At 37.2% G+C, this 122,460-nt stretch overlaps 14 protein-coding genes across 30 annotated transcripts in view; 8 read left to right on the forward strand and 6 right to left on the reverse strand.

Moving 5' to 3' along the window:
• The window catches only part of LOC113738022 (alkaline/neutral invertase A, mitochondrial), a 4,973-nt gene extending 448 nt beyond the window's left edge, over window positions 1–4,525 (forward strand). The window contains exons 1-6 of the mRNA XM_027265172.2: window positions 1–500; window positions 1,200–1,365; window positions 1,884–2,095; window positions 2,962–3,455; window positions 3,592–3,640; window positions 3,894–4,525. The exon at window positions 1–500 is cut by the window's left edge and continues 448 nt beyond it. Of these exons, the coding sequence (XP_027120973.1) occupies window positions 1–500; window positions 1,200–1,365; window positions 1,884–2,095; window positions 2,962–3,455; window positions 3,592–3,640; window positions 3,894–4,247 (1,775 nt within the window). The 3' untranslated portion in view covers window positions 4,248–4,525. The remainder of the gene's footprint in view (window positions 501–1,199; window positions 1,366–1,883; window positions 2,096–2,961; window positions 3,456–3,591; window positions 3,641–3,893) is intronic.
• Window positions 4,526–4,795: 270 nt separating this feature from the next.
• Window positions 4,796–9,053, reverse strand: LOC113738024 (gibberellin 2-beta-dioxygenase 2). Its single transcript, XM_027265173.2, has 3 exons — window positions 8,543–9,053; window positions 6,044–6,407; window positions 4,796–5,306 (listed from the first exon to the last, which is right to left on the reverse strand). Exons 1-3 carry the CDS (start codon window positions 8,920–8,922, stop codon window positions 5,043–5,045), a joined length of 1,008 nt encoding a protein of 335 aa, XP_027120974.1. The 5' UTR covers window positions 8,923–9,053; the 3' UTR covers window positions 4,796–5,042.
• Window positions 9,054–45,674: 36,621 nt separating this feature from the next.
• On the forward strand, window positions 45,675–52,559 carry LOC113738025 (beta-glucosidase-like SFR2, chloroplastic). Of its 2 annotated transcripts, XM_027265174.2 has the most exons (11): window positions 45,683–46,630; window positions 47,179–47,530; window positions 47,787–47,925; window positions 48,188–48,354; window positions 48,738–48,959; window positions 49,996–50,164; window positions 50,264–50,497; window positions 50,584–50,733; window positions 50,820–50,949; window positions 51,465–51,726; window positions 52,162–52,559. In XM_027265174.2, the coding sequence occupies exons 1-10, from the start codon at window positions 46,435–46,437 to the stop codon at window positions 51,659–51,661; spliced, it is 1,956 nt and encodes a 651-aa protein (XP_027120975.1). In that variant the 5' UTR covers window positions 45,683–46,434; the 3' UTR covers window positions 51,662–51,726; window positions 52,162–52,559. The 2 variants fall into 2 exon arrangements, with proteins under 2 accessions (XP_071940227.1, XP_027120975.1); XM_072084126.1 differs by lacking the exon at window positions 50,584–50,733 and having other exon boundaries at window positions 45,675–46,630.
• Window positions 52,560–55,937: 3,378 nt separating this feature from the next.
• On the forward strand, window positions 55,938–58,534 carry LOC113736687 (F-box protein At5g49610-like). Of its 2 annotated transcripts, none has more exons than XM_027263758.2 (3): window positions 55,938–57,360; window positions 57,582–57,724; window positions 57,837–58,534. In XM_027263758.2, exons 1-2 carry the CDS (start codon window positions 56,315–56,317, stop codon window positions 57,688–57,690), a joined length of 1,155 nt encoding a protein of 384 aa, XP_027119559.1. In that variant the 5' UTR covers window positions 55,938–56,314; the 3' UTR covers window positions 57,691–57,724; window positions 57,837–58,534. The 2 variants fall into 2 exon arrangements, with proteins under 2 accessions (XP_027119559.1, XP_027119558.1); XM_027263757.2 differs by having other exon boundaries at window positions 57,582–57,684.
• Window positions 58,535–59,449: 915 nt separating this feature from the next.
• LOC113738026 (uncharacterized) lies at window positions 59,450–66,894 on the forward strand. 4 transcript variants are annotated; one of them, XM_072084127.1, is made up of 10 exons: window positions 59,450–59,778; window positions 60,825–61,681; window positions 62,509–62,638; window positions 62,736–63,190; window positions 63,438–63,518; window positions 63,628–63,726; window positions 64,606–64,764; window positions 64,913–65,003; window positions 65,155–65,222; window positions 66,291–66,894. In XM_072084127.1, coding segments are annotated over exons 2-9 (1,812 nt in total). In that variant the 5' UTR covers window positions 59,450–59,778; window positions 60,825–60,886; the 3' UTR covers window positions 65,157–65,222; window positions 66,291–66,894. The 4 variants fall into 4 exon arrangements, with proteins under 4 accessions (XP_071940228.1, XP_071940230.1, XP_071940231.1 ...); XM_072084128.1 differs by lacking the exon at window positions 59,450–59,778 and adding an exon at window positions 59,811–60,036; XM_072084129.1 differs by lacking the exons at window positions 64,913–65,003; window positions 65,155–65,222; window positions 66,291–66,894 and having other exon boundaries at window positions 63,628–63,777; window positions 64,606–64,765.
• Window positions 66,895–67,513: 619 nt separating this feature from the next.
• Window positions 67,514–69,980, forward strand: LOC113736681 (protein REGULATOR OF FATTY ACID COMPOSITION 3, chloroplastic). Its single transcript, XM_027263749.2, has 5 exons — window positions 67,514–67,841; window positions 68,086–68,140; window positions 68,246–68,302; window positions 68,878–68,955; window positions 69,379–69,980. The coding sequence occupies exons 1-5, from the start codon at window positions 67,554–67,556 to the stop codon at window positions 69,849–69,851; spliced, it is 951 nt and encodes a 316-aa protein (XP_027119550.1). The 5' UTR covers window positions 67,514–67,553; the 3' UTR covers window positions 69,852–69,980.
• A 2,241-nt stretch (window positions 69,981–72,221) lies between these two features.
• On the reverse strand, window positions 72,222–79,083 carry LOC113738027 (protein REDUCED WALL ACETYLATION 2-like). 2 transcript variants are annotated; one of them, XM_027265176.2, is made up of 16 exons: window positions 78,648–79,083; window positions 78,151–78,239; window positions 77,353–77,493; window positions 77,214–77,270; window positions 77,043–77,115; window positions 76,488–76,646; window positions 75,255–75,404; window positions 74,920–75,175; window positions 74,722–74,837; window positions 74,363–74,449; window positions 74,179–74,267; window positions 74,014–74,076; window positions 73,797–73,853; window positions 73,186–73,282; window positions 72,954–73,112; window positions 72,222–72,696 (listed from the first exon to the last, which is right to left on the reverse strand). In XM_027265176.2, the coding sequence occupies exons 1-16, from the start codon at window positions 78,681–78,683 to the stop codon at window positions 72,691–72,693; spliced, it is 1,635 nt and encodes a 544-aa protein (XP_027120977.1). In that variant the 5' UTR covers window positions 78,684–79,083; the 3' UTR covers window positions 72,222–72,690. The 2 variants fall into 2 exon arrangements, with proteins under 2 accessions (XP_027120977.1, XP_071940232.1); XM_072084131.1 differs by lacking the exon at window positions 73,797–73,853 and having other exon boundaries at window positions 72,557–72,696; window positions 78,648–78,928.
• A 1,537-nt stretch (window positions 79,084–80,620) lies between these two features.
• On the reverse strand, window positions 80,621–83,760 carry LOC113738028 (uncharacterized). The gene is made up of 2 exons (XM_027265177.2): window positions 83,188–83,760; window positions 80,621–81,225 (listed from the first exon to the last, which is right to left on the reverse strand). The coding sequence occupies exons 1-2, from the start codon at window positions 83,524–83,526 to the stop codon at window positions 80,980–80,982; spliced, it is 585 nt and encodes a 194-aa protein (XP_027120978.1). The 5' UTR covers window positions 83,527–83,760; the 3' UTR covers window positions 80,621–80,979.
• A 2,450-nt stretch (window positions 83,761–86,210) lies between these two features.
• Window positions 86,211–93,637, forward strand: LOC113736838 (nuclear poly(A) polymerase 3). Of its 6 annotated transcripts, none has more exons than XM_072084134.1 (12): window positions 86,211–86,345; window positions 86,580–88,299; window positions 88,639–88,867; window positions 88,967–89,044; window positions 89,862–89,969; window positions 90,438–90,500; window positions 90,578–90,739; window positions 90,985–91,098; window positions 91,266–91,328; window positions 91,443–91,745; window positions 92,066–92,230; window positions 93,066–93,637. In XM_072084134.1, the coding sequence occupies exons 3-12, from the start codon at window positions 88,829–88,831 to the stop codon at window positions 93,450–93,452; spliced, it is 1,482 nt and encodes a 493-aa protein (XP_071940235.1). In that variant the 5' UTR covers window positions 86,211–86,345; window positions 86,580–88,299; window positions 88,639–88,828; the 3' UTR covers window positions 93,453–93,637. The 6 variants fall into 6 exon arrangements, with proteins under 6 accessions (XP_071940235.1, XP_071940233.1, XP_071940234.1 ...); XM_072084132.1 differs by having other exon boundaries at window positions 86,270–87,096; window positions 87,279–88,299; XM_072084133.1 differs by having other exon boundaries at window positions 86,270–87,096; window positions 87,284–88,299.
• Window positions 93,638–93,850: 213 nt separating this feature from the next.
• On the forward strand, window positions 93,851–95,804 carry LOC113737783 (cell wall / vacuolar inhibitor of fructosidase 1-like). The gene has a single exon (XM_027264957.2). The coding sequence runs from the start codon at window positions 94,515–94,517 to the stop codon at window positions 95,049–95,051; it is 537 nt and encodes a 178-aa protein (XP_027120758.1). The 5' UTR covers window positions 93,851–94,514; the 3' UTR covers window positions 95,052–95,804.
• Window positions 95,805–98,305: 2,501 nt separating this feature from the next.
• LOC113737868 (cell wall / vacuolar inhibitor of fructosidase 1) lies at window positions 98,306–98,824 on the reverse strand. The gene has a single exon (XM_027265011.1). The coding sequence runs from the start codon at window positions 98,822–98,824 to the stop codon at window positions 98,306–98,308; it is 519 nt and encodes a 172-aa protein (XP_027120812.1).
• Window positions 98,825–101,493: 2,669 nt separating this feature from the next.
• Window positions 101,494–102,603, forward strand: LOC113738031 (cell wall / vacuolar inhibitor of fructosidase 1-like). Its single transcript, XM_027265182.2, has one exon. It carries the CDS (start codon window positions 101,735–101,737, stop codon window positions 102,293–102,295), a length of 561 nt encoding a protein of 186 aa, XP_027120983.1. The 5' UTR covers window positions 101,494–101,734; the 3' UTR covers window positions 102,296–102,603.
• Window positions 102,604–103,793: 1,190 nt separating this feature from the next.
• LOC113738029 (uncharacterized) lies at window positions 103,794–107,295 on the reverse strand. Of its 6 annotated transcripts, none has more exons than XM_072084137.1 (5): window positions 107,062–107,281; window positions 106,579–106,608; window positions 105,432–106,264; window positions 104,357–104,483; window positions 103,794–104,236 (listed from the first exon to the last, which is right to left on the reverse strand). In XM_072084137.1, exons 3-5 carry the CDS (start codon window positions 105,976–105,978, stop codon window positions 104,155–104,157), a joined length of 756 nt encoding a protein of 251 aa, XP_071940238.1. In that variant the 5' UTR covers window positions 105,979–106,264; window positions 106,579–106,608; window positions 107,062–107,281; the 3' UTR covers window positions 103,794–104,154. The 6 variants fall into 6 exon arrangements, with proteins under 6 accessions (XP_071940238.1, XP_071940236.1, XP_027120982.1 ...); XM_072084135.1 differs by having other exon boundaries at window positions 106,880–107,281; XM_027265181.2 differs by having other exon boundaries at window positions 104,353–104,483; window positions 106,579–107,295.
• A 3,058-nt stretch (window positions 107,296–110,353) lies between these two features.
• Window positions 110,354–116,725, reverse strand: LOC113738032 (galactokinase-like). The gene is made up of 13 exons (XM_027265183.2): window positions 116,396–116,725; window positions 116,079–116,254; window positions 115,429–115,475; window positions 115,147–115,241; window positions 114,937–115,019; window positions 114,241–114,309; window positions 113,325–113,510; window positions 112,400–112,540; window positions 112,059–112,193; window positions 111,455–111,525; window positions 111,199–111,276; window positions 110,846–110,987; window positions 110,354–110,757 (listed from the first exon to the last, which is right to left on the reverse strand). The coding sequence occupies exons 1-13, from the start codon at window positions 116,556–116,558 to the stop codon at window positions 110,647–110,649; spliced, it is 1,497 nt and encodes a 498-aa protein (XP_027120984.1). The 5' UTR covers window positions 116,559–116,725; the 3' UTR covers window positions 110,354–110,646.
• Window positions 116,726–122,460: the final 5,735 nt, after the last annotated feature.

Below are 122,460 nucleotides of genomic sequence, written 5' to 3' on the forward strand. Positions count from 1 at the left end.
TAAATGTTGCGTCGGATGTCAGGAACCATTCGACGTCCATTGAATCTCAAGTTAATCAAAACAGCTTTGAGAAAATTTATGTTAGAGGAGATTTACATGTGAAGCCCTTGTTGATTGAGACAATTGAAGAGGCTCACAAGGTACTGGAAAATGTAGAAAAAGATAAAGATAATGAAGCTAGGGTAGAGGTAAATGATAGTTTAGGTGTAAATATAGATAATCTCAACCAGCGCTCGGATGGGTCAATGGTTTTTAGATCGACCCTGAAGAGAGAGGTGTCTGAGGTAGAAAAAGAGGCTTGGAAATTGCTTCGAGGGGCTGTTGTAAATTATTGTGGACTCCCTGTGGGGACTGTTGCTGCTGCTGATCCTGCTGATAAGCTGCCTTTGAACTATGATCAAGTCTTCATTCGTGATTTTGTCCCTTCAGCTCTTGCTTTCTTGCTTAATGGTGAAGGAGAAATTGTCAAGAACTTTCTGCTTCATACCCTACAACTACAGGTAATGTGATATGTAAACCTGTCTCTGTCTAACACACACACACACACACACACACACACAAACTCACACCCCCCCCCCCCGGGTGGCCCCAAAAAAAAAGTCAATTTCACTGTTTATGTTAAGGTGAGCATGAAGTTTTATACATAAATAGGTTTCTTATGTTGTAAACTGTAAACTCTTATTGTTAGGTTTCTTATGGTGTAAACTATTGCATGCTGCAATATTTTTCTTTGTCATCTCAAATGTTTAAGTTTCATGATAATTCTTCTGGGGCTGTTACTAGTCTTCAAGCATTTGAGGTCATTTATTAGTAGAGAGCCCGCCCTCAAATTGGATTAACACTTTCCTTTGTTGCATTTTTTTTTCTTATATGTCCAAACAATTTCCTTTGGTGCATTTTTTTTCTTATATGTCCTGAAACAACTTTCTTATATATCGGTAAAAAGATAGGGTTGGATCCTTATGGAGGACCTTTACTTTGGTCTTACCTTTAATCCTCCCCTGACATACCCATTTTTTTCTTTTTTCCCTTCCTTTGTTCAATAGCTAATGAGTTATTGAGCTCTATTTGCCTTGCTGTTACAAATTAGATTAGTTAAGCTTTTTCCTTGTTTTGTTAGTAAGTTTCTATGCATGACAGCTTATTTTTTAGTACATTTGCATGGATACAACTAAAGTTATGCACTGCTTACTTTTTAGAGTTGGGAAAAGACTGTGGACTGCCACAGCCCTGGACAGGGGTTGATGCCTGCCAGTTTTAAAGTTAAGGCTGTGCCTCTTGAAGGAAGAAATGGAGAATTTGAGGATGTTTTGGATCCTGATTTTGGTGAATCTGCTATTGGACGTGTTGCACCTGTTGATTCTGGTAAGGTTGCAGTTGCTATGAAATTGATCCATCAAAAGTTCTTCAAGATGTATATCGACTCAACTGTTGTTTTATTCACTGCTGCATCATGAATTTCTCTCCAGTTTCACACCTGCTCATTGTCAATTGTTGTGTTTCTTCTGTTCAGTAATCTGAACATTCGTTTAAGGAAACCAAACTCAAATTTCATTTTACTTTTAGTTCTTCCTGAACCACATTCATCAATGCTTGAGGCTAGTGTAATTTGATCTTGGAGCATGATGTCACATGTCAACTGAAATGGTTCCATTTGAAGTCTGTGAAATGTTGAACTCAGAATTTAGATGGGTATTTCTACAAATTCTACATCTGCATATCTTTTGTTTGTATGCATGTTTTAAAGGTCTGCCTATTATCTGAGTCAACATCCTTGATGCCCTTCCCAATTCATTCGAATATTCAAAGGCATGTGAATTTTTCGTGTGTTGGGTGAGGGGGTATGTTTGGCTAATAATAATGGTATTTCCAAAATGTGACAGGTTTGTGGTGGATAATTCTGTTGAGAGCTTATGGAAAGATCACAGGGGATTATTCTCTGCAAGAGAGGGTTGATGTGCAGACAGGCATCAGATGGATACTCAATTTGTGTTTGACTGACGGTTTTGATATGTTTCCTACTCTCTTAGTCACTGATGGGTCCTGCATGATTGACAGAAGGATGGGTATTCATGGCCATCCTCTCGAAATCCAAGTAAGTGATTGTTTAGTTAGTGTACCTACTGTTAATTATTTTGCATGTAAGGCCTATTTAATGTGACATAAATGGAACCAAAGGAAGTCATCTTAATTTGATTTTCTTACTTATGCCATATGTGGTGAATTATTGGAAAAGTTGGCTTTTGACATGGCTATTTTAAGTCCTTGCAAAAAATTGAATGCGAAATCTTCCTCATCACTTAAATTCTCATTGCATGTATACTCTCAGTTTCCATTTTTATTTTAACCTTCTTGTAACTTTTCGGTTCCATAGGACTAAAAGAGTCAATAGTAATAGAAATTCTGATTGCTTTTACCGTAAAAGTTTTTCAATGCCTGAGAGGTTGCTTCATCCTTTTGCTTTTCCGTTGCTATTTAATGCGAGCCACTTTCATCTATTCAGTTGGTAGGGTAACTTACAGCGGTACTTGTGTATGCTCTTGACCTCAATTGAAGTCTTTCTTTCCCTTTTCATGAGTCTTATTGACCTATTATATGCATTTCAAAACTCAACAATTTTAGCTGATTTCATATCCAGCTGTTGTATGAAGAAATTTTGCATTTCAAAACCTCAACAATTTTAGCTGATTCACATCCAGTTGCTTGATGAACTCTAGAATTGGAGTAGAGTTGTCTAAGGATGTGCAGTCATTTGTCTGACCATAGGCAAGTAGCGCAGTCTTTGTCCATCTAGATAGCTAGGTAGGTGTTCTAGTCCAGTATATTCACCAATCTTCCTTTCGCTACCTCCTGCATAGGTCTTCACGAAGAACACGCATAATTGCTCTTCTTCCGCTACTGTTTTAAAATTCTTTTTCCATTATGGGAATTTGATTTTGTGTTAACTTGGTGCCTTCTCAGTCTTTATTTTATTCAGCTCTACGCTGTTCCCGTGAGATGCTTACTGTCAATGATTCAACAAAGAAGCTAGTTGCAGCCATCAATAACCGTCTCAGTGCACTTTCTTTTCACATAAGGGAGTATTATTGGGTGGACATGAAAAAGATCAACGAAATATATCGATACAAGACAGAAGAATACTCAACCGAGGCGATCAACAAATTTAATATATATCCAGAGCAGATTCCATCTTGGCTTGTGGATTGGATACCTGAGAATGGCGGATACTTTATTGGCAATCTACAACCTGCTCATATGGATTTTAGATTTTTCACGCTTGGAAATCTTTGGGCTATTATATCATCGCTGGGAACGCCTACGCAAAATGAAGGTGTACTCAGTTTGATTGAAGACAAATGGGATGACCTTGTGTCAGACATGCCTCTTAAGATATGTTATCCGGCTTTGGAGTGCGAAGAATGGCGCGTTATCACAGGCAGTGACCCTAAAAATACGTGAGCATCTGTCTTTTTTATTTCTTTTGCTTCTATGCACTCGATATCGTAGGGTTGGCTCACCGTGAAATCCTACTTCGTGCATTCATGCTCTAATATGACTTCATCTAATTGTCAAAATCTAATTTGCATGTAGGCCATGGTCTTATCATAATGCTGGGTCGTGGCCAACACTGCTGTGGCAGGTAAGCTTCTTCTAAATGTGTGAGGATTGTCTGTTTATAAGATTTTCAGCTCAGTAACTACAAGAGGAGAGATGTTAAGGAGAACATTTTTGAGAAGTTTTATTTTTCACTCAAGTGCAGTAATTTAAACTGTGTGCGAGAAAAAATGGCAGTCAGATATCATGCATTTACTCGTGCGAGAGCGGGATACTTGCATTGTAGTTCTTCCACCCTCTAATTCTCTCTCTCACATGGCTGTCTCATGATGTTTCAGTTCACGCTGGCTTGCATGAAGATGGGCAAACCAGAATTAGCAAGCAGAGCATTGGCTTCGGCTGAGAAAAGGCTTCTAGTGGATCAGTGGCCCGAATATTATGATACCAGACATGGAAGGTTTATAGGAAAACAGTCTCGACTTTATCAGACGTGGACAATTGCTGGATACCTTACCTCTAAAATGCTACTGGAAAATCCAGAGATGGCTTCAATGTTGTTTTGGAATGAAGATTATGAGATTCTGGAGAACTGTGTATGCGGGCTGAACAAAAATGGGCGGCGAACAAAGTGTGCACGTGTTGCGAGTAGATCACCTAGTGTGTCTGAGCCGCTGCTACCACAAATAAAGTAGACACTACTGAGATGCTTCTTCGAGTGGAAATTTGAGAACAACCCTGCGACAATCACCTTGCCTGGCTGGCGCTTTAATTATAAACTACTTCTAAATAAATAATGCTGCTAAATTTTAACCGTGCTGACAATAATTATTGTTGTGTATTCCATTTGACACACATAACAGAAGCTGCTGCTTTTTGACATGTCATAAGATTCTGGGAATGAACAAACGCAATTGTATTCTATCGACGTAGAGACCATCATTTTATGCAAGCAGTGTTAGTTTTTATTTCATCTTTGTCAACCTCAGCAATGATATTTTCTTACTTGCTAACCGCATTCATGAATTCCTGCTCATATACCCGTCTAATTTGACGAAATTGAGATGATATTGACATGATAAAGAGTCGTCTAGGAGAAGATTCGAAAAGAGTCCCAAAAGGCTTGTGGGCACAAGCCAAGTCTTGTTTTTCCCGGCGGGGATGCGGCCTAATTTGACCTACCTAGCAGTGGTTGTGAGGGTATCAACAACTAATGGGAATAAAGCCTGGAACAGTGCAAAAGTGGCAGCAGCGTGATGACCTTGTTAATTGACAATGAAATGAGGCCTACAACAGAACCACTGATCAGGAGATCGAATGTCATGTGTCCATTTAGAAAGGCACACATCCCACACCTAACATACTACATAGTTGGCAAAACCTGTGGAAAGAAAGGATTGAAGCTTGAGAACTCCTCTCCGAGGGTACAAAATCATTATTGTTTTGTTGTTGGGGCGGGGGGGGTCGAGAAGCATATAATATAGGCCAAATCACTTTCCGAGCTCATCGTTTGGTTGGAACCTGAACATATTGAGACGGCCATCTCCGAGGCGTCGAGAATAGGTAGCTTTCTTGTATTCGTCCCACGTAAATGATCTGTAAAGGGGCGGATTGTGTGGCGTCACCATTTCGGGGATTGGGCCGATCCTTGCACGGAGTGGTGGGGAGGCGAAGTAGGCCATTGACATTCTGGACCGGTACCAGCTCACCGTGGCTCGGTGTTTCACGCTCAAGAACCTCCCGTTTGTCATGGCCTTCAGCATCACATCAGCAGCGGAGAGTTGCACAAAGTTAGACACTAGAGATTTTTTTTCTTTTTTCTTATTGAGAGAGAGAGAGAGAGATTGTCGACGACACCATAAAGATCAGATCAGAAGTTACTCAAAGCGTATGTATCATAGGAATGTGGAGTCAACTGTGGTTTTAGAGTACTCCATAATAAATTAATCTTTACTCTGTCTCATAATAAATTATTATTGTTACTAAAACTGTGGTGTCTAGGTAGCGTTAATAGATACCTACTACTATGTTGCTCCCGGAACACAAACAGAAAAAAGAGGGAATCGAAAAAGTCTGTAGCCTGTGGTCTAAGCGGGAGCAGGGGGAGAGAGAGGGAATGAATTGTTATCAGAATTGGGGCATCCGTCAATCCAACTGCGCTCTGAAATCTATTCCATTATTGTTGCATCAGATCAGATATCTCCATCAAAGGAAAGGAAAACTCCCCACTCCTCCAGTTCAGTTTCAGTAGTTTCAGTTTCAGTTTTTGCAGCAATCAGTCAATTCATGTCATTTGCCAGACCATATATAATATACGGCTATGAATTATGATTACCATTTAGTATCCTCAGTATTAGTAGTCAGTCTATATATTAGTGGTACTATCACCAGCAGCAGCAGCAGTAAGTACTTATTTAAACAAAAAACAACCAAAAAAAAAATTAGCAGTAAAAAAAAAAAAAAAAAAAAAAGGAGTGAGGAGGAGGAGGACCTGTAACACGTCACCAACATTGACGAAGAAGGCTTGGGGGTGGGGATCGACCGGGACCCAAACCCCGTCGTGGAGTGAGATTTGGAGGCCACGGACGTCGTTGGATCTGAGGAGGGTCAAGATCTGAGGGTCAGTGTGCTCGCCAAAGCCGATCCGAGGGTTTTGATGGCGAGGGTCGGAAGGTGACGTGTCCCAATGGGGAACGGGGGGATAGTGATTGAGCCTGAGGAGGGAGTCAGCGTCGACGTCTCTGACGAGGGCGCTGAAGACTGAGGTGTGTGGGACCCCCAACCCTTCTGCCATCACCTCCAATATCTCGCATGCCAACGCCCTAACTGCTTCTACATAACTCCTCACTGCGCACCTGCCACCGTTTCACCTCACCTCATTACTCATCACTACTCATTCATCAGTCCCCCGCGGCACAAATACAGAAAATGGCCCATCACAGCTAATAATAATAAGGCTATGGCTATTGGAATTAATGGAAAGAATGGTCTCATCTGAGAGCATTTTTTGCTTTTGCAGTCAGTTCGCCCTGCCACTTTTCTTCTGAGTTTAACTGCTAAACTGGCCACTGGGAAGAAAATGACCGTATCCATCTGGGAGCTTTCCAGTTTCTTTCTTTTTATTTTTTTTTTTTTTTTTTTTGATTTGATTGGACCTTGTTCGCCACAATGATGATCGTTTTGACTTGTCAGTTGATTCTAGTAGTACTACTACTACTGTATTTCAATTGAACGTTCCTGCAATTTTTATATATATATATTTTTGATTAAATGATATGATATGGTTTGAAATTGAAAGTACGTACGTCTTGTACTTTCAAAAGCAGACCAAGCTACATTTCTTATTTCCCTACATATTAATATAATGCATGTAGGGAAATTCAGCTAGTCTCACAAAATTAAAAACATCTCCGGTACGGTGAATTATGCACTCCATTTCGTGGCATAACTTCTCTTCTTTATTCATTTTTGGCAAAGAAGGATTTGGAGACATAAAAAAAGGAAAAATAATTAATTATTAGTCCAGTACTACTGATTTATATTTTATGAAACAACACGTCGACTTTCGATCAGATACCCAACAAAAAAAAACCTCTGATATATTATATAAATAGTAGTAGTAGTTGTAGTAAATAAAATAGGAAAGCGTGTTTTTTTCGAATTAAATTAAATGTGTGAAGGAGTGAGAGACAGAGAGAGTTTCTCTTAATCCAACCAATTTATGGGCTGGCCGGCCGACTTAATGTGACAAGAAGGATGGTAAGTCAAAAGAAAGACTCATCGTGTTTTGTGTAATTATAATTATAATAATGACTACTACTAATAGCCAGGCGCCAGCCATAGCCTAGAAGTAAGTAGTAGTAAGTATAGTACTTAGATTTAACATACCAGTAGGCAGTAGTAGAAGAAATGGAAATGTGTCCCTAGATTTTTTTTTTTTTTCTTTTTTAGTGTACTCCATATTATATTCATCGTCTCCAATCAGCATCTCGATCAGCGATAGCTTTTAACGTTTAATCAGCAAGCAAGGCGAGTGAGTGGATTTTTTGTTGAGCTTTTAATTAATGGCCTCTCTCTCTTTCTTGACTTGATTAGTTCTAAGTACAAAACATCTCCTCCTAATTTTCTTAATTAAAATCACATGTTATCTTAGTACCAAGTCCCCTTCACAAATCTCTAAATCATTTAATTTCACAAATATCTGTTTATATGTACGTTGTTACGTATGTGTGAGCCATAAACAAAAAGGGTTAGTTATAACGAATCATAGCCAAGAAGAGCAAAGTCTGAAACATATACATATGCAAGTTGGCATAATCAATCAATAGCCTCGACGACCTAATTAATTAATTAAAGATGCATGGACAACCAAGATTGGTTCTGTTTTTTTTTTTTTTTTTTTTTTAAATATATATATACAGTACTACTGCTATTGAAGAAGGCGTGACATTTTTATTTTGCTTTCATAGCTCGCTCCTTTCTCTCTACCAAAGTAATAATATGTAATCTTCCAAAAAAGAAATCTGAGTAGAATCACCAATCCATAGAATGATTGAATATTCATAGCTCGCAAAGTAGATGGAATGGAACCCTTAAAATAAATCATACTACTACTACTACTACAGTACTACTACTGCTGAGATGAGACGCTCTAGTGACATTCAATCGATCGCTAAAGAAGGCATCTATCTTCCACATTTATGTCATCTCCAACTAAAGTTCAAAATCTCAACCTGCAGGATAAATCAGGGAGGAGCCAAGCTCTCGAATTTGCCATAATAATTAATTAAACGTGCCTAGTGCTCGCTTACGTTGTCTATATGGATGATCCTTCAACTCAACTGTCAACGCCGCGCGCTAGCTCCTTGCTATTTATAGTTAACAAAACCAAGAAACACAGAGGGACGGAGTTGCTGGCATGGTGTAAAAAGAAAACACATGCAAATGTATGTAGCAGGAAGATTTTAGTGCAGGAGGTTGTTGCTGTTACCTGAACTCGATAGCGTCGGCGGAAATGGTTTCGGAGGAGCGAGCAATGGAGGCAGGGTTGCCATCAAGAATGAGATATTCAACCTCTCCAACGTCTCCATTGCAGCCAATGTTCCTGCAGCCGTAGCCATAGGGCTTAGAAGGGCCTGCCAGTTCTTTCTCGGAGGAGGGCTTTGCGAAAAACTGGTAACTTTGTTCTTCCATTTTGGCAATGATATCATCAGCAACTCCGTGGTTGATGAGCTTGAAAAACCCGAAATCTTCGCACGCTTTCACCATCAGCTTCGAGACCTCGGACCTCCTGTCCGAAAGGTCAATGACAGGGAGCTCGGTGGCTCTTGTTTTCTCATTACCATCTGGAGTTGGAGCTGCCACCACCATTTCTTGTTTGCAAGAAAAAGAGGGGGAGAAAAAGCGATGGAAATTAGGATGTGGAGGGCTTAGGCTTATTATATTACCTTAGGCTCAGATAGAATGAGCGAGCAGCAGGTCATTATATAAATGCACATAAACATGTACTACTAGTAAATGCTACTTCCATTTACATATACATATAGTACATAATTACATATAGTACATATATATATATATATTAATATATACATACGTGTGTGTGTGTATATATATAAATTTATATATATAGAGAGAGAGAGTGGGTGTGTTTGTGCGCGTGCGCGTGCGTGTGTGTGTGTAGAATTAATGTGTGTGCATTAAATAAAGTGGAGTATATGATTAGTATGAAGAAGAGGGTTTGATATGTCACGGCATGTCAAGAAAGAGTGGGGTTAAAGATAAGATGAATCTGTGCAAATTAGGAAAGGAAAGGTAGACATCACCAGTCAGAACAACAGAAGCTAAGCAAATCGATGTCACACAACAAGGCGATGCTGACCTTCTTATTTCATTCTCCACCATTTTTTTTTTCTTCTTCTTCCTTCCTACCCGAAGTTGTCACCATTGCCTGTATGTATACCTCCTCCTAAACTTGGCATGGTGGTCGTAGTAATTAAATTAAATTAAATAGGGGACATCATTACATTACTATACACATAAATTAAAAAAAATCTCCTGCGCCGGAAATAATTTATTGTAATGTCGGGCGTACCGACATTACAATAGAGGCTAAGCAAATGTTAGTTATTCAGCACAATCAATTAATCCAGAGAAAGAAGTACGTGCGTACGTACGTACCAGATTAATTCCTCCGTTTCTTATTCTCTAATAATTCATTCTGGTAGACAATCATTTTAGCAATGACACGGAATTGGTTACGTATGTTTTCAATTCGGTCTGGCATTTTGAGGGGTTGTTAGTTACCCAGCAATCAATCCGATTGACAAAACACACACACACACACATATATATACACACACACAGACACATATAAGGCATCCACCCATCAGACAATTACCTGAATCGTAGATTTTTTTGTAATTCCGTGGAGCCACCGATTTTTTCAATGCTAAAATTGACCGATTAAGATATGATTAGTTACTTGAAGCTTTCAGCTGGGGCTGTGGAATCTCCAACCACCGTTACGATGGATCGCTTTCAACATACTAAATAAAAATCACAAGAGAAGACTTTCCACTGCTCCTCTCATATCATATCATATATCATATATATATATATATATATTTATTTACACTAGTATATATATATATATATATATATATATATATATATATATATATATATATGATGTGAACTAGTCTTGATCCTTCAAATAAAAAAAAAAAAACTAGTCTTGATTCTGTGGAAATCTTGACTCTTGAGGCCTTATTCATAATTAATTAATACACCTTCTGATCTCGCATTTCGAATGATCCTCTCTCTGTTTTTTTTTTTTATCGCTGACTATACCTCTATGATTGATTGAATTTATAGGAATCAAAGATTGCCGAGCATAAAATATATAGGTCAAGGAGCTCTTAAAGTTGCTGAAATATCCGAATGTGTGTCTCTGTGTGTGTGTATATATATATATATATACTAATTGGGCACTTACATAATTAATCAAAGTGTGCAATAAATTGTAGATAGCCCTTTCACCTGCGAAGCTGGAACCAGGTTTTGCATTGCATTCCCATGCATTGTTCTGTCACTCTCCCCCTCCCTTCTCAGACTCGGTGAAGACCGATTGCTTAAAAGCATCCTCAGCTGACCGCCGCTGGATCATTCATGCCTCTCTATCCTATTTGTTAGATTTATATTGTCCGTCTCTTTCTGTGGATGTGGCCCCGATGACTGATGTAAATGTTTACCACTTTCTTTCATTCCTTCTTCTTTTTTTTTTTTTCCCCGGGGGGGGCTGGGGGAGGGGTGGGTGAGAAGCTACATATAGAAATTATTTCGAAAAGGGGGTGGGAACATCGATAAGCACAACAAATGTAGTAGATATTAGTGGGTGGTAAAAGTAAAAGTCATGGTTCGGGGTCTATGGACGTACAGGAGATAACATCATTAATGTAACAAATGGCAAGTAATCCGTATTTCAGGAACTTAGGACGTCCTTTGGATTTTCAAATGATACAAGAGATTTTTTTTTAGATTGACTCAGAAACTTTCCCTCAAAAACTTGCTAGCGAGTCAGGTCAACAAGGGCCAGTTGCTTTCGTGGTCTCGTAGAAGTGGCTAGCTTTCTAGTAATTCTCTCTATTTCTAGCTCTAGCTGGGGGGCCATGACTGCACTATTGAGTACGTACGAAACTTTTTCAAAATTTGCCACCACGCAAATGCAAATGCAATGCAATCGTGGTGATGTCAAGATGAATGTGGCCACCGCCACATATTTGCTCGAGACTTCTATAACTCCGTCTCATCTCGTTGTTGGGGGTCCCCGGCCTGGCCATTTCGGAGCCCAGAAAGTGAGCCAGCTTTTGTGATTAATTTGCATAATGCATGGGATTTTCTTTCTTGTTTCTTCTTTTCATTCTTAACTTCTAAACACATCAATTTTGTGGACGGGTCAAAAGTTACATGCTGTATCGTAAGGGCGATGGGAGATGATTTAGATGAAAAGAGGGGTTGAAGCTTAGTTCCTTTGAGATTGAAAAGTTTTATCAACCATGCCATGTGTGGGAAGGGGTTTATTCCCTTCTTTCATTATTATTTTTCTTCAATTGTAGGGGGGTGGGGGTGGGGGAGGGCGAGTTGGTTCATTCATCTCTAAGAAAGGTAAACATTATTATTATTGTGAAATAGTAACAATGTACAAAATTAACACATTCCTACTCACCAAAATGAAGTCACCAAAACAAATATATAGACTTGAAGAAAATGTCAAGGAGACTTTTATTAAGAGAGTTAACCGGGAAACACTGCTGCAGTCCGTACTCTCTATTTTCAGTAGTGTTATCCGTGGTGTCATTCACAGTTGCCAAAGGAAAGGAGTGGGTTTCTAAATTCTAATGGGGCAAATGGCGGTCTCTCTCCTCTCATCTCATCTCATGGCAATATGGCATGGGACCAGCAGCACCACTCCTCAAAATACTACTAATACGATTGACTAACGATCACACAAACTAAAGACGAGAATCTGAATGGGTCCTCAAAGTTGAGCTATCCTATTTGGTCTACATTTGTTGCTCAAACCAGCTGGATGATCAGGAGCATGGCGTCGGGGGGCACCCCCTTATTGAAATGGGAGTTGTGGATGTGATGGTACTCTCCCCCCGTGACTTTCACTGCTCAAAACATGCCATATTGTGTTTGTTTCTTTTCATTTTCTTGGCGATGCGATGTTAATTTGGTTCATGCATCTTTGAAAACAACTGCACGTTAACACTCTTGTTAGTAGTGGTTGGTCGCTCGACGCACTCTTGTACCGACTACTGAGATTTGCGTTTGATCACTAAACATTAAAAAACAGCCCAGAAAGAAATTTTGTATCCAATGTTGGACTTTTTGGAGCATGATACCTTGGAAACGAACTCCAATTGCACGTAATTCTTGGTGCAGATTCACTCAATCAAGTACCGACCAACGCTGATAAGTCAATAAAAAGGGGCGGTAAGTAAACTACATAATCAAATACTTAATCCTCATGATCTTTTTGATTCTCGACTCGCTGCTGCAAACTTATACTCATCTTCCAAACTTACTGCTACTGCAAAGTGATAGTTGTCCCTGTTGAGAATGGTAGCAAGTATTATGGGTTTTCGAGCCTAAACTAATTTTGTGCTCAAAAGCTGGTAAAATGTAGTAGTTTGACGCTGACGATTTGTCCCTAAAAGGTGGTGGTAGTAAAGTAATAAAATTGCAGAACTTACCCTCACAATATGTTAATTACCACTAGACTATTGTTAAACCACGCACACATACATGTAATTAATAAGATAAAAAGAGGATTACCACTTGCTATTGTGGTCTCTGTGTCGATCGCATGCTTGCTTTCTTCTTCAATAGCTCATTCTTATTTAGAGGTGTAGGAATTGTTAGATATTTTCTTTCCTGTAAGGCCACTTCTAGTTTATGCCTAACAAAAATACCGTAAAGCAATGGAATATTGCAAGTTATTTACAGATTAGGTTAGAGAACTTTCTAAATAATTGATTCCTAAGCTAAGTTTTAATTCTATCAATAATAATATCTTTCTTGTCAAATATTCTTTCTAATTAATTGAAAATCATTAATAGAAGATACTGATCAAATAATTGATAAAGTGTAAATGAATCACTTAGGCTGATAATCAATTTAGAATCAATCATAAATGAATCTAAAAAGTGAAGTTTTACAACTATTTCTTGAGGGCCCTCACAAAATGATACTATAATATCACTTGACACTACTGCTATTCTTTTGTTTTACATTATTATAATCAGATGATTGGCCATCTACATCGGGTTAACGCAGGAAACAAGTGTAAAATTATCTGATTTAGAGTTTGAAATTGTTGGTCCTTAGCCACATAAGTCTGCCATGTCAAACAATTACAATTTCTTTTTTGGATTTTTTTAACACGTACCCAGACACAGTTTATACACAAATTTTGGAAAAACTTTTGAGTAACCTATTTCAACTTTGAATTTTTTTGGATTTTTTTTTTTTTTTTGCGAGCTAAAGTGCAACTATGGAGTTAGGCTAATGGCATGATTGATAACCTTGCACGATCAGAGCAATATGATTATTTGGCAAGAAACTAATTTATTTTTTTCCGTTTGGTCATAAAAGGAGGTTTGAGGCCGAACTAAATCACGATGAGAGTCATTTCCACACAAAGTAGTAGATGAATATGATGGATTATTTCTGCCGTATCATAAGAGTGTGCAGTAGTGCACTGTTGTAACTAACTAACGTGGCCTTAGCTTTGCTATAAAACCTTGTTTGGATTGCAAATTTTCCAATAAAAATTTTTTATGTTTTTCGTGACATCATTTTTATATCACATTTTTATCTCACATACATCAAATTATTACAGCATATTTTTTTACTCAAAATAGACTTCTAAATGGTTTGGCTTCAATTCTCCCCTAACGGTGTCTTCTTTTTCTTTTCGTTTCTTTTCTTTTTGGATAAAAGGGAGAGTCTATGCTATTGAACCCAAAATCTGTGCTATGGGTGCGTGTAATGCAGGGAATGGTGGGTTGAGTATGTGGAGAAGGCCGTCTTCGTGGGCCCACTAAACATGATCGGGTTTGGATTCTTCTTACTTGTCAGAGACCGCAAGCCTAACCCAGTTACCAAGGACAGCCTGAAATACTGGGCCAAGAGAGGCCTGTTTGTTGGAATTAGGCAACAAAGTAGTGAGCATTTTTTTAAAAAAAAATTTTCCCTTCTAAGCATCGATACATACAATTGTATAAAGATAGGGCATGGCCGTGAGTGTAAACAATTGTTATCATCTTTTGAACTTCAATCATACTCTTCAAAAAATAATTTGGCCTCTATCCATGCAATTACATTTTTGCCAACACAACTATTTATAACCACCTAAGTATTGTACTAATAATTATCCACAACCACTCTCTAAGTATTGTATAAGTACTGTTTATGTAAAAATAATCAAAATCATAGAAAATTAATCATTGCACACATATTGAGCGTGCTATTAATACAGGCACAAATAACATCCTTCAGAAAGTAGGCAGCACGATATGATAATCCTCAAGTGTTCAAAGGTTTCTAACATTTTTTCTTCGAGGCAAAATACAATAAGTAGGGCGCGAGATCTTGTTGATCATAGTGATGATGTGGAACTGATGAACATAAATATTAAGTTTTAAACAGATAGTCAAAAAAACTCATTTGTCAAACGGAGCCAATTAAGATGCGTTTGTATTCAAAGTTTACCGTCACATCGGATTCAGGCACCGCACACTTTGTTAAGAAAAAGATTCCAAGTAGAAATCATGAATGGACATGTTAGGGAGATGATAATAACATGGAACCCCGCCCCCCGGTCCAGAAGAAATTTGTTCGTCAAGGCATTATTGAGCATGAGAGAGAGGTGTTCTCGGTGACTTTGACAAAGAATGATCACATCGCCTACTTTTCGCCAAACGAATCATACGAGTGAAAACTAAAAAGTAAAAGGTCCGTCCAGCTAAAAGGCCAGGTTAGCATGTTACCCATAGTTGAAAAATCGTTCGGCAATGTTGGCCCCATTGCCGGCTGTACGATAACAGCTTCAACTAGCTAGGAATACATACGTACATACATATATGTATATGTATGGAGCAAATCATCAATACCCTTCCCACTCATGATTTTGTTTTTTCATAAAATTACTTTTTCCCTTCCTCTCAGTCTTTTAAATTTCACCTCTCCTTTGTTATAAAAAGAAAGATAGACATTTTATTAATTACTACCAGCAGATAAAAGATGAGATTACTACTTGCACATAGAAAATGAAGCAGAGAGTATAGAAAATTTTTGCATGCATATATGTATGTATAGAACTATAGATATAGTAGGCCTTTAAGGTGGAGAGAGAGAGCGGGGGGGCGGGGGGGTTGGTGTGTGTGTGTGGAAACAAAAGTTGCAGACACGGTTAACGGTTCCTATAGCTTTTCATAGCCCACTTGGAGACATCATCATTTGGTGCCTAAATTCAAGACTTGACGCCCCCTTTCGGGACTTGACTTCTCACTCGAAAATTTCCAATTAGTCCAACGTAAATGATGGTTGATGTATACCCACAAGCATCGCATCGCATCGCTTTTGGAGCTTAACATTCTACCCTTCATCCTGTGGCATTTGGTCATTATCCTCTCCACCTCTTTAACACCATCCCTACCCCCTCCCCACAAAAAAAAAAAAAACAGTAGTTTCAATTTTGCTATTCACTATCCTATACTAGTATTCACTATTATATCTTAGTTGAAGTCAAAACCATCCTTTCAAGCTGCATAAAGAGAAGAGTAGAAATACATTGGAGTATTATTTACGGAATGGGATGGGATGATGTTCTACTGTTTTGACCAATGGGAAAGATCACTGCCCTTTTTAGTTTTATTTAGTTTGTCCCTGCATTTTCTCCTCCTCCCCTCCATAGTCCATACTTTGGCAGGGTAGATCCACCTTTTTCCAAGGGACAACAGCTAAGTTAGGCCATTGACGTACGCTTCAATGTCCTTGAACTTGAACTATATACAAGCCTACAAAAATGGAATACAGACCCCATTAATCAATCAATCTCTCTCTCTCTCTATATCAAAAAAAAAAAAAAAACTACTCTTTTAATGGTTATGAGCACTAAAGACAACAAGGCATATATAACGCAGACGGCTCCAAACGCTTGGTATCCTCATCTCTTTACTTATCTCTGTTTAATCGTCTTGCACAGGAAACGAGCAAAGAAAAAAATATAGAAATAAAAAACAAAAATGGAACATGGAAAACCCGGAGAGAACAATAATAATACTTGGACGGTAATTAGAAGTACTAATCACTTTCTTTACCAGTCACACTATCGTATTTTACACACAGTACACATACAAGCACAACTGCACAAGCACAGAGACTAACAATAATAGACCTGGGTCTCTGCTAGTAAAAGGGTTTTCAGTACCATAAAAGTAGTAGGTCGAAAAGCTGACCCTCTCAGTTTTTAGTGTCTTTTTTTTTTATATATATATATAAAAAAACTACATCTCATAAATGCGATGACCTAATGGATGGACGAAGCAGGCAGGAAAAACCCATGAAAGATAAAGAGAAAAAGAAGTGCGCATACTGATGGAATGATACAGAGTGAATACTTGACATGTTGTTTGTACAAATGAGCAGTCACCAGGAAAAGGAAACTCCCAAGTCCATTGCACAAATCGGCCGGCCGAAATAATACCACATTTTAATTTTATTCCCCTCATCTTCTTCTCGGGATATGCAAGTTCACAGAAAGCAAAGAGGAAGTAGTGCGAGGACCGAAACATCACATGTATGCCCATACGATACAATATAGTATATGCAAATTGAGCTAATAAAGGATGTGTACTGTATTTGCGTACCCATACAGATGCTTTCATGCAAACAACAGATTGAAATTAACTAGGATATATGGCTTTTAAGCAGATCGACAGTAGTCATTATATATACATATATAATGTACTATACGGATTGTGAGTACCCTTTTACATCATCATAGGAAACTTGTGCTAATGCAAATTTCTTATCCATAATTTTGATTACAGGAAGGAGAAGGAAGAACCTAATCAAAATTTGAAAATCGAAATGCCCGGTATTACTCTTGTGATCACAACGTGCTGATTAAGTGATCTTGCTTGTAGTAGGCAAGCCATTTGTAAAGTGAGATGCCATGCCAAATTTTGTTCGATAGCTCAGGAGGGATAGACAAGGAAGGAGAACGTGAGTTGGGCGGGAACGAAGAAACGCCGCGTCCAAACCTCGTATCAGAAAATCTTGATATAAGGTTCAGGAGGAGGCAAAAAACAAAGGCAAAATACGGGACGAAGGGTCTTACAAGGTCAAGAAAAGGTCTTACAAGGTCAAGAAGAAGCAGTTTAAAAGAAAAACAAAAGGCAACAAGTCAAAAAAAAAAAAAGGCGAAACATTGAAGAAGTGGCGGGGCTGTGGAAAAGCTCAGGTAGGATAGCGCCCAATTAGAATGAAGGAGCAACCGTCAAGATGGAGCTGGATGGAGAAGAACAGGCGTCCATCTCCAATTGTGAGCTCCAAGTGAGAAAGATTTGCTTTTGCCCCCTCATTGCACTTTTTACAAGGTTTGGCATGCGGGCTCTGGCGTTGGTGGAGCCATACAAGTTAATTGGGAAAAAATCACCTGCACCAAATTAAAGGGAAAATAGAGAATGTAGATTAGCACAATAGTTGATACTGTAATAAGGAGATAAACATACTCTAACCCCAATAACAAAAAATCCTTAAGAAGAAGATGAGGTGACAGGCCAACATTTCTAAGGTAAAGAAACTTAGGACTGGGAAAAGGAAGGAAAAGAAAGTAGTAAGAAAGAAAGGGGGCGATAGGTGTTAGGTAGTGGAGTGAGCGGCGCAGCAGAATAGTTAATCGGTGTATTGCTAGTAGAAAAGGGGAGGAAGTTTGGGGTTTGGGGGGTTGTGGTTGTGCAGTGTACTAAAGATTTCTAACCTCGCGGAATTTTCAGAGTTGCTTTCTGCTTCGCAACCTTTTCTCTTCCACCCATACAGGAAGAAGCGACGGCAGAGAAAATAGAAGAGAGAGAGAGTGTGAGAGAGAATACTGAGGGGTGAGGAAGAAGGAAGGAAAAGGTCGTTTAGTAGTGGTAGTAGTAGTGGAGCGGGTGATAAGTTGGGCTTTATATGGAGGAGGAGGCGAAATTTGAGGACACCCAGTGGGCTGATAGCGCTGACAATGACAGGTCCAAAGAGAATGTACTCCCTCCACCCTCATACTCCCTAGGCCTAGTCCCTCCTCCTCCTCCTCCCCCTCCTAGTATGAGTATCCCAAAACACCACTTCTTCGGCCAGCGCCCCCACTCCCCACTCCCATTCCTCATTTGTTGACGTCACTGAGAGGCTGCCCGTCGAGTCTGACCGTGCTACCCGGCGGACCATGTTGAAAATTCGTTCTGGGAGAAGTTTTTTTTTTTTTTTTTTTTCACAAAAGGATTTTTAGTCGTAGCTGATTAAACCAGGGCAATAGGGTAACGCGGGAGGCTGAAGAAAATCTTCTCTCTCTCTTTCTTTCTTTTTTTTTTTTGTGTCAAAACTGAAGAAAATCTTCGGGTCTTGATCAAAACTTCAATAATAATAGCGTACTACATAAACCTTGAAAAATGCAAAACTTATATAGCGTACTAATATGCACAAAGTACTACCTCTCATGTTCTTCAACTTCTCACGACCTTTTCTACTCTCCTCAAAAGACCTTTCTCTTTAGAAGGATTCCATGGATTTTATTTTGCTTTTTTCCTAATAAAATATCACTTAATTTTCTTAATGAAAATTTTATGTTTCTCTTAAAGGTTCGTAGCGAGTTTTTTTATGTTTTTTTTTTCTTTTTGCCCTTATTTTGTTTTGCTGTTAAATTTTAATTTATTTCAGATCTTTTTTTTTTTTTTTGGATCTTGGACCTATCTCAACAGATCTCATCATCATTATTAGAGTTTAAAATGGTTGATTAGCAGATTTGATGATTAGAACATACATAAAAAAAAAGGAGCTACTGCAATTTATCAAAGACAATTTTGAAATTTCTTATATTTTTCAGATTTGTTCACAATTTTTTAGATCTACTATATCCGTTAAATTGCAAATGTGTTATTTTAATACATATTTAACCTACCATAATGACAGTGCTGTAAATCAAACGATTCTCAACCATCAGTTAATAAATTTGTTTTTTTATATATATAAAAAAGGCATAAAGTACTCGTAGAAGACAACATTGCAATAGGGGTCACAGAAATAGAAAGAGGAGTTAACCGGAGAGAGCTACGCAATGGAGGGACTGGGGAGAGATGAACAACAACATCAAGTCATCATCTCCGCGAAATCATCACCACTTGGTGACCGCATCTGGGCTTTAAATTAAGTACATAAAATTGTGAGTGGTAGTGGTCTTTTTTTTCTCTTTCAAAGTACAGTAAAGCAGTTTCCTCCAAAAAAAAAAGTAGCAGAGTAGTAATTATTACCGCCACACTTTTTGATGTTTAGTTTGAATTGGATTGAATAAATAATACTACTAAAATTGAGCTTAGATTGAATTGAATAAACAATATACTGAATTGAGAGATAGAGAGGCAGCCTTGTTCTGGTACTATAGGACTGCTGGTGATTAAATTAAGAATTTTTGGTGGGCGAGAGAGAGTAAGAAATTCGAAGACGTGGGAAACGGAGCCGCGTGGCCACCGTCGCGGTCTTCTAAGATACGGTCAAAAATTATCACATTAATTCTTTTTTTCCTCAGCTAATTATCTGTTCATCATCCCATTATTATTATTCTCATCCTTGCAAGTACAGTATGGTCATTATTACAAACAAAAATTTAAAGAGTAAAAAGGTATTCTGGCACAACATTTTCAAATGACACAGTAGCAGTTCACTAATCATTAACCAGAAATTGCTTTATTTTCTTTCTGTATTTATTTATTTTGAGATTTACGGGGAGACTTTATTAAGATGTACGAGGGGGAACGAGGAATGAGAAGAAATTAATTTAGTTAATTCAGGAACCTTCCGATCAGTTGGTCAACAATCCTATCCGTTAAGCTAGTGGATTTTGCAGCCGAGAACTGTGTAATACTACGACGGATCAAAGTTGATGGTTTCATCGTTTCTGAACAAAATACGAAATAACAAGAGTCGATGGCTTCGTTCTTGGCATTTGTAATCATTCAAGAATGCTAATTAACTATGAGTTAGGTGATGTGCTTGAGAATTCAAAAGGGTTTGCATCCAATTCCCGAAATATAAGCAAAGCACATGACTGCTTGTCCTCTATCAGGAGCAGGTTCCACCTTTTGTGTCCTTTTCGATCTAACAAGTGAGTTTAAATCTTTACGTGTGAATCCGTTCTCCGTTTTCTAGCAAATCTGTTTGTTTGGATTGTTAGTTATTTGAGATATTTTTACTATAGCACTTTTTATGATGTGATGTATGTGAGATAAAAAGATAATTGAAGAGATAAAAAAATATATTAAAAATCATAATAATAATGTAAACAAATATATTTGAAAAAATAAACAGCTCTCCGAACAAATCCTCACGAGTCTTCGAGCCTATAGAGCAGTAATTTCTATGTGCATGCGGGACCACGAACGAGTATTCTTTCTCCTAGTTCTAGCTATCACTGCACTGCTGCATCGAGTGTATCCTACAGAAAAAGTAAAAAAAAAAAAAAAAACGTTAATTAACTGCTATAATATGATAGTATGAGTACTTATCATGCTAACTCACCAATCACTAGGGTTGGTTGGATTCTCAGGAGAAGGCTTTTAGAATCATCTTCATTGTTGGATTTAGGATTCGAATTTTGTACTTGACAGTTGAAATAAAAAAAAGGTATGTAAAAGGGTGAGAGGGTAAAAAAAAAAAAATTCCTATTATGGCTAATTAAAAATAATAAAATGAGAAAATTTTGAATATGAAAACCAGAAGTACGTACTTTTAATGTTGAAATTCGTTTGGTACGAAACTCCATTAACTCGTTATTATTATTTACGAAACCACTTCCTCGCCACATCACAGATCCAAGTCCAACGTTTCTGAAGATATTCCACAAGTAAACAAGAGAAGAGAACAAAAAGAAAAGCATTTGTTTTGGTTTTTTATTTTTCCACCACAAAAAAGGAAATAAAGAATATATATATATATATAAAGAGGCAGCCGGAAAATTGCAGTCCAAAATGGAAAAAAGTAAAAGTCTAAAAAAGAATGTAGAAAATGAAATTGAGTAGTATAAAACATGGAAGCTGCTCAACATCACAGCTTTTGCTTAGCAGTTTTTTTGTCGGTCGCCTTAAAAGATGTTTGTGCCGTATCGCTTGAAACGGGAAACTAAAAGCGGCAAAATTGGATAACCAAAACTCTTTGCGTGCTAGTATTTGGTTTGGTCTGAAAACAAATGTTTTGAGCATAAAGTCATCCGTATCCGAGAAGACCCACTCGTTTGGAGTATTTAGTGGGTCTGCTGAATTATTAACGCTTCATTTAATTTGTACAAAGACACACGTAAATCTAACTTCCAATTCATGCCCTTCATGTTTCCAGAAGAATGAATGCCGTTTTTCAATTGAAATAGAGCACGAGAATGAAAATATCCACCCCCAAAACCAAAAAAAAAAAATAATAATAATAATAATAAAAGGAAAATAAACTATAGCACGCATGTTATTTTTTAATTTAGTAAAGTTAGCACTCTCTTTTTGACTCGATTTTCTCTGTCCCTGTCATTACAGCACATAAACTCGCTATCATCAGGGTACAACTTTTTAACAGTAACCAAAAAGAGAAAAAAAAAAATTAACCGACAGTGAAAGCCTCACGCTCGAACAATAATATTCCTTCCATATATTCAACTGTCTCCCTCGTGCTTGCGCTATTAACAGGATATTGGACGGGGTAAGGTTTACGCTTCTTAAACTCGTAGCGGTTTGTATGGTAATTATCATCTTTGACATCAACATCCATATATATATATATATATATTTGGACAGTCAAATATCAGTAATTGAGGGGATAGACATCAAAATGAGTCAGTTGATGTGGTTGCTTGCTGGAATGAAAATCAGAATATTGCTGAAATTTCTGCCTAGAGCCCAAAGCACGCAATTTACTCCCTTAGGGTGTTTGTATTTATTATCTTCCGTTTATAATTATACTAGTACTATAATAACTCGATGATGCGGAAAACATCCCATTCAATTCTTTTCCTTTTTTTTTTTTGTGTTTAGGTGCCTGGGGCTTCAAAGTTCAAACTGCTCGTGTGGCTCCGGGGAGTCAAAATCATGAATACATCCCGACTCCCCAAACAAGCACAGCTTCTTAGCCCAGCTGAAAACTAAGACAATTAAATATCTTACTGGGCATCGTTTTACGTGGAAACTTTAACTGGCTATAGTATACTATGTTGGTAATAGTTTGTAATGAGTATGTTGAAATCCATTGTCCCACATTGAAAGAGGATAAAGTGCATGTTGCCTATATATGAGTCATTGTCCTATTCCTTTACAAACTTGTTCCAAGATAATAGTTTGGAGGGAAAGTTTGGTGGGAAACTTATTTCAAGATATATAAAATCTTGACAAGGGCACTTGGGCACTTGGGGCACCTTGGGGCTTTCTGAAAGGGTGTCAATCAGAGGTAGTTAATGGCGGTTGGCGGTTACCGTTGGAAGGATAAGATGATGTTTTTCCTGACGGCTTTGAAGATTGCTTACGTTTTGGATCCTTCTCTTCCTGAAATTCCAGAACCTAAAGATGGTGATTCTGATGAAGTCAAGGCACAACACAGGAAACGCGCAGAGGACGAGTTGCTGTGCAGAGGACACATCATGAACACTCTTTCTGACCGCTTGTATGATCTATATACTGCAGTCAAGTCGCCAAAGGAAATCTGGAATGCGCTGGAATACAAGTATAATACGATGAAACAAGGTGCAGATAAATTTCTGATTATGCAATATTTTGATTTTCGTATCATTGAGAATTCTTCTCTTATGGATCAGATTCATGATCTCCAAGTGATTGTGTCTAAGTTACATGATCTGAAAGTGGAGATATCTGAATCCTTGCAAGTTGGAGCAATTATAGCCAAACTTCCAACTAGTTGGAATGACTATAAGAAAAAGTTGCTCCATACTACTGAATCATTCACTACAGATCAGATTTTAAAACATTTGCGTATTGAAGAAGATACCAGAAATCTTCAAAAGAAGCAAATAGAATCTGATGTCAAAGTGAATGCTTTAAGTGAGAAGAATTCACAGAATTTTTCTGGTTCCAAAAGAAAGTCTCCAGATGCAAGTACATCTAAGGACAAGAAGAAGAATAGAATCTGCTATAAGTGCGGCAAGAAGGGACATTACAAGCGTGAGTGCAAAGCAGATAGCAACAAAAAGCAAAAGAAAGACAATGCCAAAAATGCAAATCTGGTTGAACAAGATGTTGCTGAGATTGTTGCAATGATTTCGCATTGGAACATTGGCATGATTTCTGAGTTGCATGTGGCTGCTGCAACCAAATCGTGTGACTGGTGGTATGATTCTGGTGCCACCGTGCATGTTTGTAATGATAAGTCCCAATTCAAGACTTATGAAGAAGTTCCTGATGGTCATAAAGTATTGATGGGAAACCATGATACAGCAAAGGTCATTGGCATAGGAAGTGTAGACTTGCAGTTTACTTCCGGAAAGAAACTTATACTGGCCAATGTACTTCATGTTCCAGAAATTAGGAAAAATCTTGTGTCGGCTGATGCCTTAAACAAAAAGGGGCTAAAGGCTGTAATAGAGTCTAATAAGCTTATCTTCTCTTTGAATGGTGTATTTGTAGGCAAGGGATACTCTTGTGATGGAATGTTCAAGTTATGTATCAATAAAAATAATGTTTCTGTGTATATTGTTGATGCTTCATATTCTCTTTGGCATGGTAGATTAGCGCATACTAATCATAAAACTTTGCAGTTTATGTCTAAACATGGGCTAATTTCGTTCAAAGATAATGTTGAAAAAAGGTGTGAAACATGCATACAAGCAAAAATGACCAGATTACCTTTTCCTAAAGCAGAAAGAAACAATGAATTGTTGGATCTTGTTCATTCTGACGTTTGTGAATTTAATGGGTTTCTAACAAGAGGAGGAAATAAGTATTTCATCACATTCATTGATGATTATTCAAGATATGTGTATGTTTACTTGATGAAAACGAAAGATGAGTCATTTCATATGTTTAAGTGTTACAAAAATCTGGTGGAAAATCAACTAGGAAAGAAGGTTAAAATTTTGAGGAGTGATAGAGGTGGGGAATATCTCCCTGCTGATTTTTCTCAATTTTGTGAAGAAAATGGAATTATACACCAAACTAGTGCACCTTATACTCCGCAACAAAATGGTTTGGCAGAAAGGAAAAATAGAACTTTAGGAAATATGGTAAATGCCATGATTATAAGTTCTGGACTGCCTAAAAATTTGTGGGGAGAGGCCTTACTGGCTGCTTGTCACATACATAATCGAGTAACTTCGCTTAAATCGAAGGTATCACCATATGAATTATGGAAAGGTAGAAAACCAAACTTGAAGTATTTTCGAGTTTGGGGTTGTATAGCCTTTTATAGAGTCCCTGATCATAAAAGGACAAAATTGGGACCTCGAGCACTTAAAAGTGTGTTTGTAGGCTATGCTGAAAATTCAAAAGCATATCGGTTGCTAGATTTAGATTCTAACGTCATTGTGGAATCTAGAGATGTCGAATTTTTAGAAGATAAATTTCTTTATAATTCGACAATGAGTACAGATCCAAGCCAAGAGCCACCGCCTGTTTCCAATGCTAGACCCTCCAATAATAATAAAAGGAATGCAGGGGACATTCCAAGTGAGTTAAGGAGGAGTCAAAGGCAACGGAAAGAAAAACATTTATCCTCTGATTTTATAGATTCACAAGCTATTGTTTTCCTAGTTGAAGGCGATAGACAGTTTCTACTTGACAAGATTCCTATCTTGTTAGCTGTAGAAGATGACCCTAAAACTTTTAGTGAAGCTATGAAATCGAGAGATGCATCGTTTTGGAGAGAGGCAATTAATGATGAAATGGATTCATTATTAAGTAATAATACTTGGATCCTAGTTGATTTGCCTCCGGGTTCTAAACCAATTGGCTGTAAGTGGGTATTTCGAAAGAAATATGCTACTGATGGATCTGTACAAACTTTCAAGGCAAGATTAGTAGCAAAAGGATTTAGGCAAAAGGAGGGAATCGATTATTTTGATACTTATGCACCAGTGGCTAGAATTACATCTATAAGAGTACTATTAGCATTGGCTTCAATGTTTGATTTGTGTGTACATCAGATGGATGTGAAAACGGCCTTTTTAAATGGTGACTTAAATGAAGAGGTGTATATGGATCAACCAGAAGGTTTTGTTCTACCAGGGAATGAAAAGAAAGTTTGCAAACTAACAAGGTCTTTGTATGGTCTAAAACAAGCGCCTAAACAGTGGCATCAAAAGTTTGAATCTGCTATACTCTCTAATGGTTTTAAATATAATAATGCTGATAAGTGTATTTATTCCAAGTTTACTAGAGAGTATGGTGTGATAATCTGTCTATATGTAGATGACATGCTAATTATTGGTACTAATTACAAAGGCGTTGAAGAAACTAAGAAGTATTTGTCTTCTATATTCAAGATGAAAGATCTTGGAGAAGTAGATACTATCTTAGGAATTAAAGTTAAGAGACATAGTGGGGGCTATTCTTTAAGTCAATCTCATTATGTTGAGAAAGTTTTGAACAAGTATCAACATTTGAAGATAAAAGAAGTAAGCACTCCTTATGATCCTAACTTTAAGTTGTTTGAAAATTCTGGAAAGCCAATTGCTCAATTAGAGTATGCTAGTGCAATTGGTAGCCTAATGTATGCTACACATTGTACTAGGCCAGATATTTCATATGCAGTTTGTAGACTCGCTAGATACACTAAGAATCCTGGTATAGAGCATTGGAAAGCTATAGGTAGAGTGCTTGGATATCTTAAAAGGACAAAAGATTTAGAGCTTTCCTATAACAAATTTCCGGTTGTACTTGAAGGTTATTCCGATGCAAGTTGGGTAACCAGTGTATGTGACAAAGTGTCTACTTCTGGATGGATTTTTATGTTGGGTGGAGGAGCTGTTTCTTGGGCATCAAAGAAACAAACAGTCATAACTCATTCCACCATGGAGGCTGAGTTTGTAGCCTTAGCAGCTGCATGCAAAGAGGCCGAATGGCTAAGAAACTTACTGTTAGACATCGAGTTGTGGCCAAACCCGATGCCAGCCATTTCTTTGCATTGTGATAGCGAAGCCACTATGTCTAGAGCGTTAAATAGAATATATAACGGCAAATCTAGACATATAAGTCTAAGACATGAATATGTCAGACAATTATTGAATGATGGCATAGTCACAGTAGTGTATGTTAGATCATTCAACAATTTGGCGGATCCATTCACTAAAGCTCTCTCAAGAGATGTAGTGAAAGCAACGTCATTGGGAATGGGGTTAAAACCCATTGTCTAAAACCACTAGTAATGGTAACCCAACCTCTCTTCTAGCACTAACACTAGGTGAAAGGTTTAAAGGGTAATAACAAGTTACTAATAAGTGGTTGTGAGCACTAGAAATTGTATCATACCATTCCAAGGTACTAGTGCAGTTTGATACATAAGAGGCTGAGTATCATACTCTTAATGAAGTTAAATATGGTTTCATAGTGCCTTGGTAATAAAGGCTAGAAATGTACTTCACCTATATGATCATGGGAGTGGTGCCGCTCCCAGCAAAAGTGGGGGTTTTCTTTTGTAAATGATCATGAATCTAGGATGGAGCACACGGCCAGTAAAAGTGCTAAAATCATTTCGTGAACTATTCTCCGAAAAGGTATAATCTTGTGTGTGCTATTTCTGTTTTAACTTTAAAGTTATGGTTTAAGCAATGTAGCCACCATAACTTGTTAGAACAAGTGAAATATTTACACTAAGAGAAGGGTTTAAGTTCACAAACACCTTTCTCTATGCAAGATAATATGAGTGCTGATTTGATTTCATTACAAACTAAGTGGGGGATTGTTGGTAATAGTTTGTAATGAGTATGTTGAAATCCATTGTCCCACATTGAAAGAGGATAAAGTGCATGTTGCCTATATATGAGTCATTGTCCTATTCCTTTACAAACTTGTTCCAAGATAATAGTTTGGAGGGAAAGTTTGGTGGGAAACTTATTTCAAGATATATAAAATCTTGACAAGGGCACTTGGGCACTTGGGGCACCTTGGGGCTTTCTGAAAGGGTGTCAATCAGAGGTAGTTAATGGCGGTTGGCGGTTACCGTTGGAAGGATAAGATGATGTTTTTCCTGACGGCTTTGAAGATTGCTTACGTTTTGGATCCTTCTCTTCCTGAAATTCCAGAACCTAAAGATGGTGATTCTGATGAAGTCAAGGCACAACACAGGAAACGCGCAGAGGACGAGTTGCTGTGCAGAGGACACATCATGAACACTCTTTCTGACCGCTTGTATGATCTATATACTGCAGTCAAGTCGCCAAAGGAAATCTGGAATGCGCTGGAATACAAGTATAATACGATGAAACAAGGTGCAGATAAATTTCTGATTATGCAATATTTTGATTTTCGTATCATTGAGAATTCTTCTCTTATGGATCAGATTCATGATCTCCAAGTGATTGTGTCTAAGTTACATGATCTGAAAGTGGAGATATCTGAATCCTTGCAAGTTGGAGCAATTATAGCCAAACTTCCAACTAGTTGGAATGACTATAAGAAAAAGTTGCTCCATACTACTGAATCATTCACTACAGATCAGATTTTAAAACATTTGCGTATTGAAGAAGATACCAGAAATCTTCAAAAGAAGCAAATAGAATCTGATGTCAAAGTGAATGCTTTAAGTGAGAAGAATTCACAGAATTTTTCTGGTTCCAAAAGAAAGTCTCCAGATGCAAGTACATCTAAGGACAAGAAGAAGAATAGAATCTGCTATAAGTGCGGCAAGAAGGGACATTACAAGCGTGAGTGCAAAGCAGATAGCAACAAAAAGCAAAAGAAAGACAATGCCAAAAATGCAAATCTGGTTGAACAAGATGTTGCTGAGATTGTTGCAATGATTTCGCATTGGAACATTGGCATGATTTCTGAGTTGCATGTGGCTGCTGCAACCAAATCGTGTGACTGGTGGTATGATTCTGGTGCCACCGTGCATGTTTGTAATGATAAGTCCCAATTCAAGACTTATGAAGAAGTTCCTGATGGTCATAAAGTATTGATGGGAAACCATGATACAGCAAAGGTCATTGGCATAGGAAGTGTAGACTTGCAGTTTACTTCCGGAAAGAAACTTATACTGGCCAATGTACTTCATGTTCCAGAAATTAGGAAAAATCTTGTGTCGGCTGATGCCTTAAACAAAAAGGGGCTAAAGGCTGTAATAGAGTCTAATAAGCTTATCTTCTCTTTGAATGGTGTATTTGTAGGCAAGGGATACTCTTGTGATGGAATGTTCAAGTTATGTATCAATAAAAATAATGTTTCTGTGTATATTGTTGATGCTTCATATTCTCTTTGGCATGGTAGATTAGCGCATACTAATCATAAAACTTTGCAGTTTATGTCTAAACATGGGCTAATTTCGTTCAAAGATAATGTTGAAAAAAGGTGTGAAACATGCATACAAGCAAAAATGACCAGATTACCTTTTCCTAAAGCAGAAAGAAACAATGAATTGTTGGATCTTGTTCATTCTGACGTTTGTGAATTTAATGGGTTTCTAACAAGAGGAGGAAATAAGTATTTCATCACATTCATTGATGATTATTCAAGATATGTGTATGTTTACTTGATGAAAACGAAAGATGAGTCATTTCATATGTTTAAGTGTTACAAAAATCTGGTGGAAAATCAACTAGGAAAGAAGGTTAAAATTTTGAGGAGTGATAGAGGTGGGGAATATCTCCCTGCTGATTTTTCTCAATTTTGTGAAGAAAATGGAATTATACACCAAACTAGTGCACCTTATACTCCGCAACAAAATGGTTTGGCAGAAAGGAAAAATAGAACTTTAGGAAATATGGTAAATGCCATGATTATAAGTTCTGGACTGCCTAAAAATTTGTGGGGAGAGGCCTTACTGGCTGCTTGTCACATACATAATCGAGTAACTTCGCTTAAATCGAAGGTATCACCATATGAATTATGGAAAGGTAGAAAACCAAACTTGAAGTATTTTCGAGTTTGGGGTTGTATAGCCTTTTATAGAGTCCCTGATCATAAAAGGACAAAATTGGGACCTCGAGCACTTAAAAGTGTGTTTGTAGGCTATGCTGAAAATTCAAAAGCATATCGGTTGCTAGATTTAGATTCTAACGTCATTGTGGAATCTAGAGATGTCGAATTTTTAGAAGATAAATTTCTTTATAATTCGACAATGAGTACAGATCCAAGCCAAGAGCCACCGCCTGTTTCCAATGCTAGACCCTCCAATAATAATAAAAGGAATGCAGGGGACATTCCAAGTGAGTTAAGGAGGAGTCAAAGGCAACGGAAAGAAAAACATTTATCCTCTGATTTTATAGATTCACAAGCTATTGTTTTCCTAGTTGAAGGCGATAGACAGTTTCTACTTGACAAGATTCCTATCTTGTTAGCTGTAGAAGATGACCCTAAAACTTTTAGTGAAGCTATGAAATCGAGAGATGCATCGTTTTGGAGAGAGGCAATTAATGATGAAATGGATTCATTATTAAGTAATAATACTTGGATCCTAGTTGATTTGCCTCCGGGTTCTAAACCAATTGGCTGTAAGTGGGTATTTCGAAAGAAATATGCTACTGATGGATCTGTACAAACTTTCAAGGCAAGATTAGTAGCAAAAGGATTTAGGCAAAAGGAGGGAATCGATTATTTTGATACTTATGCACCAGTGGCTAGAATTACATCTATAAGAGTACTATTAGCATTGGCTTCAATGTTTGATTTGTGTGTACATCAGATGGATGTGAAAACGGCCTTTTTAAATGGTGACTTAAATGAAGAGGTGTATATGGATCAACCAGAAGGTTTTGTTCTACCAGGGAATGAAAAGAAAGTTTGCAAACTAACAAGGTCTTTGTATGGTCTAAAACAAGCGCCTAAACAGTGGCATCAAAAGTTTGAATCTGCTATACTCTCTAATGGTTTTAAATATAATAATGCTGATAAGTGTATTTATTCCAAGTTTACTAGAGAGTATGGTGTGATAATCTGTCTATATGTAGATGACATGCTAATTATTGGTACTAATTACAAAGGCGTTGAAGAAACTAAGAAGTATTTGTCTTCTATATTCAAGATGAAAGATCTTGGAGAAGTAGATACTATCTTAGGAATTAAAGTTAAGAGACATAGTGGGGGCTATTCTTTAAGTCAATCTCATTATGTTGAGAAAGTTTTGAACAAGTATCAACATTTGAAGATAAAAGAAGTAAGCACTCCTTATGATCCTAACTTTAAGTTGTTTGAAAATTCTGGAAAGCCAATTGCTCAATTAGAGTATGCTAGTGCAATTGGTAGCCTAATGTATGCTACACATTGTACTAGGCCAGATATTTCATATGCAGTTTGTAGACTCGCTAGATACACTAAGAATCCTGGTATAGAGCATTGGAAAGCTATAGGTAGAGTGCTTGGATATCTTAAAAGGACAAAAGATTTAGAGCTTTCCTATAACAAATTTCCGGTTGTACTTGAAGGTTATTCCGATGCAAGTTGGGTAACCAGTGTATGTGACAAAGTGTCTACTTCTGGATGGATTTTTATGTTGGGTGGAGGAGCTGTTTCTTGGGCATCAAAGAAACAAACAGTCATAACTCATTCCACCATGGAGGCTGAGTTTGTAGCCTTAGCAGCTGCATGCAAAGAGGCCGAATGGCTAAGAAACTTACTGTTAGACATCGAGTTGTGGCCAAACCCGATGCCAGCCATTTCTTTGCATTGTGATAGCGAAGCCACTATGTCTAGAGCGTTAAATAGAATATATAACGGCAAATCTAGACATATAAGTCTAAGACATGAATATGTCAGACAATTATTGAATGATGGCATAGTCACAGTAGTGTATGTTAGATCATTCAACAATTTGGCGGATCCATTCACTAAAGCTCTCTCAAGAGATGTAGTGAAAGCAACGTCATTGGGAATGGGGTTAAAACCCATTGTCTAAAACCACTAGTAATGGTAACCCAACCTCTCTTCTAGCACTAACACTAGGTGAAAGGTTTAAAGGGTAATAACAAGTTACTAATAAGTGGTTGTGAGCACTAGAAATTGTATCATACCATTCCAAGGTACTAGTGCAGTTTGATACATAAGAGGCTGAGTATCATACTCTTAATGAAGTTAAATATGGTTTCATAGTGCCTTGGTAATAAAGGCTAGAAATGTACTTCACCTATATGATCATGGGAGTGGTGCCGCTCCCAGCAAAAGTGGGGGTTTTCTTTTGTAAATGATCATGAATCTAGGATGGAGCACACGGCCAGTAAAAGTGCTAAAATCATTTCGTGAACTATTCTCCGAAAAGGTATAATCTTGTGTGTGCTATTTCTGTTTTAACTTTAAAGTTATGGTTTAAGCAATGTAGCCACCATAACTTGTTAGAACAAGTGAAATATTTACACTAAGAGAAGGGTTTAAGTTCACAAACACCTTTCTCTATGCAAGATAATATGAGTGCTGATTTGATTTCATTACAAACTAAGTGGGGGATTGTTGGTAATAGTTTGTAATGAGTATGTTGAAATCCATTGTCCCACATTGAAAGAGGATAAAGTGCATGTTGCCTATATATGAGTCATTGTCCTATTCCTTTACAAACTTGTTCCAAGATAATAGTTTGGAGGGAAAGTTTGGTGGGAAACTTATTTCAAGATATATAAAATCTTGACAAGGGCACTTGGGCACTTGGGGCACCTTGGGGCTTTCTGAAAGGGTGTCAATCAGAGGTAGTTAATGGCGGTTGGCGGTTACCGTTGGAAGGATAAGATGATGTTTTTCCTGACGGCTTTGAAGATTGCTTACGTTTTGGATCCTTCTCTTCCTGAAATTCCAGAACCTAAAGATGGTGATTCTGATGAAGTCAAGGCACAACACAGGAAACGCGCAGAGGACGAGTTGCTGTGCAGAGGACACATCATGAACACTCTTTCTGACCGCTTGTATGATCTATATACTGCAGTCAAGTCGCCAAAGGAAATCTGGAATGCGCTGGAATACAAGTATAATACGATGAAACAAGGTGCAGATAAATTTCTGATTATGCAATATTTTGATTTTCGTATCATTGAGAATTCTTCTCTTATGGATCAGATTCATGATCTCCAAGTGATTGTGTCTAAGTTACATGATCTGAAAGTGGAGATATCTGAATCCTTGCAAGTTGGAGCAATTATAGCCAAACTTCCAACTAGTTGGAATGACTATAAGAAAAAGTTGCTCCATACTACTGAATCATTCACTACAGATCAGATTTTAAAACATTTGCGTATTGAAGAAGATACCAGAAATCTTCAAAAGAAGCAAATAGAATCTGATGTCAAAGTGAATGCTTTAAGTGAGAAGAATTCACAGAATTTTTCTGGTTCCAAAAGAAAGTCTCCAGATGCAAGTACATCTAAGGACAAGAAGAAGAATAGAATCTGCTATAAGTGCGGCAAGAAGGGACATTACAAGCGTGAGTGCAAAGCAGATAGCAACAAAAAGCAAAAGAAAGACAATGCCAAAAATGCAAATCTGGTTGAACAAGATGTTGCTGAGATTGTTGCAATGATTTCGCATTGGAACATTGGCATGATTTCTGAGTTGCATGTGGCTGCTGCAACCAAATCGTGTGACTGGTGGTATGATTCTGGTGCCACCGTGCATGTTTGTAATGATAAGTCCCAATTCAAGACTTATGAAGAAGTTCCTGATGGTCATAAAGTATTGATGGGAAACCATGATACAGCAAAGGTCATTGGCATAGGAAGTGTAGACTTGCAGTTTACTTCCGGAAAGAAACTTATACTGGCCAATGTACTTCATGTTCCAGAAATTAGGAAAAATCTTGTGTCGGCTGATGCCTTAAACAAAAAGGGGCTAAAGGCTGTAATAGAGTCTAATAAGCTTATCTTCTCTTTGAATGGTGTATTTGTAGGCAAGGGATACTCTTGTGATGGAATGTTCAAGTTATGTATCAATAAAAATAATGTTTCTGTGTATATTGTTGATGCTTCATATTCTCTTTGGCATGGTAGATTAGCGCATACTAATCATAAAACTTTGCAGTTTATGTCTAAACATGGGCTAATTTCGTTCAAAGATAATGTTGAAAAAAGGTGTGAAACATGCATACAAGCAAAAATGACCAGATTACCTTTTCCTAAAGCAGAAAGAAACAATGAATTGTTGGATCTTGTTCATTCTGACGTTTGTGAATTTAATGGGTTTCTAACAAGAGGAGGAAATAAGTATTTCATCACATTCATTGATGATTATTCAAGATATGTGTATGTTTACTTGATGAAAACGAAAGATGAGTCATTTCATATGTTTAAGTGTTACAAAAATCTGGTGGAAAATCAACTAGGAAAGAAGGTTAAAATTTTGAGGAGTGATAGAGGTGGGGAATATCTCCCTGCTGATTTTTCTCAATTTTGTGAAGAAAATGGAATTATACACCAAACTAGTGCACCTTATACTCCGCAACAAAATGGTTTGGCAGAAAGGAAAAATAGAACTTTAGGAAATATGGTAAATGCCATGATTATAAGTTCTGGACTGCCTAAAAATTTGTGGGGAGAGGCCTTACTGGCTGCTTGTCACATACATAATCGAGTAACTTCGCTTAAATCGAAGGTATCACCATATGAATTATGGAAAGGTAGAAAACCAAACTTGAAGTATTTTCGAGTTTGGGGTTGTATAGCCTTTTATAGAGTCCCTGATCATAAAAGGACAAAATTGGGACCTCGAGCACTTAAAAGTGTGTTTGTAGGCTATGCTGAAAATTCAAAAGCATATCGGTTGCTAGATTTAGATTCTAACGTCATTGTGGAATCTAGAGATGTCGAATTTTTAGAAGATAAATTTCTTTATAATTCGACAATGAGTACAGATCCAAGCCAAGAGCCACCGCCTGTTTCCAATGCTAGACCCTCCAATAATAATAAAAGGAATGCAGGGGACATTCCAAGTGAGTTAAGGAGGAGTCAAAGGCAACGGAAAGAAAAACATTTATCCTCTGATTTTATAGATTCACAAGCTATTGTTTTCCTAGTTGAAGGCGATAGACAGTTTCTACTTGACAAGATTCCTATCTTGTTAGCTGTAGAAGATGACCCTAAAACTTTTAGTGAAGCTATGAAATCGAGAGATGCATCGTTTTGGAGAGAGGCAATTAATGATGAAATGGATTCATTATTAAGTAATAATACTTGGATCCTAGTTGATTTGCCTCCGGGTTCTAAACCAATTGGCTGTAAGTGGGTATTTCGAAAGAAATATGCTACTGATGGATCTGTACAAACTTTCAAGGCAAGATTAGTAGCAAAAGGATTTAGGCAAAAGGAGGGAATCGATTATTTTGATACTTATGCACCAGTGGCTAGAATTACATCTATAAGAGTACTATTAGCATTGGCTTCAATGTTTGATTTGTGTGTACATCAGATGGATGTGAAAACGGCCTTTTTAAATGGTGACTTAAATGAAGAGGTGTATATGGATCAACCAGAAGGTTTTGTTCTACCAGGGAATGAAAAGAAAGTTTGCAAACTAACAAGGTCTTTGTATGGTCTAAAACAAGCGCCTAAACAGTGGCATCAAAAGTTTGAATCTGCTATACTCTCTAATGGTTTTAAATATAATAATGCTGATAAGTGTATTTATTCCAAGTTTACTAGAGAGTATGGTGTGATAATCTGTCTATATGTAGATGACATGCTAATTATTGGTACTAATTACAAAGGCGTTGAAGAAACTAAGAAGTATTTGTCTTCTATATTCAAGATGAAAGATCTTGGAGAAGTAGATACTATCTTAGGAATTAAAGTTAAGAGACATAGTGGGGGCTATTCTTTAAGTCAATCTCATTATGTTGAGAAAGTTTTGAACAAGTATCAACATTTGAAGATAAAAGAAGTAAGCACTCCTTATGATCCTAACTTTAAGTTGTTTGAAAATTCTGGAAAGCCAATTGCTCAATTAGAGTATGCTAGTGCAATTGGTAGCCTAATGTATGCTACACATTGTACTAGGCCAGATATTTCATATGCAGTTTGTAGACTCGCTAGATACACTAAGAATCCTGGTATAGAGCATTGGAAAGCTATAGGTAGAGTGCTTGGATATCTTAAAAGGACAAAAGATTTAGAGCTTTCCTATAACAAATTTCCGGTTGTACTTGAAGGTTATTCCGATGCAAGTTGGGTAACCAGTGTATGTGACAAAGTGTCTACTTCTGGATGGATTTTTATGTTGGGTGGAGGAGCTGTTTCTTGGGCATCAAAGAAACAAACAGTCATAACTCATTCCACCATGGAGGCTGAGTTTGTAGCCTTAGCAGCTGCATGCAAAGAGGCCGAATGGCTAAGAAACTTACTGTTAGACATCGAGTTGTGGCCAAACCCGATGCCAGCCATTTCTTTGCATTGTGATAGCGAAGCCACTATGTCTAGAGCGTTAAATAGAATATATAACGGCAAATCTAGACATATAAGTCTAAGACATGAATATGTCAGACAATTATTGAATGATGGCATAGTCACAGTAGTGTATGTTAGATCATTCAACAATTTGGCGGATCCATTCACTAAAGCTCTCTCAAGAGATGTAGTGAAAGCAACGTCATTGGGAATGGGGTTAAAACCCATTGTCTAAAACCACTAGTAATGGTAACCCAACCTCTCTTCTAGCACTAACACTAGGTGAAAGGTTTAAAGGGTAATAACAAGTTACTAATAAGTGGTTGTGAGCACTAGAAATTGTATCATACCATTCCAAGGTACTAGTGCAGTTTGATACATAAGAGGCTGAGTATCATACTCTTAATGAAGTTAAATATGGTTTCATAGTGCCTTGGTAATAAAGGCTAGAAATGTACTTCACCTATATGATCATGGGAGTGGTGCCGCTCCCAGCAAAAGTGGGGGTTTTCTTTTGTAAATGATCATGAATCTAGGATGGAGCACACGGCCAGTAAAAGTACTAAAATCATTTCGTGAACTATTCTCCGAAAAGGTATAATCTTGTGTGTGCTATTTCTGTTTTAACTTTAAAGTTATGGTTTAAGCAATGTAGCCACCATAACTTGTTAGAACAAGTGAAATATTTACACTAAGAGAAGGGTTTAAGTTCACAAACACCTTTCTCTATGCAAGATAATATGAGTGCTGATTTGATTTCATTACAAACTAAGTGGGGGATTGTTGGTAATAGTTTGTAATGAGTATGTTGAAATCCATTGTCCCACATTGAAAGAGGATAAAGTGCATGTTGCCTATATATGAGTCATTGTCCTATTCCTTTACAAACTTGTTCCAAGATAATAGTTTGGAGGGAAAGTTTGGTGGGAAACTTATTTCAAGATATATAAAATCTTGACAAGGGCACTTGGGCACTTGGGGCACCTTGGGGCTTTCTGAAAGGGTGTCAATCAGAGGTAGTTAATGGCGGTTGGCGGTTACCGTTGGAAGGATAAGATGATGTTTTTCCTGACGGCTTTGAAGATTGCTTACGTTTTGGATCCTTCTCTTCCTGAAATTCCAGAACCTAAAGATGGTGATTCTGATGAAGTCAAGGCACAACACAGGAAACGCGCAGAGGACGAGTTGCTGTGCAGAGGACACATCATGAACACTCTTTCTGACCGCTTGTATGATCTATATACTGCAGTCAAGTCGCCAAAGGAAATCTGGAATGCGCTGGAATACAAGTATAATACGATGAAACAAGGTGCAGATAAATTTCTGATTATGCAATATTTTGATTTTCGTATCATTGAGAATTCTTCTCTTATGGATCAGATTCATGATCTCCAAGTGATTGTGTCTAAGTTACATGATCTGAAAGTGGAGATATCTGAATCCTTGCAAGTTGGAGCAATTATAGCCAAACTTCCAACTAGTTGGAATGACTATAAGAAAAAGTTGCTCCATACTACTGAATCATTCACTACAGATCAGATTTTAAAACATTTGCGTATTGAAGAAGATACCAGAAATCTTCAAAAGAAGCAAATAGAATCTGATGTCAAAGTGAATGCTTTAAGTGAGAAGAATTCACAGAATTTTTCTGGTTCCAAAAGAAAGTCTCCAGATGCAAGTACATCTAAGGACAAGAAGAAGAATAGAATCTGCTATAAGTGCGGCAAGAAGGGACATTACAAGCGTGAGTGCAAAGCAGATAGCAACAAAAAGCAAAAGAAAGACAATGCCAAAAATGCAAATCTGGTTGAACAAGATGTTGCTGAGATTGTTGCAATGATTTCGCATTGGAACATTGGCATGATTTCTGAGTTGCATGTGGCTGCTGCAACCAAATCGTGTGACTGGTGGTATGATTCTGGTGCCACCGTGCATGTTTGTAATGATAAGTCCCAATTCAAGACTTATGAAGAAGTTCCTGATGGTCATAAAGTATTGATGGGAAACCATGATACAGCAAAGGTCATTGGCATAGGAAGTGTAGACTTGCAGTTTACTTCCGGAAAGAAACTTATACTGGCCAATGTACTTCATGTTCCAGAAATTAGGAAAAATCTTGTGTCGGCTGATGCCTTAAACAAAAAGGGGCTAAAGGCTGTAATAGAGTCTAATAAGCTTATCTTCTCTTTGAATGGTGTATTTGTAGGCAAGGGATACTCTTGTGATGGAATGTTCAAGTTATGTATCAATAAAAATAATGTTTCTGTGTATATTGTTGATGCTTCATATTCTCTTTGGCATGGTAGATTAGCGCATACTAATCATAAAACTTTGCAGTTTATGTCTAAACATGGGCTAATTTCGTTCAAAGATAATGTTGAAAAAAGGTGTGAAACATGCATACAAGCAAAAATGACCAGATTACCTTTTCCTAAAGCAGAAAGAAACAATGAATTGTTGGATCTTGTTCATTCTGACGTTTGTGAATTTAATGGGTTTCTAACAAGAGGAGGAAATAAGTATTTCATCACATTCATTGATGATTATTCAAGATATGTGTATGTTTACTTGATGAAAACGAAAGATGAGTCATTTCATATGTTTAAGTGTTACAAAAATCTGGTGGAAAATCAACTAGGAAAGAAGGTTAAAATTTTGAGGAGTGATAGAGGTGGGGAATATCTCCCTGCTGATTTTTCTCAATTTTGTGAAGAAAATGGAATTATACACCAAACTAGTGCACCTTATACTCCGCAACAAAATGGTTTGGCAGAAAGGAAAAATAGAACTTTAGGAAATATGGTAAATGCCATGATTATAAGTTCTGGACTGCCTAAAAATTTGTGGGGAGAGGCCTTACTGGCTGCTTGTCACATACATAATCGAGTAACTTCGCTTAAATCGAAGGTATCACCATATGAATTATGGAAAGGTAGAAAACCAAACTTGAAGTATTTTCGAGTTTGGGGTTGTATAGCCTTTTATAGAGTCCCTGATCATAAAAGGACAAAATTGGGACCTCGAGCACTTAAAAGTGTGTTTGTAGGCTATGCTGAAAATTCAAAAGCATATCGGTTGCTAGATTTAGATTCTAACGTCATTGTGGAATCTAGAGATGTCGAATTTTTAGAAGATAAATTTCTTTATAATTCGACAATGAGTACAGATCCAAGCCAAGAGCCACCGCCTGTTTCCAATGCTAGACCCTCCAATAATAATAAAAGGAATGCAGGGGACATTCCAAGTGAGTTAAGGAGGAGTCAAAGGCAACGGAAAGAAAAACATTTATCCTCTGATTTTATAGATTCACAAGCTATTGTTTTCCTAGTTGAAGGCGATAGACAGTTTCTACTTGACAAGATTCCTATCTTGTTAGCTGTAGAAGATGACCCTAAAACTTTTAGTGAAGCTATGAAATCGAGAGATGCATCGTTTTGGAGAGAGGCAATTAATGATGAAATGGATTCATTATTAAGTAATAATACTTGGATCCTAGTTGATTTGCCTCCGGGTTCTAAACCAATTGGCTGTAAGTGGGTATTTCGAAAGAAATATGCTACTGATGGATCTGTACAAACTTTCAAGGCAAGATTAGTAGCAAAAGGATTTAGGCAAAAGGAGGGAATCGATTATTTTGATACTTATGCACCAGTGGCTAGAATTACATCTATAAGAGTACTATTAGCATTGGCTTCAATGTTTGATTTGTGTGTACATCAGATGGATGTGAAAACGGCCTTTTTAAATGGTGACTTAAATGAAGAGGTGTATATGGATCAACCAGAAGGTTTTGTTCTACCAGGGAATGAAAAGAAAGTTTGCAAACTAACAAGGTCTTTGTATGGTCTAAAACAAGCGCCTAAACAGTGGCATCAAAAGTTTGAATCTGCTATACTCTCTAATGGTTTTAAATATAATAATGCTGATAAGTGTATTTATTCCAAGTTTACTAGAGAGTATGGTGTGATAATCTGTCTATATGTAGATGACATGCTAATTATTGGTACTAATTACAAAGGCGTTGAAGAAACTAAGAAGTATTTGTCTTCTATATTCAAGATGAAAGATCTTGGAGAAGTAGATACTATCTTAGGAATTAAAGTTAAGAGACATAGTGGGGGCTATTCTTTAAGTCAATCTCATTATGTTGAGAAAGTTTTGAACAAGTATCAACATTTGAAGATAAAAGAAGTAAGCACTCCTTATGATCCTAACTTTAAGTTGTTTGAAAATTCTGGAAAGCCAATTGCTCAATTAGAGTATGCTAGTGCAATTGGTAGCCTAATGTATGCTACACATTGTACTAGGCCAGATATTTCATATGCAGTTTGTAGACTCGCTAGATACACTAAGAATCCTGGTATAGAGCATTGGAAAGCTATAGGTAGAGTGCTTGGATATCTTAAAAGGACAAAAGATTTAGAGCTTTCCTATAACAAATTTCCGGTTGTACTTGAAGGTTATTCCGATGCAAGTTGGGTAACCAGTGTATGTGACAAAGTGTCTACTTCTGGATGGATTTTTATGTTGGGTGGAGGAGCTGTTTCTTGGGCATCAAAGAAACAAACAGTCATAACTCATTCCACCATGGAGGCTGAGTTTGTAGCCTTAGCAGCTGCATGCAAAGAGGCCGAATGGCTAAGAAACTTACTGTTAGACATCGAGTTGTGGCCAAACCCGATGCCAGCCATTTCTTTGCATTGTGATAGCGAAGCCACTATGTCTAGAGCGTTAAATAGAATATATAACGGCAAATCTAGACATATAAGTCTAAGACATGAATATGTCAGACAATTATTGAATGATGGCATAGTCACAGTAGTGTATGTTAGATCATTCAACAATTTGGCGGATCCATTCACTAAAGCTCTCTCAAGAGATGTAGTGAAAGCAACGTCATTGGGAATGGGGTTAAAACCCATTGTCTAAAACCACTAGTAATGGTAACCCAACCTCTCTTCTAGCACTAACACTAGGTGAAAGGTTTAAAGGGTAATAACAAGTTACTAATAAGTGGTTGTGAGCACTAGAAATTGTATCATACCATTCCAAGGTACTAGTGCAGTTTGATACATAAGAGGCTGAGTATCATACTCTTAATGAAGTTAAATATGGTTTCATAGTGCCTTGGTAATAAAGGCTAGAAATGTACTTCACCTATATGATCATGGGAGTGGTGCCGCTCCCAGCAAAAGTGGGGGTTTTCTTTTGTAAATGATCATGAATCTAGGATGGAGCACACGGCCAGTAAAAGTGCTAAAATCATTTCGTGAACTATTCTCCGAAAAGGTATAATCTTGTGTGTGCTATTTCTGTTTTAACTTTAAAGTTATGGTTTAAGCAATGTAGCCACCATAACTTGTTAGAACAAGTGAAATATTTACACTAAGAGAAGGGTTTAAGTTCACAAACACCTTTCTCTATGCAAGATAATATGAGTGCTGATTTGATTTCATTACAAACTAAGTGGGGGATTGTTGGTAATAGTTTGTAATGAGTATGTTGAAATCCATTGTCCCACATTGAAAGAGGATAAAGTGCATGTTGCCTATATATGAGTCATTGTCCTATTCCTTTACAAACTTGTTCCAAGATAATAGTTTGGAGGGAAAGTTTGGTGGGAAACTTATTTCAAGATATATAAAATCTTGACAAGGGCACTTGGGCACTTGGGGCACCTTGGGGCTTTCTGAAAGGGTGTCAATCAGAGGTAGTTAATGGCAAGGTGCTTTCTGAAAGGGTGTCAATCAGAGGTAGTTAATGGCGGTTGGCGGTTACATTTTGCAGACATATCTGTTAATTGGCTAACTACCCAAACGCCTATTCAATAAAGATTGCATCCTCTGATAGTGCCTTGAATAGGTGCTTCAATCCTTTTAAATAGTAGGATTTCGACAGAATTAAATCACTTTTACTTTTCATTTGATAGTTCTTAGACTTTGTTGTATCCTAGAGGTAATTTGTCTAATAGAGGCAAATAACACCTTAAGGAAAGTGCTTTCACGCCTCAAAGTCTCTGTATTTGTCTAGTATAGTTTTGTTCTTTACTACAGTTTAATAACATACTATTCTATATGTGCACAATTTTTTCTATCACCATATGTTGTATGTTTGCACTTCTTATTTCCGGAAGTTAAGCTGAAACTTAGGCATTCATGTGATATTAGTGTGTGTATGTAGGTGTGTGTATATCCTGGAATCTAGCTAGTATCACTCGGTTGTTTGTGCCTGGCATGAGGGCCGGGGGACGGAGCAAGTCTCCATCCTCCAGTCTCCACCTGAGCCACAGCCCCCTTCAGTTGATTATTCTCTTAAATTTTATTGACAAGCAGCAAGAACACACTGTGCCTGCAGCCAAGATTCTTGCAGGAATATCAAGCCACCCCCCTGTTTTTTTTGGGTGGGACAAGCACGTTGGGGTGTGGTCCGCCTACTATCGATCCCCCCCAACCATCTTCTTTAATTTTACGAACTTCTCCCTTATCCAGACATCAAACAGCTAAAACAAATCTGTTTACTCGTCATTATATTAGTACTAAAGAACTGTACCACCTATTTCGGTGCGCAACCAACTCGCCTCGAGTGAGTTGATCATCGTTTAAATGCTAAAGTGCAGACCTGATTATAGCTTAGTGTTTAAAATATCTGCACTTGCAGTAAAATTGGTCTGGGGTGGGAAAAAAATCATAGACGGGTTAAAGTAGAAGCAGGAGCAAGAGTAGTGTAGAAATTAACAATTGATTAAAAAAAAAACGCAATTTCCATGCGCAGTTAAAAGCCTTTTCATTCTCTCAACCAAATATTATTATTCAACCCAAAACTATACTAGCAAATTTTTTACCAATCCTATTAGTTACACGTACAAGATGAAACAATGAATGGGTCTAGGGGACAAGAATTTAGTACAATCACGAGTTGTAGTACCATTTTTTGAGGAGCAGCAATGTTCGATGTCCGTGGATTCTGAACCATTTAGAAAGTTTGTAACCATGCCCACGTCCTAATTAGTTATGGGGGAGATGCGTGTACAATTGAATATAATTTGTAAGAATTTTTTTAATGGGTATTCAGTGAACGCGTATTAATGCAATTAAATTGTACTTAATTTATTAAATCATTGTACATACTAATAATTACTACTATTTTTCCTTACATTCATATATATATATATTTTAAATTAACTCTATCTTTCCAAAAATTGGACGCCACCTGATGGGCACTCGTGAGTCTTATATTTAATTAGGTTGGAAAAGCCTTTTAGTCAAGTGTATTCATTGCGTACTACTCCCTTCCCTAAAATTGTCCTGAGCTCAGCCCGCGTCCCAAATTTGCTTGAAACTAGTACTGAAGTTGGCTGTAGCAGACAGAGGAGAGAATATGACAGTACCTCGCTCCCCAAGTCCTATATTTTTTTATATATATATTTTTTGAAAATAATAATTGATTGTATTTTTTTTATTAGAGGACAACAACTAATCTAACCTACTTCTACTCTAGTCTACACTAGAGGGAGAGAGGCTCAATGGGGTCTAGAGAAATCGACGATAACTGAATCACCATCGAATCAGACGGATGCACTATGCACCTGTATAGATTTGGAAGAAATCACATAAAGTGACACATTAATGAGAAGTAAGGTTTGAATCCTTTACCGTTTTTGAGCAAACTCTCAATCAGAGCTGTACATAAAGTGTACTTAGACACCAAGTATTCTACCATGTCTCTTCTTGGAGTATGTCTAAAGCATAATTGCTAATGATGTACAGGTTCATTTTGAAAACATCGGGATCATGGGATAATTTCATAAACCTTTCCTAAGGTTTACTACAACTTCACTTAACACCTCTAACATTTTAATAATTATACCTACTTCCCTCGTTCATTTAAAATGACAGCACTAGTCTTGACAATCCAATAAAACTCAATTTTTTTATTACTTTGCTACACTTATACAAAGAACGAGGTTTACACTTTTTTTTTCTTTTCCCTTCTTATTCATTGCTCTTATATTTTGTTAGTAAAATCATATAGTATGATTAGTTCTTAACCTTCATCGTGATCAAATTTGAAACTAGTAGCATTTTTTTCTGATAACTTTGAACATTTAGCCTTTTTTTCTTTTTTTTTTGGTAACTATTGTTTGTCTCTTTATTTTTTTGGTATCAAAATCAACAATAACTAAAAAATAAATGACCCAAAATCACTACTAAATTATGGTAGTCCTACCGCTCGATTAATTTATAAACTTTAAAAAATTGTGATGACACACTAGTTCCTTTCCATCTCAAAAAGACTTTATATCACCAATAAAGCACTATTAAGAGTAGCTGATCGTAATGAGTTTTTTTGGTGTAGTTGATTATTAAACAACAAATATGAACGTAAAAAACTTAAAACTCATTCCTTTGTAATTGCTCTAAATTACTTTATAATTGTTTAGAAAAATAATTAAACTTTATCAGAGAAGGATATTTTAGGATATTCACTAAAATTTTGATGCAATCTTAAGGCTTATAGTAACTAAAAGTGTCAAAATAGAGAAGGTAAGTATATTAATTTTTAGAAAAACCTCGAGGAAGCTTATTCATGAGACCTTTAGGAGGAGTAAGAGGGGGCAAAGGTGGGTCATGGATGGGAGAATATTAGTCGGGAAAGTGATGTATCAGGGTTGGGGTTGACTCTTAGTGCAATGACTAGTAGCTTTCTTTTCCGAAATTCCCTCTGACCAAGTAATCATTACACCTCCTAGACATACCATTCCCCAACGCCAATTCAATTACTGCCACTTACCATGCTCTGCTGCTGCTGCCTTCTTCAGTGCACGGAATTTGGAAGCCGGACATTTATTAACGCAACAATGCCCCCGGCTGCTGGACCACTTCATCCCATCTCCATTTTGCTTCCTCCTGTCCTGTGTCCGCCCATTCATTGTATTCTTACCAGCTTTGTACGAAATGTTAGTGAAATTTTTGTAGTAAACTGCAGACTCAACTCAAGGAACACGAGTAGTTATACTTCCTTGTATGTATCTCTTGCTAAATTGCTCACACGTGGGTGTGTGATCAACAAACACGCACAACTACTCAAATCGACTGCCCAAGTATTGGATTATGTGGGGTTGATAGATTATTGGCTTACTACCGGCTATTGCCTTTTGCTGCACCCATTGCATTTTCTTGAGGCTGAACTTTGCTTGGGCCAGGTCAAGGAATTATGGACAAATTAAATTATTCATCACATCTCTTTTTTTTTTTGTTTTGTAATTTTTTAGTATAAGTAAAAGGGTTCGAATTCGAAATCTCTTAATTACGCTCTCTCATTCAAATCATCTAACTCAACCTTCCCCCCAAATTATCCATCAACTTAAAAATTTTGTGGAGGGGGTTTTGTGGAGAACATCCTTGGAGATCAAATACCGGGGTAAGCAAGCCATGCAGTACTGGGAGTAGGACTAGTGTAGAGTGTAGTGGGCTGTGTCAGTGGGACATCTTGATGGTGGAAGCCCGAGTGAGATTTTCTCGCTAGCAAACAAACAGGCCAACGCTGGCCCAAATTTCCAGGGCTTGGGGTGTGTGTCTGTGTGTTGTCTTCAAAACTCAAAAGTGGGCAAGTTGCGGTAAGTAGTGGGATTATTATGCGCAAAAGGAAAGTTGCTAATTAAAGTAACGTTGGTTGGTAGGAGTACTATAATAATAATAATAATAAAAAAAAAGATTTGCAAATAGTGGATAAAATTTCTATCATCTCTTTGTTTGGTTAGGACATCATCCATACTGCCAAGATATGATACCGAATTGTTATTATTATCTAATACTGCCAAGATATTTCGTTTCATACTTAACAAAACTTGCAAACAATTCCTCAGAACCTCTTCGGTTCCTTTCTAGTATTCTTTTTGCTTTACTCTGCTGATTATTATTCATAATTGTTCTGCTCCAGTTTCTCTGGACTCTACTACACTACAACGTTGGCTGGTTGGTTGGTTGGTTGGTTGTGAGCTGTGACATTTGGAGCGAGTGGATTGATTCAGGAGAACGATGATGATATATGTTACAGCCAGCTGCAGTAATCGAAACACCAAAAATGCGAAAACGACGTCGATTTTATCTTATCATTGGTCCGTCAAGTCCAGACACGTGTAGAAGATACTACTCTTTACGCTGTCTTCACTCAATACGCAATACTCGATGCTCAATCCCCCGCACCACACGCACACATATTGCCCATATTTCAGACTCTTCTGTTTTCCTTCTTATACACTACCTGGTTTGGTTTGCACTTTGCAGCAGTAGTAAGTAGTATTTGCGTATTCAGAAGAAGAATTGGTGGTGTTTGTACGTGTATCCTCCCTCAAATTTGGAAAATTGAATTTGTCTGCTCTAGTCACTCTAGACTCTAGACGAGTAGTCTCCTTCCTAATCCCCAAATTCATCAAGTTAGATTACTATACGAGGGAGTAGTATATTAGTGTTAGTATTTACTTTATTTTATTTAAGAGTAGATTAGTATAATCCTACTCCTAAATAACAAGGCACGACAGTAGTCACTCTCTAGTCTAGTTAAATTAAATGCTGCTCACCCTCTTCGTTTCGGCGACCAAACTCGCCGGATTGTTAGTCACTGTTACCGTGGCTGCCAACGCCGTCTCTTATCGTCGCTTCCGTAATAAGAACCTCATGCCTATCCCTTCTCCCATCGACGAAGCCTCCGACATCCTTGCCGTCTTCAACATCAACCCCTCCTCCTCCTCCTCTGATGATCACGGTAATTCAAAAAAAAAAAAAAAAAAACCGTTTCTTTATTCTGCTTAATTTGGCTGGCTCAGTCATGATTCGTTGTATTTTCCTTTCAATCAATGTACTTGTTCTGAGCTTAGCTATTTCATAAGTTGAACAATTAGCGAGGTGGATAAGCGCCATGCTAGTTTCAATTTCCATTTTTTCAAGTAACAAGCAATGCATGCGCCCTTTTTGAATATCAGCTGACTGTGCTTATGCCTGTGAGTTTCATCAAGTTTCAGATGTTCTACAAAATAATAGTCAATCGTTGCTTTTAAAAAGTCATTACTTGATTGTTGTGGGCGGTTGTAAATTTTTCCTTGGAAATGGATTCTAATTGACTTTGAATTATAGTGATCATCTGTATGTACCGAAGAATTAGGTCCGGGAATCATTATTTTGTTGGTTGTGCATTGGATGCTCTCAAGCTCCCTTCTCTTATTATTTGATGAGGCTGTGGAAAGTAGTATCTTCTATAAGATGTCCTTTTTCCCTCCCTCATTTCTTTTTTCATGTTTTTTTTTTCTGGGTTAGAAGGTGAGAAAGGATTCTTTTTCGGGTTGGCAACAGCACCGGCACATGTTGAAGACAGACTTAATGATGCTTGGCTTGAGTTTGCAGAGAAAAGTCCTTGTGACAAGTTAGAACCTCAGCATAACCCCCTGCCAGCTGATGTGCTAGTTGGTTCTGCTTCCAGTGATGGGGGATCTCAGCCAGCTTCCTTACCTCCTAAAGAAGCTAATAGGACCATAAAGAGAAAGAAGCCACTTAAGATAGCTATGGAAGCAAAACTTAGAGGATTTGAGAAGTATGAAGAATTTGAAGAACCTGTAACCCCCGAAGAATGCCATCATAACGTTGCTGCCTGGCACAATGTCCCAAACCCGTAAGTATATATACCTGTTCCCTAACCTTTTAGAGCTATAGGAGATGCGTTGGTATAATCACACAAAGTTTGCTTCAAGACGGACGAGAAAGTATTGCGTGTAATTGAACAAAATGTTATTAACCTGAAAAATCTAGTTGGCAAAAGGATTTTGTAGCGGGCATTGCGAGTAATAACATCAAGGATCCTGAGCGTGACTTTTATAGAATTCTCGTATTACACTTTGCAAGTTATCAAATGTTTGATTTACTTCCAGGGAAGAAAGATTGAGGTTTTGGTCTGATCCTGATACAGAATTGAAATTAGCTAAGGATACTGGTGTACAAGTGTTTCGCATGGGAATAGATTGGACAAGGATTATGCCGGAGGAGCCAGTGACTGGACTCAAAGAAACTGTAAGTAAATGAGGGACATATTATAACAAAAATTCTGGATTTATCTGTAGCTTGTGTAGCGTATTTTGGGTCCACTAGGAACACAACTATAAATCTGGAAATATAATATGTTAGCAAATTCCTTTTTGCTATCTTTAGAGTCATATGAAGGCAAACCAGCATACAGCCAATTCGGGGGAATGTTAGTATTTCAAGTAATTAAAAATATGGAGACTTTCTTTTGATAAATACTAGTGAAGATACTTCATGATATGTCTTCTAGGTCAACTACGCAGCATTGGAACGATATAGATGGATCATCAATAGAGTTCGGTCATATGGGATGAAAGTGATGCTAACATTGTTTCACCACTCCTTGCCACCATGGGCAGGAGACTATGGCGGGTGGAAGCTAGAAAAGACTGTAGACTATTTCATGCAATTTACGAGGTCAGTATCCTGTAATTCTTGATACACGAGGTTCTAGTAAACATGTCTATGCCATTTAAGTTGTAGCCTAGCATTCACCAATCACCATCATTTTGCCCCTCCAAATTGTATGCTGATATGTCAGAACAACTTGCATGGGCCAGGATTCCTGTATGTCTTGTTTCATTGCTCTATTCTAGTTATTAGCTGGATCTATAAGAAATCATACATGCAATCTAATATTGAATTTGTTAAGAAATCATTTCAATTAGCTTGTATAAAGTATATGGCTAAGTAACTTTTGACTTGACTGGACTTTATTCATCATAAGATTTTTTTTTTCAGAAACTGCATGAGGGTTCACGTGCTTCTGGCTCGACGATCTTGTTCTATCTGTTTTGCAGGCTTGTTGTTGACAGTGTTTCGGATATTGTGGACTACTGGGTAACATTTAATGAGCCGCACGTCTTTTGTATGCTTACTTATTGTGCTGGTGCTTGGCCTGGTGGTAATCCTGATATGCTGGAGGTTGCCACTTCTGCTCTACCCACTGGCGTCTTCAACCAAGCCATGCATTGGATAACCACTGCACATCTAAAAGCATACGATTACATACATGAAAAAAGGTTGTCTTTCATGCTTTAGAGATGAATGTCTCATTTACTATTTGGAAAAATTTGGTTTATATCAGTATTTTCTACTTTGTCTTTTAGAATGGCCTTTGTATATTTCTGTAAAATGTGCATGCATGCTTTTACATGCATCAGTAATTTTCTTTGTGTGTTTGAAACACGTAGTTGCAAACACGTTGACAAATCTTGTATAGCAAAGATAAGAGGCCAACTTTCAGACCTAAGTTTTGAGGTCAATCTTATTGCACCTAATTTATTTCACGGATAACAAATAAATGTGCATTTTAGGTTTAACAAAAATGGAAAGATTGGTAGTTTTGTAACACCATTCATAACATCTTTCTCCATCTTCATTCCCTGGTCTCTTTCTCATTCGCTGTCTTTGTCTTCTAAGAGCAAAGATACCACTTGCATTTACTCATAGGCCCGGCTAACAGATTTTAAATGCATTTCTACTGCTTATATATAAATCTTCTTGTTTGTTTGCCTGCTAAATTTGCAGTCTGATGGTGAAACCCTTTTTCTTTGATTCCTTCGCTTTTTCCCTTTTTCCTTTGTTCTTGGAGACTGGGCTTGGAGATAATTAGGCTTGTGAATTTTAAGTGATGTTACATTACTTGCTTTTGCACTCATCCTGTCAAATGGATAACAAAGCCTTTACACAAATGTACTTTGCGTGAATTAAGTCTGTGAATGGATAACAAACCCTTTACACATGACTTGCTTTTGCACTCATCCTGTCAAAAGGATAACAAACCCTTTACACAAATGTACTTTGTGTGAATTAAGTTTGTGAATGGCATATGCTTTGATAGAATATTCTATTTTGAGGAGGAGGTAAGGAGCTTCAAGGTGACTGGCTTAACTATAACACATAATCTTTCTCTAGACCTGTGGGGTTTTCTAAAAGGAGAACCTTAAGCATGGATTGTGAAATAGTATCTTGATCTTAAAGCATCTATCTGCCAGTTTTTATTTGTAATGTCTACTATCCTTTGTCTTACAAACCTCTCTGGTCATTTGTCCACAGTACAATATCATGTGCAATTGTTGGAGTGGCACACCACGTCTCATTTATGCGTCCATATGGCCTATTTGACATCCCTGCAGTTAAGGTCGCAAGTTCATTGACGTTGTTTCCTTTCCTGGATAGCATTTGTGACAAGCTGGATTATATAGGGATAAATTACTATGGACAGGTATAAAGCTCTTGAAACATATTAATTTACATTATATTATTCCCCTACCTTTTTTGAAATCACCAAACCTGAAAATCTGAATTGTCTGGAATTTTCCAGGAAGTGGTTTCAGGTACTGGACTGAAGTTGGTTGAAACTGATGAATACAGTGAATCTGGTCGCGGGGTTTATCCTGACGGGTTATACCGTGTGCTTGTTCAGTTCCATGAAAGATACAAGCATCTTAAACTACCCTTTGTCATTACTGAAAATGGTGTTTCCGATGAGACTGATTTGATCAGACACCCATACTTGTTAGAACATCTACTAGCAGTATATGCTGCCATGACCATGGTTTGAGCTCTAAATCCCTCAAATATTATTGACTGGGCCCTACTCTCTTAAAGTATTTATTCTAGCCTGTCTTCCTTTTCATAAAGGGTGTTCCCGTCCTTGGTTACCTGTTTTGGACCATTTCTGACAACTGGGAATGGGCTGATGGATATGGGCCAAAATTTGGGCTTGTAGCAGTAGATCGGTCGAACAACCTTAAAAGGATTCCACGCCCCTCTTATAATTTGTTTTCCAGAGTAACAACTCCTTTGCTGCTTCTTTGGCTGGTCCTTTTATTACCTTGTCTTGTTGCAGATGCTGTAGCTGGTAATCTTTATTTCAGGTGGTGAAATCTGGCAAAGTTACACGAGAAGACAGGGAGCGGTCATGGAATGGTCTTCAAATGGCTGCTAAGGAAAAAAAGACTAGGCCATTTTATCGGGCTGTTAACAAACGTGGCTTGATGTATGCTGGTAATACATTGCATTCATTTCTTGCTATTAAATGACTGGTGTCATCTTTATGTCAAGCTACGAGTGCAAAACTTTTTCTCGAGGCCATTACAATAGAATGGGCCTAGTTCTTTTATTCTCCTTAGACATCTGATGGTTTTGACAGCAGTTATAAAAGGAATAGACATTATTTGTGGATGTTGGAAATGATTGTCCGCAAAGTCCTTTGGGTTTGAAAAGGGCTCCTGGCGGAGATTTTGTCAACATAAATCCGAAAGTACTGGATTGTCAATTGACATGCAGTGCTATTCTTTTAAACTATACTTAGGAGGAGTACATGCTCCATATACTAGTTCATATGGATGAATATAATTACTCAATTATGCATCTACATATTGTGTTGCTCTGCAGCTCTTGTAATTCGCTTCTCATGCATGGCCACTCTAGCTCTGTTTCCAAGTATTATAAACTTGGGAAAAGATTACGAATACGTACTGATTGCTTCAGTTATTGTTTGATTGACTTCATCTTAATAGGAAGTCTTGATCAACCCATAAGACGGCTTTATGTTGAGCGAGATTGGCGATTTGGGCACTATGAAATGGAGGGGCTCCAGGACCCTTTGAGCCGCTTCTCACGATACATTCTCCAACCTTTCTACAACAAAAGAAAAGCAAAATCTCAGGCAGATAGTGGTGAATTGGTTCTTGAGCCGCTGAACTTGGTGGCATAATTGTTTCTTTTTGCCTATTGTCCAGACATGTAGCTGAGCAATTTCAGCAAAAAGCATGAGAAAAGGTATCTGTTTTAACACCTTGCTTTCATTGTTAGTAGTCTGCTAGTAATTTGCTAGAGTTTACAGAAGTCTGGAGTTGTTCCTTCGAGCATCTACTCTCCAAGATATGTCGCCATTTGAGTTGTCAACTCGGGGACCTTCTAAACTAAAGCCTCAATTCCACCTTCAGTACCATGTTAAACTAGTTATGTAAATGCTACTTGTGATACTTTCAGAACCTGGTAAAATCGGAGAGATTCTTTGCTTTGTACCTACTAACTGAGCCTTGGGACTGATTTATGCTTATAATAGATCATTGGCAGGTTAATGAGGATCTGGGGGGTTTCTGAATTGTCTAGGGTTTGGCATCATCATATCTTTTGATATCTAGTTGCATGGGTGTTTCCCGTGTGATTAAAAATGTTTGTGGTTCTTGCTGATATTTTCTTTTGTTGCAGATTAAAGTTACTTGAGCTTCTTTTACAATGGAATAGAGACCGAATCGTAGTCCATATTGAAGGCAGTGTCCTTCATTTCTTGGGTTTCGTACCTAATAAATATGGATTATGTCCATTGTGAGTCTAAACAAAGCAAAGCAGATACGAGATCTTATAACACACGACTGCCCCCCTCGCCGTTTATGTCTCAAAGATTGATTCTAGATTCCGGTGTTGTAGCATAAAGCATAGAAAGCACGCTATCATGTATGGGAATGAAATGCTCTGTTTAAGCAAATAGATTATTTTACAAGCTTGGCACTATTTTGTTATGATAACTACTTTTATGATATTTAATGTTGATTCTTCTATAAGTTATAATCCTAGTGCCAAATGAAATGTAGGCACAAGTTTTCCTCTGTCCCTCTTTCCTCCTCTTTTTTGCTCCTTCCAATCAGCTCATTTTGTACAATGGAGGGTGGGGATCTTGATTTTGGTTGGCTGATATTTCCATGCATATAGGAAGAGTTGGCTACAAATGAGGAGAAATGTGGTTAAAATTACTTTTGTAGTCTTGAAAGAGAGATATTAACAATACCAAGTGCCAACATCAAAGAAAATGCATGCATTTGTCCCTAGTATCGAACATCAGTCGGTCTGCTGCTATAATAATCTTCTTATTTCCTATAAAACATTAGGCTCTCTGTATATCTGATATCCCCAATATTTGTACTGTCACGTATCGATGAACTAACAGAGCTTAGAAAACGGAAACGGTAGTCACAGACAAACAAATGAAGGCAAGTGAGGTGATTTATCGCTCGCTGGCATTGGGACGACGCCTCTTCAACGTCAAGTGCCTCATTTCTACCCTACTCACTAACTAGTCCCTTTCCAACCTTCTTTTCTCCTAATAAGATAAAAATTTGATGCTTAATCCATAGAATGAAGAATAATTGAGTTGATTTTTGAGGAAGGGTCGGTCGAAGTGAAATTCATTATAAATTTCATGCCATTTCTATGTTATGTGGATAATTTAACCCCTTCCATGTTTCTGTTCTATTTTGCTTTTCTCCTTCACGTGGTTACTAACTCGCAAATGTTTAGCTGAATATGCACAAAGCCTGAAAGAAGAATAAAGAAAGGTGCATTAGTTGCATTTCAATCCGATTCAGATACACTTTCACGGAGTATCAAGTTGAGGATGAAGTGTCAGCAACATACACACACGATGATATTTCTTTGCTTAGTTTGCCTACACTCCAAGTCCAGAATTTACAACCACAATTCAGGTTGCTCCCTGTCCCTCCCTCCCTCCCTCTTAAGTTATATATATAGTCCATTTTAGCAACAAGGACCATAGATTGAAAGAACCAACAATAATATGTAATAATGACATCCAGATGGAAAAAAGAGCACAATGGAAAGATTATGGAGTGTTTGCTAGTGTGATCTATGTTGTTAAGATGGTTGGATAATCAACAACCATAGTGGTCTAATGACAAGAACTGAAAGCTTTCATCAAGATTTTTGGGGTCCATCTTTCTCCTTTCTGCTTTCAGACTCGCTTTGCCTTTTGTCTACGGCCGGTTGTTCTTTTGTGGAACGGTGATGTTACTTAATTGGTCTAGGATGTGCGGCAAAGGGAGCGGATGTTTGGTTTGGGAAGGGTAGTCTAGGATTATCATCCCGAGATTTAGGTGATGTCATCATTTTGAGTGTTTCTTGTTGCTAAAAATATTAAGATAAGGGGGGTATGTGTAATTTTTAAAACTTAAGAGAAGGTAAGCTAAATTATTCATGAATATATATATATAACTTTTTAATTTTTTAGGCAAACAACTATTGTTTTGATTTTTATTCATATGGTGCCTCAAAATCACTTGCGCAAAACATACGTCAATTCATTTTCCCTAAACAGAATAATCTGAGCATTTATGCTAATTCACCAGATAAAAGTCCAAGAACCTTCATATAATTCATCCCTTTCAAGGGACATGAGTAACCCATAATAATAAAACGGAACTTCAACCAATTGTTTTGGCTATATTGAAAAAGTAAACTAGTCCCACTTGTTTTATTTGTTAATTTTGATCCACTATTTGGATCGAAGGAAGTGAATGAAAGAAAACGAGAAAATTTTAGTGGAAAAGAAAGAGAAGTAGAGATTCTTGTCATCTTGTTTGGATTAAAATGCGTAAAGAAAAGAAAGGAAACATTAAAGGAAAGAAAATTATTATACATTGCTTACGTTTTTAATCTACTCGCAAGTTAGATCTGTCAAAACTCAACTCCAACTTAATCAACACCGAGTCCAAATCGAGCTTGAGTCAAATAGACCAAAGATACATTCCATTCAGCTCGTCTTGAGCATTAGAATTTTAATTGATGAGCACACAGAACTTTTTAAGAAAGTTTTAAGATTTTAGTTAATTTTAGTTTCCTTTCCTTTCGTTTTTATCCATTTTTATTTAGACCTAAATCATGCTTATCGGAAAAAAGAAAAAACATTATCCCTCCCTTTCTTTCCTAAAAAATCAATCCAAACATAAAAAAACGTTATCCTACTATTTTCTTTCCTTTCTTTCCTATTCTCTCAAAACAAACCGTGCCAAAGTTAAGTAATTCTGAGTCTCCATTCCCCAAAGAAAAAAAAAATCTTAGTATCCATATTAAGGCTCAAGACTCATAGGTGCTTAATCGCAGCCGTCCACTCAAAATCTCATTTCCATTTCGTTTAAATAAACAACAACAGCAATAATTATAATGAATTAATGACAAAAGCTTCTTTCTAAGTTCTAAAATATAAAATAATTTTCTCAATAATGTTTGACGGGCATAGTTTTTATTTGGGATAATTTCACAAACCTCCCCTAAGATTTTTAACAATTACAAAGAGCTCTCATCAGGTTGTAAAAATTATATATACCTTCCCTATTTTTACTATTTAGTAACAATATAGGTCCAACAAAATAGATTTTCACACAAAAATCTTAAATTACCCTTTTGTACAAAATTAAGAAAGAAAAATATAGTATATTCAATCTTTTTTTTCACATTTTACTCAAATCAACAAATCTAATCCATAACAACCATCCAAGTGTAAATTCTAAAAACAAGTAGCTATTTAAAAGATCCCAAATTGTATATACAGTATCAATACTTGTCACATAAAAATAAGAAAAAAAAACACTGACAAACCCATTGACAACTGATTTTATACCCCAAAAATTAAATATCAATGCTCAAATATCTTTTAATGCAAGTTAATTCGATTTAGAACCACCATTACAACCTTCTTATGACCTTAAAAATATTAATATATCAAAAGTAGAGAATAAATTCTACCTCTACAATAAATTCATAATAAAAAATTTTTAATCCAATGAAAAAAATCCTTATATACTTATTGATATTTTATAAAAAATTTTCTTGATAACAAACAAAATATAACAAATTTCACATCTTTAGTTCTTTTTTCTATTTCAACCATCAATTTCATTACTTATTTTTCTATCACTACGAGTCTCTTCATTTCCTTCTAATTTGACACATAATCTGCTCCCTCTGTTGATTTTGTAATTTTAATTTAATAATATCCACAAAACTAAAGATAATAAAAAAAGGTTATATTAACTAGAAAAGAGAGGAACGAAAGTAGACAAAAGAGAGAAAAATAGATTTTCTTTTGGATTTTGTAAATTTATTGCCGTAATTTTAAAATTGTTTACCAAGTAGAAGGTATTATAGGAATTTTACTATGTAAGGAGAGGTAAGTGTAATTTTTTAAACCTGAGAGGAGCTAAGTAAAATTTTCAGAAACCTCCGACCTCCTTGAGGTTTCGCCACCGCTGTTCTATCCCCAACTGCTTCGGTATTTCTAATCCAGGACGTGGCAGCGGGTGGAAAAACTCTAATAACCCTGGCTACTGCCGGTAGCATTTTGATTGGCATAATTTGTGTTTCTACCGAGTTTTTTTTTCCTTCCTTCTTGCCTTTTACTGCCATTTTAAGGCTTTTGCACCAACAATCCTGTTATCGTGCCTTCACTTTCTTTTCTATCTGCTGCAATAAGGCTTGATAGATTGCCCACTTTCAAGATGCAAGCATTTGGGTAAGATTTTCATTCGCCCTTTCTTGTATTTTGTTCCTAGCTTCCAAGTCATTTAGAATCATGGATCAATCAAATCAAAGATTGGATTTTTTCCCGGATGATGTAATCCTCCAAATTCTTGCAAGATTGCCTGTAAAAGCCCTTACTAGGATCAAGTGCGTGTGCAAATTGTGGTATCAATTAGCCTCTGGTGATTATTTTCGGCATGTTCACAATGAACTTTCTATCAGAAACCCTATGGTACTTGTGGAGGTCACTGATACCTCGTCAGAATCAAGATCAAGTTTGATTTGTGTCGATAATTTAAGAGGCGTTTATGAGTTTTCCTTGGATTTTATCAAGGCTAGAGTCAAGGTTAGAGCATCTTGTAATGGTTTGTTGTGTTGCTCTAGTATACCTGATAAAGGGGTTTATTATGTCTGTAATCCAATGACTAGAGAATATAAAATGCTTCCCAGGAGTAGGGAAAGGCCTGTTACTAGATTTTACCCAGATGGTGAAGCTACGCTTGTTGGCTTAGCTTGCAATTTGCTGACACATAACTATAATGTTGTGTTGGCGGGTTATCATCGACCTTTTGGACACAGACCCGAAAGGACTTTTATTTGTTTGGTCTATGATTCGGAGTCAAATAAGTGGAGAAAGTTTGTTTCTTTGCAAGATGATCATTTTACGCATATGAATAGGAATCAGGTTGTGTTTATTAATGGCTCCTTGCACTGGTTGACGGGGAGTTGCACTTGTTTGCTCGTTTTGGATTTGGAATGTGACATGTGGAGGAGAATTTTATTGCCAAATGAGGTGAATTGCGCTGTTGGGAACCGTGTCTACTTGTTGGAGTCAGAAGGATGCTTGTCTGTGATTCAAATATCAGAGGCTTGGATGAATATCTGGGTAATGAAAGACTATGAGAGGGAAGAATGGCATATGGTTGATAAAGTCAGTCTCCGATGTATCAGAGGGATGGTTCCAGGCATTTTTCCAATAAGTCAGACGGGTGAATATGTTTTTTTGGCAACACATAAGCAGGTTTTGGTCTACCAGCTCAAGAACAAAGTGTGGAAGGAGATGTACTCTGTGAAGAACAGCTCCACACTGCCATTATGGTTCTCTGCTCATGCCTTTAGAAGCACTATTTTTTCGTGCCATTAAGGCGTGCATGTGGCTGCTTATTTGCTTGCAGAGAACTATTGTATATAGTGCCCCATTTGGTCTATTAATGGGCTTCTGTTAAGCAAATAAAAGAATGCAACTAGCTTTTGTTGTATGGTTCATGGACGTGTCTTAGATGAACTATCATCTTAATTGGTTTTTGTTTTACCTGCAGTATGATCAGTTGGTTGATGATTATTTCCAATCCCCTACCTGGTTTGGCAACTCCAATTCTGCTGTTGGGTCTGGTTTCCTGTTGTTCAAGCCTCTCATCACTTGTATGACCAGTCAACTGTCGCGACCTATTGTCACATTCGAGTATTTAAATCTCTTTTCATTTGCTTGCTCCAGCCTGTAATATAATTTTTTTTTTCTAATTGGTCTTTCTTTCATGGTTGATGGGAATTGAATCGACTACATACTACTCAAGTTCTCAATATTGAGCTGCTTTTGGGCCATCAAGTCATCATTTCCTTGTGCAGTGTTCAGCCAGCTGACTGACTAGTTAATAGAAGTTTACATATTAATGTGTCGGTAAAGCTGCTTCAGACGCATAAAGAAAATTAATTGGTCAGCTTATCAGTTGTTTTGTGCACTTTCCAAGTGTTTGATGTTGCCGTATGCTCTGGTGGGCTGATAGTGATAAAGAAGTCGTTTCTGGCTTTGTTGGAAAGAGTTCGACAGGAAAAAGATGCATGCAGTTTGTGGTTGTAGCTAAGGATGAGAGTCTTTGCGGTGCGTCTAAAGCATAAATAGTGTGCGAAATTTAACATCACATCAGGATGTTGTAGTGAAACTGGTCTTTGTATTGGACTCATTGTGATGTATGTTCTGGATCTGGGCTGCTGGTTTACTGTGAAAGCACCAATGCGTTGCATTCAGGACACTCGATATGAAATGCCGGCATCAAGTGCAACAGTTCTTCGTTTAGAAATTGATTTGCTGAGGAAAGAAGTGTTGCCTATCTATTCCATGGCTTTGGCTGAGGATGGATTGCATGTCTACGGTTTCATGCTTAACTACTGTTGTCGTTCCTGTTGTTTTTCCTTTTTAACGACTTCATGATTGTTCTCAGAAGTCAGAACTAATCAAGAATAAAATGCAACTAAATGTTTCTGCTGTGAAAAAGCCATTGCTAATTTGGTTTCTTTTTTATTTTGAAAATGTCCACTCTGTTAATTCGACTAAATTTGTCTTGGATCCACCATCATCATGTATCTGCATGCTTCAATTTTCCCATCTCACTGGAGACAACTTTTCAGTTTTGCTACCCTTTCTTCTTTCAAGTTTCAAGTACAACATACTAGACTAAAGATGAAAGGAAGGCAGCGACCCATATAAGACAGTATTGAAAATGAACTCGCAAATAACAAATACTACTTCAATTCGTTCAATGTATTCCAGTTGAAAGCATCTCTGGAACATCTGCGCTCAATCCATTAGATAATTGAGCGAGTGGTTCAAAACTTTTACTTAACTGGTAACCAGCGATTAAGATGCTAGGCTACAATAATAAAACTAAACCACTCATCTGTCGCGTTTGGATCAAGAATTTCAGTGTTGAAATTGCTAGGTACAACTGGATGGTTAGTTATGCACTTATGCCAAATGACAAAAGGCGAGATTAACCCAATAAAACAAAAAAGGGATACTATTACTAGCAAGATATGTATATATTTTTTGTGAAAAAGAGTAAATTGTTTTGAACAAAACTCAAATTTATAAAACACGATGTGAAATTTGAATGTTTAATAATTTTTCGCTGATCAAAATCTTTCTTTTATATGTTGTTGATCGATCAATATATACAATAGAAGATGGAAGATCTTGATGTATGTCACGTCATTTCATTTTGGAGTTAAAATTTACTTGTCAAACTACATGAGATTAATCTCATCTCGTACGTTTGATGTATTTTGACACTCAGGTAAGTGGTTAGAAAGAAAGAGGACAAAAGGGCAAAAAAAAAAAAAAAAAGAGAAAAGAGCATTTCTAAGGGCAGCGAGGGCTCGAAAGAGAGTGTAGTAGAGACTATAGCAGAGGGGCAGAGGGTGACACCAGACGCGAGGTTGAGAGGTCCAAAATTAACCAAAAGCCCTATTTTTGATCAAAACTCCAAAGCTTTTTGTCTTTGTTTCCTCTCTCTCTCTCTCTCTCTCTCTCGGCTTTGCCTGCCTTCTTGCTGACACAAAGGACTCATCAGCCAGCCTCCCCTGCTGACATAATAGTCCAAAGTCCAGTTGTTGTGTCCTCCCCCCGCACCCAATCCCTCCCCTGAGGACCCTTCTTCCTCCCACACCAGAGCTAACCATCCACCGCCTGCTGACCCAAAAACTAAAAACCAAGATAGGGACTTGGAATATGGACCACCAGTACGTCGCTCAGCTGCTTCATTTTGATATTTGGATTGCGTTTTAGCATTTGATTTCTTGTGGGCTTTGGTGCTGGCCCTTTTGGCCGCTTAGTTTTATTTATCCTGCCTTTCATAGTCACTCAATCATCTTCTGCTGCTAAGCTATTTCTTGATTTTCTGAGAGCTTTGTCCGACGGTTTTATTGAGTTTTGGGGAGAACCCCAATGAAAACTACTATCGGTCGATTCAGTACAATATTAGGGATTTTGTTGACAAAGTGATTACCTCCGTTTTCTTCTTGTACCCTTTTCGATATATGCATCTTACTTTGATTACCTGTGTTTAACATTGGCTTATGTGCGTCTGGTACGGAATCAACTAAACAGCAATGTGATTCGAAGTCATGTTATAGTCTCTTTACCTCTGCATTTGTATTCGTGTTGGGCATGTGGCTGTTTCCACTTTAGATTAGGTTCATCTGCGCTTTGGCTTAACCTGCACCGAGTGCATAGGGCATACGCCAAATGCTTTTCACTAAGTCGTTCGTCTTGGTAATTTTTTCCCCTAATCTGATTCAGCTAGTACTTGCATGGATAATACTGAAGATATGCCACATGATGCTTTATACAAACTACCTGTAAGGCACTTGTGTTGTATCAGCAAATACTGTTACAGTGAGATGACTAAGATTTGATGTTCTTATATACTACCTTGAAATAATCATGCAGATGCTCCGCTATCTACAAGTATTTTGTGAGTGTTTCCCCTGCATTTCTTTGTCAAGTTAGAAAACTGATTGAAATTTCTAAGTTTAGTAATATATTTTGTATCCCAAGCAAGTGCTTACTTTTTGTGGTGAAAGGATTTAAAAACACTGTTTTTGACAGATGTCTAGAAAAGTGCTCAACTCGAACACTTGGTATATTTGAAGAGAATCTTATTAAACTTCGTCTTATCTCATAAACTTCCTACTTGAATCTGGGCCAAGTTGTTAAAGGACTTCATTCTCTTTGTTCTTATCTTTGGTGTGCTTGGCTTTGATTGTCCTCAATCTTGTTTTGACAGGTTTCACCAATTATGAGTTAATATCATTCACTTTTCAGCTAGCAACTTTAATATTATAGTTGATGGCGCGGAAGAAAGGCAACCAACAGAAAAAACCAGTTCCCAGTACCGGATCTGAATTGCCAGCTAAGTGTGAAAGAGCTAATGCAAGTGAAATTAAAGTTTTACATGAGGAACAACTTTTAAGAAACCACTCTGATGTCAATTCAAAAGAGGGCATTGATAATAAATGCCATGTACAAGCTGAAACCAAGGGGAAGCAGCAATCCCGTAAATTTCCTAGAAGAACGGAAGAAGTTGTTAATAGAAAACAAGTTGAAGAGAAACCAGAGACTGATGCTGGAGATTGCAATACAACTGTATCAGCTGCTGAAAGTCTTCATTCAATGGGAAAAGATGACGTGCCCTCCAATACTTGTCACAGCACAAAAAATTCAGAAAGCAGTTTTGCTTACTCATTAAATGGAATGCACAATGGTGATGATACCATGGAAAAAGTAGAGTTCTCATATATATTGATATTAAAGTGCCTGAGGAGCTTAGTCCTGTCAACATTGAAGGCATCAACTGAATGGATGGAAAGACACCGACCACTGCTTATCACTATGAGGGCAAGTATACTAAAGGCCTGTCACTATGTTCAAGTGAAGATTGAGCAAGCATTCCCTGTTGTTCTAAAATGGATTATGCACTTTGTGAATATAATGCTCCTACTTTTTATGGTTTGGTTGGATTGCACACTCAGAGGCATCGATTCCTTTCTGCGAATGGGAACAACATCATTTTTCTCTGTTTTATGGTGTAGTGTTCTGTCAGTTACTGCAATGGTTGGAATATTCAAGTTTCTTATTGTCTTGGTAAGCCCGATTTTGTGCCTTATCAAAGTGCATCGCCTTTCTTCCCCCACATGGTATCTGGTTATTTTTGTTATTCAGTCTGTTTACCTACTTTTGAATTGATCATGAGTTCTTTGACCTTCATATGATTGCTAGTTCTTATGCCTACTAGTTCTTGTTCCTTAAAGCTATTAAAGATAAAGTACTCAAATATGGCAGTCTTGGTGAAATGCTTGGGTGACTTGTACGTCTCTTGGAGATTTGAATTGCTTAAATTTGATTTACAGGGGTTTCCCTCTTTGGCAGCAATGACTCGTAGCAATTCAATTTAGTTCAATTTTATTGTCTGTGTTGGGTTGTGCTTTTGTGCATTCATTTAGTAGATGAAGTGTGCGGAGCAAATTTTATTGTAATTCTTGAATGAGACGCATGAGCTGTGTTTTGAGTAAGAGGGGGTTTGAGAAGGGGATGGGGATGTGGATATATATGGTGTGTGGTGAATATCAAAAGTGTAGAGGTAAAAGTTAGACAATGCCCAATAGCCTTTCAGTCCCTTGTTCATGTGGGCCTTCGAGGGTGGAGCGTGCTTAAGGTGCTGTTTTACAAGTAGAGCCGATTGACTATATGCAGCTTTTATTCATTCCTTACACTGCTTTGTTTTGAAATTGTAATTTAAATGCGATTTCAAAATAATTAGTGAATTTCTTTGTAATCCCTATTTTTTCAAAACAAGGACTTCCTATTTGTTTTCTTTCTTCAGTCTGATTGTTCATTGCTTCCCTCCACCCTTCAAATCGGAAGTACCTGATTTCTAGTCATGGTTGTGTTTTGCTTCTGTATTTATCCAGGCTGTGGCTGCTATAGCTGGACTTCTTGTTGGGTTGACCATTGCGGTTCTATTGATGGCCATTTCTGGCATTGTTCTTCTATGGTTCTATGGAAGCTTTTGGACGACAATGCTTGTTCTCCTTTCTGGAGGTGACTCTTCTGTATGTGTTTGAGAATATTTGAGATCTTCACCAATGCTGCTTCTTTGTATTTTTATCATTGATGTTGGGGACTCTTCAAAATGCAGGGTTGGCTTTTATATTGGGCCGCGAACGCCTTGCACTGTTTATTGCAACGTCATACTCTGTATATTGTGCATGGGCATCTGTTGGGTGGCTCGGTTTACTCTTTGGTTTGAATATATCATTTATTTCAAGTGATGTTCTGATATTCTTCCTGAGGAACAATATCAACGAGCAAAGAAGGGCTACTGGTGCTGCAGAACAAACAGCTGAAGTGCCAGGTCAATCTGGTTTCGTTTCTGATGATCAAGTGCGTAATTCATCTGCTGAAGCAGGTGCTGCTGGTCCATCCACTGATCGAAGATCAGGAGTTCCTTCAACTAGTGGATTGGATTCTGAGACAACATCTGAAGATGAAGTTGTTAGGTTGTTGAATTGCAGTGATCACTATGCTGCATTGGGCTTATCTCGGTTTGAAAATGTTGATGTTTCTGTTCTTAAGAGGGAATATAGGAAAAAGGTTGGTGATGCTTTTTGTTTGCTATAGATATCTATACTGTTGATCCTTCTGTTTAATCAAAATTACTGCATTTCTTCCTTTATATTATATGATGGTTGTTTGAAATTATTCTGCAATGAAGCAATGCCAGCAATCTTAGAAGTAAAGTTTAGGGATTTTCTTTTTAAGCTTTTATTTGGTTTTTGATCATGTTGTGTACATAAAGTAAGCAACATTTCAAATAGGCTGAATGCACTTTGATGATCAGGCAATGCTGGTCCATCCTGATAAAAACATGGGCAATGAAAAGGCTGCTGAAGCTTTCAAGAAATTACAAAATGCATATGAGGTGGTTCAACCTCTCTTTCTTTTAGTTCTCCATCAGCATTTCTGAGTTCTTATTTGTTTATTTGTTCTTATGTCCTGCCTTAATGTTTGTAATGGTCTTATTTCCTTAGGTTTTATTGGATTCTTTTAAAAGAAAAGCATATGATGATGAGCTGAGGAGGGAGGAACTGCTACATTATTTCCGCCAGTTTCAAGAAGCTTCTCAGAAGGCATGAAATCGTATCTTCTTTGTACAAGTCAGGGTATCAGACCCAGATAATGTACTTTTTGGAAGCAAATGATTTCATTTCCATATGTGTTAAATTTGTAAATGCCCTAGCATTCTTTCGCATGCAACCATCCATCCTCTTGGAATGATTTAACATCATTTTTCAGTCTAATTATATGCAAATAATTTTCTTGCCTTTGCTAATAAAATTGTAAAAGATGATGAAAAAAATGTCCGAGATCTATTCTTTATTTGGACTTTTCATGTACTGGATGCTTCTCTTTGTACATTTCTGTTTTGGTGATTGTTTATTTTGCTTTAACTGCATGGGAGAAAAATCCATTTTTGTGTATGATAGTATTGGGGGAAAGTTGCTGATGGAATTCATTTGCCTTTGATGTGGTCCATCTTTGTTTTCCTGGCTATTCTTTAGCTTTTAGTGAACTGGGGTACATATCCAAGTTTTTTCAGTTGGCTTAGATCATGCTTTATACCAAGTGCTCAAGGGTCCAAGCTTGAACAGTTTCTGTCTCATCTGGATCAATAGGAATGCTAAGACTCAAAAACCTCTCTCTTTTTTCTCAACGATCTCACCTGCTTCGATTGGTCTACTAAAAACACAAGCTTCAATGAGTCTCGTATTGAGGATTCTAACAAGTGCTATGTTCATGAACTTGTTAGAAGGTACTCGGTTGATCATTTCAAGATATTGTCAGAGCCACTACATTAAGAAAGTTGGACGCTTTACCTAATGTATTTTTAGATGATTGCTTTTTGTAGTGTCAATTGAGTTAGGCAGTGTTGGCTCAGCATGTCATTCTTCAAATTGCAATTTCTACTTTCCTCTACTTTCATCAAGTTTCATGTATTGCTTTTTCAGAGTAGAAGGCGTGGTTTCTTTTCCCGAAGTTTTGCACATGGGGAAACTGATGAAGAGGACACACTTAAGGAGTCAAGACGAATAGCTTGCAGGAAGTGTGGCAATTTTCATGTGTGGATTCACACTAAGAAAGTAAAATCTAGAGCAAGATGGTGCCAGGTTTTGTTCCTTCTTTCATGTCATATGCGTTCTAGGTTCTACTTAGCTTGCCTTACGTCAACAGCAGATGGTGCACTGCTGAGGTTTTTGCTCACTTCAATGTCAATTCTGGTATTTATTTTTTTTTCCTTCTTTTTCTTTCTTAAAGGAATGCAAAGATTTCCACCAAGCTAAAGATGGAGATGGATGGGTTGAACAGTCTTCGCATCCCTTATTATTTGGGATGCTTCAGAAGGCATGTATCTCCAGAAATCACTGTATTATTTACTGAACTTTGTCCTTTGGCCATTGATCTATATTTTGTTGGAAAGAGGTAATCAAATTTTGATTGTACCGAGCTCTTCTTCGTCTGATGAGCTTCTACTGTTTTCCCAAAATATGTGCAGGTAGAACCCCCTGTTGCATATGTTTGTGCAGATAGCAAGATTTATGATGCAACTGAATGGTACATTTGTCAGGTAAGGTTCTTTCCTTTTGATTCTAGGAACTGGGAATCATTATGAGAGACATAAAATGCGACAGAATGGTATCTTTGTCTGGTAAATTTAGCTCCACCAAGCTTAAAGCATTAAAGTTTTCTCAGCAGTAGCATTGATCATGCAATGGTTATCAGTGAAATTTCCTTTAGACGGAGGAGCACATGGTCCTGAGATTCCTGTAAGTCTTGGGAGCGTGCCATATAAGTCAATTGTTAAGAGTGCATAAGGCCTTGATGTAAGTTAATATATTGTACTATAAAGGTTCAGTAATTTTAGATGTGCAAAAATAAACTAAAAGAAAAAGATTTGTTGTGCAAGTTAAATTAATTTCGTAGAATGGCCTTGGAAAACATTGTGTTGGCGATTTCCCTGTATACTTGTGCAAGGAAAAATGTATGTTTTTCCTTATATACCTTTAATTGGAAAGGTCATAGAAGTCTTTTTGTGATACTCTGCCTTCATTGCCACCACAATGTTAAGAGGGCTAAATCTGGAAAGCACTTCACTTTCATTTATTAGGCTGCTTCTCCATATTAAGGAAGTATAATTAAAACCACGCATAATGCTATCTTATAAGCAAGAGATATATGCTTCCGCTTTGTTGTTATTAAATAGCCAATTTTATTTCAAATTGTAATTACACTAATATTGAAAAAGTTTATGTCTTTTGTCCCCATTAATGGCATTTGTTCTTCTGAACTCACACAAAACTATAGCTTTTTGTGAAAATCTCATTTTTTAGAGCACTTTGGATTTCTGGGGGACTTATGTATCTCTTTATTCCAATTGACATACCGTTCCAAGCTGTGGGGTTTGTTCTACGTTTTTAGTATTTCCATGGGAAAAAAATTTTATCTATTGATCAAATGCAAAAGGTTGGTGTTATAGTACCACCTGCACTAGTATTCCACTCTTAAGAGTGGGTGACAGGATTGTAGTTCAATTATGTTGAATGAGAATTTTGTATACATGGATAATCATTCATTTGTTTTTGGCTTTCCAAGGTGAAGATAGATCTGTATCACTCCTGTTGCTTTTGTGTTACAGGGAATGAGATGTCCTGCTAATTCTCACAAGCCAAGCTTCCATGTTAATACGAGTATGACCTCAAAGCAGAGCACTGGAAGGGGAGCAAGCTCAGGACAAAGAGGTGGGATACCTACACCCAACATGGAAGAGGCCATGACAGAGGATGAATTTTTTGAGTGGCTACAAAATGCAGTTCAATCGGGCATGTTTGACAGTTTTCCTGGTGGTCCATCCGAGTCCCCTTCTGCGCAATCTGGAAACACTTCCAAGAGCAGTGGTGGCAACAACAGTAGTAACAGTGCCAAGAGAAAGAAAAAGGGTCGAAAATAGTTGCAAGCTTGCAATCACTTCTTGTCAAGTCTCGTCTCATTTTCATGACCAGAATAGGTTGCTGATGGACCTTAAACTATGGCCTTTGAAAGACCAGGGAAACTAACTGCTAATTAATTGTACATGAGGAAGAACTAAACCCCGTTGAGCATGCATCATACAGCATATGTATAGCGAGCTTGTATTTCGTCCAAGTTCTAATGCTGTAAGACGGGGCTCTTTGCCAATTCCAAGCGGTGAAGAGCTGAACACCCGAAGTAATAGACCATTTCCCCCTCTGGAGTTAGTACCATTTCTTCATTTTCTGTGTCTAAGTAATTGGGTTTACACAAAAAGCTTAATAAATGACCAAAGCTCAAATCCTTATAGGAAAGGACTGAATGTGAGCTAGCAATAGGATTAAACGACTTTTACTAGTATCAGGATATTTCTCTTATCACTTTGTCAGCAATTCAGTCCCAACCACATAAGATATAATTTTTTTAAAAAATTGTAAATGGACGCGAAAAAGTTCATTAATCAATAGATGATCACCAATGTAATGTTTTGGTGCTGCGACACCGGCAACGTATGGCAATGTAGATGTAGATTTTGACACAGAAAATAAATAGGAAATGTAGATTTTGATAGAGAAAATAAATAGGATTAGTATATACATCGTTTATATATATATAAGATTAATCATAATTAATATTAGCACATAGTAATCTTATTATTGTCATTGTAATGAGCATTAGTTCCAACAACTAACTAAGTACTATCATTTTCATCGTGAAATTAATATCAAGAATATTAGTTTCATAACCCCATGCAAAAATTTTAGACAAAAATGTTGAAATTAACCAAAAAACCCCAAAAGTTATCCAAAATTTTGCAAACCAACCCCATTCTCCCCTTCTTAAATCTTTCTTTCCACTGTTGAGATAGAAACTCCTCTTGCAACTCTGCAAGATGGATTCCTTACTACTGAACTCTTCTCCAGACGTTGTAGAACGGATGATAAGCGTTTGTAAAAGTAATGGGTTCACTCAGACTCGAAATTATTGCTTAATCTCAGCAAATGGGCACCCTTCCTTCTGGCCTTTGTCTTCACAGTGTAAACCCTCTCTGAGGCTGAGAACCTCAGCCGTCGTTGCAGCTAAAAGGGATCCAAGTAAGAAGAAATCTGACTCTCACAGCTTTATTCCAAGGCCAGATGAAGCTACTGGTCCATTTCCCGAAGCTGTTCTGCTTAAAGAGGTCTGTGCCTTCTCCCAATCTCCCTTCCTCCCACATCCCCCCCAACCCCTTTCAGCATTAGAGAATTGAAGAGAAAACAGGGAAAAAAGATTGCAGCTTGGACGTCAATTTGGTCGTAAAGCTTCTCTCTTTTAGTTGAAGAGTTCATTTAAAAGAAAAAAAAATTTGGGACATGGTGTTGATGATCCACTGAATTAGTTTCTTGGTGCTGGATTTTGAACTAAAGTGAAAGTTGTTTTAACAGAGGAAAATTGAGGAAGATGGTAGGCTTGTACCAGAGTTTGCTGATGCTGAAGAGAGTGAGTAATTGCCCTTTTGGTTGAAGTAACGAAGTTTTTTATTTAGGAAATTTGTTGGTTAAATGTGAAAGTTTAAATTATTGGGAATTTTTGTTGATTTTGCAGAGGAACTTTTTGAGGCTTTGAGTCTTGAGCTAGAAAGTGACTTGGATGTTGAGCGGAGTAAGCCTTTTCTGCATCCTAACTCTGGCTGACTAATTCTTTAGTTTTAAGTTGGTGGATGATTTTTAAAAGTTGGCAGAAGCTTTGATCTCTAGAGGAAAACAAATTCATGCTCCAGTGGTGAATAGTAGTTAGAATGAGTCATATAATTATCCTCCATTCAGTAATCAAATGAAAATTTTTGACTATTGGCATTGTAGCTATATAATATTAATATGATTGCCTTGAAAAATGAATTTGATTCCAGTTCATCATTCAGAATCTGTTTATGTTACATGGAAAATTAATTGACTAATAATTGTGCACAATTTTATTTTGGAAGAAAAAATTGTAAATGCTTTCCATTATTTTTCGCCATGAAATGAAGCAAGGAAGTCTTTTTATCATGGAAAGAGGTTTTGGGTTGGTGCTATTCACTACTACTGTAGAACATCTTCTTCATACCTGGTGAAGTAGTTATTACAGAAGAGAACTAATTATATCTTGCAACTTATGTTTGTTGCCACCTTTTGATTTGGATCTGCTGTTGAATAAATAGCTTTGCAATGATTTTAAAGTTTCCCTCCTTTACACAGTGCGGCATTATGAAGTGGTTTATCTAATTCATGAAGACCGCAAAGACGAAGTTGAGAGTGTCAACATTAAAGTTCAAGGTGACATTACCTGTTATTTTAAGTGTATCTATAAAATTTCTGCTTTATTCTATAGAAAGATATTTGTACTCTGTCTGTACTTGGTGTTTTGTCTTGTAATTCTACTGGAGGAATTTATCATGCCATTCGGGAGAATTTCTGTGGAAACTGGTATCTATTTTATTTGGAATACTCTTTTCTTCTACCGGTGACCGTTTGCCAATTTGAGCAATCTGACTTTCTACTGTCTGCTTATTTTTTCTCTGCCCAAACTGCCATCTTCCTGCTTCTTTGTTCACATTTTCTGCCTTCTTCTTTCATGTTTTTAGCACCATCAATGGGTAGCCCTCTTATCCGGCCTTGCTTCTTATTTAACTGCATTTTAAGTACAGAATCGGTAAGAACTGTGACGTTGTTGTTCTGTACATGAACGCCGCTATACAGAATTTATAAAAGAGAACAAAGGCAGGATTTGGAGATTCAGTGACTGGGGCATGAGGAGATTGGCATACAAGATACAAAAGGCAGAGAATGCTCACTATATCCTGATGAACTTTGAGTTGGAAGCAAAACTGATAAACGATTTCAAGAGCATGCTTGACAAGGATGAAAGAATCATTCGGCATCTTGTGATGAAGAGGGACGAGGCGGAAACAGAGGATTGTCCTCCTCCACCTGAGTTTCACACAATGCGCTCTGGTATGGATGATGATGATGATTGGGGGGATACAGAGTATGATGATAAAGAGGATGATGGAGACGACTTCCTCGAAGAGGATGAAATAGATATGTCCTCTTTCAGGGATAACACTGAAGGTATCATTTATGTCGATGAAGAGGTGGGTGGTAGAGAAAGTAATGCACATAGCACAGGGAAAAGGAAGCAAAAAGCTGAAAAAGTAGTTCGGCAGTATTAATTTACATGTGGGGTGCTTATTAAATCCCGAGAATCTAAAAAAACTGGTTGCTAATTTGAGGTTGCTGCTTCTCTGTTTCTGTTGTTTGATTTTCATTACTAAATCCAGAGACGACAGTATATCTCCATACGCCCCACTGAGATCATCCTCCATTTTTGTGTTGGCTGCTGAAGCTCGTATTCATGACGTATTTAGACTTGATTTTCTTTACCATGCAATGATGATATGGTACCTCAAACCACAATCTGCTGCGCTTCTTTTGGGAGTGCGGTAATTAATCCTTTTTTTTATCTGATGGAGGGGGTATTTGGGCCATCGGGTAAATCGGATCCGACTAATCTCTCACCGGTTCGAGAGGAGAGGCCCCATCCCCCCGAACACGTTAATCATGGGACTCGAACCTTTACAGGAGACTGGGCAACGGCTCTTAAGGAAGATGCCGTGATCAAATGAGCTGCCCATGAAAGGCGCGGTAATTAATCCTTGAATGTCCTTTTTCATGTCGGCGCCAGATGTGAAGGTTCTTGTGTTTCAGCTAAAGCTGTTAATCGAATCGGGCAGCTCGCGAGCCGAGCTCGACCCGGCTCGATAAGGGCTCGACTCGGCTCGTTTACAGAGAGAAACGAGCCGAGCTCGAATTCTAATCAATACTCGGGTAAAACATGAGCCGAGGCTCGTAGAAGCTCGGTAGGCTCGAAAGATAGGGACATTTTCGTCATTTCATTGTGTATGTGGTACTCTAACTAAGTCATCTCCCATGTAGCCCTAATACTTCCTTTCCTCTTTTGGTCCTTCGTTTTCCCGTCTCATAGCTGTCACCCCGCAGCCGCATCCCAATCCTCGCAGCCTCCATTCTCACGCCGCACCCCGCAGCCGCCATTCTCACCGCCAGGCGCCATCCACTGACCCATTTGCTCTGAAAGTTAAAGAATCATCACAGCCTTCAGACAAGCAGGCTTCTCGAGAAGGTGAGCAGAATCAATACTAGTAGTAGTAATGGTGCTATTTATGAAAGGTCCGGGTACAAAAACTTTATGGGGGGTTTCTGTGATTAATCATAAGCAGAAAACTGCATCTGAAGGGCTGTTGGTTTCAGATGGTCGATGATGAAAGAAAGAAATCATAGGCTAAAAATCAGATAGGGGCAACCACCCTTGAAGAAATCCCCAGTCTCTCTGATAGCCTCATTCTTCACAGAGCTGAAATCTTAAGGCACCGTTTGGATCGAAGCAAAGGGAAAGCTGGAAAGGAAAGGACTCGTAGAGGCCCCATCTCCTTCTCAACTTGATCCCCTCAGGATAGGCATACAGTCCAGAAAGAGAGAAAAAGATTGAAGGCAATAACTCGGGGCAGACCGAGCCATTTGCCAAGAAGGAATCCTACTCAATTCTGTAGGGCCTCGAACTGGTTGGAAATGGAAAGTGTTTTTCGCGAGCTCGAGCTCGAGTTTCGAGCTCGGCTCGATTTCAAACTCGAGTTCGAGCCAGAGCTCGAGTTTTTTACCACCACATCGAGTCGAGTTCGAGCACCTTGTGAAGCTCGAATTAGTAATCGAGCGAGCTCGAGCCAGCTCGATTGTCCTATGCTCGAGCTCGACTCGGCTCGTTTAACAGCTCTAGTTTCAGCTAATTTGATCGTTTCCTTGATTCGAGCCAAGTGTTGGACACTAGCGTCGAAGACATGGAGGAATAAGGGCGCGTGAGCTTGTACACGCTGAACATCTGTTTTCCATCCTAAGAACGACTAGTTTTTCACTAATCTGGAACAATTAAAACTAACAAATTACGCTGGCAAGATAAAACACAGAACCTCATAGACCCAGAAGAAGTGGTATGTTAATGCAAGATTATCGAGTGATGCAACTGATTCTGGAAACAGATTTGAAGTATTCGGAAGAAATATCAGCTTGCCTTCAAAACAAGCAAGTTATGGCGCCTCGTCTTGTAAACAAATCAAACAATTCAAATAAAAGTGATTTGACAAAGATTTTTGCTCATTCCTTCCTCCATGTGTTATTTCTTAGTCTCTTATTTTACGTCAACTTTTATTCTCCCATCACTAGTTTGAATTCTGTCTTGGCCTCCCCGAACAAAATTTGCCACCTCTGCAGAGGACGAAAACGTGAATTGCCATCATTTTGAATTTAATCATGATATTGTTTTAGTGCTGGCTGCTGCAATTGTACATTACAATGTGACAAATACCACCTTCTCCTTGATTGGGATGCCATCTCTCAAACAGCCGTCAGTCGAAAAAAGTCCAAAAAGGTACTTTTGAGCAGCAAAAGCATTCCAAAAATATTATCTAAAGAGCATGTGGAAGCAATTTGGGGCTTAATTTATAAAATATACTGGGTAGAAAACTTCCATGTCAAGAATGAATGCCCAAATGACATTTCTTCAACAGATCTCACTCTCATTCATCCAAGGGTCCAAAACTGAAAAGCAGCACGATGCACCGGTATGGCACAAATGCAGGCAGAAGAGTCTGTTGGGGAATCAACTGACACTAAAGGAGTAACATAGATTATGAACATATTGGGATAATAAAACAATGACTGGGTTCTATTTTTCAATACAGTAAAGCCTTAGATGCGCAAAACTATCAGAACTAAGAAGTTGTTGGCAGGCAAACCAGAAAAACTGCAGCAAAGGCAGATCTTGTGACCACACATTATGTGGAAAACTTGGCCTTCTTTAGAAGTTGGAAGCTGGAAACTCGCCCTTGCATTTACGACTTGGAAACTCTAGTTCAAAATTGCCAGCCCCTATGCAGGAGGTAGGTTCTTCAGTCGTACACTAATTGCAATTGTAATCCTTCACTGTACATTTGAACTGATTCAAACCTGTAAATTTTTACAGTTAACAAAACTCAAGGCTTATGACCATCGTCAAGAACTGTTTGTGTCGGAAGAGAAATTCCCATTTGTCATCGTTTATCATAATCAAAAGATGCCTTAAAGAGCATAGACCCTAGTTACTTGTGGATGGACTGACTGACATGAAGAAATCTTTTCTTTCAACATATAAAATGGGGACAAAATGACAAAACCATGATGAAAGAAAGATTCAACACTATCATCCTCAATAGAGTAAAACTTACCATCACCGGAGGTATCCTTAATAATACAAAAGACAACATGTATAAGCCGCTTGCTATCACTACCGCTGCAACTATGTTGTGGCCCAGGCGCTTATTATCTTTGCTCGGAACAAATGTGGATTTCAGCATATTCGTCAATTCAAAAAGTCTGTAAGAAACCTGCACAAAGTAGAGAGAAAGTAGGTCGATCTCTCTCTCTTGTGCGGAAGGGAAAAGCAAAACTTCCACTTACGGCAATATATATGGATGTGGTAAGCATAAAGTTTAATAAAGGATATTCCGGAATCAACGAGAGCAACAATTTTGGCTGACCATCTGGTACACCAGATCTGCATGGACAAAAGCACCACAATTACAGACATATAAAGGCAATCCTATCCAATCCAAACAAAACAAAACAGAGGCAGACTATTTTTAGTTTTTTGCAAGAGAACTAAGATAATTTTGAATTATTCAAAAAATTAATAATTCTATCCATAATCCAGCTTTCCAGCATTTAACCTTTTAGTTGATTTGAGACTGGTTAGGCTCTTCCTTTACCATACATTTTATAAATCTTCACCATAGAACCAAATCAAATTATCAGAGTAACTTACTTATTTATTGTGTTTCCTTTAATGCTTCGGTCTAAAATCATCACAGAGAGAGGAGTCCCCCCACCAAGTAAAAAGAAGGGAACAAAATAGACACACAGGCTAGATTCTACTTTCTTATAGTTTCTTTAACCATCATTGACAGGGTCCTTCAGATTTCCAGGAATAACAACTAAGCATAGAAACAACAGCAAGCCCCCCCAAAAAAAAAAGTGAATAGCCATAGACAAGTCTCAAATTATTAACATACCTCAACCAAATGTGGATCTGTGAAATATAAGTTTCTAGAGTGATCTTCCCAAGCCATCTGTTAGTTAAACAAGACTATATCAGAGACTCCGTTGACCAGAACATCTTAAAAGATCCCTAGAGTCCATTTACATGTTCCGTGATGGATCACAAAAAAGGGAATATCTACATGAACTTGCAAGTAAGACATAAAATGAACAAATGGAAAGGCGACTTACGCAAAAAGTGTCAAGGTGTAGCTGCGAAAATACTGGCTGACATTTCGCAAGCATATGTAAACACTGCAAAACAGAAATAGTTGTATAATTAGGTTTGATGATTAATTGCTGCAAAGAGTTTCCACAATAAAAGGACAATGCATTAATCAGCCAAAGAAGGCATACGTTATGGGAATCCAGGATGTATATGGATGATATTTGTTGTATGTGATTTTCGGAAGCTTGTATATATACTCCAACCATAAATATCCCACCTAAGAATGAGAGCATCAATCATGTCACAAAAAATGGTAAACTAAATTTGTAATTAGATGTCTATCAGTTGTATGTATAAAGAAAGACATGATACCGCCAAGGATATGATCACCACAGCTGTTTTGATTGATATTCTACGTTTTACTTCAGTTTCCTCCAGTTTCTCCATCCATCTCTCCACCTACAATAACAAATTTCAGCAATTTATGCCACAAAGTTATCATTTAAGAAAAGTGAACCCTATGTCCCACACACCCACCTAAAAAGAGAATGTAGGCAAATGAAAGGGAAAAAAGAAGCAAAGCAAGAAAAGAAAGAGCAAGTCAGTACTAAAAGAATGTGAAAATCTTTTGAGAACAAATCAAAATGCTCAAGGAACTTCACTCAATATATATATAATTTCCCAGAAGCACCTAAGAATGGGGAAAATGCATTATCTAGTATCAAACTTACTGTTGGATGGTAGTATGCATATATCATTCCAATTATCCATATGTATCGATCAAGGCCTGAGCGGAAGTGCCACTCACGCAGCAGAGGCTGCGGTGGTTTTGAAGGATCTGAGTATCCTGAAATGTACTTACAGATTAAGTTTTCAATTTCCAAAAGGAATGGTTAAAAATGGGGTGATAGGTGATAGGAATTACTAACCAAGAAGGAATGTGAACGGGCTCCATATCAGCTCAAATACACCAGGTATTTCCCATATCAGAATAACCGCCAAGAAGCAAGTCATAATCTTTGCAGCAATAACAGTTCCACTCTCATTATATTTGTTCAATATACCAAGGGCACCATACACCATTAGGGTGAAGAGGGTGTGCATGGGACATATATAGTATAGCGTGTAATTGTTATCAAGGATAATGCAACATAATAACACCAAAAAATTAAGCCGCCACATCATCTGAAGAACCAAAAGAAAATAAGTCAATTTCATTCGACAATCTACAGGATAATTTCACATTGCAGGAGAAACAAGATACCTGAGCAAACCTTGCAATGCTAAAATCTTTTCGGACATAATAATATGAGAAGTTTCCAAATCCAGTCATCCAGACATATGCTGCAATAAAAATCCTTATAGCATTGTATATCTCTGCTGCAGCAAAGTAATGGTACATCAGAAATAATACCTGTATAGACCAAGAGAAGGATAGTGAGAGCCAAAGATGGACAAACCAAAGTAAATACAGAACTGTGGTGAATGGCGCTATAATGTGTATGGGAAGACAAAAGAAAACTCCAGTACAACATTCTGTCTGATAAACCAGTAACCAATAAAATGCTAAATATACAGCACAAAGTTCTCCCGGACGCAACCGACCGCCTTCAAAATACTTCTATAGATTTTCTACTCTCTAAAAGGTTTAGAAAAACTTGTTCCTATGCTTATTCATATTTTCATAAAATTTAGAGACAAGAACTCTCAAGATACAACAGAAAGGCAAAAGCCTTACTTTTCTTCACTAATTAACATATTGTTTCTGATAGGCTGCAAGTACTTCTCATGCAAAAAAGAGATATTTGAGTTATTTTCCTATCAATGATACAGGTCATCAAGAAAGTATCTTAGTGTATCTCTTCTCCTTGCGATTTTCAATTATTCCTGTGAAATAGTACAATCTTGAGTTCAAAAACATAGTGCAAGGTCTAAGTTAAAACAAAAATACAACTGTCAATACATATGGAAAAGTAAAGAGCATGAAAAATAGTCTTATGAACAAAACCCTAGCACAAAATATAGTTATTTGGCTCATTACATGATCACTAGATTAATTGGTAACCTGAAAAAAGCTCACTGAGAAGAAAAGGATTGACATTGTAAATGACTAACCAAAGCCATACAGAAGCACAAAAGTAGTTATATGCCAAATAACTGATACTTGAGTTATGATTGACGAACCAAAATACATCTACTTGATAAAGTGTAGATGGTAGTAGCTACGACTAGGAAGTTATGGACTATTGTACTTGGTTGTACTCATCCTGGCTACTTTAAAAAGAAAAGGAACTTCTTATTCTAAGGAAGCTAACTGATACATGTATTCAAAACAGCAGTTACTCAAATGCACCAAGGAAAAACAGGAAAGTGGTAGAGAAGGGAGTAGTTTTTGTGCTATAATAGTGTGAGATTACTTAATCCACAGCAAGTGAAGCGGTAACCAAAACACAGCTATCAACTTCAGATTAACTAAATCCTGTTAATATCGACTTACCTGCATCCAACCTTTCCATTCCTCAGTTTGATGCCTATTAAGATACATTATGGATTTTCCAGAGAATGGTGACTTATCCTGGTGTATCTTGAAGGATGTAATTGCAGAGACTATTATTAGAAGGAAGTAGAGAAACAAGAAAAGATCCCGATTGTAACTCTGCAAATAAAATTATGACCAAGTTAGAAGTCCACCGAAATCTCAGAACCACAAAAATATTATCCAACTAATTAGTAAATAAAAGCATTATTCTCAGGCAAATTTTAAGAAGCCTCCTGAAATAGACCATATAATGAACGCAGGGAGAGACGAGCTTGACTTTTTTGGTGAAATAATACATCTAAGTCCATGCAATAAATGAAAAAAAATGTTAGTTTTTTTCTTTTTTCAGTTGATAGTCTATAAAATCGTATTCATCAGCAGCAAAAAAATATATATACATATCATTTAAAGGCAGTTATGTGTTAACGACTTCTTGTGACTTTGGCTTACATATGAGTTTCACCTCCCGTGACAAGTAATTCAAAAAGAAACAGCCAGAAAAGGTCATCGTACCTTCTTTGATTGACCAAAAATATTTGTGCGATCGCAAACGTAAAAATAGATCAAAAGGGCTCCTAACTCCGATCTGAGGGAGGGAAGAGAAGAAAGAAATGAGAATTCTTCAAGTTGCTTTCTGCGATTGAAGCACTGTATCCATATACAGAAATCCAATAAGGCACTTACATAGCCCTTAATGTCAATCGGTTCTCAAGCAAGAATGACTCATCCATCATTAAAAATCTGTCAAGAATGGTAAATGACGACATGCTTTTAGATATTGACAGGTCAATGTTGCTTAAAGCCTTTGATAATCTTGACAAACCTCAGAATCTGAGATGCAGCAGATGAACTCCTGACTCTTGGAGATGCCGACTGTAGGCCACCACCTTCCAATAAGACAGCACTGTCTTCTTCTTTAACTCCTCCATTTCCCAACTCAACCAAAGTAATATCTGAATGCCGTCTAGAGAAAATGAAAATATTGAGAGAGAGAGAGACCACATTGCTTCAAATACATGGCCATAAAACAGTAAAATATTATTTATAAAATTCAAATGGAAAAGGCATAACTATGATGTATTCTAACTCATGATAGTATTCAAGCATTATTTGCAGGGCATTATAGTCATGTACCTAATCAAGAACAATAGTGAGTTAGGTAGTAATTCTTCAATCATATTTGAGATATTTGACGATCGGACTGATGTTTCATAAGACTTAAAGCAGTTCATACACGCAACAAGCATCGCCAGGCAATTAGCCCAGCTTCATAGCAGTCCAATTGGTTGCACACAGCAGTGACTGTTTCCAAAAGGATTTAGTTGATAACAAGTAATTTTTTGGGCACTGGCTAGGAATAAGATAGGGAGACTAGCTACTTAAATGCCAATTCAGAAATTATACTAGCATTGAGTCATAGCTTTTTCAACAACTAGTCTGTGAGCTTTACATGAGAAAGAAGAAGATGTGTCATGTCATACATGAGAAAGCAGCCATTTTGAGCACAATGAGAAAAGAAAGAAATATCCATACAATTATCTGCTCATCCCGCTCCAACAACGAAAAGCGATTATTGCATTGAATTGAATAGAAAGAAAGCCACGGAACTTGTTTCACTTACGATTTTGATACTGAGGCTTTCTTGTATTCTAAAATCTCGGCATATATCCAAGCTGCAAATATGGGTACAATTCCAAGAAAAAATGACACCTGTACGTTTAAAGGGGGAAAAGAAAAAGGAAGTTATCAAGCATCCACTATTACTACATTGTACAAATCAGATTATGAGAAGAACTACTGTGAAAACAAAAAAAAATAAAAATAAAAACTCAAGGAAAGAACTAAAAGCTCGATATGTATGGCAGCATGTAGAATCATTTATGTACGAAATGGTAACATAGAATTCTAAAGCTGATAAAATTCTGAAAATTTTACTGCAAAAAGCGGGCAATTAAAAGTACAAATGAAAAAGTCGAAAGGAACCTCTATTATGATGAGCAGTGCGTGGTTTGGAGAAAAAACGCAGAATTGAAAGAATGCAAGATCCAGCAAAGGAAAATAAAGAAATTATGGTAAGAAAGTGGTGTAGATGAATGAGGAATTAGAAAGATTAGAAACCTGTCCAGGCGTCAAAGGTCCGTAAATCACCACCATTTTTTACAATCTAGCAGCTGCAACTAGTTTGCCAGCCTTCCTCCGACTATATATGTATACTGCAGTTGTAAGTACTCTCTCTCTCTCTCTCTCTCTCTGTGGAAACTGAAAACATTCAAATGGAAAAGAAGGAAAAAAAAAAAAAAAGCAGATCTTGATGGAATGAAGAAAGGCGATAAAATTGGAATCCTAAATTCGCTGCGATCGATGAGAAGGCTCTGTCTCTGTGTGTATTTGTTTGCAGTTCAGCGGTGAGTGTGAGAATTCAAGCGTGAGAGAGAGAGAGAGAATTAAAAAAAAATCAAATAATAAAAGGCGGGTATTTACTATTTAGAGAGAGAGAGAGAGTTGGGAGTTCGTTGGGCGAGTGTGTGATGTGTGTGCGCTTGTGCTTGTGGGTAATGAATGAAAGAGTGGTTCATTTTAGAAAGGGTTAATTTCACTTTGTCCCCCCAAATTTTGGATAATTATCCACTTAAGTCCCTAAACTTCAAAATAGGACACTTAAGTCCCTAAACTTATAAATACCTCCTACTTAAGTCCCTGAACTTATAAAATGGGACACTTAAATCTTTAAACCCTTATAAAATGAGACACTTCGACCACCAACGGCATTCAGGATTTGTTAACAATTTTCCTTAAGTGGGAGGTATTTATAAGTTTAGGGACTTAAGTGTCCCATTTTGAAGTTTAGGGACTTAAGTGGATAATCGTCCAAAGTTTGGGGGTACAAAGTGAAATTAACCCTTTTAGAAATGTCCAAACCACAATTTATCAATCAATTAGTAAAATACAATTACAGTTTTTTTTTTTTTTTGATAATACAATTACAGTAGTACTGCTTTTGTTTGTCGGTCCACGAATATCAGCCCTTGGATTTCCATTTCTCAAGTCTCCACCTCCATTTCAATCCTTCGGCCTCTTTTTTTGTTTGTTTGTTTGTTTGGGGGTCGCAACTCCGTACACCTGTATTCTCCTCTCATTTCTAGAATGAAAGTATTTTTTTTTCCCAAGGAAAGTATGCATTCAAAACCCCCCATTCATTCATCCGAGGGCCAAAACGAAAACCGGCGGATGCAGATGAAGGATTTTTGGGGAATCAGCTTTCGTAAAAACACGCTTACACTTTATATGTAGACTATTATGCAAAACTTGGGATTATTAAAAACAAATCCTTGGTTCCATTTTTTCAATCGAATCAAACATAGTCCGCACTAATCTACAGCATCACCATCCATCACACATACACAAAATGGGCTTGCTTACCTGTGCTGCTATATTTTTGCCACGATCCACGGGTTACACAAATTGATACTACTTTGCTCCATCCTAAATCCTAGTAATTAGGTACCTGACAGTGACTCATCAGCCTGTCGGTGAATTCACATTTCCCGGATTTCACATCATTCTCCTACCCCCATAATTATACTAACATCTTGGCGTCACCGACACTCCTACCAAATATACCAAGGACATACATTCCTCTTCTTTTTTGTTAATTTGTTCTAAATTGGGACTGCCTCCCAGAAACCCTCTTTTCTCAGTATCGCAACCTCCACAATTGCCGCACTTAATGGAAAAGTTTCAAAGTATAACAGCAACACAAAATACAACAAACAATGCCTTACCGCAGCCAGAAGAGAAGACTCGACATATATCAAGTGTGGGGTACGAAGGGGGTAAGCATGTAAAACTCATATCAATATCACTTTCATGCTCCCCAAACGGAGCGAGCAATGCCACAGCTAAAGCCCGAACGGAACAATGCCACGGCTAAGGGAGTCGCTCATCATCAAAGGCATCTAAAGCAATCTTAATATGAAGGTCTGGTACTCCCAGAGTACAATCTTAATCTTAACAGAGCAGCTTGCTTCACTCCATTAGTTCTTTCCAGCGCATGTGAAGAAGAAACAATTCAATCATACCACAACAACGTGTAGCACTGAAAGAAATTATCCCCAATTTTTTCAAGCTATATATATAATATCCAACAGAAATTAGATCAAAGCGAAACTAAAATGTCACAACATGTTAACCTACCAAACCTGCAACTAGCCTAAAAATTTCCAGCAGCAAAGCATATGAAACTGTTGTAAGGTTCCACAGACCCGTACAACTGTGCATTGCCTGAATAAAACCCAACCTAAGAAGACTACACCATGATAATAATACATAAAGGAAGATTTTGTTTCCTGACGCATTGTCCTCCTTCCTAAACAGGGGATGGATTAATTGAAGAAAGACCAGATTGACGTCCTCTTCAATAGTCAGCCATGAAGACGAGATTGAACTGGGCCTATCTCTTGGATGGTCTCTCATCATCCTCTCCATCATCATCGTCTGAGTCATCATTGCCCCTCTTCCTCTTTACGGGGGCTTCAGTCTTTCCACCACCAGCAGCACCATCATCGTCGTCGTCATCCTCATCCTCTTCTTCAAGCTCATCCCCCTCACCATTTTCTTCTGGTTCAAAATCACTGGCATCTTCCTCATCCTCAGCACGTCCGACTGGCCTAACAAGGTATTCCGTTCCCAAATCCTCCTAATTGAAATAAAAAATGAGATGATTATCCATAACCAAAAGTATAATAATAATAATAACAGCAAATTGGACTTATAATTTGCACAAGCAAGACATCAATTCCTCACATATGCTTCAGAGCAATGGAACTGAAGCACCAAATAGAGATCCCAAGAGAGAGATGCTAAAAGTCCAGATCTTCAACTGACAAAGTACCATGCAAGCATCGAGAATATGAACATCATACGAGAATACCCACTTGGCATCCTTCTCGTGGGTGTGTGTGTGTGTGTGTGTGTTTGTGCACACACATGCGCAAGTTTACCCCCTAAGAGAAAGCAGCTATGGTTAAAAAAGTGCTACGCACAGAGACAAAAGAAGTTCCCATAAACAATGGGGAGACAAAATTTTCACATGGTAAAATCAAACCTGCAAGTCTATTTTTCCCAAAGCCATATGCGGATTATATATGTACGTGTCCTAGGTCAATGCAATGTTGGAACATCCAAACAATGCCCGCAAGTGCATGTCAAATCACATCCTCATTGAATCCTAATCTTATCGCAAGCAATTATATAACCTTGAAACCAGGTATGAAGAGAAGGCACTTAAACAATTATTTCCATCCATTTATCTTCTTGAGTAGCCAAACCAGTCACAACACGGATCCCATGTATGATACTGAAATAAGATAATAAAATGGCCCAGAGACAAACGGTTGACTCATCTGGACCAAAGCAGCCAAAGGAAAGTTTCTGAAGGCTTCAAATGTAGACAGTGGCCAAAATAAAATATGAAAAACAAACTAGTTCACTAGGGAAAAAGAAATCAAATTTTTATCAAGTTTAAGTGCAGTAAAGATATTGACAATCATTTTACAGATTGACATATAAAAGTTCCCCCAAAATGACAGAATTGGGCAAGAATGATTTCAATAAACAACCAGTGCAAAGAGCATGAAAAAGAAAAAGTAAGGATTAACTGGCAAAGCAAACAAAATTGAACAAGGAACACCAGAACTGATTCCAATAAAGTTTGGAGAAACTCAGAAGCAATGGACTACAGTTTCAGGCACAGAAAACGGAATCAGCCTGGAAGGACTGTATTATGCATGATTATGCACCAGGGATTTTTACGCTCAGAAAGAAAAGATTTGTTAAAGTCTCATATGAAAAGTTAAAGGTTTAAGGATGGTAATTTAGAAAGATTTTATGATCTCTCTCTCACCAACACGCACATTTTATTTGAAAACCTACACCAAAACGGCAAAACCACCACCCAAAGAAAATAAAGAAGAGATAGTCACTGACACTATCCTATATACATCTAGAGATCGGTCAACAGGATACACAAACTAATAAGAGAAAAACCAGGTTGTTTTGACAGAGAATGAAACCCAGATTGTTTTGACAGAGAATATATTTAGAACTACAATAGACGCAGATTTTGAACAAATTATTCAATTAAGCTTCATTTATTTATTGATGGCACAGAAAGCTAAATTTAACATTTATACATAAAGTAAAAGAAGCTGTAAACAGTTATTGGCTGACAAAGTTTCATTTTCCTCCAGAAATTTCAAAACGGATTTTAAAGGAGATTCGGGAAAATTCAACATGTCAAAATATTGACTAAAATACCAAAATCATCAGATCTGAAAATTTTCCACTGGGATTCACCAACACATCAAAAATCAAACTTCACAACAAATTAATCACAAAAAGGCATATTTCTACACCAGAAGTTCGTTTTCTTCAAACATATAACTAATCACTATGATTCAGCTTCAATTTTTTTAAAACAAAAAACAGATTTCAAACTAGATAATTACACGAGAAACCAAAAAAAAATTATCAAAGACCGTCATTAAAAGATTTAAAATTTTAAACCATGGAAAAGTACCACATATAAGTCACAAATGCAAAATTCACCAAACAATATCAAAGCTATTTAAAAATAAAAAGCAAAAAAAAATGATTATACCTCCTCTCCTTCAGCTTCCTCGCCGTCCTCATCTTCATCATCCTCACCATCGTCATCATCATCGTCATCACCATCGCCGTCCTCGTCATCGTCGTCACTATCACCGTCCTCCTCGTCGTCATCATCATCGTCTACGGACTGAACCAGTGGAGCACCAACTGTGCCGTGCAAAACCTCTCTAACGTCATCCTCATCTTCCTCTTCGCCGTCGTCCTCATCTTCGTCGTCGTCGTCGTCGTTATCGTCATCTTCTCCGTCGACTTCCTCAACAGCCACCTCCTCTTCCCTTTCTTCCCTTGCCACCTCTTCAACTTCCCGAATTTCCTCCGCTTCCGTCATTTTTCCGATGGGAAACTTCTTATTTCCAGAAAATTTTTAAATTGAAATTAGAGAAAATTGTTGCGAAACGGAGGAGAGAGAAAGTAGAGAGGAATAGAGGAGCTTCTTCTTCGTTGCTCAGAGTAGCTGTGCAGAAGGATTGATCTCGACCGTCGAATAAGGAATTCAAGCGGATTGATGAGGTGGATGATCATCCAACGGTCCAGATGCGAGCAGACAATTTCTCGTGTGCTTGCGGCGCCTGAATTACATTTTCCTTGTTATTAGCGTATCACGTGATCTGCGCGTGAAGGGATCTAGGGTTTTTGGGGTTTTCGATTCTTGTTTCATCTCTATGGAGATATTTTACTCTTTTTGCTGGAATATTCTTCTTTTTGACCTTTTAAAAAAAAAGTTTTTTGACAATCTGGGCCTCAACTTTCAAAATCATGGGACCATCTTCGCCCAAAAAAGAACAGAACAATGGTGAAAAGGGCCTATAGGCCATTTTGTGACTTCTTAACCCGTCAACCCGCAACTTGGGCTCTTGATTAAATGTTGCTGTCTGCATATTAAACAACAACTTGGCTTAATGGTCATTTTCTACCTCGTCTTGTACAACAATACCCAAAAGGCCAAAATTTGGGTAGACCTGATCTTTATAGATTCAATGGTTCAAATTGTGTCATACCACTTAGTGAGATGATATGACACGATTTGAATCATTGGATATTTGAAAATCGAGTCTATCCAAGTATGAGCCTTATCGAAAGGTTTTGCTTTCTTCCAGATTCTAACAATACTAATTAATATGTTTGTGTGGCTAGGTTTAGCACAAATATCATCCAGGACACAATTTGTTGAGCCATGCAATACCTTTTCTTTTGGGTATGGTTTTCATTGGCCAAAGGCAATTGTAATTTTTTATGGACAAACAATCGTGGAACTTTTAGAGGTTATTTGATAGTATTTTTTAGACAGTTTTTTAATAAGAAATTTACTTTAGCACTTTTATACAATGTGATGTATATGAGGCAAATACGTGATTAGGAAATATATGTATATATAAAAAGCATATTCAAGAGAAGCAGAAATTGTTTTCTTCAAAAAAATAGCAATCCTAACAAAGACGTTTTTCTTTTCCTCATTTCTCACTTGCAAGGAGTTAATTAGGGCACGTTTGGTATGGAGTCTCATGGATGGTGGCTCAGAATGAGAATGATTACAAGTATATACCGTTTAGAATTGAACCAAAAATGTCAGTTAAAATGTTAGTTAAGTGTAGAGCTGTTAATCGAGCTATATAAGCGTTTGGGGCAAACATATTCCTCAGAGAAAAAAAAAACTGTCCCTAGGGAGAATTCTAGGCATTCGATTGCGTAGTTTACAAGGTAACGTATGAGTTGTAACCTTTTGACCAGTGGACGAGACAAAATTGTCCACTGTGCTCCGAAACAATTGAGATAAGATAATAAAAAGCTAGGTCAATATATTATATATGAGAAAATCCATGACAACGAAAGTAGTTAGTGTCTAAAGCAAAAGGAGCAAGAAATATCAAATATGTGTTTGGATAGGAGATTATTTGAAATATTGTTGAGAATAATTACTACAGTGATTATTGTAATATGATATATATAAAATAAAAATGTGATTAAAAAGATAAAAATGTGTATTGAAAAATGTGTTGTGATGCAAAAAACAAAAAATCATTTTGATAAATAAGAACTATCCAAACACATTGCAAACACCAAAGTAGAATTAACTTGGACAAGCAACTAATAGCGAATGCTAGATACTAACTTGGATAAATTGTTAACTAGTACTGTATCAAAAAAATGTTTGCATTTAACTTAAAGGGGTATGAATTACTACTAGTATTTAGGTGAAATAGGATTATTGAATTATAATCTATGTATGAGAAGTTTTCAACGTCTCCAGGAAAAATAAATAAATAAAAAAACTCAAGTATAGGAACTAGTAGCATTTTGTAGTTCAACTAACGCAAAGATTGAGAAGACACAGAACAGTCACTTAACCAAGATATACTTTTGTAGTGCACTCCAGAGCTAAATCAATTTTTTCCACCTAACAAATATTTAAGGATGAGAGAAATGGAACCAAAATTGGGGATTGCCGAGGAACATAGGATGAGTTGGGATTTGTTTGGAGTTTGGCAAAGACAAGAGGCCAACAACTTCATAGGTTGGCTAGGGGAAAAAAAAACAACTCTGTAGGTATTTAATTAATGAAATAATTTTTTTATGCACTTATACTGTAGTATTATTTTTTTTGTACTAGTAGTTTTGGATGTATGTCACATGTGTATGATTTGAAATTTGAATTTAAATTCATATTATATTGCATGATCTAAATCTACGAGTATAAAAAGTTATTTTTTAATTAATTAGTAGTAGTAGTATCATACTTAGTTATAAAGCCCAATTCGGTTCGTGCAATCAAACCAATCAACTCTATGAACCGGTTATAGAATCGAGTTGAGTTGCTAAGTAGGTCGATCAAGCAAAAAATTCAATGATCCGATGATTCAAATAATGAATAAAAAAAAATCGTCAATTGAACCATTGATTGAACAATTGACTTAAAAAATTTATTATTTTTATAATTTATAATATATTATTATATTATATAATGTTCTTATTGTATAACTCATGGTTGAACCGCTCAACCTGCGGTTAAATTATTGACTCAATAACCCTGTCACCTCTTTGGATCGAGATCGAGGCTGAATTTAATAACTAATGGTATTATAAGCAAGAAGCACGTGTTTCTAGTGTTGCCTTACAGAATCATCGTTCATTCTTCATCCATACCCTAAGGTGCAAAATTTCCCTTCCCCCACACCTCGCTCTCTATTTAGTTATTATTATGTCTACGTCGGTTCAACAAAATCATGCGTACCAAATTAATTTCTCCAGAAAATTCCATTTACATCACCCCGATTAAACCCAAAAAGAAAACTACTGCTACTAGTATGATCGTATAAATTACTAATTAATTTACTTGCATAAAGCACTTAATTACGAGTGACTGAATTTTGGATCATTTGTTAGTGTTAGTGAGTTGCAATTTAGCCAGGCAGGCAGAAAGCAAGCAAGATTGAAAGGGGCCGCGCATGTGTCCGGCTAGGTCTTACTGGTCATCGGCCCTGAGTTCCATCAGGTGGCCGGAATTCGATTTCTCCGTACCCGCTTCCATCTTCAGATGGGCTGCCGGAATTGATTTCTCCCACTTCACCACCGGTTGGTCCGCCTCTACCTTCCGCTGGCTGGATTTTTCCATAGTTGATAACGCCATGTGGACCGTAATCACGGTGCTGGAGTCCGTAGCTCTGGTCACCATGCTCTGCTATTTCTTCATCTTCTGCGGTTGTACTTTGTGATTGTTTTATTTCTTGAGATTTTGTATGGTAATAACTTTTTAAAGAGTAGAATAATAATAATAATAGCTAGCTATTTTAAATTATTAGATCATTTATTGTACACGACACACCTCTGGTGCTCAGTTGATTACTCTTTAGTGCTTGCTAGCCTGATGCTTCCAGGAGTTCTTCAGGAAGGAAGCCATGGGGTACGTTCAATTCTTTTTCTTTTTCAAATTTGTACCAACTTCTTGATGTCGTTTCATAGGTTGAATTCATTTTACAGGAGTATTTTGCATTTTGATTACTATTTTGTATCAGCTCATCATAATTGGTTTCCTCTCTCTTGTGATTGGTTTCTTTCTTGCTTGGATCCTAATCTTTCCTTCAGATCAGGTTTGGTGCATCAATCATCAGACAACCAAAACAGAAAAGAAGACGAGTGGCCATGTTAAACTTTTCCTTCTCATTCTCAATCGACCTGAAAACTAAGAAAACGAAATGTTTTGTTTCTGGGGTCTACCGTTCTAAACTAGACTGGTGGAGTATCTGCTTTTTGTTCGTTTTATAGGACTAGCTAGTATCCATCTGCCTTATTCAATAATCATTCGAGTACTGCTAGGATCAAGGGTATGTATGAACCCAATAAATAATTTTTTCTCAAAAAAAAAAAGAAGAGGAAAACCTTACAAGTTAGAGTACTGGGATCAGAGGGACGAACTGGAAGAAACTGCAATGTGCCCAAGTAACAAGATGATTTTTCTAGGCCAGAAAAAAACAGCCTTTTCACCCTTCGAGTTGCTCTGGTTGACAAGCTTGGTATATTATACTAGTCTCTGGAGCAATTTTCAATCATTAGAAGATCAATGATGGCCTTCTCATCTATTCAACTCAGCGGAAGAATCAACAATTAATTTGTTGATTGCTCGTGAATCCTACGGCATCATTAGTGACGAGACTAGCATCATGTCAAATGTAGTAGTCGTTTTTTTGGTTTCGGAAAAGGTCATGCTAACTTTTTAATCTTGATGCCATTATTGTAATTTAACAGAATGAATCTTGAATGTTCCGGGGGAGACCACCGTTTATTATTGTTTACCGTTTTCCATTAATCAGTTCATCATCCTTGCAAATGCAAAGAGTGTTATCCTCTCCAAAACTTTGGCGGCGAAAGGAGCAGAAGCTCCTAAATCTCTTCTTATTTGCCATTGCGGGCAAATAATGATGAAGGACAAATGATGAAGATGATGATTCATTCATACTTGGAACCCAACAACCAAATTGCAGTCCAATTCATAGTGGACTCGTCTAGAAATTTCATGAGTGAGGCCCATTAGGCCCAGTACTAGTCCATTGTCGACCGTTGGAAGCAAGCAACGCGTGGAACAGCTAAACGCCAGACGTCTCGACAGGTGTCATTCAAAAATACTAAAAGACCCTTTTACCCCCGCTCCCTCCCTATAGTCTATCGTTACGATTTGAAAAACAAGAGCCGTACAATTAATTCCTGAATGTAGCGGAAATGCAAGAAAAAACCTGAAAACCCCCCCGGCCGGATTTTTATTTTTTGTTTGGTTAAAAAAACCAAGAACCCAATTTTCTCTTCTCTCTCCTGCTGCATTTCTCTCATAACCCTTTATCTTTCTTGAATATCTGGAAGAAAATAAACCCGTGAAATATTTTCTGTGTTTTCTTCATATTGTTGAATCAATTGGCTACTTGTGTATGGAATTTGAGACCAATTATTATAGTGATACAGAAGGAGCAGTTTTTTGGGTTCCCAATCAAGAAGCCATTCATTTTCGCCGCGTGAATCCTCCTTTAACCTGCAATTCAGGGCTGCATATAAATCCTCGTCGGCCTCCATTTTGGCCTGGATTTAGTCCAGTTAATCCGCTTTTAGTTGGCTTCCTTGAGTTGGGATTTGACCCTGATGTCTTAATGAAAATGGAGGTCCAGAGGTCAATTTCCCTGCTTCAGGTAATTTGCCAAATGCAAAGAAAAAATTGATATCATAAACATCGACCTTTTTCTTTGTTGCTTTCTTTTTAATTGTGGGCTTGAATTTTATTTATGTAGTTCATGGCTGATGAGGGTCTGGTGCCGTCTCCTGAGGAAGAAATCAAGAGAAGAAATGTCATTGCCAAGCTTAAACAGGTTCATTTTCGTTCTAAATTGCAGTAAAAGAGAAGCACCTCTTTCGGTGAATCCCATAAACACGTGTTGCATGTCTCATCGTTTCCGTAGTTTTCGTAAATTTGTTAATCTTGATTCTGAAGTCAAATTGCTTGATATTGCAAAATTATGAGGTGGGGTTGGTTGGGGATAGGAAATGACATTACAGAACTGCATTGCAAGGCTTGTACCAGCCATCATTTTCCAAGGCAAAAATATGAGAGAGAGAGAGAGAGATCAGGAGAGAAGATGAGAAGGAACTTCCTAGCAGACTGTAAGAGTACAGACTTTCCTGCATTTATTAGTTTGTGATTGTTGATCAGTTTATTGAGCTTTATAATAGCATTACAAGGTGGGATGGACTAGACATTCGGTTAACAATGATAACCCCCACCTATCTTGGGTTTCAGATAGGATTGGAGTCCTTTCTTCTTCTTCTTTTTTCTCTGGTCTAGCATGAACCTGTTGTATTGCCTTCCTGGTTGAACGGCTTTGCCGAGTTACCAATCCATTAACATTAGTTGTGAGCAGTCTATTTCCTTCAGGGAGCTAAATTGTAAAATATTTAGAGTTTCCTCTGGTAGTTAATAACTGTTTGAATGCTGCCCTGGCTGGATGAAAAATCTGAAATGAATTCTACTTAGTGCCTAATTTGTTACAGCATTTGAATATTTTTGTTTCTTTGAGGAGGTGCTAATTTGACATTGCACTGTGGTCATCATATTGTGATTAAATAGATTTTAGTTTTTTCGCATCTTTTCTGATTGATGCTTGTGCATCTGAAATTCTTCATATGCAGATAGTGATGCACTGGGTTAAAAGGGTTGCTTACCAGTGTCAACTTCCCAAGAATCGAGTTAGAGCTGCTTCTGCTACAATATTGACATTTGGATCTTATGGCCTTGGAGTAAGGCTTGATTCATTTTCACTTGCACTGCAACTATTGTCATCTTCTTGCTTTTGCCTGTCAGATTACTCACCTGAGGGTACCACTAATTTTGTTAGGTCTAGTGCAACAATAATTTTGTGATCCTCATTATAAGTTTTTTTTTCCCCAAAAGATGAGATTGCAAGATCAGTTTGTTGATTGAAATTTCAGTGCTATGTTGGCAAAATGACATTGGGATTGTCAACTTTTGGAAGAAGTCATAACTGTGAATTTAATTTTACTGCTAACAAATTCATCTTTTGGGTTCGAGCTTGAAATTGTCTTTTGAACTGCTTAATACTAAAACTATGCAGTTGAAAAAAATTACTAACTTTATCATTTAAATTGCATGAATTTGAATTGTTCAAAATGGCATCACTGCTGTTGCTCAAAAGAATTGACATTTTTTGTTGTGTTAAATCTTCTGACTTGTTTCAATGAATTCAGGTCCATAATTCAGGTTCAGATATAGATGCTTTATGTGTAGGCCCATATTTTGCAACAATGGCAGTAAGTGTTACTTCTTAGCATTTTGTTTCAACTTATAATCAGTGGGAATGTTTCAAACATCCTCTTCTTATGACTAGGAGGACTTTTTCGTACTTCTTCACAATATGCTTGCAAGCAGACCTGAAGTGACTGAGATACACTGTATAAAGGATGCAAAGGTTCCTCTAATGAAGTTTAAGTTTGATGGGCTTTCAATTGATTTGCCTTTTGCACAACTTAAAGTAATCTCTGTTCCTGAGGTGTGTGCTGTGGCCTTTATATCCACTCCATGGTAACTATTTGAGTGTTAGTGATGACATCTTGTAGGATTAGTATTCAAGTAGACCTTCATGACAACTAATATCTAGTTTCACCTCTCAGCTAGATTTTTCTTGTTTCTACTGACAGCTTTTCTTTGTTGAGCCTTATTCTGAAAGTTCTGGGTTTAACATGTCATAACATGTCTACTTATGAAGATTTTTACTTGTGAAATAATGATGTGTAGAATGTGGATCTACTTAATCCATTTTTTTTGAGGAACATTGATGACACAAGTTGGAGAAGTTTGTCTGGTGTACGTGCCAATAAAAGTATTCTTCAGCTCGCGCCAAACGTCGAGGTAAATATGTACTTTTGGCCTCTAATTAGCACTCTAACTTGCGCACAAGAGCAACCCATTAAATGCTTGTGCAAATTTATCCAAGTCACGTGCCAACTCATAGCTGTAAGCCTCGAGTTATTTGCGTCCTTTTCATATCTCTGATGTTATCAAAGTGATTTGTGCAGCTATTTCAGTCGTTGCTGCGTTGTGTTAAATTATGGGCAAAAAGACGAGGAGTGTATGGAAATGTAAGGGTTGTCTTTTTTATATGCTGGCTTTGCAGTTTTTGTCTAGTATATCTTGTCTCGGCATCCCACCTAATTGGAAAATGACATTAATCCGGTTCATTGCATGCTTTGCAGTTACATGGATTTTTTGGAGGTGTTCATTTTGCAGTCCTTGCAGCATTTGTTTGTCAAAGGCATCCAAATGCCAGTCTGAGTCTTCTGATCTCAATTTTTTTTAAGACGTTTGCCTTTTGGCCTTGGCCAAGACCCGTTTTTCTGCATGGCCGCATGATGGCACCGACTATTTCCAGTGACTCCCGGTTTTTGATGCCTATCCAATTACCATGTAGCCCAAATGAATATTGCCATTCTAACATCACACGAAGCACGTTCTTCCGGATTAGAACCGAGTTCCTTCGCGGACATGCCTTGACTAAGGTATAGTGAGTCATCTGAACTGAGAATTGGATGTAACCTGTTTCTGCCATGCTTCAATCCTTCCTGCTCTGTCATGTTTCAATCATTCCTGCTCTTATCATATACATTTGTTGTCTTCTCTCTAATTGATAACTACTAGGTGGTATAGTGAGCCATCTGAATCAGAATTGGATGTAACCTGTTTCTATCATTTTTGACTCCTTTGTGCAATCATCATCTATGCAACAGTAGTCTGCCTCTAACTGATATATACTGAGTGGTGCATGCTGAACCTTAACGTGGTTATTTATTCCCTTTTCCTGTCAATTCTCATACTGCAGGATATTCTAAGGCCCGATTTCAGTTGGAGTATCCTATTTGATCCTTTTCCATATGCAAAGAAATATGCTCAGTTTGTCAAAATTTGCCTCTCAGCTTCTAATCAAGATGAGTTACGAGGATGGGTGGGTTGGGTCAAATCGCGCTTCCGCTCACTTCTTGTCAAGGTTGGTGGTTGACTGCTTATTGGCGTTTTGTCTATATTTATATAGTAAAGTTGAACACAAGTTTATCCTATATGTTGCTAATCACAATATTATGTATCTAGTAGATATCTAAGCTTATCGAGTGCTACAGACTAGAGATATTCTCTTATTACGTTTTGATTCATTCAGCTGCTTGGTGATTAATGTGTCTGTCAGCCTTCCTTGGAAAGCACCTAGGAAATCATGCCAATTATTTGCCAATATTTGCTCTAAGCAAATGGTCTGAGGGATTCAGTTTGGCCAGTTTATCTATAGGTGAAGACACAGTCAACTGGCATTTAAACTCACGTTGAATTTTGTATCCCCTAACTGTTGATTTTTACAGTCTAAGCTGTATCTCTGATATTTCATTTATAATTCCTAGTAAAGAAATAAATTTTTATGACCTTCTTGAGATGTTTGCAGTGCTTTTGAATAGGCATCTGTAGTTCTTTATTTCTCATGATATTTATGGAGTTCGCTGCTGCCTAAGAATCTTGTCTGAGTTTAATAAGCACACTGATTCATCAGGTGTTGGGTAAGGAAAAATAAAGCTTTGTGCTTTCCTTTCTTAATAATTGTAAAAGATCTCCTAGGATATAAACAATTGATATAAACAATCTCATCGTGCAGTAGAGTTCTGGTTCGTCCTTTTTATCTCCGTGCTTCTGTTTTCAGCAGGGGCTACTTAGCTTGTTTTCTATTTTGTATCACTAACATGTCCACATAATCATCATGGCTTCTCCCCTGTTACCTGTTTCAAGGCCTTCTCATTGTGTGTTGGTTGTTCATTTGACACGCTGCATTTCTTGTACAGCTGGAAGAATTACAGGGCTTTTGCGATCCCAGCCCTTTAGAATATGTTGATGTTGATCTGGGTGCCCCAAATGTTGTCTTTTATTGGGGTTTGCAGCCCAGCAGGAGGGATATAATAGACATAGACTTTGTCGATGAAGATTTTATGAAGAATATGAGCAATGGTTATCGGGTTCCTCCCGGAAGGATGAAGTTGTCAGTTGTCAAAGCATCTCAACTACCTAAAAGCGTTACGTGCAATACTGGAAGTAAGGGAGTGAGGGCTCGCTGGAGGATTTTAGATAACAGCCAGCGAAAGATCCCAGTTCGCACAAACTCACTACCTCAGGAGTTTGCTGGATTGATGGCGACCAATGGAAGTGCAGAATTCCCCAGTGCTGGGGTTTAGGCTGTAAGAATGAATATTCATTGTCTCAAGATATTAGTTCGAAGTGTGTACAGGCGTTCTACGTGTTTTTTAAGCTCACACAGCATAGGAAATACTGTACATAACCTAGGGCCTAGGAGTTTACTTGAATTTGTATTAGCCACAGGGATACTCTCGTCAACATAAAATGTTTTGTTTCTGCTCAATTTTTCTGCTGGAAGTTAAACAAAAAAAAAAAAAAAAAAAAAACCAAATTGCAGGCCATCAAATTTTCAGGACATTATTGAGCTTAGAGCATTCATTTCCTTCTTCTCCTCGGTGGTCTTGCTCTCTTTGGGACGTGTGGACTTGCGAGGATTTGTCCATTGTGCCTTTTTACTAGTGCGTTTACTTTCGGAAGCTGCAATTAAGAAAATTTAACACAATTTTGTTGTTGATCAATGTCTGAAAAAGATCCTGTAATTGCGATGCGATCTAGGAACAAAGTGACATCTATTCGACCCGAGTTATCACAGTAATATATAATACTTACTGCCGGATTGCTTTTTTGCCCATTTTGCCTTCTTTACCCAGCAATCTTGATTAATTGGTTGATTCTCTCGGTTTCTCTACTTTTGGTATGTTCATCAATCATAGATGATGCCTTCAGCATTTTGGGGTTGGGGGTTGGGGGGGTGAAGAAAAACAAAATTTATAGATGACAGACAATTGTGCTAAAATGTTGCGGACCACCTAAGACTGCAAACCGACATTAAATACTATATAGAGATTCGTCTTTTGACCAGTCTTCTGCTAAGCTGAACCGTTTGCATGGCTATAGGACAAGAAGATCTCGAGTTCAAAACACTACTAGTACTTCAATTCTCAACAAGATCTTCCCAACTTTGAACTAAGAATCAAAATAACTAAGAAGATATGCAAGGGAAGAAAGGACAAGAAAACATCTAAGAACTGCTTACCTTCTTTTTCAAACTCCATTAATGTCAAAACCACCAACTGCAGTATATAAGATCAAACGCCTCAATCTTCCTGGCACAGTATTCTCTTCCAGTCTTCCAACTACAATTTTCTCTCATAAACAGGATGAGAAGTTTGACTTCTTTCATGCTTCTTTTTCCTTATGCGCTAGCTGTTCTAACCATTGTTCCGCCACTAATCTCTTGTGATCTCATCTCTGAAACATGTGACCAAACCCCAAATGATCGCCTTTGTGTTAAAATTCTGAGGAAAGACAATCGGAGTCTTGATGCAGATGTTGCCGGTCTGGCCCTGGTCACGGTTGAGGCAGTTAGAGACAAGGCAAACTCAACGTTGCAAAGCATCAAGGAGCTAAAAAGGTCTAATCTAACACTGGCAAATGCGCTAATGGAATGCCAAGAAAACTACTATGTAATCCTCAGAATTGACGTTCCAAAAGCTGTGGGATCAATGAGAGAAAACCCAAGACTTGCTGAACATGGGATGGCTGATGCTGTTATAGAAGCTCAGGGGTGTGAAGCAAGTTTGAACAAACTAGAGCAGTCACCACTGGCTGACGTGAACGCTGCCGTTTATGACCTGTCTGTTGTGGCTCTGTCCATAATCAGGATAATGTTACATAGACTCTATACTGTTAATTAGAACATGGTTGGATTCAATGAATAAAAAAATGATGATTGACGTCTAAGAACTGGACATCAAGGCTCAAGATTTCCTCTAATTTACCTTCTCTCTCTCTCTCTCTCTCTCCATGGAAAATACACGAACCTTGCTGACAAAGTCTAATGTAGTAGTGTAGGTGCTGCAGAAGATATTTTATCCTCGATCATGGAATCCTATAAAACAACTCAGTTTCTCTTTCACCATCTTCATCGTTATGCCCCAAAAAGGTCACAAGACATGAAAACTCATGGCTTGCACAGAGAAAAAAAAGAAGAAAGGCAACAACCAGAATCCATCATTCAACAACTTCTGTCTTTCTTCACTAAAGAAGCAGCAGCACAGATGAGTATATTGTCCAAAGCATGGTACAGTGCTTAGTCTATGCATCTTATTTTGAACAGGGATCATGATGATGACACTTCTCTTAGAAAATCAATATCTCAATCAAACTTTGATCAAAACCACCAGCTTGCTGTGACGATTGAAGAAGTCAGAGAAGAGTTCATACATCATGGAGAAAAATCTGGTGATGAATACCGTAAGAAAAATAGGTGTTCACAACTCAACCGATGAAATGCTGATGTAGGCCGGATTCATCTTCCATCATTTCAAAAAAGAAAAATAAAAAGAAGTAATGTAAGATAATATATTGTTCAGAAAGTCAATGTAAATGATCTTCATCAGATCATTAATATCCCCTGCCGCAATTGTATCATTTACCATTGGTTTGTCTCTCCGGGTACCTCCTATGCCTGCTGTCACAATTAGTAGTAAATCCCTTTTTTGCTTTAATTAGTAGTAAAATCGTTTAATGCTTTGAATATTTAATTAGTAGTAAAATCTTTTTTAGTATTTATCAGCGCCCAAATATTACTGGGTTTTCTTGATTTTCATCTACCGGATGGATTGCTGTATAATTTGCCTCCCGGGATTGAATTTAAGTCTTGGAGATAGGTTGACGATCGGTTTCATAGGCTCAGTTGGACCTCTTACTTAGATTAAGATAAAATAGGGTAATATAGATAACGTGAAGATGAAAAAAAAAAAAAAGACCAAATGGAAATTGACATGGCATTTCTAAACGGGGCATTACATTACAGCTTAGAAATGAAGTTTGGCAATAAGGGATAGCAAAGCATATATGGAAAAAAAGAACAATGTAGGAAACAAACAGCAGAGCATTAATTTTCTCTAAGCAGACTGACTTAATTTGCCTCCCGGGATTGAATTTAAGACTTTTCCCCTTGGAGATAGTTTTTTTTTTTTTTTTTAAATTTTATTTGAAGGACCCATGGAGATAGGTTGATGATCAAAGTGCTAAATTTATTTGTATGGAGTATTAGAAAAACTGACACTTTGTCATACATACCTATCGAAATGTGGACGTCAGTTGCCAGCTAGATTATATAGGCTAATGATGTGGAAATCTATGATGTTGTTATAAAAGGTTGAGGTAATTTTCTTTGGAACTGATGACGCATTAATGCCAGTTGTTGGATTTGTTGTAAGTAATGCCGCCTGAAAAGAAAAGGAGGAAATTGAAGCAAAATTACCCTGCCTTTTTTTTTTTTTTTTTTTTTTCTTTCAGGGTGTCCCGGAAAGAGTGGATCCTGCAAATTAATTCCCCTGCCCTCGCAACTTGCGTGCAGCGAGACTCGAATCAGGGATCAATTCCCTTCTTCAGCAATCCCATGTCACCATACCAAACCCCGGGGCTACCCTGCGTACCTATTATTAAGGAAACAAAAACAAGGCATAGAGTACTGTTTAGTATGGCCAGCTAAAATAGAGTAACATAAAGGAAGCAGTAGTTATGTCATGAGTATTTAATGTAGTTCTTTCGGCGAAGGAGAATGAAGGAATTCTTTTCATTTATTTATAAAATTCTTAAAAAAAAAAAAAGATACGAAGTGCTCTTCTTGATCTTGTTATTAGTTGTTACTGGCATCTTAAATTGAATTTCAATTAGATTTTTTTTCGCATATTTTATATTATTACTTGCATATGTCAAAATTGGTAATTTGGGGTCTTTTTGCAGGTGTCATCGATGAGATCGCATGAACTGAATGGTACGAGAATGGCAAGAACAACGATGTTGTATGGGAAAAATTTCGGAGAGACCAAAACCCTCATCTTTGGTAGTGAATCAATAATGTGATTGTGGATTTTAAGCAAGACAAGATGGTGATAGCAGGAGAAAGAAAATTAGGCATGGACTAAAGGCAAATATGCTTCATCTTATATAAGCCAAAGGCAAAGTTGGTTTTAGTTCTCGCAATCTTGCCTTGAGGTCCATAAGAGAAAATTAATGCTCTGCTGTTTGTTTCCTAAATTGTTCTTTTTTCCCATATATGCTTTGCTTTCCCTTATTGCCAAACTTGATTTCTAAGCTGTAATGTAATGCCCCGTTTAGAGATGCCATGTCAATCTCCATTTGGCTCTATGAAGAATCGATGGAGATTAAATCGCCTTCGAATCAAATCGTATATGTCTGAATTTTTTAAGGAGGACACATATTGTGACAATTAGTGAGAGACAAAATTTGAACGCTTAACTTCTCGCTCCACCAAACCTTAAAGACTTGGTGGTTGCCAGCAGCCTCTGGGCTGTTGGTTTCCATTTGGCTCATTGGAAGAGGGGATGGAGGGCATGTTGATCTCGACATCGATGCATCAAACCAAAATTTCTCCATTTTGGCTCATTGGAAATTTCGAAGTCTTATTAGCCGATGACAAGTTACAGGCCTTCAAGAAACAAAATATGCTACATTTTCTACCTCTTCTGAATCCTTAATATTTGCACCAAAAATGAAAATCCCGTGGATTTAATCACAAGTGCCTTGTCACAGAAAAAGAAAATTCAATCGCAAGTCGGAGCAACCACTCGTTCCATCGACATTAAGAACTGCAAAGGCAAACTAATCATTTTTGTAATATTACGACAAGAAACCGAGTCTTGGTCGTCCGTAATTATATCATCTTTTCAATCTTAGGCATGAAGTTTTACAAAATATACTTGATAATCTGGGCAGCTTTCAAAAATTTTACAGAAAAAAAAAGAAATTAGTTTCCAAGTACCCATTTAGGTTGTTGTTACTCTAGATATAGTATATATGTATATATATATACACCACTCGTGACCATCTTAGGCATGAAGTTCTACGTCGATTATTTAGACAGCATTCAGAAATTTTACAGCAAAACATTAATTTCTCAGTACCATATGTCTAGATTCTAGAGTAACAACCTGATTATGGCTGCAGCCACAGCAGAAATATCATGAGCATCTTTATTAACACTCGTAATTGGGCAGGGGAATCGTTTGAAACCATCTTCACATTCTTGAGCTACCATAGCAGAATCATTCATGCTCTCTTCCCCGAATTTAGGATCTCCCAACCTCAAAGCCTCATAAGCTTCAGTAACGTCATATTTTAGAATAAAACTATACTTTTTGCTGCACTCAATCAAAGGGATTTTCAAGTGTGGTTTGGTCCTGAGAAGCTGCTTAATTGTGTGCAAAGCAGAAGTTGCCTTAGACTCGAGCGAACCAACCATTATGAGGCCAAGGCCCCTAACATCAGCGCTGCCGCTTTTAGGATTTGATCTTAGAATGGAAGCACAGAGTTGGAAATTTGGGGTCTTTCTGCATGTGCTGTGGATCAGATCACATGAGCTCAGGGGCACGAAAATGGCAAGCACGAGAATGGCGCAAGGAAGAGTTTTGGAGGAAATTGCATGAGTCGCCCTCATGTTTGATGGAATTTATTGTGACATAACCAAGACAAGAAGATGATAAAGGGCACAGCAAGAAGAAGAATGACAAAGGTCCGATGCAAAAACATGTTGTTTGTTGCGTGCGATACATATATAGTCATAGCCCATTGCAATTATTGTTACGGCAACAATTCTGCCTCCACTATTAGCAAAAAGAGAGATTCATTGATAAATTTATCCTTTCGTCAGCACTCAAAGCTTTACCACAGATATAGCTAAAGGCTAAAGCAGAGATGAATTGCAGTTTATCCATAACAGTTAGTGCTGATTTGTTTAATATCTTCCATGAATGACTTTGTTCTCATCGCCTTATCTCACGTTACCCTTTTTTGTGTTTTCGAGGTTTCTGTTGTAAGACAAGCTCATCGATTGTCATTACAAGTCCTTTTTGCAGAAATTTTTTTTTTTTTTTTAACAAAAGAGAATTGTCACGGTAAGGCTTTGTTTGATAACTTAATTCATCACTTAAATTTAATGGATTCAAATTTGAATATGTATCTTAACATGTTTTTGAGAAAAAAAAAATAAAATATTTGAATTAATTAAGTGGCATTGAATTTCTTAGACAAAACTTGCTCTAAAAAATAAGTGATAAATTATTCACTCATCGCCACTTAATGTGATATACATTCAAATGTATCAAATTAGTATTTAACAATTTTGTAATTTAATATATTCAAATTTCAATTTCATCAAACGCAACCTAAGTTTAGTTCAAACATATTTGAATTCTTCTAAACTCTTCTCCACTTCCTCCATTCTTCTTCTTTATATATATATATATATATATATATATATATATATATATATATATATATATATATATATATATATATATGTAGGTTTAAATTCTCCTACAATTAAAACTTTTCTACTTCTCTCAAGACAGTTTCCTACAAAGAAACAGATCCAATTTATAGACTTTGCCAGTAAAACTACTTGGTTTATATTGTCCTGTACAATTTAATATTTCACATGAAAAAAGGTTACAACATGCTCTATTTCAAACCCAGAAAAAAAAAAAAAAGGTGATTGCAAAATGCATTACCTGAAAATCGAAAATATGACGGGGCAATTATCTCAAGACTCCAAAAAGGAGGAAAACAAGCTAGAGACATGTGGGGCGGGGAGAGATCAAAGACCGATAGCATCATTTCTGTGGGCTATAGGGAAAAGATGGAAACCAGCGCCGGCAGTAGTAGTGGGTTTTGGGCCCAAATGCATTATCCAATCACAAATCTAACTAATAAAAAGTAAAGAAAGTCGGAGGTGAGATGTGACCTGTACACAACAAAAATCTTATTATTGATTCATCTGATGAATGATGAAGGCTCATCTTTTCTAAGTTAATGGTGATTGGTTCATTTTCTAAGATTTTATTTGGGGTGATTGATGAATCATGAAATGATAACTTATCTACTACTATATCATGTCATGCAGGTCTTACTTTGCAGTTCATACCGGCAATTGGAAAATTGAGGAGGTATCTTTCGAGAGGATTTTTTTATTGATCCCCTAGTGGGAGAAAGTTTAAACGACAACTTGCCCATTTGGCTGGGGATAGTCAAAAAAATAATAGTAATCATACTTTAATGTATATTATATAGTAATAAACGATAAGCCACCACGATGGTGGTGGTGAGTGAAGACAAGTACTAGTACATAGATGATAGAACTAATGTACGACACTAAACAAACCTGTTTAGTGGAGTACTACTAGTAGTATTATGTTTGTCGTCACTTTGTTTCGGGATAATTTTTTTTATTTGAAAAAGTGTTTCTAGATAGTTCACCGCAACGGATCTTCTGTTACATATACCCTGTATATCACTTTTTATTATATTACTATTTCTCTTACATAAACATCATGTTTTAGTTCTTTTTTGTTTCCTTAACATTCAATAACAATTAGTTGAATAAAAAATAAATACAACAGGTTCAAAAAAGTAATATATAATAGAAAATTAAAAAATATAATAAAAAATTCATAAAAATCTCATTTTTTTTATGCATTTTGATTTTTTGAGTTTGTTAAATTTTGTGTATTACTTAGTTAATAGTTATTGAATGTTAAGGAAACAAAAAAGAACTAAAATATAATGTTTATGTAGAAGAAATAGAAATATAATAAAAAGTGGGACAGAGGGTATAGGACAGAAGATCCGTTGCGATAATTCACCCTGTAATAATGCGCAACGGATCTTCTGTTTCATATTCTGTACCACTCTTTGTCCCACTTTTTATTATATTGATATTTCTCCTAAATAAACATCATGTTATACTTCTTTTTTGTTTCCTTAAGATCCAATAACTATTAAAAGAAAATTGATGCTAGAAATTATAAAAGAAAGGAAAAGATGTCAACATCTTCTTATCAGCAGTGAATGAAGCCCACTTCACCTGACTGGTAGGTTTTACTTTACTCTATTCCCGCCACTGTTGCAAATAATAAAAATAATACTGAACGTAAAACAAAAGAATTCATCATGTTGCCTTGTCAAGATATTTTTCAGGCAGTTAATTTTTTTTAATTTAAAATACTTATCCAAAGTGAAAGATATATCGACAACAGCACAGATGAGTTTAGGTTAACAGAGAGAAAAGGAGCATGATTATTTGGCACTAATATATCTAATCAAACGAGTGGGAGGACTATTATATACTATATATTTTACCCCCGACTCCACTCTAGCCAGCTTTATAGCACTTACGACGACTGAGCTTCAGGCTATATAGACATGAACATCTAATGCTTTCTCCCGGCCGTGCCATCTCCGATCAATCCTTCCAACCACGCAAAGAATTATTCCTCCTTCATTATTATTAATCTCCAATTATCTTTTGATCCCTTTAGTCACTATATATATAGATAAGAGTAAAAAAAAAATGAGGAGTTTTGCTTTTTCTTGCATAGTTCTTGCAATCCTTCCATCGCTGAGCACAAGTTATGCATTGCCACCCCTAAACTTAAAGAAAAGCAACCATATTTTCATGGTAAGGGAGAAAGTTAATGACCTGATAGAGAATACCTGCAGGAACACCCCTGACTATCAACTTTGCTTCTCAACTCTACTGTCCGATCCTCGAAGCTTCGACGCAGATACTTATGGTCTGGGCCTCATCATAGTTGACGCACTCAAAGATAAGGCAACCTCCGCGGTGAATGCCATCAACAGGCTTAAAGGCTCTAATCCAGAATTCATCCGTCCCTTGATCAAGTGCAGCATCTCATACAATGCAATCCTAAAAGCGGATATTCCTGAAGCAATTGAAGGTTTGAGGAAAGGGGTTCCCAAATTCGCCGAATATGGCATGGCTGACACTGCTGTAGAAGTTCGAGGATGCGAGAATAGTTTCAAGCAGTCCAACTCACCGCTCACTGACCTGAACAAACAAGTCTACGATCTTTCCATTGTAGCTAAATCAATAATCAGGATGCTGCTGTGAGGTCCGTCTCTGTTGTTTGTTCTTGATATTTAATCCCTCAGTTTTACGACATACATATTCAAAGTTCTGCTGCCTAGGTGACATTGAAACGGGAAGTTACCGCGTTACTGTAACATAGTTGATAGCACAAAAAAAGTTGTTGTTTTGGTCATCGTCATAGATTTGCCTGTCCTCTGATTCTCTGCCCTGCCTTGCCTGAGATTGTAATATGTAATTTACAAATATACTGTAGCTATTGGTGCCTGAGACTCCTCCATTTTCTTCCAGAATATATATACCGAACTCGAGGCTTAAATTTGTTTCAAGAATTTGTCCTGTTTGGCACCTCACTTTTTTTTGGCGAGTTTTCCTTGTAAAGTTTTTAAAAAACTGTAGAGGTTACAGAAATTTCAAAAAATTCACTCAAATTTTACACATCTCAAAATTTCCAAAATATAAATTTCCTTCTTTCTCTCATTTCTTCTTCTTCCCACCCCATCTCAACCCCCACCACCATCGGTAGTTGGCGGCGGCTCCTCTTATCTTTTTTTCTTTTCTTTTCTTTTCTCCCTTTCGCTCTCCCACTTTTCCTATCCTCTCTCCCTCTCTCCTCTCTCCTCCCCCTCCTGCTCCTCTTTCCCCACTTTCCCTCTACCTCCTCTCTGTCCCTCTCCTCCTTCCCCTCCCCCCTTGATCGGCGCAATCAAGGGAAAAGGGGGAGCGGGAGGGGGAAGGGGGTGGGTGAGTGAGAGGGAGGAAGGTGAGGGAGAGGAGAGGAGCAGGAGAAAGAAGGGGAGGAGAGAGTGTGCGATGAGAGAGGGAAAAAAAAAAAAAGAAAAGAAAAGAAAAGAAGGTGCCGGTTGGTTGGCGGTGTTTGGTATAATGGTAGTGACGAGAGGAGGAAGTAAAAGAGAGGAAAGAAAAAGCAAAATAATAAAATTTTTTAATGTCTTCACAAAAATTTTCATACAACTTTTATAGCGAATTGTAATAAAGTTTTATACAAATGTTTAAAAAGCTCACCATCCAAACGTTTTGAAACATTCTCCTGTCCCGTGAACGCTCGCACAACAACGCAATGTGGCCATTCTTGAATCTTGATGGATGGTTATAGGCAGAGACGGTGACAATATTGAGACCTTAAAATGCACAAGGATGTGAGTGTGACAATTGGAAGACTTGTTGGCTTTTACAACATCGTCAACTATTGTTCCCCAATCCCGGACATGTATTTAAAACCCCCCAAAAAAAAAACAAAAAAACAGACTCATATTGCAAAACTGTTTAAAGAAGGCTTTAGTGGAACGCCCACCAGGAAACAAAAAAAAAAAAAAAATCCATATGCGAATCAACAAATCAAAGATTGTCAGCTGCGCCTACATTACATTAAGCTCACGCAAGGCATGCAAATGAAAAGTCAGTCCCCATTTATCATATCATCAGCCAAAACCAAGAATTATTAAAGCATCACAAGCACAGAATTGAGAATGCATGCACGCAAGTTGAGATACCATCCAGATTTGAAGCAACAGGAAGGAGGGGTCTTATTCTTTTCATTTACGTTCAAGGATGCCCGCTACATAAGCAGGCATGATGCGCTACTAGAGTCATTAACACCAAATTCTGCAAAAAAAATATGCAACTTATTTACTCTCACTGACGCCATAGTCCTGCCATTTATCACGTATATGCTGCTCATACATGGCTTTCGACCGGATGCTTTTCGTAGTTTAACAAGATTTCAGAAAAGTAAGCCCATGAAAACCATTTTAAAGGTTAGAGTAGCCTTAACACAGATGATGATGTTTGAGGTTTCTGGTATTTACAATACCCTTTGTGCGATGTCCATTATTCGTTCATGTACTTGCATCAAACACACTCTACCTCTCAGCCAGCTTTCGTTCACCAATAGCTCTCTTCCCAGAATTCCCAGTATCTAAACCAGAAGCATGTTCCTCTATACTGCAAACCAGCATAAAAATGAAAGCTCAAATTCACTTCATCACATCATAAGGAGTTTCGAGCTACGTAGATTCGTCAACTACTTGAGAGAAAGTAAATGCAAAGTCAGAAATCACCTACTTGGGAGGTTCAGAATGCACCGAATTTTTTGCAACGGCAGAGAGATTCACAGGGTCCTGAACTGCAATGAATCTACCATCCCTTGGTCCAGCTGGAATTACAGCTGCGTTATTTCTAGACGACATTCCTGCCAACACAATATTAACTTCTTGACTGTTCCTGCCTTGCAGTAAGATAATTGAGCAAGATACTAATCTCAAGCATGTCAAGTCCAGATTTTTCTCTACCTACATACTTGTATATATCCCTGGTAGCATCAAATCACCAAAAACATAAATCCCAAGCCAAGAGTATTTTAGGGTACAAATGCAGTGCATAGCTTGTGGAAATGGATGAGAGGGAATTGAATCTTCAAGTGCCAAGAATTAGCCTATATCAAGTTCACGAATGATTGACAAACAGCAAATCCATCCAGGAGAAAGTATTGTAGAATGTCCCCTTCTAAATGGTTAGGATGAGGGAACAAAATTATACAAGGAACTTGAAAGTTTTCAATAGACATCTCAAACTTGCACGCATGTATATCTGGAGATGCTTTTAAAAAATCACACTTCCTACAAATGGTAACAGGGTTGGAACTTGGAAAAGGTACTTTTAAATTGTCATTTTCATATTAAGATCCATGAAAAGAAAGCAATCCATATATAAAGAACAAGCACAGGAAAATAGAAATGAAAACCAAAAAAGGAGAAACCATTGCTGAAGAAGGATTCTTCATTAAGTGAACAAATATCACACAATCAATTCAGGCATCTCTGCCGAAAAGCAAAATGGAATAGGTAAATGGAACAAATATCATTTGGATCAAACAAAATTATGGGTAAAGATGATGCTGGTCGCTGAACCACTAACATTTGTAACAGGAAATCTGTAGCCTGCTGTGAAGTTCTAACTGGATAATAGCTGAAAAATTAACGTACAGATCAGAATATGTAGAAATACATAGATGCAGAAAACTATTATATTAGGTTAACACTCTTAAACATCCATATTGGAACATAAGTCAAACAAAGGCACTCATTAAGACATTATGCTGAAAATTTGTCAGTCCTGGATCCAAGTTAGGGAAGATTACCTTGGCATATAATAACAACACAAAAGATAACAGTACACAGCATGGCAAATAAGCTTCCACTAGAGGATGAAGAAGATGGTGATGCTTTTGCAGCTTTCATTTTCCTTAGTGCCTTAATCCGCTCAATCTTTGCGCGTTTGATAGCAGCAAGTTCAGCTAACTCTCTGATCAGCTTTTGATCAGCAGCATCCAGTGACAATCCTCTGGGAGGCCGGGGAGGTTTTGGAGGCTTCTTAGCACTTACTGATTTACACTTCTCCATGTCCTTCTCCACTGGGTCTTCAGCCACCACTCCAACCACCTTGTTGTCTATCTCTATCTTCACTTCCTCCTCCCGACATACCACATCCCCATATTTAGGAACACTGCCCAAATTATCCACTTTTCCTCCCTTGACTGACAAATCAAAACCAGTAGAAAGCTTTGCTGGAAAAGGATTTTCTAGTCTAGCACTTGAATTAGGTACAGGAATTGCTTCTTCATTCACAACTCTACAACACTCAATATCATCTTCAAAGTCCCCATACATAAAAAACATGTGATCCATGAAAAATTACAGTGGCAAAGCTCACAATTGACTCTTCATCAACGATTTGCCAAAACTCATCACTCAAATAGTCAACTCCTACTTGTAACTTTCATTGACCCTGTTTTCTTAACACCATAATCTTGAGACCACTAAACGAACTGTCCCAAATTTGCTCAGAAATGCACAGACGAGACACTGCTTCAGTAATTCGATTGTAACTCACCTACTACCAAGCTGACTTGGTGATAAATATGCTTCCTCCAATCCCTCTCCCGGTCAAAACAAGCTCCTGAGAGTAAGCCCCCTACAACATCAAATAGAATATACAATCAATACAGTAACAGCACCAAAGCAATTAAAATTGGCAAGAATATGCTAATTGAATTGTCAAAGTGAGACGCAAAGGACTTGACCCCGGATGAAGCAGCAAATTCCCAGTGCATAATTCAACTACAAAAAAATAAAGATGCAATGCTTATGGCCAACACTTCTCGTTCAAGAAAGGTACAATACACATAGCAATGACGAAGTTGATTTCCACGATGACGCAATAAACACTGACCAATAAAAATTCAAACTTTAAGGAAAACATTGGGATAGTAGCAGGAGAAGAAGTACCTTTAGGAGAAAGGAAAGAGAACCAAGATCCTATGAAGACACAGAACAACAACAGAATCAATATATACAGAGTTCAAACTGAAGCGGGGTGTATTTATTATGGATTAAATATAGGTTTCTTTCCCTTCGTTTCGAATTATAGGAGAGAGGGAGAGGGAGAAAGAGAGCGACAGATAAGGGTTAGTGCACGAGGGCTCAGGGGACTCTGGCCAGGGAACAACCAAGAAACTCCCATAAATCCCACTAAATTATTTGCTCAGCATTGTAGTAGTACTAGTAATAGATTCTAAAGATTGCTCACATGGGCTTTCTCCCTTGTTTCTTTTTTCTTTTTCTGTGTCTTGGCTTTTCTTTCCCCACTCAGAAACTCAAACAGACACGCACAAACACAAGGAGTAGCACAAGGTGGCAGTCATCGGATCATCTTATCCGTACTCCTTTTAACTCGAAAAGACATTATCGATTCATGATAACTGTACTTACTTCATACTTCCTCTCACAGTACCTAGTCGCGGTAGGAATTTCCTTCAAATCTCAACTAGTACAATGCTATAAACCACTGAAGCCCTCTTGCTCTCTCCGCCGACAGTTTTCCTGAATGGTAGTTGAAGTGTCCATTAATGATAAGGAAACGGGCAATTGCTAATTTTCCTTTTTGTTTGGTCAAATATAAGAGGGAAGTGGAAGTTGACGCGGGAGGGATATTGTGATTTGTGGCCTAAATTGGAAGCCTATTGATTTCTTTCTTTCTTTCTTCTGCTGGACACATTTCTGTGTACTAACAAGTAACAAGCGTGATTCCGAGAACATGTTTTATATGCTCGTCAAAAAATATGTACATTCGACAGTAACCACAATTAATTTGGGAAATAGAAAACCCAATTTTAAAGTTAAAAAAGAAAACTACCAACGCAACTTAAATATAGATCGACTTTCACTTTTGGATACAATTTTCTGAATATAGATCGACTCGGTTCAATTTTCTACCACGGTGTTATCACACAATTAGGAGGCACAAAAGAAAAAAAATATGTTGCACTGTGCATTTAGTTTCAACCACTCCTTCAACAAAAGTATTCTGAATACAAAGCATATATCTTCCTTATAACATAGTGGTATTACCTTCTTAATTAAGAAGAGTATTCTTTTATTACTTTTATTACTATTTAGTACGCAGTGGAAGTGTAGAATTCATAATGTATACATATAAGTTTAACAAGTTTACATTTATAGATAGATATAAGCAGTCAACAAAGGCTTTCATCAATAAGTATATAGAAGTAATAGTTTTTTTTGGGGGGGGGGGGGGGGGGGGGGGGGCGGGGCGGTGAAGTTTATTCCTATTGGGGGCAGTGCCAAAATCATTAACAACGAGATAATGACATATGGCATTTGGAATCTCTTACCTTATGTGAAAAAAGGGAAAAAAAAAAAAAAAGGACAAGTCTCTGTCATTCATTCATTCTTATCAAGTTTCCAATTCAAAATGCTAACCATATACGTACATATATATATATTTCCATGTGGAGTGACATAGCATTGTCGTCCGAAGTGAGGCCATTGGGACAAGATTTGCTTACTATTTTGGAGCGTTAACTTAAAATACGAAAACCATTTACTGCTAATTTCCGTCTTGAATTGTAACCACACAGGCAAATCGTTTTGAAGAGTTTTTTTGGTAAGTTGCGTCAGGTGGAGATATGGAGTGCAAAATATTTACAGAATTCTTCGTCAAGAAATCACGATGCTTTATTGCTAAGCATTTAAGAAATATGCAAAATGGTAAGCACAGAAATATTTGTTTGCCTAGTAAATACAATTCAAACTTTCCATTCTTGGTGCAAGTGTTGCAGCCATAAAACCCCCGGTACAGATTGATCAGTTTAATTGGCTCGCTTCACCTTCACATTGTCAATTGTCAATAACTGTCAATTGTCAATGTCAATCAACAGCATGAAGAAGACATTCTACCACAACTTTATGCCATCCAAGGCAGAAGAAGAAGCCTGCAAAGCCAACGACATCCAATTTCAACCCTCCCGAGTTCTCGTGGAGATAAAAGATGTGTACCCGCCGCCGGTTCTGGACTACCATAATCCCTGGAAAATCAAGAAAACCCTGATCCAATACGAAGTGGTTACTGGTAAACTCGTCATCCCGTTTACCAACACCTTTGACCACATCTTCCGTTACTGGACATTGGCCATGGCCAACCACGTGGTGTTGGGGCACAAAGTCAGTGTTGTCTTGTGGGATGTTACTGACCAGAGCAATCCTAAGAGGTTTTCCAATGACTCAATTTATTTCGAGATGCTGCCTAACGATGACTATGTTTTGGCGTGCATGGATTTGTTCAAGGACCGGAGCTTAAGTGTTGACGATGAAATAGGGCTGTTTTGGGATCTCAGGTCTTCAACCCTTCAATTCAAGTTACTTCGCAGGGCTATTATTTGATACTACTCTCTAGTCTCTATCTATTAGTATTATATCTTTAGTTTGAGGGGTCTCCTTGACCCGGCCAAATTACTGCTCGTTCTGTTGTCTATTTCCAAGCATATTTCGAAGATTTTACAATTGCATTGGATATGATTGTTATTAAGTGTTATAGTCGGGGCTCGTCACGTCTCTCTCTCTATTTTTTGGGAAGCAAATATAAATTCATATGACAGCAGTTAAGGGGTGAAAAAGTCGAGAATTGGACTCAATAGCAGTGGAGGGTTCGCCACAGTGAATTGGTTTGACAGGGAAAGAAAAATAAAAAAAATAAAAAAAAAATCCCAAGAAGGTATTCTAGTCGTCTTTCTTTTCTTTGTTTAGGCAAATGAAATAGTAAAATGTTATAGCAGCATTTTGTGTTGCTTGCTTGATCGTGCAAGATCAATCTCGTATTGTGCAAGTCTTTCTTTTGTGTGTGAATTCAATTACAATCTTATTTAGATTTTAGAAGCCTTAATATGTCAAATCCAATATACTTATAACATGCCATTTTTGCTTCATGTCATCATTGGAGTATAATTTATAAGTGGAAAAAAATATTTACCTAAGGGACAAAAAGAAATATATTGTTCGAGGATCTTATTATTATTGAAATACAGAATGACAAAGAGATAGATAACAAAACAAATGAAACTAGTACTGTACCCGGGAATATGACATTTCACAATTCATAGTCTGCCTTTTAGTTTTTTCTGTTGTTGCTAGCCATAGCCCATAGGCCAGGATCCAAAAAAATATCAATACAACTTTTTTGTTTCTTTTGGGAAGTCAAATCACTGCCAAATTAATTAAGGATAACACCCGCTCTGCTGGTGGTGGGAAACTGAACTTGGCCCCTCAATTGTACGATATGAACCATCTCAACCTCTAGCCCCAAACCACCATGCTTGACCAAGCCTCTTCAAACTTGGTGAGATAGGAGGTCAAGGTTTCATAATAAGTGGTTCCCATTAATATCAATTGTCACAATAAGTGACTTCTCTAAAAAATTCAGACGGATACGTAACACATTCATTTAGTACGATGGTGATTCAATTCCTACCTGTCCCTCCATAAGCCCAATTGAACCTCCCCTTGAGTAAATTAGGATATAGATGAAATAGCGACAAATGACAAAAAAAAAAAAAAAAAAACCTCCGAAGGGCTAGTGGATGGAAATAGGGTTTTCCCTTCCGAGAGTTATATTCGGCTGTTGTTGGGCTACGTAATTTACTCGTTATAAAGCCATTTATTTGCCCATTGTCGTTTATGACGGCAAACAGAGCATGGGTTGGTCTGATTGACAGGCAACACCCAAGGTCGCATCACATGGACGCATACACGAATATATATAAAAGTTTAAGTTTGCTCAAATTTCAATTATTGGGGCAGAACGGAAGGAAGATACGTAATGGCTCCATCACTGATCAATCCCGCCTAGACCTACTCCTTAAATGCGCAACCCTCAGGCTGATGGATATCATCCAAATTTGCATTGCATGCACGAAATGAATTACAATACGAGCTCACTCAGCACCATCATTTTTAGGACCGACACTTGATGCTTTTACCGCAGCCAAACACAGGCAGAAGTTAAAATTTGAGAATGGCTGCACCACTCGATGGCTTGGAGGCAAAAACATAAAGCCCAAGATCATTCTTCTTTATGATCCCTTTGTCGATTCTTGATTGATAAAATTGCTCCTGAAACATACAAAAGACAGAATGCAAAGGCGACAATCAGCATTGCAACCATTCTGGATCGGCTATTCGGGAGGACTGGGAGGCTAACCTTCAAATTAAGGATGAATTGAGGAACAAGGCTCTCCTTCACGAAAGCAACTGCACAACCGCCCCATCCTGCTCCGGTGAGCCTAGCTCCAAGAGCACCGTTATCCCGACAAACCTTTACAAGTTCTTCCAACTCGGGACAGCTACAAGCAAGAGGAAATAATGTCATCAGGAAAGATATTCACACGGAATGAACATTAGAGAGTAAAACAAAACTTGAACACACGCACGCACGCACACACGCGTAAGGATACAATAACTCCAAGCATGTAATTGAGCAACTAGCAATCAAGTACCTATCTAACAAAATAATCTGAAGCCGTTTGTTCTAGAAAATGGTTTCCAAACTTTTACCTGCATTCGTAGAGGACACTACAGCTGTAGTGACTGTCATTCATCAGGTCACCAAGTTTCTTTAGCATCTCATCATCACTGCAATAATAGATCTTTGTCAAAAAGAAAGTCTCCAAAGGACTCCAGTTTATATAGGATCTGTTGACAGCTCCAATCTCAAGGAATATCTAGTGGAAGGAAGATATATACTCATTGAAAAGGTTTATCATGCATGATAAAACATGGCAAGGATAACATAGATGTAAGTATAACTTGCCTCAAATTTGAATATACAGTGTCTTTGAATGCATGCACACGTTTGGCTTCAGAGTACACATGAGCAGCTCTCTGAACGTTATATCAGAGAAGTTAGTCGGCGTTGAAAAAGAAGTCAAAACAGTTGCCAATGACATCTTAAATAACTACAGGTATTTCAGCTACACAGAAGAATAATTTAACAGATGGAAACTGCACAGATGTAACGAGGAACTGTTGATCAATCAATAGCTTGGTGATTTGGATAAGTGATAAACGATATATCAGGCAAAGAGGTATCCGTCCTCATAGGCAATAAACTGCATGACTTTGTAAAGTACTACTTCACACATTATACAGCTTTATCCTTAAGTTTTATTTTATTTCCCTCCCATGTACCATGCACCACTAGATTTGTTATTTCTGCCACTATATTGTGCACCATTTGAAGTTTTATTTTCTCACAGTATGGCTCTCAAAGTTTCCAATGATAAATTGACGGAGACTATTCAATAATTTGCCTCGAAACTGAAACCATCAAGGCGGGGAAAACTTAAAACACTAAATACAGTGAAACAGTAGAAAAGTTAAATGTCGTATTAATGATTAAAATAAATATTACGCACCTGGTGCAATTTGTAATGTTTGGCAACTCTCAGTACGTCCAAAGAAGTAGGAGATGCAGCAAAGATGTCTTCCAAACTTTTATCTGTGATTTTCTCAATATCTTCAGCACTGTATGGTTCCTCTTTCAAAAGTTCCTGTGTCAAAACCCGAAACTATTCAGGTTATAATTTCCAAAGGGTCAAACAAATACATGAAAAATACACAGACTCCCTTAAAGTGTGGGATTTTAGATAACACGCCATATGAAATGTAAATAATGAAAATCAAGCAGATTAAATTTCTTCTTTTTTAAAAGACAACTTCCCCCTTTTTCAAAATTGGCAATGTGTGGGAAACACACCTTCACTGCAAGGACAGGATCAGAAGATCCATGACCATGAGTACCAGCAAATGATACACAAAGTCCTTCAACATCAGAGAGAGTTTTCACATTAGCTATTGCATCCTCAGGTTTCATCCCCAATTTTATGCCGAGCACAATCTGCAAAAGCAAAATTTGTAAGGATACACATACTCTGTAAAGTGGCATCATTTACAAACATAGCCTCTATCCTTTTCAAAATGCCAAAACTCATCAGCTGTAATTCAAGGCACTGTATCCTTGTGCACCATAAAATCATTCTCTTCCTCCTTTTTCCCTCTTTCCATTTACTTAATGTGATCGCGGTGCTAAAACAAAGCTATATGGAAGGAACATTAGCACAGTAACCGTGAGGTCCCTGGTTCAACCCTCAATCCCTTCCGTTTCCCTTTCCACCATGTAAGCTTTGGAGTCTTGAACAACTCCCTCCCTCCCAACCCCCCACCCCCCTTCCCCCCGCGCCAAAACCAATAAAAAAAAAAACACACACACACAGAGAAAATAGGACAGGACATAGAAAGAGGAATACATTTATTCTCCTGAGATAGTAGTTTGATGCCACCAAAAATACTGGTAAGTGTTCTACATATATACTGTTTCTAATAGGCCACGGTCTTGACATTCTACCCAACATATATATTTAAAAAAAATGCCAAAACCAGCAAAGACTAATAGCTAGATGTAGAACATTAAAATAATTGTTCAACTTTTCATTCCTACACAATTATTGTCTCAGGCCAGGAAGTTGACAAACTCACCACAAAGACAGTGGAGAAACTCTTAGTGAGTTGGCATCATTTTTAGGAAACGACAGTCTTAGTGCAAAGTCATGTTTTTTAGACAGACATATAAAATGCTTGCTGCTGCAGAATAAAGAATAGATGATGAATCATGGTATACTTACAGCTGCTAGCCGACATTCAACAACCCGATTATTGTAATTAGTTGCAGCAGTAACAGCTTTCTGGGATTCAGCCAAAGAATGGCCTATTACAAAAGTTCCACCAGGAGGGAGTTGCACATCAGTGGCACGAATAGGGTTGAAATCGATAAGCTCAGCAAAGCCAGTTTTGGCCATAACTGATATAGCCTGTCAAATGAAGCAGAAACTACAGATTTGTGAAATTAAGATTGTCATGATGCAGGTGTCATTTTTTTTTTAAGTTCACAAGAATATTCATATCCTTCTTGGATCAACATGATCACACTAACACTTCTTTTTCCCCCAATCAGTGACTTAAATCAAACAATGTGAGACAGAACTATAAAACATATACAAGAAATATTATGTTTGATCAAGCATAAGTGACATGCTTTTTATATCTACCAAGCATACTGTACACATTCTCTAACTTATTCTTACTTCCAACAACCACTGTCCAGAAGGAGAGCGCAAATAGTTTTTGTATTATAAAAAGACCACTGGATACATAATTTTACCATGCAACCCAGGTGAAAACTTATCATTCAAGACTACTAATGCTTCATAGAACTCCCATGGAAGGTACAAGATTGATAAGCTTCGAATTACTCAAACAGGCTATTACATACACTCTTCAACATAAAACAGCTTAAAGCTTAGTAAAGGCATTGCTCAGGTTCCAATTAAAAACTGTTCAACATATGAGTATCAGCATTCTGTCTAGAGTTCAATATAAGACCTGGAAAACAATTACATCATTGGTATTATTGTCAACTTTAAGCTGGATTTAGCATAAAATGATATTGTGACAGGTGCTGGAACCTACTTCTGCAGAAATCTTGCAGAGGCTACTTCAGAACTTCAAGAAACAGGCAAGGAAAGAGCAGAAAATCATTACCTGGTCCATTCCGCCAGATTGTGTGCCAATATGTCTTTCACATTCACAAGTAAGTTGAGCGAGTTCTTTCTGTTGAGCAAAAGTAAGGTAAATAAATTACACGGACAATCCGTTCCACAATCAAAATAGGCAAACTTCAGCTAAATGTTCATTCATAGCCACATAACCTTTGAAATCCCTTATTGAATTGTATGTGCATAAATTACAAATAAATCATGACGAATTCATGCTTGAAATCATGAATCATCACCACAGAAAGTAAAAATAATAATGAAGCAAAAACCTGAGAATAAAAACATATCCAGGAACAGATATCAGATAGCCAACTCAGATATGAAACAGAAAATTACATTAAACACATGGGACATCAAGTATAGTAGGAGCGCCAAACCAGGAAACCTGTCAGTATGTCATGGAACTCGCTCTTACTTCTATTGCTTCATTTTATTGGTTCAAGATTCACTTACCGATCACCACTTGCAAAGATAATCAGATTTTGGCCAACAAATTTGTGACCGCTGAATAAGTAATAAGTTTGTTGGCTATAAATCCCGTTGTTTTATAAAGGCATAAAACTGATGTTTCTCTTGAGTGCACTTGCATGGGCTTCCTTTGAAATGTATAATATTAGTACTAACTTCAGAGCAGTACAAAAACAGTTTAATATTTTCTCTGCAGCTTTGATAGTTAGAATACCTTGGGAAAGTTCATGCCAAATGCAGCGATGACAGCAATTGTAGAAGAGCATACAAATGCTGCAGAGCTTGACAATCCAGACCCTGCAGCAAAGGAAATAATATATGTGTCAAAAAGTGTCAATCGACAAGACCCCCTTCCCCCAATTCTGCGAAAATCGTAATACAACTTATTTTCCAAATAAGGACAAGCATAAAGATGCCATCATACCGGTTGGGACAGTGCCATCAACTATGACATCAAGTCCAACTGGTGCACCCACATCTATTCCTTTTGATTTGGCATACTCATGGTACCCTTTGTACCTGCAAAACTCAACAATAATAATTTTCTCTCTACTCCTACAAATCCGAGTGCTGACTTCAATTAAACAAGTCACTAGCTTAAACTAAGTAACACTGCAGATCACGCAACACAATCTAACAGCTGTGGATGATGTAGCAGATCCAACCATGTAAAGCATAATGTTAAAAGTGGGTAGATTAGCCTTACCCACAAATGAAATAATGACCCCATCTGTGATTCTTCAGATCAATCTCCTGCAGCCAGAATAAGTAAGTAGCGGCATTTTGACGACCAAAACACTAGCGATGTGAAGAAGATACAGTATTCTTGCAGTAACTTTCATTACTTGACTTGCTTAAAATTTAATACAATAAGCACCCTTATAATAGTTACTGTCCTGAATTAAAGCTTTATAGCAAGCAAATACTAATATTTTATACATCGAATTCCCCCCTTTGCATCAGCATCCAAGAGCAACGTCATGTTGAAAAGTTTCATGCTCTCCAGGATCATTTTCGTATAAAAATGATCCAAATCAATAAAGATATAAGCTTTACACCATACTTTTAATTTCAGCAAGTCTGCAGTTCCTAAGAATAGCCTTAAAAACTTGTTCTACTCTTGAAACTCTGGAACAGGTCAAGAAAACCCAATATCTAATGGCCCATAACCAGTAGCTGTCATAGTAAGCTCACTGCCTCTAACTTTCACAAAACATCATGAAGTGAAGAACTTTGGACGGACGCAATGAAATCGAAAATTGGAACCAACCAACGTATCTGTCCACAATACACCAATTCCATTGAAGTGCAACATTCCATTATCCTACACAACAAAATCAAGGAAGAGAAAATTACCTGTTCAGGATCAGCAGGATAAGTGCACATGGGATACTTGTCATTAACATTAGCAATCCTAAGAATCTTCTCGGAATGGTTAACCCTGATGCCAACAATAGCGTCTTGCCTAACAGCCATGGGCAAAACAGAGTAGCCCTCATAGTCAACATGCTCACCAATCAAATTGACTCGTCCTACACACGAAGGTAATACATAAAGGAAGACAATCAACAACATCCCTTTTTGACCAAAAAAAAAATCTTTGCTTGCAATCACAACAACATAACAGAACGACAAGCAGAAAGAAGAGCAGTTATGTGCTTTATTTATTTTACCAGGGGAACGAGCATAAACATCAGGAAGGTGGCCAAAGAATTCTCGAAATTTAGACTTCAAAAGGTTGAACCGGAGCTCAGCTTCTTCAAGCTGGGATCCACCGCCATAAACTGGTTCCAGTGATGCATAGATTGGCACAGGTAATTCCTCATGCCTTGCCATTGATGAAATCAATCAATCAAAATGCAAAAGGTTCAGCTAAGCTCTTAATTCCCTCCCGGATAAGGTGAAACAGCGGAATATTATAGCGAACTATTTGGACGGAGGGGCGAGGGTAAAATACAGTCAGTGATGAACGAAAAATGTCGGAGTTTTGTCTAACCGTTTTTTTTTTTTTTTTTTTTATGCAGGAGAGAGTAAGGGTTGAAAAAATAAAAAGGAAAAGGATAACGAATAGACGTTTTACCGGGTAGTGACTCGGTGTGATAAGAATTCTACCGAGTTTAGGAGTTTTTTTTTTTATCCTAAAAGCATGACTGATTTGTTACATACTAGTATAAATGCCCATGCTACGCACAGTAAATTATATTTTTGAAAAAAATTACAATCTATGAAGGAATTTAAAAAAAGTAAAATATTATAATCACGGACACATGAAAGTATATTTAAAAAAATGAAATTTTGTAACAATAGTTCAATATATGATAAAACATCTCCATTATTTATAAACTATCACTTTGATGAATGTTGGATCCTGAAAAAAAATAGAAGTCTATATCGTAAATTGAGCGACATAAGGGTCCAATTAAATATAATTGAATACTTAATTTGATAAGTAAATGAAATACTTACAAACATTTTGCCTTTGATTTGATAATCTTCTACGAAGGTGTCAACATTATTCATACCAATCACCTCTGAGTACGAACGCCAGTATTGGGGGTTTAATTAATTCTGTTGATTTTTGTGAAGTTCGTACTATAAATGAGAATGCACGATTTTTGCATTAATTAATGTGTTGATCGAACAATGCACCTCTATTTTCCTGACAATTAAAAGCACACATAATTCAAAATTATATTTTGTTTTAGACAGTTTGTAAATAATATTATATAAAAATATATACATATAAATAATGTATACCTTTGTTTTTAAATCTCTAAGATAAGAAACATCACAACGAAACATAAATCGTGCATGCTTGTGTTGAAGAGTGAAGTATAGGTTACCATTGGAATCTCTAACTTCTATGTTAACATTGTATCTGTTAAAAAAAAATTGTGATGTATCATGCAAAAAATTATATTAAAATTCAAAATATATGAAAATAATTACCTGACAATAATGTCGACTACATCATTACAATGTATACACACCATTTTTACAATATGAGATTGACATGGTTATCCATAATTTTTGCATAACTCATGGAACATATTATCTATGTTGATACTTTGAATGTAAGCAAGTATCCGAAAATATTTAACCTAAAACGATCCAACGAATGTATAGATTACAATTATTAATTCGAAATTACATGTAGATACTTGTTCATTACTTAATTAATTGAGAGGGATTGTACCGTAGATAGAACTGCATATTCAGATATCGATATTCTCTTAACATTTAATATCAACAATGCTTGGGACATTATAAAATTGCATGACCGCAACCACGTCACTAATTTCTGAGCACATTTATCATTCTCAAACCTGCAAATTTGTCAAATACATATTCGTAAGGGTATGAAATATTATTAATAATTTAATATTTTGATATTTGTAAAACTTACCAACTGTGTAGGTATTGAGCAAAATCCAAGTAGTAATTGACATACAATTTGCTTGCTCGAATAGTATTAAGTGACGTTCCCGCACAATGTGCTATATTATTGATAAACTATAAAAATTAAATAAAATAAAGTGAAAAAAAATTGAATTACCTTTATAATTTATCACACAAATACCATAGGCTAGCAAAACATTGTGTTTTGTAACAGTTTGAGGCAAGTGTTCACCATCATCAGTTGCAAATTTATCACATAAAGTCAACCGAACTAATGTCAAACTTCATTTAGAGAATTTTGGTAAGTATAAATCAAAATCTGCAGAATATAAAATATTTTAAAGATATTGAATCTATTAACTAACCTTTTGTCAAGTAAAAGTATATCACACTTGGTTTTATCATTGATAGATGTTTGATAGTGTGAATCAACAGATACAACTAAACCAATTACATCTGCAAAAGATCAAATAGTATAAGTAATACCAGTTCAAATATACAACTTAAATAGAAGTATGGTTAATTAAGAATGAAATACCTACCAATTGCAAATCATTGTCCATGTGTTGTTCTGTATCTCTTAGTTTGACCAGATTAAACTTGAAACTGAGTATGGTTCCACAATCATCTAAAATATTCACTATATCCGTGTAGTTTTCAAATGATAATTGGTACTAATGTGGTGCAAGCCGATATTTAAGATCTGCCGGAATTACATATATATTTTGAAACCAGTATACCTTACCTTCATGGAGATGATCTGCGAAAATATTTATTGTAATAGGAAGGTGGGTGAGAAGTGTTAGTTGGAGTAAGGTATGTAAGGAGTGTTAGTGGGAGTTACCTTCTTGTCTGAGGAAAATGTGGGAGTGTTAGTTGGAGTTAACTTCTTGTTTGAGGGAAAGGTGGGGGTGTAACGTACCCATGATTTTTTTTACGAAATAAATTAAATGCAAAATGCTAGAAAAATAGAGTTGAGAGTGGGAAGGTTTGTGAATGCTTGTTGCTAAAAATCCCTTCTCAAATGGAGAGGAGATCCCACTCCACACCGAACAAGTTAACAACGGGACTCGACCCTTAAGACTATCTTAGGGGCAAAATCTATATATCTATATATCTATATAAATTTGAGAAGCGGTTTTTAGCAACAAGCATTCACAAACCTTCCCACTCTCAACTCTATTTTTCTAGCATTTTGCATTTAATTTATTTCGTAAAAAAAATAATGGGTACGTTACACCCCCACATTTCCCTCAAACAAGAAGTTAACTCCAACTAACACTCCTACGTTTTCCTCAGACAAGAAGTTAACTCCCACTAACACTCCTTACATACCTTACTCCAACTAACACTCCTCACCCACCTTTCTATTACAATAAATATTTTCGCAGATCATCCCCATGAAGGTAAGGTATACTGGTTTCAAAATATATATGTAATTCCGGCAGATCTTAAATATCGGCTTGCACCACATTAGTACCAATTATCATTTGAAAACTATACGAATATAGTGAATATTTTAGATGATTGTGGAACCATACTCAGTTTCAAGTTTAATCTGGTCAAACTAAGAGATACAGAACAACACATGGACAATGATTTGCAATTGATAGGTATTTCATTCTTAATTAACCATACCTCTACTTAAGTTGTATATTTGAACTGGTATTACTTATACTATTTGATCTTTTACAGATGTAATTGGTTTAGTTGTATCTGTTGGTTCACACTATCAAACATCTATCAATGATAAAACTAAGTGTGATATACTTTTACTTGACAAAAGGTTAGTTAATAGATTCAATATCTTTAAAATATTTTATATTCTGCAAATTTTGATTTATACTTACCAAAATTCTCTAAATGAAGTTTGACAGTAGTTCGGTTGACTTTATGTGATAAATTTGCAACTGATGATGGTGAACACTTGCCTCAAACTGTTACAAAACACAATGTTTTGCTAGCCTATGGTATTTGTGTGATAAATTATAAAGGTAATTCAATTTTTTTTCACTTTATTTTATTTAATTTTTATAGTTTTTCAATAATATAGCACATTGTGCGGGAACGTCACTTAATACTATTCGAGCAAGCAAATTGTATGTCAATTACTACTTGGATTTTGCTCAATACCTACACAGTTGGTAAGTTTTACAAATATCAAAATATTAAATTATTAATAATATTTCATACCCTTACGAATATGTATTTGACAAATTTGCAGGTTTGAGAATGATAAATGTGCTCAGAAATTAGTGACGTGGTTGCGGTCATGCAATTTTATAATGTCCCAAGCATTGTTGATATTAAATGTTAAGAGAATATCGATATCTGAATATGCAGTTCTATCTACGGTACAATCCCTCTCAATTAATTAAGTAATGAACAAGTATCTACATGTAATTTCGAATTAATAATTGTAATCTATACATTCGTTGGATCGTTTTAGGTTAAATATTTTCGGATACTTGCTTACATTCAAAGTATCAACATAGATAATATGTTCCATGAGTTATGCAAAAATTATGGATAACCATGTCAATCTCATATTGTAAAAATGGTGTGTATACATTGTAATGATGTAGTCGACATTATTGTCAGGTAATTATTTTCATATATTTTGAATTTTAATATAATTTTTTGCATGATACATCACAATTTTTTTTTAACAGATACAATGTTAACATAGAAGTTAGAGATTCCAATGGTAACCTATACTTCACTCTTCAACACAAGCATGCACGATTTATGTTTCGTTGTGATGTTTCTTATCTTAGAGATTTAAAAACAAAGGTATACATTATTTATATGTATATATTTTTATATAATATTATTTACAAACTGTCTAAAACAAAATATAATTTTGAATTATGTGTGCTTTTAATTGTCAGGAAAATAGAGGTGCATTGTTCGATCAACACATTAATTAATGCAAAAATCGTGCATTCTCATTTATAGTACGAACTTCACAAAAATCAACAGAATTAATTAAACCCCCAATACTGGCGTTCGTACTCAGAGCTGATTGGTATGAATAATGTTGACACCTTCGTAGAAAATTATCAAATCAAAGGCAAAATGTTTGTAAGTATTTCATTTACTTATCAAATTAAGTATTCAATTATATTTAATTGGACCCTTATGTCGCTCAATTTACGATATAGACTTCTATTTTTTTTCAGGATCCAACATTCATCAAAGTGATAGTTTATAAATAATGGAGATGTTTTATCATATATTGAACTATTGTTACAAAATTTCATTTTTTTAAATATACTTTCATGTGTCCGTGATTATAATATTTTACTTTTTTTAAATTCCTTCATAGATTGTAATTTTTTTCAAAAATATAATTTACTGTGCGTAGCACGGGCATTTATACTAGTGGTGATTAATCGGAGCTTTACGATTCGGATATCCCTGTGTTGACAAAAAAAAAAAAAAATTGTCTTAAGGATAAAATTTTTTTTTTTTTTTAGTTTTAATATGGTCAAATCCTGGGGACTGTTTTCTATATTTAACCAATATTTTTTTTTGTTCTATAACAACATCATGTGCTTTTCAGGAGAAATCCCACAGGCCACAGCGCGAGAGTTTTCTTTGGTTTCATTCTTTGGCCACCCACCTCTCTTCATATTCACGCATGTACTGTTCTCTCGTTGGTTTCTGCAATGCAATGCGCCTAGCCAAGAGCAAAGGAGAAATGCACCACAAAATATGTTCTGCGTCAAGATTTTCAGATAATCTGATTATGATGACATTTATATATATTCTGATTATGATAAGATTCCACGTTGCTTTGTGACTGAACCCCCAAAACAAAAACAAAAAAAAAAATTCCAGAATTGAGTAAAACTTGTTCTTGGTGGAGTCGTGCAGGGTGCTTCCAATCTCTAAGAGCTGGTTGGACCAAAATTCTCGAGTAGCACCTTTATTCATGGACTGGCAAAAAGTTTTGGAACCCCATCGAGCATAAGAATATAGCTAACGTGTCGCGAAGCAACAGTGACGAGTGACGACGGGGAGCCATCAGCCATGACCCTGTCCTTTTCTTTCTGATGGGGGTGAGGTTCTGATATTCCCATATTTCTCAACAATGAAGGAGAAAAGGTTCTCTTCATTTTGTTCTTTCCACTTGGCACAAGATGCTGATGATGGAGCACCCCTCTCTTTCTTCCATGCATTGCAGCGGCGGAAGGCCGGCCATTTTCCTTAATTTTCAATTCTTTTCAATGTGGTTTTAGTTCTAGTTATTAGTATCATCATCACTATCTTCTTTTGTTTGCACCTGAATTGGATACAGAAGACGTCTATGGAGAATCTTTTTTTATCTTTTTTT

The sequence above is a fragment of the Coffea arabica genome, chromosome 3e, assembly GCF_036785885.1.
Source record: "Coffea arabica cultivar ET-39 chromosome 3e, Coffea Arabica ET-39 HiFi, whole genome shotgun sequence".
NCBI lineage: Eukaryota > Viridiplantae > Streptophyta > Magnoliopsida > Gentianales > Rubiaceae > Coffea > Coffea arabica.

Bases quoted from the DNA above. Each gene is read 5' to 3' on its own strand.
- LOC113738024 (XM_027265173.2), bottom strand. From the start codon at position 8,922: ATGGTGGTGGCAGCTCCAACTCCAGATGGTAATGAGAAAACAAGAGCC. The intron at 6,408-8,542 runs GTAACAGCAACA...AAACGGTGGCAG, and splicing joins GCCGACGCTATCGAGTTCAG to GTGCGCAGTGAGGAGTTATG. The intron at 5,307-6,043 runs GTCCTCCTCCTC...GTGATGCTGAAG, and splicing joins ATGTTGGTGACGTGTTACAG to GCCATGACAAACGGGAGGTT.
- LOC113738025 (XM_027265174.2), top strand. From the start codon at position 46,435: ATGCTGCTCACCCTCTTCGTTTCGGCGACCAAACTCGCCGGATTGTTA. The intron at 48,960-49,995 runs GTTGTCTTTCAT...ATTTGTCCACAG, and splicing joins GATTACATACATGAAAAAAG to TACAATATCATGTGCAATTG. The intron at 50,734-50,819 runs GTAACAACTCCT...TCTTTATTTCAG, and splicing joins CTTATAATTTGTTTTCCAGA to GTGGTGAAATCTGGCAAAGT.
- LOC113736687 (XM_027263757.2), top strand. From the start codon at position 56,315: ATGGATCAATCAAATCAAAGATTGGATTTTTTCCCGGATGATGTAATC. The intron at 57,361-57,581 runs GTTCTCTGCTCA...TTTTACCTGCAG, and splicing joins AGCTCCACACTGCCATTATG to TATGATCAGTTGGTTGATGA. The intron at 57,685-57,836 runs GTATGACCAGTC...ATACTACTCAAG, and splicing joins GTTCAAGCCTCTCATCACTT to TTCTCAATATTGAGCTGCTT.
- LOC113738026 (XM_072084127.1), top strand. From the start codon at position 60,887: ATGGCGCGGAAGAAAGGCAACCAACAGAAAAAACCAGTTCCCAGTACC. The intron at 63,519-63,627 runs GTGGTTCAACCT...TTATTTCCTTAG, and splicing joins AATTACAAAATGCATATGAG to GTTTTATTGGATTCTTTTAA. The intron at 63,727-64,605 runs GCATGAAATCGT...TTGCTTTTTCAG, and splicing joins TTCAAGAAGCTTCTCAGAAG to AGTAGAAGGCGTGGTTTCTT.
- LOC113736681 (XM_027263749.2), top strand. From the start codon at position 67,554: ATGGATTCCTTACTACTGAACTCTTCTCCAGACGTTGTAGAACGGATG. The intron at 68,303-68,877 runs GTAAGCCTTTTC...TCCTTTACACAG, and splicing joins TGACTTGGATGTTGAGCGGA to TGCGGCATTATGAAGTGGTT. The intron at 68,956-69,378 runs GTGACATTACCT...GCCGCTATACAG, and splicing joins TGTCAACATTAAAGTTCAAG to AATTTATAAAAGAGAACAAA.
- LOC113738027 (XM_027265176.2), bottom strand. From the start codon at position 78,683: ATGGTGGTGATTTACGGACCTTTGACGCCTGGACAG. The intron at 77,271-77,352 runs GTTTGTCAAGAT...CATTCTTGACAG, and splicing joins GCTGCATCTCAGATTCTGAG to ATTTTTAATGATGGATGAGT. The intron at 76,647-77,042 runs GTACGATGACCT...TTTTATTTGCAG, and splicing joins TTTTTGGTCAATCAAAGAAG to AGTTACAATCGGGATCTTTT.
- LOC113738028 (XM_027265177.2), bottom strand. From the start codon at position 83,526: ATGACGGAAGCGGAGGAAATTCGGGAAGTTGAAGAGGTGGCAAGGGAA. The intron at 81,226-83,187 runs GTATAATCATTT...TATTTCAATTAG, and splicing joins AGGAAGCTGAAGGAGAGGAG to GAGGATTTGGGAACGGAATA.
- LOC113736838 (XM_027264010.2), top strand. From the start codon at position 88,613: ATGGAATTTGAGACCAATTATTATAGTGATACAGAAGGAGCAGTTTTT. The intron at 90,740-90,984 runs GTGTGTGCTGTG...AATGATGTGTAG, and splicing joins AAGTAATCTCTGTTCCTGAG to AATGTGGATCTACTTAATCC. The intron at 92,231-93,065 runs GTTGGTGGTTGA...TTTCTTGTACAG, and splicing joins TCCGCTCACTTCTTGTCAAG to CTGGAAGAATTACAGGGCTT.
- LOC113737783 (XM_027264957.2), top strand. From the start codon at position 94,515: ATGAGAAGTTTGACTTCTTTCATGCTTCTTTTTCCTTATGCGCTAGCT.
- LOC113737868 (XM_027265011.1), bottom strand. From the start codon at position 98,824: ATGAGGGCGACTCATGCAATTTCCTCCAAAACTCTTCCTTGCGCCATT.
- LOC113738031 (XM_027265182.2), top strand. From the start codon at position 101,735: ATGAGGAGTTTTGCTTTTTCTTGCATAGTTCTTGCAATCCTTCCATCG.
- LOC113738029 (XM_027265180.2), bottom strand. From the start codon at position 105,978: ATGGATCACATGTTTTTTATGTATGGGGACTTTGAAGATGATATTGAG. The intron at 104,484-105,431 runs GTAATCTTCCCT...TTGTGTTGGCAG, and splicing joins TGTTGTTATTATATGCCAAG to GAATGTCGTCTAGAAATAAC. The intron at 104,237-104,356 runs GTAGGTGATTTC...GCTGGTTTGCAG, and splicing joins GTGCATTCTGAACCTCCCAA to TATAGAGGAACATGCTTCTG.
- LOC113738032 (XM_027265183.2), bottom strand. From the start codon at position 116,558: ATGGCAAGGCATGAGGAATTACCTGTGCCAATCTATGCATCACTGGAA. The intron at 115,020-115,146 runs GTATGATGGCAT...CCTTTGCTGCAG, and splicing joins TGATGGCACTGTCCCAACCG to GGTCTGGATTGTCAAGCTCT. The intron at 111,277-111,454 runs GCAAGTTATACT...CTATTATTGCAG, and splicing joins ACTGTATATTCAAATTTGAG to TGATGATGAGATGCTAAAGA.